Below are 144,179 nucleotides of genomic sequence, written 5' to 3' on the forward strand. Positions count from 1 at the left end.
TTGATTCACAATTCTTTGGGGATTGTATTTGCAGGAAATGGTGTCTAGCCAGTTACCTCATTGTCTCATTAGCCAATGTGCACTTAAATTGGATGAGTTTAATTCAGGTCATGAAACATGACTTAGTTTCTTTCTTCTTCTCTACTTGCCCTGAAAGGGACTTTGGAATAGGCAAGTATAGATTCAAAGGCAAAGGTTAATCAGGAGACAATTTACAGCCATCCTGTTCATTTTACTTAGAGTTGGGCTTATTTATTATTAGCTTATTTGACTAAGACTTTATACATTGAAGATAAAAGAATTTCTTCCTATTTTCCTTTCTAAACTTCAAGGCATTATTTTACCTATTGTAATGTCCATAAGAGCATGCCAAATGTTAACATATTTAAGGAATATATTAAGTAAATTTTTCTCTATGGTTGTTTTAGTAGCTTATATTGCTTTGTTAACTGTATAATAATAGAAATATATTTTGCTCATGGAAACATCTTTTTACAATTCAGAAGCAGTAATAAACCCTTGTTTTTAGTCAGGGTTTCTTAATCTGGGTTCCACGGATGGGATTTTACAAGCCCCTAACGTTGAATATAAAAGTGTATATACATACACATGCTTACATTGTTCTGGAAAGGGAAACCTTAAGTTTCATCAGATTCTGTAGCAGTTTATGAATACTCACTCCCTCCAATTAATAACTATCACATTCCTTTCATATAACATGCACATTGGTCCTTTTACTTATTAAGTACCATATTGGCATAGTAAAAGATGCAGAAGTCTTTATTGAATACCTTCATTAGATTACAATTTATGGGATGCCTTATTATTTTTTTCAAGAGCCTAGATGAATTTTTTGGAAAAAAAAAACCCACCCTCCATTTATAATGAATTTCATCCTGAAGATGTCTCCTATAATATTTGTAATATTATTGAATTCATTTTTAATTACTTTTTTATACTCAGGACCTAATTTCTCTATAACTCACAAACATATTGTTAGCAATCTGGCTTTAAGAATGTTCTATTTTTTGTAGTGGGATTTTACAGATATATTTTAGAAGCAAATAAAATTCTGGCAGTAAATTCTAGCTATCTAGAAATGTTTTTAAGTTTTTTTTATCTTATTCAGCATTCTAAATTGAAAGATTTGCCAAATAATAAAAACCTACAGTCTAATAATAATGGCCAAATCCTAAGAGAAATTCTCTTTCCCCTGATATATTATAATACACAAATTTCAAACACAATTAATGGTGAATCCTATTGTTTATTCATATTTTAGATCTAGCACTCCATCTCTACATAAAGAGCCACTGCCTTATTTTAGGGCCTAACACTCTTTTCTGCATTATTAAAATAGAATTCTAATTGATTTCATGGGCACTGCTTTCTCCAATCACCAACCGTCCCTTGATGTTTTCTCCACAGCTATTCTAAAATCACTCACACTTATCAGATATATCTGATCCTATCGTCCTTCTCTGATTGGATCCTCTCTGATTGGATGATAAAGTCCTTATTCCTTAGGGTGATGTACAGAGATCTTCTAATTTTTGCCCTAATAATCAATACTTTTCTCACCCTGAGTTTTTGTTATTTAAGCCACTTCCTGTTGGGCATTCTATTATTTATAGGTTTTTCTCTGACTTATTCAACTTTGTACGCTAACAACTATCACTAGGCTTGCCTATGCAGTTGATAAATAGACAGACATCTGGAGATACAGTGATCTTTACTGGGTAATTTTTATAACATACTGAAAAATAAGTAATAGCTAGTCAGTAATACATTAAATAAAACTTTAGAAATGTTATCTTTTTAAAAACTGTCTTAAAATATGTGGGTGTTTTTCTGTGTCTGTTTGCTCACTCTCAAGCAAATGGAAGTTGTAACCTGTTTGGATACCATTTCCCCTTCCTGCACAATGGATCAATTGAACTATAGAATTTCTAAGGTTACTTCTGGTTTGGTAATACTTTTTGCAAAGAGAGGTATACATGTATCTCCCTGTAGAGATGTGTGTTTTGTATAAATATGCATATAAAAATAAAAGCTGATATAGCTTATGGAGAATACCAAAGACCATTTGCCATAGTCCTGGGGAGTAAATTTGAAAGTCATAGATTGGTAATCATTTCCAGACAGCATTAATTGGTTTGCCTCTTTTAGTTAGCCTAGTGTAGTTTGCCAAGAGAATTATATGGATTAAAATACCACTGAACTACAAATCTAAAAATCCTTTCTTTTGCATCTTGCTGCAGAATTTGCTTATTCTGTCTGTTTTATTACAACATTCTGCTTTGCTAGATTTTGCTTTATTAAGCAGGAATTTGGATGGTAGAAATCCATGTATTAATGTATGTTAGATTTTTTTTCCACTGTGGTAGAGGCTAAAATGATCTCTCCTAAAGGAGCAAGAGCAAATAAAGAAGATTGACTCTGAATTGTTAGGTGAGGTTCATATTGAGCCAGAAATGGAAAACAATGCATTTTAACAGCTTAAAAGCTGCTATAACATCTTACAATATTACTGATGTTATAGCTCCAACTTAGGCAATATTCACCTGACTTATAAAATGATTTAAATGCATATTTGTGGAATGTGAAATAAAGTTCCATGGTCATAGATCCCGGGGTCGGGGGAGGGACTAAGAACTAATTTACTGAGTGACCAGGAGAATATTCATTCTTAAAATAATAAATTTCAGGATTTGATTATATAAAACATATAATTAAAATCTCGAAAGCAGACAGTTTTACTGAAGCTCCAAAACAAGTGAGAACATTTTATTTGTGAGGGTTATTTGGGGAAAACTTTATAGCATTAAATGCTAATAGCTTAAGAAAGTACATAGGCATCTCAGATTATTTCCCTTTCAATTATTTTACAACTATTTTTTGTGATAACTAACATGTATACAAAAGTAGAAAAAAAGTAAAATAACCCACCATATATCCATAACACGATCTCAGTAACTGTCAACCTATGCCCAGTTTTGTTTAAACTTACTTACATTTAGTCTTCTTCACTAAATTACTCTGAAGTAAAAGTCACATAGTCAAATATAGTATCATTTCATCAATAATAAGAAATTCTTAATTCTAATGTATTCAATTTTCTACAAGATTTTCTTATGGCAGCATTTTTTGGTCTTATTTAAGAAATCATTCCTTACCCCAAAATTATTATGTTAGTTTCTTACAGTCTTTTAACATTTAATTGTTTTATTTATTTTTGCTATCTAAGTCTATAATTCATCTGGACTTAATTTAGGTAGAGGATCATTCCTATTTTGTCTATAGCATACCAATTGCCCAATATAATTTATTGAAACTATCACTCTTTTACCACCACTCTGTAGTACCATTTTTGATAAAAAATAATAGGTCCATATGCTGTGGATTATTAGCTGGACTTTGTGTTCTGTTCTCCTGTCTATTTGTTTTCCCTTCACCCATATCACACTGTCTTAATTACTGTATTTTATATTAGGTCTTTGGAGTACAGCAAGTCCTCCCACCTTGATTTTTCTTCATCAAATTTATTGACAAGTTTGTTCATAATATTCTCTTAGGTTTTTTTAAGGATTGCAGAACCTGGTGATGTTCCCTTTTCATTCCTGACATTGGTAAAATGAATTTACTCTTGTCTTTATCAACCTCCTCAGAGTTATACAGATTTCATTATTATTTTTAAATAAACAACTTTTGTCCTTACTTCTGTATGTTTGCTTTCTATTTCAATAATTTCAGTTCTTATCTTATTATTTCATTTTCAAAAATCTTTTTGAGCTTATTTTGCTGTTCTTTTTCCAACTTCAGATGAAATGCAGTTTTAAATAACATGCAAGGAAAAGAAGTTCTAAAGAAATAGCTAATATTTTAAAATGAATTATAACAAAGACATCATATATTAAAATTTGTGAGATGCAGTTAAAATGGTACTTAGGGGAAAATATATAGCCTCCAATCCATTTTAACCGCATCTCACAGCTTTATTATGTAGTATTTTTATTCATTCATTTAAAAATATTCTCTGTTCTCTTAACATCTAAAGATACAGGGAATATTCTAGGTACCTGTCTGTTTTGATCTCTAGCATAATGATTATGACCACAGATTATACTATACATATTTTCAATCCACTGGAATCTGTTAAGACTTGTTTTATAGCCTAATATATCACAAATTTTGTGAATAGTCACATGTGCTAAAAAAAATGTGTATTCAGTAATTGATGGGTATAGCGCTTATATATTCCATATGTAAATATGGTCAAGTTTTAGTTTCAGTTATCTTATTTTTAGTTTATAGATATATTTGATTATTTTCAAATATCCTATACTACTTTTATAGTCTCCAATACCCTGACCAAATTTCAAACTTGACTTATATCTCTTGAACTTAATACGCATAATGATTTTACAGTTTGTGTTTGAAAATTTGTGTAGTTAATGTGTTTTTGTTTCTGCTTTGTGTGATTTTGTTGCTTCTTGATCATGGCATCTTATTTCCTCATGTGCCTGGCTATATTTAAGCATGTGGTGTTTACTGGATTGAAAAAAATGTTAGAAATAATTGAAGGCCTAGGATGTTATTACCTTCCCACAGAGAGAATTTTCTGTTTCAAAGATTTTACTGTTTTCCTTTTTCTCCCCAAAGCCCCCCAGTACATAGTTGTATATTCTTAGTTGTGCGTCCTTCTAGTTGTGGCATGTGGGACACTGCCTCATTGTGGCTTGATGAGTGGTACCATGTCTGCGCTGAGGATTCGAACTGAAGAAACACTGGGGCACCTGCAGCAGAGCGTGTGAACTTAACCACTCAGCCATGGGGCCAGCCCCCCCACAGAGAGAATTTTAATTTCCTTCTGCTTGGCATGGGGGAGCATTACCAGCCCTATACCAATTTAATCCAAATTTTTTGTTTTCTTTGGATCAAGAATGTTTAAATTTGGGGGGCTTATTGGCATAGTGGTTAAGTTCCAGGTGCCCTGTTTCGGCACTGTGTTTGTGGGTTTGGATCCCAGGCGTGGACATACACCACTTGTCAAGCCATGCTGTGACAGCAACCCACATATCAAACAGAGGAAATTTGGCAACAGATGTTACCTCAGGGCAAATCTTCCTCAAGCAAAAGAAAAGAGGAAGATTGGCAGTGGATATTAGCTAAGAGCCAGTCTTCCTCGCACACATACAAGAGAATATTTAAATTTGTATTATTATGATTTTTTATAGTTAATGCAAACCTTCTTCACTGTGAAGTCAAACAATGGGAGGAATTTTCTATAGCTTTTTCTACAAATGCTTATTTTAATTCAAATATCTTTAGTTGTGTTAGCTCAGTTACGTAGAGAGCATCATAATAATGTTAATGAGGGCATGGATATGAATACTTATTTGGCTGTTTAAATTCCACCTGTTTGAAAGTAAACAGTATATTCCACACAAACTGATTCTATATCATTTATTTTCTCTTTATTCCCATATTAACAAAATTTGTGAGGCATTGCGAGTCTATCTTTTCTGCTGTGAAACTTTTATAACATTATGTCTTATGTAATCATCCCAACTTCTCATCTTTTCATTCAAGATGTCCCATGCTTGAATATTTTACATATCTACCATGAGCTTCCTTTTCCCTGACACAATATAGCCTCAAGCTTCACTGCCTTCTCAACATTCTCCAGAATATATTATATTCTTCCCAGGGTAATTCTACTCCTTCTTGCAAAGCCTTCTTCTCTTTACATTAAAAAAAAATCTCTTATTAAAGAAGTACGTTATTATTTTCTTCTTCTAGTTATAGAGATTTTACTGCCTCTTTCAGCCCAAAGAAACTTACCTTATTTTCAACCTTAAAGTTAAATAACAATTGCACTATCATTTGATGCTGGTTAGTATTTGTTTAAATTATCTGAGTGTATATCTTCCTTTCAGTGAGACTGTATGCTTTTCAAGGAAATAAGCTTGTCAGATATTTTTTTAAAACTTATATGGTCCTATGTATATGACAAAACCTTCATGATTACTCATTTAAGCAGGGAAAAGTTTAAGATGATGAGAATCAACATAATTACTAAGATTTTAAACTAAACAATAGCAAAAGGGCCTATAAAAATGATATACATTGATATATTTACCTTGACTCAAAATTAAAGACTACCAGCCACAATAATTTCTCCTTATTTTGGTGTTGGAAATCCTAATGTATTAAAGTAACTGTTTCATTGATGTCTTTCATTGTCAAAATGTGAGGATAACTCCTGTGAGAGTTCCCAAATACTCTTTATATTTTTATGAATTCAGACTACATTAGAATTATATTTCATCACTAAGTACCTACTGTAGTTGTAGTTGTTTTTGTGGAAGAAGTTGGTTGCATTTTGGTCCAAGGAAACACATGAAATATGACTGTTGTAGTGGCTTACAGCTGACTAGATTTATTCCCACCTAATTCATTAGTAACTTCAATAAGGAGCTGGAAAGCCATAGTGTCCTGAATACCTTGAAATACAGCATACTGGAAATTCTGTGTGGTGGCCAGAGAAGGAGGATCAACACCTAGTCTCCAAAGTGTGACTTGATTATTTGTATTTCCAGACAATGATTAATAAAACTACATTATGTATTATGTTATTTCTATTGTCTCTTGTAAGTTCTTATTTAAAACTCTGTTTCATGATAATATGTTTCCAACAGTTACAAAATAACTCACATGGATATCTTGTAAAACAACATAGAAGTTATCTTACCTCCTACAACTGGATAAATCAGCTGTTCCTGTGGAGAATCTTTGTCTGAATGGTTGACTTGAATAAAAGGAATCTTAATAGTGGAAAAACTCTAATTTCCAAATGTGGTGGATTGCATACAGGAGGCTCATCATTTATATTCTGTAACACAAGAATATTATCTATTTTAGATTATATAAAAAATATTTCCATATCTGATCAATTATTTGTTTAATCTTTATTGCTCATTATTTTCACCTTCATAATATTGCTCAAGCATACTTTTACAACTCATCTTAATTGTTTTACATTTGAAGAATATAGTTTAGTGTTTTGTCATAGAAACTTTGTTGTTTGGGGTTATCCAGAAGTTTAGTCTATATTCTATTTTTAATTCTATAAATGAAGAATTAATTTTTAATAAATGTCTATTTCCTATGTAATACAGCTAGGACAGGTACTCACAACATTTATGAGATTACTGGATTTTAGAATTAGATTGGAAACTAAATATTTTCTCTAATCTCTTCCCTTTAATCCAAAAGATGTATGTCATCAAGTCTCCTCTTGAAAAATTCCTCAAAAGGATTCTCACTAGTTTTTGTTCTGAAGAGACTCAAAATCTAGTAAGACATGTGACTTAACATTTCAAACACAGGAAATTCTAGCAATCAGATTGAAAGTGGAACTATATTATCTCTGAAATGTTCAAAGTCTAAGGTTCTTTGACTCTGTAATCTAGGATAAAAAATGTCTGATAAGCTACTTCCCACTACTCCCCTTCTCCTTCTCATTTGTAACAGACATTGCTAATCTGTTCTCTCTCCTGAAGAATACAAACATAGTCTCAGAGATATTTCCAAAGTAGCACTCGAAGACATTACCAATTTATCAGAATGGAATGTGAAATAAAATCAATTTATGTCCTTGACTTAGGAAAATGAAATGTTTAATTCCACATATGCTTTCCTTCCTTTCCTTAGTAATATGTCTTAAACATCCTCAGGCTTCTTCACTTTGAACGATCAATTCCTTAGAAGCCACCTGAGAGTGCACAGCAAATTCCACCATCATTTTTTTTTCTCCTGGGCAATGCAGCTTGGTTTGTTGGATTGCTCACTGGAGGTCATAAAGGGATACTTACTAACATTTAAGCCCTATTTCACTAAGTACTGATTCTTTTAAAATTAAAGCCTGGATAACCATATTTCACTAAAAATGAACATCATTAGTCTCCCTCTTTTGCTCCAGACATAGTCCAATAAAGGGAAAGATAGTATCTGTTCTTTCACAATTTCTTATAGCTGCTTTAATAATAATAACTATAACAAATATTTATTGAATTCATAATGTGCTAGACTCTAATTTACTGACATTAATATATATTCAACAACACTTTGAAAGATGTAGTATTGTTATCCTAAAATGGCAAGTGAAAAGAGGTAAAATAGCTCAGACAGCTATACAGTCTAAAGGGACCAGAATTCAAAAACAAATATCTCCAGAGCCCAAGCTTTTAACCTATGTGCTATACTGTCTCTCTATTTAATACTGCTTTATGCTTAATTATAATCAGAGTTTACAATATTATGACACTAGCCTACTCTGTTATGTGTTCTCATAAAAAGTCCCTTATACTCTTTAAAAGAAATTCTGAATGGTGTTAATTCATTGAAAGAGGACATTTCTTTATCTTTTAAATGATGGCTCAGTTTATTTGCACTCTTAAAGCATTTCCAGTTCTAAGAACTAAAAGCTATGGCTTGTGTATTTTATAAAGTCTTCATATTGGAGATAAAATTTTTAATAAAATTCAAAATAGATTTCCCTTGCTAGTCAAATATTATTTTTTTAATTAGCCAAACATAGTTTAAACTGAAATAATGATTATAAACACAATACATTTAAAATACAAATGTGTCTATATTTTTCTATGAGCTAAAAGTCATTGCCCAGAACTCAACCTAAATTTTCATTTTTTTCTATTAGTTTTTCTTTTCCACTTTAATGGAAAGGAAAAATATGTACAGATATATTTGGAGAAAATGCCTATTAAAAAACCCCAGATTTAGAAAAGCTATTGGAAGCACAAACAGAAAAATATTGCAGAAATGGATAATCAATACGTGTAGTAAGATGTAGGTGGAAGTCATTATGTCAAAACATTTTTTCTCATCATTATCTGTATTATTTTATGTTCTTATGATTTTTTCTTGGAGTATACTTGAAGATTTCAGAAAAACTACTTTTCTTTTGCTTATGGAGAATATCATATTTATACTCAGGTACACTGAACTCCAGTCAGTAACATATATAATAATACTGTTATTCAAATTTCATATATCCTTAAGATGCATACTAGGAAGATAATATTCCTTCCATGTAAGGAGTGATTACTAACCTAACATGGCATTAAGCAGAGAGAATGCTTTACGGAATCATGATCTGGACCAAGTGGTCTATGCAGCCCTCTTCCTTTGGAGAATGAGACTGCTCAGTTATGCTATACATGTGTGTTATGTGCAGTCAAGGCAGCTCCAACTTCTGGAAATCCTATGACTCACCATGAATGAATGAGTGATGTACACAATGTCCCATCCTCAGCAGCCCTACTCAGCTTCTGTAGACTCATGCCTATAGCTTCCTTTATGGAGTCAATCCATCTCATATTTGGTCTTCCTCTTTTCCTGCTACCTTCTTTTCCCAGCATTATTGTATTTTCTAAAGAATCCTGCCTTCTTATGATGTGCCCAAAGTAGGATGCCTCAGTTTTATCATTTTTTTTTGCCCCCAGTGATTGTTCAGGCTTTATATGCTCTAGGACCCACTTGTTCATTCTTCTGGCAGTCCAGGGTATCTGTAGAGCCTTCCTCCAACACCATATTTCAAATGAATCAATTTTTTTTCCTGCCAGCCTTCTTCACTGTCCAGCCTTTGCATCTGTACATGGTAATTGGGAATACGAGAGTATGGATAATCTTGGCCTTGGTCTCTAATGATGTTTCCTTACACTTGATGATCTTTCCTAATTCTTTTATTGCTGCCCTTCTGAGACTCGGAAGGTCAGTAGTGCTGTGGATACTTTGATGTAAACTACAGAGATACATACATATAACTAAACTGAGATATATATATATTATATATATAAATGTATATATAATTTGTATAATATGTATATAGTAAACTACAGAGATACATTATATAGCTAAAAATGCATACACACAAATATGCATATCTATATTCAATGGTTCAGATCCTGTGATTGCAGAATAGCCAAGATGGTTTAAATGCCCAGAGCTGGATGTTGACAGGGTTCTCCACCTCTACAATTTGGTGCAATGTGCTATTTTCACAGAAAATTCCTATTCTACCACTCATTTGCCTATTTGACTCATCTATTCCTTTACCTTTTCTCTATCCTCAAGTTACTCATTTGTTAAATAAAATAGATGTACTGAACTACTAATACTACTGATTTGAATATGCAGTAGCTCTTTCACAAAGATTATATAGGAAAATGTATTATTGAAAATGTCTTATTCTAAAATGACATAAAATAACACTTAGGACCCCTGACAGCTTTAGTATGGATGTTATAGCTAAGTACTATCGCTACAGGGATAGTATGAATTTATGAAGAGATAAGAAATGCTTAATTATTAAAAAAAACTTACTATAAGCTTACAAGGACAAGAATCAAATGGTAAGGGCATGAGTTAATTAACTGAGTAGAAACTATTCGTGAATTTTCTTGTAAAGTGTGTTACCTTTAAAAATTAATCCATATCATAACTTTGAGGAGTTAACAAATCTAAAGAGAGTGAAAGCATTACTGAAAAGGATAGAAGACAAAGAGAAACAGTTCTTAGAAACTGTCTAAAAGCTTTCAAAAAAATCTTTCAATGAGCATTTGTGGCTTTTATTTATAGTGGCTTCCAAGTTCATCTCCTAACTTTATTTTCTAGAGCTGCAATTTTCCAGAATCTTTTTGACATCTTCATGTTTCTGAACTTGAGGAACATGTTGGAAGAAGGAATTCTTCCTTCTTAAACATTGTTATATCCAGCCTTTAAGCTAGTTGCTAACACTCAGCAAAAGAGATTATGCCAAGCTTGAAGCATCAACTCCCATTTCTAGGGTGCTGTTTCTTGGCATTTAATATGTTACGCTAGTCTTGCATGTCAGAATTAATTTTGCCAGAGACCATCATTATCCTGACTAACTGAATCTCCAATTACAGGGTAATATAACACATTCACTTCTCTAAATATTCCTATTTAAAATATTAGAAATATAACTGTTGGATTATGGAAATTTGCTCAATATGAAGTCTATAAGAGAGAGAGAAAAACAAAGTTTTAGCTATTTATACATTTCAAAAACAGAATTATTAAATTTTAGAATGCTGGTAGATAAATAAGAATCTCTTTTCACTAAGAAAAAGTGGTAGGTAATGTTTCACTTTTATCCCACAACACAAAAATGTAAATAATAAGGCAAGCTAACATAATTTAAAACACTACTGCTCATACTCTATAATTTTGTTACATGTATTTATTAACTAAAGTTCAGTAACTAAAAACAAATTTAGGCAATTTATCTGGGAAATTCTTTCAAAACTGGTACCAATTAAAGACAAATTAACCTAAGATTACCTTTAAGTGATATAGAAAAGCCATTTTCAATTTCTCTCTTGTTAGAGAAGAAACCAGAGCTATCTGTCTTTTCGATTTCTTACTCAAGAAATTATTATTCTCAATATAAAAATTATAATTCTTAACAATATTTATTATTATTTTCATCTTATGTACTGGAGATAGGATAGTTTTCCTTTAAGTGTAAAAGGTATATCAATTGTTAAATACAAATAGATAAACTTGAACCATTTGGACAGCTATGAACCATTTTCATATTATAAATTAACTCAAATGAAAAAATCTCAGATGGAAAAAACTAAATTAAGCAAATTTTCTAATAGTAATGTGCTATGCTAGCATAGGTACTATATACTGATTCTTCCTATTCAAAACAGAGTAATACTTATAAAATAATGGATTTAAGTACTTATGTTGCAAGGGGAAATTAAGAGCTTAGGTATTTGTAGACAGGGCATTGTCTGACAGAAATGTTTAGAGAAGGTGTGAGTCTTTAATAGAAAATGATAGTCTATTATTTGCATGAATATTCATGGAATTCATGGAGGGACAAATGGGATTAAATATTATCCAAAGTGTTTAAAAAATCTTCCTTTTTACAAATTGATGAAATAGATAATGGTAATATTCAGGAAGTGGCAAAGGACTTTTGAATATAACTTTCTACAAATTATGTCATGTATAAGTTTGTGACACGTTCTTCACATTTTCATTTTGCTTCCTATATATTTACATACCAAAAAAAATGGAATTCTGAACTTACCGAATGAGGCAAAGCAATTTGTAAATTTTCCAGTTCACAAAATGATCAATTCGAGTGACAAATCACCCTGTACTTCATGTTATTTTAATTACACTTTACACAAAACTTCTCAAGAACAAATCCATCTTCAAAAGTGAAGGATATTTATGCTTTACAAAGATTACAGGATCTCATCAAGATGGTGGCATAAGCAGACTCTCAACTCATCTCCTCCCACGAACACAACAAGGTTACAACTATTTTTGGAAAAATTACCCTGGATTGAAAACTAGACAAAAAGAACCCCCACATCAAGGGACAGTCCTGACTAAGGTGGAAGAGGAAGAGGAAGAGGAAGAAATTCCTGCTGGAGAGGAAAAAAGCCACCTTTGGGAGCAGCAGACATTCTCAGCTGGCCAGGCAGGAGACACCCTAAGTTATGCAGCCCTCCATGGAGGAGTGAGGTCCAGAGTGGGGGCCAATACTGCTATAAGCATACTTCAGACTCAGCCCAACTGAGACGAGGGTCTTACCATTTGTTTCACTGGCTATTAACTGCAGCAATGATACCCCCAGAAAAGCTATCAGCTGAAAGCCTACAAACCCCAGGTCTTTTTTTAAAATTATTATTGAGTTAATGATAGGTTACAATCTTGCATAATTTCAGTTGTACATTAATGTTTGTCATTCGTGTTGTAGGTGCACCACTTCACCCTTTGTGCCCACTCCCCACCCCACCTTTCCCCTGGTATCCACTAATCTGTTCTCTTTGTCCACATTTTTAAATTCCTCATATGAGTGGAGTCATACAGAGATTATCCTTCTCTAAGTGGCTTATTTCACTTAACATAATTCCCTCAAGGCCCATCCATGTTATTGCAAATGGAATGATTTTGTTCTGTTTTACAGCTGAGTGGTATTCCATTGTATATATTTACCACATCTTCTTTATCCATTCATCTGTTGATGGGCACTTAAGTTGCTTCCATGTCTTGGCTATTGTAAATAATACTGCAATGAACATTGGGGTGCATAAGACTTTTGTAATTGCTGACTTCAAGCTCTTTGGATAGATACCCAGTAGTGGAATGGCTGGATCGTATGGTAGTTCTATTTTTAATTTTTTGAGGAATCTCCATACTGTTTTCCATAGTGGCTGCACCACTTTGCATTCCCACCAGCAGTGTATGAGGGTTCCATTCTCTCCACAACCTCTCCAACATTTGTTACTGTTAGATTTAGATGTTTTTGTCATTCTAATGGGTGTAAGGTGATATCTTAGTGTAGTTTTGATTTGTATTTCCCTGATGATCAGCGATGATGAGCATCTTTTCATGTGCCTATTGGCCATCCGTATATCTTCTTTGGAGAAATGTCTGCTCATGTCTCCAGCCCATTTTTTGATTGGATTGTTTGATGTTTTGTGGTTGAGTTGTGAGAATTCTTTATATATTATGGATATTAAGCCTTTGTCAGATATATGACTTGCAAATATTTTTTCCCAGTTAGTGGGTTTTTTCTTTTTTGTTTCAATCCTGTTTTCATTTGCCTTGAAGAAGCTCTTTAGTCTGATGAAGTCCCATTTGTTTATTGTTTCTATTGTTTCCCTTCTCTGAGAAGGCATGGTGTCTGAAAAGATCCTTTTAATACTGATGTCAAAGAGTGTACTGCCTACGTATTCTTCTAGAAACCTTATGATTTCAGGTCTCACCTTTAGGTCTTTGATCCACTTGGAGTTTATTTTGGTGAATGGTGAAAAAGCATAGTCAATTTTCATTCTTTTACATGTGGCTTTCCAGTTTTCCCAGCACCGTTTGTTCAAAAGACTTTCTTTTCTCCATTGTAGGCCCTCAGCTCCTTTGTCAAAGGTAAGCTGTCCATAGATATGTAGTTTTATTTCTGGGCTTTCAATTCTGTTCCATTGATCTGTGTACCTGTTTTTGTACCAGTACCATGCTGTTTCGATTACTGTAGCTTTGTAGTAAGTTTTGAAGTCAGGGATTGTGATACCTCCCGTTTTGTTCTTTTTTCTCAGGATTGCTTTAGCAATTTGGGGTCTTTTGTTGCCCCATATAAATTTTAGATTCTTTGTTCTAATTCTCTAAAGAACGTCATTGGGATTCTGATTGGGATATCGTTGAATCTGTAGATTGCTTTAGGTAGAATGGACATTTTAACTATGTTTATTCTTCCAATCCATGTACATGGAATGTCTTTCCATCTCCTTATGTTGTCATCCAATTCTCTCAAAAAGGCCTTGTAATTTTCATTATATAGGTCCTTCACTTCCTTAGTTAAATTTACCCCAAGGTATTTTATTCTTTTTGTTGCGATTGTGAATGGTATTGTGTTCTTGAGTTCTTTTTCTGTTAGTTCATTATTAGAATATAGAAATGCTACTGATTTATGCAAATTGATTTTACATCCTGCAACTTTGCTGTAGTTGTTGATTACTTCTAAGAGTTTTCCAATGGATTCTTTGGGGTTTTCTATATATAAGATCATGTCCTCTGTAAGCAGCGAGAGTTTCACTTCTTCCCTCCCTATTTGGATTCCTTTTATTCATTTTTCTTGCCTGATTGCTCTGGCCAGGACCTCCAGTACTATGTTAAATAAGAGTGGTGATAGAGGGCATCCTTGTCTCATTCCTGTTTTTAGGGGGATGGCGCTCAGTTTTTGCCCATTGAGTATGATGTTGCCTGTGGCTTTGCCATATATGGCCTTTATTATGTTGAGGTAGTTTCCTTCTATGCCCATTTTGTTCAGAGTTTTTATCATAAATGTCTGTTGGATCTTGTCAAATGCTTTCTCTACATCTATTGAGATGATCATGTGGTTTTTCTTCCTCAGTTTGTTGATGTGGTGTATCACGTTGATTGATTTGCAGATGTTGAACCATACCTGTGTCCCTGGTATGAATCCCACTTGATCATGACGCATGATCCTGTTGCTGAATTGCTGAATTCTGGTTGCCAAAATTTTGTTTAGAATTTTTGCATTTATGTTCATCAGTGATATTGGCCTGTAGTTCTCTTTTTAAGTGGTGTCCTTGTCACGCTTTGGTATCAGCATGATGTTGGCCTCATAGAATGTGTTAGAAGGTGGTACATCCTCCCTAATTTTTTGGAATAGCTTGAAAAGGATAGGTATTAAATCTTCTCTGAAAGTTTGGTAGAATTCCCCAGGGAAGCCATCTGGTGCTGGGGTTTTATTCTTTGGGATGTTTTTGATTGCTGTTTCAATCTCTTTCTTTGTGATTGGTTTGTTCAAATTGTCTGCTTCTTCTTGAGTGAGCTTTGGGAGATTGTAGGAGTCCAGAATTTATCCATTTCCTCTAGGTTATTCATTCTGTTAGCATAGTGTTTTTCGTAGTATTCTCTTATAATCTGTTGTATTTCTGTGGAGTCTGTTGTTACTTTTCCTCTTTCATTTCTGATTTGGTTAATTTGAGTTTTCTCCTTTTTTTTCCTTGTACGTCTGGCTAGGAGTTTGTCAATTTTATTTATCTTCTCAAAGATCCAGCTCTTTGTTTCATTGATCCTTTCTACTGCCTTTTTCATTTCAATAGTATTTATTTCTGCTCTGATTTTTATTATTTCTCTCCTTCTGCAAACTTTGGGCTTTATTTGTTCTTTCTCTAGTTCAGTTAGGTGTAGTTTAAGGTTGCTTATTTGGGATTTTTCTTGTTTGTTAAGATGTACCTGTATTGCAAGGAATTTTCCTCTTAATACAGCTTTTGCTGTATCCCATATGAGTTGGTATGGCATGTTATCATTTTCATTTGTTTCCAGGTATTTTTTTATTTCTTCTTTAATTTCTTCAATGATCTATTGCTTGTTCAGTAGTGTATTGTTTACTCTCCACATCTTTGTGCCTTTCTCAGCTTTTTTCTTGTAATTAATTTCTAGCCTTATGACATTATGATCAGAGAAGATGCTTGTTATTATTTCAATTCTTTTAAATTTCTAGAGGCTAGCTTGTTTCCCAACATATGGTCTATCCTTGAGAATGTTCCATGTGCACTTGAGAAGAAGAACGTGTATTCTGCTTTTTTAGGATGAAGTGATCTATATATGTCTATTAAGTCCAATTGTTTTAGTTTTTCATTTAGCTCCACTATTTCCTTGTTGATTTTCTGTCTGGATGATCTGTCCATTGATGTGAGTGGAGTGTTCAGGTCCCCTACTATTATTGTATTGTTTTTAACGTCTTCCTTTAGGTCTGTTAATAGTTGCTTTATGAACCTTGGTGCTCCTATGTTGGGTGCATAGATATTTATAAGTGTTATTTCTTCTTGATGAAGTGTCCCTTTGATCATTATATGTTGTCCCTCTTTGTCTCTCTTTACCTGTCTTATTTTGAAATTCACTTTGACTGATATAAGAATTGCAACACCTGCTTTTTTTCCCTTCCTATTAGCTTGAAGTATTGTCCTCCAACCCTTCACTCTGAGCCTGTGTTTGTCCTTGGGGTTGAGGTGTGTTTCCTGGAGGCAATAAATTGTTGGATCTTGTTCTTTAATCCATTTTGCCACTCTCTGTCTTTTTATTGGAGAGCTCGTTCCATTTACTTTGAGAGTGATTATTGATCCATGTGGACTTAAATCTGTCAATCTGTTGCTCATTATCTGGCTTTCCTGCTTTTCTCTTCCTGTGTGCTTTATCCTACACATTTGATACTTCAATTTCTTATGCTGGGTTTCTTAGATTTTTCCTTATTTATGTTTTGTGGCTCTCTTCTGTTTTTTAGTTTAGTGGCTACCCAGAAGTTTGTATTTAGAATTTCGTGTATAATATAGTCTTTTCTCTTGTGGTCTCTTACTTTCTTGGCCTAGACTGATTTAGTCCCTTTCCTTTTTCCCTCCTAAATTAATATTTTCATTTCTTATTCTAACTCATGTTATGAGTTTGTAGTTAGAGTGATAAGATTGTCTATGCTTTGGTAATTTCCTTACCTTTATCCTAATGCTATAGTTGAAAATTTGCTTTCCTATTCTTGTTCTATCTATCTGTCTCCCTACTCTGTGGTTTGTGACCCCTGACTCCCTTTTTTCTTTTTTCAGGTATGAGAGCCTTCTTGAGGATTTCTTTTAGTGCAGGACTTTTGGTTACACATTCCCTTAAATTTGTTTATCTGGAAAAGATTTAATTTCTCCCTCATTTCTGAAGGATATTCTTCCTGGATAGAGTATTCTTCACTGAAGATTTTCATCTTTGAAAGTTTTGAATATGTCACTCCATTCTCTCCTAGCTTGTAAGGTTTCTGTAGAGAAATCCGCTGCAAGTGTGATAGGAGCTCCTTTGTAGCTTATTTTCTTTTATCTTTCTGCCCTGAGTATTCTTTGTTTGTCTTTCATTTTTGCCATTTTTACTACTATATGCCTTGCAGTGGGTCTTTTTACATTGTCAGATCTAGGATATCTGAAAGCTTCCTCTACACACATTGCTTCCTCAATCCCTAGATTTGGGAAGTTCTCTTCTATAATTTCATTAAGCACACTTTCTGCTCCATTTTCCTTTTCCATGTTCTCAGGAATTCCTATGATCCTTAAATTCTTTCTCCTCATTAATCTGCTATCTCTTGGAGGTCTTCCTCGTTCTTTTTAATTCTTAGTTCTCTTTCTTCCTCTGTCTGGAGCCATTCAGCCTGTGTATCTTCAACTGTGCTAATTTTCTCCTCTATGGTGTCTACATGGGCATTCAGGGAATCCGTATTCTGTTTTATCTGGCCCATTGTGTTATTCATCTCTAGTAATTCTGTTTCATTCTTCTTTATAATTTCAATCTCTTTTGTGAAGTAATTCCAGAACTCATTGGCTTGTTTCTCTATTTTTCTCTCTACCTCATTGAGTTTTTTGATGATAACTGCTCTAAACTAGTTTTCACTTAGTTTACCTATTTCCAATTCCTCAGGACTTAATTCTGTGTTTTTATTGTTTTCCTTCTGGTCTGGGGCTTTTATAAATTGCTGGATGGTAGAGGAGTGGTTTTTTTCACATGGTGGTAGAATTCAGTTGCAGTTACCACCTGTTGCCACTAAATGGGGGTTGAGAGCCACGCCTTCTGAGCTCTCTTCCTTCGGGCAAGATGGAGGCACCCAGCACTGTTTGCCAGGGCGGGGAGGTGTGGTTTTTCTCACGTGCTGAATTGGATTCGGATCAGTTCTGTTCTCTGGTCTCCCAAAGACCTTGGTTTATGGGGTCCTCATGCACGGAAGCTTTCCCCCATCTGCAGGTTTCCACTGTACTGGCAGTGGGAGTCCTAGACAATCCCCCAGTCACACGGCCCCTCCCCTGCTCCTTCCCACACCCGCGCAGCAATCCCAGACTCTAGGGGAGGGAGCAAAGTTCTCTCCTACCCCATTCCAGCTCCTCCGAGGTCAGCAGCAGGGTCTCCATCTTCCATCTTTTGATACTGTAGGTCTCTGAGTCCTGGCATTAAGTTTATTAGCTGAAATTCAGGGGTTTTTTTTCCAGCCCTTTGTTGTAGTTTGGTGGGGAGAGAGTCCCAGGTCAGCTCACCCTGCCACTTTGCCTAAAAACCCCAGGTCTTAAAGGGCCCATGCACAAACTCCCTCATGGCAGCAACCTAAAATCATCAGAGAGAAGGCTGACAGTCCTTTGGTGAAACGAGACTCACCTGGTGGGCTCTGGTGGTATCTTCGTGAGAGGAGAGACCTCTCCAGAGACTAAGACATTGGTGGGGACCATTGTTCTGACCTGGTCCAGGTGTGCTGACACAGACCCCAGCAGGCACCATTGAGGTTCTTCCCTTGGCCTGTTAGCCCAGGGCCTGCCACATCTACTAGAGCATGGATCCTTCTCAAACTCTTCCAAAAAATTGAAGAGGAGGGGAGGCTTCCTAACTCATTCTATGAGACCAAGATTATCCTGATACTAAACCCAGACAAATACAACACAAAAAAGAAAATTACAGGCCAATATCACTGCTGAACATTGATGCAAAAATCCTCAATAAAATACTAGCAAATCGAATACAGTAATAAATTAAAAAGATCATACATCATGATCAAGTGGCTTTCATTCCAGGGATACAGGGATGGTTCAACATCCACAAATCTATCCACATGATACACTACATTAACAAAATGAAGAATAAAAATCACATGATCATCTCAATAGATGCAGAGAAAGCATTTGACAAGATACAGCATCCACTTATGAGAAAAACTTTAAATAAAATAAGTATAGAAGGAAAATATCTCAACGTAGCAAAGGCTATATATGACAAACCTGCAGCAAATATCATTCTCGATGGAGAAAAACTGAAAGCTATCCCTCTAAGAACAGGAACCAGACAAGGATGCCCACTGTCACCACTCTTATTTAACATAGTACTGGAAGTCCTAGCCAGAGTAATAAGGCAAGAAAATGCAAAAAAACAGATACAAATTGGAAAAGAAGAAGGGAAACTCTCACTCTTCACAGACAACATGATTTCATATATGGAAAACCCTAAAGAATCCACTAAAAATCTTTTAGAAGCAATAAATGAATACAGTCAAGTCACGAGATCCACAATCAACATACAAAAATCGGTTGCATTTTTATACACTAACAATGAAGTAGCATAAAGAGAAATTAAGAATACAATCCCATTTACAATTGCATCAAAAAGAATAAAATACCTAGGAATGAACTTAACCAAAGAGGTGAAAGATCTGTACACCAAAAACTATAAAACATTTTTGAAAGAAATTGAAGACACAAAGAAATGACGCACTTGGATTGGAAGAGTTAACATCGTTAAAATGTCCATACTTCCTAAAGCAATCTATAAATTCAATGCAATCCATATGAAAGTTCCAACAACAATTTTCTCATAAATAGAATCCTAAAATTTATATCAAACAAGAAAAGATCCTGAATAGCCAAAGGATTCCTGAGAAAAAAGAACAAAGCTGGAGTTATCACACTCCCTGATTTCAAAATATACTACAAAGCCATAGTAACAAAAATAACATGATACTGGCACAAAAAGAGACACACTGATCAATGGAACAGAATGGAGAACCCAGAAATAAACCTACACATTTATGGACAGCCAATATTCGACAAGGGAGCCAAGAGCATACGATGGAGAAAGGAGAGTCTCTTCAATAAATGACGTTGGGAAAACTGGGCAGCTACATGCAAAAGAATGAATGTAGATAATTACCTTACACCATGCAAAAAATCAACTCAAAATGGATTAAAGACTCAAATGTAAGACCCGAAACCATGAGATTTCTAGAGGAAAACATAGGCAGTATGCTCTTTGACATCGGTCTTAGCTGCATATTTTCAAGTATCATGTCTGACTGGGCAAGGGAAACAAAAGAATAAATGGACAAATGGGACTACATGAAACTAAAAATCTTCTGCACAGCAAAGGATTCCATCAACAAAACGAAAAGACAACCTAACAATTGCGAGAAGATATTTGCAAACCACATATCAGATAAGGGGTTAATATCCAAAATATACAAAGAACTCATACAGCTCAACAACAAGAAAACCAACAACCCAATTCAAAAAGGGGCAAAAGATCTGAACAGAGATTTCTTCAAGCAAGATATACGGATGGCCTACAGGCATATGAAAAGATGCTCAACATCACTAGCTATCAGGGAAATGCAAATCAAAACTACCATGAGGTATCACCTCACTCTGGTCAGAATAGCTATAATTAACAAGACAGGAAACAACAAATGTTGGAGAGGATGTGGAGAGAAGGGAATGCTTGAACACTGCAGCTGGGAGTGCAAACTGGTGCAGACTCTATGGAAAGTAGTATGGAGCATCCTCAGAAAAATAAGAATAGATCTACCATATGATCCAGCTATCCCACCGCTGGGTATTTATCGAAAGAACTTGAAAACACAAAGGCATAAAGATACATGCACCCCTATGTTCATTGCAACATTATTCACAATAGCCAAGTCTTCGAAGGAACCTAGGTGCCCATCAAGGGACGAATGGATAAAGAAGATGTGGTATTTATACCCAATGGAATACTACTCAGCCATAAGAATGATGAAATCTGGCCTTTGTGACAACATGGATGGTCCTTGTGGTTATTATGCTGAGTGATATTAGTCAGAGTCAAATATCGTATGATCTCACTCATAAGTAGAAGATAAACGCAACAGCAAACAAACACATAGCAATGGAGATTGGATTGGTGATTACCATAGGGGAAGCAGGGGGAGGGCAAAAGGGGTGATTAGGCTCACATGTGAGGGGATGGACTATAATTAGTTTTGGGGTGATGAACATGATGTAATCTACACAGAATTCGAAACATATTACGATGTACATCTGAAAGCTATATAATGTTATAATCCAATGTTACTACAATTAGAAGAATTAAAAAATTTAATAAAGATTACAAACAATTTTTTAATATTTATGCATTACTTATTTGAGATAAGTGATTCTTTAAACTTTTGGCTGTAAACTAATCTGCTTTTTTTCTTGTTGAAATTATTCTTTAAACTAGTGACTTCTCGGGTCCAGCCCTGTGGCCAAGTTTGTGTGCTCCACTGCAGTGGCCCAGGGCTTTGCTGGTTTGGATCCTGGGCACGGACATGGCACCGCTCGGCAGGCCACATAGAGGAGGCATCCCACATGCCACAACATCCACAGCTAAGATGCACAGCTATGTGCTGGGTGGGGGGGATTGGGAGAGATAAAGGAGAAAAGAAAAAGAGATTGGCAACAGTTGTTAGCTCAGGTGCCAATCTTTAAAGTAAATAAATAAATAAATAAATAAACTAGTGACTTCTCTTATCTACAGTGATATAATATTTTATTTTTAAATAGAACCATGTTAATAATCAAAATTAGTGTTTAACATAACCTAAACTCAAGAAGCTTATTTCTATTTGATAAGACAGAACTGGGAAACATGAAACAGAGGATAACTATGTACTAAAACATATGTTATCGTTAAAATTCAGAAGACATAATGATAATATTTGGAAACACTTTATAGAAGTGGTAGGGAGGCAACACTGTTCAGAAATTTATGCCACAATCTCACAGAAATATTTATGGCTTGTTGGCCTTTTGAATAATCATACAAAAATTTTCTACAAAATTAGATTTGATTATAAATTATATTAAAAATAAATATATATGCATTTATCAGTTGATGCAAACGCAAATTACTTTATTGACTTTGAAAGTTAGAAGGAACTTCGAGATTATCTATTTCAGAAGTTAACTGGTCTACACAGAAAAATCCTTGGTGGGTTTTTAGAACATAACTACCCAAACTCCTTCTAGCCACTCATGTTTTCTTCTACTCCACTAAATTTGTACGTCTGGTACTAAAGATAAAAATTTCAAAAAACAATTCAAGGGGCTGGCCCTATTGCCTAGTGGTTAAGTTTGTCATGCTCTGCTTTGTCAGCCAAGGTTCATTTCCCAGCTGTGGACCTATACCGTTCCTCAATGGCCATGATGTGGAAGTGACCCACATACAAAATAGAGGAAGATTGGGACAGGTGTTAGCTCAGAGCGAATTTTCCTCAAGCAAAAAGAGGAAGATTGGTGGCAGACATTAGCTCAGGGTGAGCCTTCCTCAGGGGGGAAAAAAAAAACCCTTCATGTCAAAATATTAAACACCCAAAGGGAGATTTTATATATATATATATATATATATATATATATATAAATGATAAATGCTAATAAAAAATCTCTGAAACTCTAATTCTGTATTTTAAAGACATGGGACAGTTGAGTAGAGGATATGTTTTTGTGAAAATGCAGGATAAGGGGCATGCTCTTCTTTCTCAAATAAGTAGAGGCAATATTACACTTATTATACCTATAGGTGAGGATAGGTAGAATCACTGGAAAAGAACATAAATCAATATTTGGAAAGGAAGGAGATCCCAGAAACCATATAAAGCATAGTGTTGTACAATATATCAAACCAACTAATTCTCAAGCTCCAAAACTGGAGGATAACAGTGTGATTTTTCATTTATTTGTTTAAGGTAGCATGCTCTCTACTAAATGAAAAATTCAAATTTAAATATAATTGCTGTATTAAGTTTGTATGTAATTGTAGATATAATCAATCACATAAGACTACTTGTTAAAAAAATCCCATTATATATTTTTAAAAAATTGTTCTTGAGATTGTCTGAAAACATAGTAATATATGACATTAGTACCTAATCCTAAGAAACTAATGTTCTAGCTTTGAGATAAAATGTTTTTATATTAAACCTACACAAAATAAGTATGCTTAATCATGACGAACTGTTATAGGCTTTCAGAAGACAGTATTTTGAAAAGAATTCTTATAGGAAGTAGGGGAGGAATATACTACAGAAATTCATCACAGGCCAGAAAAAAATAGTGGCTTTTCTTTTTTTTTTTTTTTTTACCATTGTGAATGGTCAGATTAACAATCCTTTTCATAATTGTGATTTGTAGATTTTGTTAAAAGTAAATATATGTCTAAATCTTGGTTAAAGCAGGATCCAAATTATATCACAGAATATGAATGTGAGAATTAAGTTAGAGATCATCTAGTTTACAGTTCTCAAACTGTTTATTCTGGAATTAGCTGAAAATCTTAAAAACTGAAAATAACTGAAGATATCCAGTTTCCATCTCCAGAGATTCTGATTTTGTAAGTCTATGATGAATTCTAAGAATCTCTGTTTTGAACAAGTTATTCACAGGATTGTGAAGTGCACTATGTATGAGACCACTGACTCAATGAATTGTTAAATAAATCCTAGAAACTATGGTTGAGGAGTTGATGGAAAATTCTAAGTCATTGTAATAGGGTTCTAGATTCAAAACATATTACAGATTTCTAAGATTTTTCACTTCCTCAATTAGATTTTAGGTTAAGACTTTCTACTATTTATTGTTTTTGTGCCCTTTATATTTGTCTTTTATAAAGTGGCAAATTTTCAATATAAACTATATTTTGTGAGTGTTTTATGGCTTTATTTTTTCTTGTGCTATTATGATGGATGACTTAACATGTTATATGGGTACAAGCCAAGATTGAATGTTGCATGTCAATAATCTAAATCAAGAAGAGCTATATTGGCAATGCTGCCATTCATATGACACCTTTCCTTTAAGACAAATGAAATTTCAATAGAGTTCTAAGGTGAATGATTTGTTGTCTCCATAAATGTAAGCATTTGAATTTGGCTTCTAATTCTTACTATGTTCAATACAGACTAAATTTTTTATCTACATGGTAAAATATTTAGGTATCTATTAAAGAGAATCATCTGGAACATGCATTGAAATATCTCTTCAACTTGGATATAAATATATTTTAAATGACCTTTAGAAATTTCAAATGGAAATTCAGGAAAAAAATATGATGGTCATCTAGTTACAGTTAAGGATAACTGTGGATAATTCTTTAAAAGTTTTAATGAAAATGTATAAATTTTACTCTAAAATATTCTTCAATGCCTTACACCAATAATTCTCAGTATTTACACCAGTAATTCTCAGGCAGCGAGTTCTTGCAGAATCACCAGCATATATTAATTAAGTTTAAGTAACCAAAAGTTTGCGCGAGAATTTCACTTTGTGGAATATTCAGACCAGTTGCTGTGAAGGTCTGTGCTGTTACAAATAGATTCTAGATAAAATGTAATGATTAATGCATTCATGGCCTTTACAGAATTAAAATATTTTATGATAAAGAGAGAGAGAGAAAGAAATTGGAATTCAAATTTGTAAGTAAATGCTAAAGCTGGCCAGTGACCATATCAGTACAGAAATCTTGAATCAGACTTGAAGCTAAGAGAACTGAATCTAAGACACTTGTGTTAAGCCATGCTGCATGAAGATTATGGTGGTTTTTGTTTTTAAAGAAGATCAGCCCTGAGCTAACATCTGCCACAATCCTCCTGTTTTTGCTGAGGAAGATTGGCCCTGAGCTAACATCTGTGCCCAACTTCCTCTACTTTATGTGGGATGCCTGCCACAGCATGGTTTGGCAAGTGGTGTATAGTTCTACACCCAGGATCTGGGCCGGTGAATCCCGGGCAGCAGAAGCAGAACATGTGAAATTAATCATTGTGCCATGGGGCTGGCCCTACAGTGGTTTTTAATGGGTAGTGAGGCCTTTCTCAAAACAAAGGCAAAAAGTGAATTCTCTTGGGAAGAAAGTATCCTCAATTTTCACCCCAGGGTTCCCTTAGAGTGAAATCATTCTCATATGAGTTAAAGCTAAAGGCCACACGGAGAAAGTTCTAATGAGTGAGCGTTTGCTGATACAACCGGCAAGAGGATATTTCCAATGGCTGCTTATGGTTGTTGGAGATCCTGATCCATCCTCAGTGGTGTTGGGCTTCCCTGATGTTGTCAGATTCCCATTCCATCCTGCAGCAGAATGAGCCTACCTGAGCTGCCTTCTAATGTTAGACTGGGGGTCAAGAAATGAGGGATCTGGGTCACTTTCTTCAGTTGGATGGGGAAATGCAACATGCCCTCCCACTATGTTATTCCTCAAATCATGGGGTTCCAAACAAGTTTGTCTTTTTCTTACAACCTTTGAGAGCTCTCTTTCTGTTGCCCCTTGTGTTATTTCTTGGGTTTATAGCTGTGCTTAGCAGGGAGGAGCAGGGAGAAAGAAAACTACACCATCTTGACTGGATGTTAACCTGCTATTTTTGAAAATGAACCTAATAATTAATCTAATCTTGAAAACTCCCAGGCCAGAGAGAAGGCAGGGAGAACTTTTTGAAAGTTAGAGAGGGTATCTTAATTTGTGATCAGTGTAGGGTACTCTTTGTCCACTTAGTAATTGTAAATTTCCCAGACATTCACTAAACATTCGATTATTTTTTCCTTTCTGGAAAAAAAGGTAGGAATAACAATTTTTTCCTGTTTATTATTTTTTTCTCGATAAAATTACATGAAGATTCTTCTTCACCTTTCTCAAAAAGTTTAATTTCACATTATTGCTACATGATGTATTCTGTGCTTACCAAGTTCCTGTGAGACATTTTTGTCCAAAACTTGTCAGGTTACTTTTATATAGAACCATGAAATGTCTCCTCAGCCCAGTGAATTTGCCTCAAATGAAATTAATTCTATGAATTCATCTCATCATTGGCAGCCATTTGTGTCATAAAGAGGTTGTCAAAAGGACATGAATACATCCCTACTTTGAAGTAGACACTTTTGTTTGCAATTTCACAAATGGTAGACATTCCATAATTGTTTGGGAATACAAATAAAAAAGAAATTCCACAATTAGAGGATGGAACAGTGTGGTAATATCTGAATTTTACATAATATGGTTTTAAGTTGAAGTTAAAGAAGTTTGAAAATAATACACATCTAACCATACAGTGTTTCCTACTCCCACCATTCTATTCTTATACCTGCCTTCAAAATATCATCGCCAGAGATAACCTTCATCCTGAAATTAGTATTCAATATCTTGCTTTGTTTTATTTTTATAACTTATGAAAGTGGGTATAATGGTGTTTGTAATCTTTTGGAACTAACCAACACTTAAAAGCACGTTGCTAACATCCATGTGTATGGCTGGGTATTACTGTGAATCATTCATTTGACTACTATATTATCATTTGCCCACTGTTCTACCTTATCTTCAAGACCCTGATTATTATTTTGTGTCATAGGCTTGAAGGTACTAATTATATTACTAAAAATAAGTAATAAAATCAGGCCATGGAATAACAATGATAATAGTTATGAACCAAGAATTACAAAAGTGTTCAAATTTGTGCACCTGATGTCAACTTTATAAAATAAATGAAAAGGTCCTTTCAGATTTCCAGAAAAAATGACAAGAACATCTTCTACTACAAAGTGTCTAAAATGCTGAATATGAGCTTACTGAAATGATTTTACAAGAAAGAAAGGGAAATCCATAGATGCCACCAATGGAAAGGAAACTGAAAGGCAGAGCAACAAGGGTGCAAACACATTTTGCCCAGACCCTGGAGGATCATCAGATTTTCACAGGGCCCAAACAGTAAGAAGTTTGGCATTAAGGTCTGCACGCAAAGATGGAAGAATAGGTCTTTAGACTGTATGGGACAAGGAGTTGAAACTGACAAGTCTGCAGAGTCAGAACTTATGAAAGCTGATAGTTTCATTGAGAAGAGGATACATACATTCTGTCCACAGCAAGAAAGCCTTCCTCTCCCAGGGCTCTGGAAAGGAAAATCAAAAGATCCTTGGAATAAATAACTTTGTGTTTGTTCTGGTGTAGAGTTCAAATTTACCCTATATTCATACTGTAGGAATTCTGAAAAAAGATTAATATAAAATTTCATCCAGAACACATGATATTCATAAAGTACAGAGAAAAATTAAAGGCAAATCTGTCCTAGAGGGATAATTTTACAAGTCAGTCAATGGATTTTCCTGAAAAATATAAGTGTACAATGAGAAACTGCAAAACACAAATAGAAGTAATCCTCCAGGAAATCATAGAATTATCTGAAAGGAACAATAAAAGCAAGTATGCTTAATGTGGCTAAAGTAAAAATTTTAAATATTGTAAACCACAAGCAAAGCATAAAGCCTTATGAAAAATACAAGATTTGATAAAATGCCATTATTCTTGTTTCATTTGGGAAGAATAGTAAAGATCATGTAAAAAGCATCATTTTTTGTGAAGATGGAGTTTATGCTAATTGTAGTTTATGATCTCACCATTGAACTTGACTCTGCCTTACTCATTATAAACAAATACAATAAATAAATTATTTCCCATACAGAAACTATGGCCTCTCTATTCTCCCTACATATTGGGAGGCTCCTTGCAAATTAAACAAGATAAATTTGCTACCCTCCTATAGCTTTACTTGAAAGGAAACACAAACACTGTCCCAAAACAGCATACAATACAGGAAACCAATGAAAGTAATGATCTCTCTCTCTTTCTCTTAAAAACTGGTTTATTTTTGTAAATAACAAGACAAGGTAGCAGTCTGTACAAAGTTTGCTAAGAGAATAAGAAATGGTACTTGAATTACTAGTGAAATCTTCCCCTTTAATTCAATCGTAGTTTTTTGGAAATTAGGATAGGAGATAGGACTATATCCCCTAACTAACATAGTGGGATTCAAAAGTCATTTCTTTATTATATTTTTCTTCTTAGTTTATAGGATCAATTTTCCATATAGTATTTGTAGTTCTTACAGGAAAGTTTGTATTTTGGCTTTCACTCTTGTAAAACACATGTTCTTGAGTTCTTGGAATCTGCTTGAACATGCCCAGAAGGCCATATTTATGTCGTCTCTGGGATTTACAACACACAGTCTTCAGCCAGGGGCTACACTTAATTACTTTAACTTAGGAGGGTTTTCCAGTTGTGGGTGGGCATAGACATAATTTTCCGTTTGTCTTTGTTTCCCACACAGATTCTCTGAGCCCAAATAACAACAAAAAAGTAATCATAATTCTTCCTACCCGTATTTTTATCATGCTAAGATTTGCTGCATTGTTAAAAGAAAAGTAGTTTGGATGAAACAACAATAGCATTGAAAATAGAAGAAAGCTCATATTCAGATTCAAATAACAAAAACAAAAACCCCTAAGTCTTTGTTTCTGCATTTCCTTGTTTTATCCAAAGAAGAAAAACAAAAGCTCTTGCATGGCTATACGTATCCAAGGTTGTTGTCATAATGTTCAGAATCTCATGAGAAATCTTGGCTTTCATAGTGAGTGCAATTGTATGTCTAACAGACTGCACTAATATAAGACAGTATGAATGTTGACAGACTATATAGAAAGCAAAATGGCACTGAAGCCAACATGAAGAGTATCGGTTAAATTGTAATATGGAATTTCCTTGGTTATGCTCTGGCAAATTTCCCATTAACAGAGTGAAAATAGTAGTACTACTGGGGATTATCCAGTATTTACTTGTCCAAATCTTTTCCATGCCCCTTAAGCTTCCAATACAATTTGTCTCTTCCTTTTCAGTGTGTGACCCTATCTCCATTAATGAAGCAAAGGCATTCAAGATTAAGCCCCTTAACTTTCATCCTCTAAAAATTTTTATGCTCTTTTGTCCATGTTTTATTAACATATGCTATGCCTTGATCATAATTTACCTTTCATAAAGTACAATTTCTCAAGTAAGTTTCATAACAGTCCTCCAAGTTAGACAGAAAAGAAAACGTGCCTATTTGATGAATAAGGAAGAAAAGGTGCAGAGTTGTAAATGACCTGGGTAAGTTGCCAGTCTGATAAGTGATCAAACTGGTCTCCAGTCACAGGTTTCTGCCTATCGGCCTATGCAGTCTGGAGTGGGAATTTGGGGATAAAATCCTGTCTCCATGCCAGGCTCCTGGGCAAGGAATCTCTCAGTTCTTTACTTGTAAAATAAGAATAAAAGCTTCCAATTTTTTTAGCTTTTTGTCAGAATTAAGAGACATATATAAAGTGTTTAGAACAATACCTGTATTATCTTTAATAAACATTAATTATTGTTATTATTTCCTGAGAAATAAAGGTTTTTTCCTTCTTTTGTAACTCTAGTACCCCAACTCGTATTCCTTTTCCTATTCAAGTCTATAAATATCCTCCCCCATTTAAATAGTCAGTCTACCCACTCTCTACCTTGGATCTTTTCCTTCCTGTCTACGAACATGGTCAGGATTCTTTCTTATACATGAGAAAACAGTCATTATTACTCTCTCAAGTATCACCTTTTTTTCTCTCTCTCCCTTAGTCTAAATTTTTTCAAAGAGCCATGAATCATGAAATTTTCCAGCTGGAAATGACCCTCTAGTTCACCACTCTTATTTCACAGATTAGGTACACAAAGCCCAGAGAAGCTAGTGCTTTATGCAAGGAAACAAGGCACCTACCTGGAGGAGCAGACCAAAGCCCTGAAACCCTGTCAGGTCTCTCAAAGGGAACAGTGCTCTTTCACATTCCCACACTCTTCTTGCCTCCGTTTCTATACCTCAACTCACGCATCAATTCCTGCCTTTTGGACTTTTGCTTCACAACTTTTCTAAAAATGAAGACTTTGGCTCACTCCTTTTAGCTTGTAAAACTCAATTTTCTTTTATATCTCTGCCTTCCAATAGAACGCTAATTTTCCTCTTTTAATTCTCCTTTTAAAATGCATTCTTTTCTTTCTCTATCTAGGAGAGATGCTTTACCAAATTCATTTCAGCCTCATTTTCTCACTACACTTCCACCTTTGGTGACTGAATTCTTTCAATGGCTTCCTTCAATCATTATGTCACTACAAATCATTTCAAAATAGCTTCATCAACACAACCTGTATTTGTTTGAACCCCAACAATGAGACAGGCTCTGTTTCACACACTGTATATAGAATAAGAAGAAAGAAGATCTAGTCATTCAGAGGCCTCAGAAAACTTACAGACTAGTGAGCTGCTGTTTAATAACTGACTCTACTCTCCCCCTCAAAGAAAAAAACTCTGATTTATAGAGTTTGCCAAGTAAATACATTGAAAATACTCCCACCATAGCTGATTTCAAGCTACCAAAACGTTACTGAATGCAAAGTTGGGAAGAGACACTAACAGTGGGCTCTTGTGAGCCAGTATGAGAACTGATGAACATTAAACACAAAAACCCAAATAAATAAACACTTATAAATTACATAAATGCTGTGCACAATTTTGACTTCTTTCACAGTATTTACAAAGAGCCTAGGCTAATTTTTCCATTATAGACCATAAATCCTTGCAACACTCATCATATATTTGCTTTATTTCCCTCTTTTCAGAAAAAAAATTAAAAATAAAACAATTACTACAACTATTATTTGGAAGTAAGTCACCCTGTGGTCTGTACCTTTTTGCACTGTGGTGCATTTGTTACAATTGATGGACCTACATTGACACATTATTATCTCCCTATGTCCATAGTTCACATTAGGGTTCAGTCTTGATGTTGTACATTATATGGGTTTGGACAAATATATAATTACAAGTATCCACCACTGCAGTATTATACAGAATATTTTTCCTGCCCTAAAAATCCTCTGTATTCTGCCTATTCATCCCTCACTCTGCCTGTAACCCTTGGCAACCACTGACAATTTTCCTGTATCTATAGTTTTACTTTTTCCAGAATGTCATATGGTTGGAATTACACAGTATTGTAGCCTTTTCAGATTGGCTTCTGTCACTTAGTGATATACATTTAAATTTCTTCCATGTCTGTTCATGGCTTGATAGCTCATTTCTCTTTAATGCTGAATAATATTCCACCGTCTGGATGTACTGCAGTTGTTTATCTGTTCACCTACTGAAGCCTGTCTTAGTTGCTTCCAGGCTGCTATAAACATTTACGTCTGGGTTTTCATGTGGACATGTTTTCAATTCTTTTCCGTAAATACCAAAGAGTATGATTGCTATATTGTGTTGTAAGAGTATGTTTAGTTTGTTAAGGATCTGCCAAACTGTTCCAAAGTAGTTGTATCATTTTTCATTCACACCAGCAGTGAATGAGAGTTCCCATTCCTTCACATCCTCGTCAGCATTTGGTGGTGTCAGAGTTTTGGATTTTGGCCATTCTAATAGGTGTATAGTAGTATCTCATTGTTGTTTTAATTACCATTTCTCTAATGATATATGTTGGACATCTTTTCATATGCTTACTTGTTATCTCTTTATCTTCTTTGGTGAGGTGTTTGTTCAGGCCTTTGGCATATTTTTTAATCAGGTTGTTTGTTTTCCTATTATTGAGTTTTCAGAATTCTTTGTACATCTAGTCCTTTATCAGATATGCCATTTGCAAAGATTTTTCTCCTAGTCTGCGACTTGTCTTCTCATTCTCTTGACATTGTCTTTTGCAGAGCAGAAATTTTAATTTCAATGAAATCTAGCTTATTTATATTTCTTTCAAGTATCATACCTTTTGTGTTATGTCTAAAGAGTCATCACTATACCCAAGGTCATCTAGATTTTCTCCTATGTTATCTACTAGGACTTTTATAGTTTAGGATGGATTTTGCATTCGGCTCTATGATCCATTTTGAGTGAATTTTCATGAAAGCTATAAGATCTGTGTCTAGATTTACTTTTTTGCATGTAGATGTCCAGTTGTTCCGACACCATTTGTTGAAAGAACTATCTTTGCTCTATTGTATTGCCTTTGATCTTTTATCAAAGATCAATTCACTATGTGTATGTGGGTCTATTCTTGAGCTCTCTATTCTGTTTCATTGATCTATTTGTCTATTCTTTCATCACTACCACATTGTTTTGTTTCCTGCAGCTTTATAGTAAATCTTGAAGTTGGGTAGTGTTAGTCCTCGAACTTTGTTCTTCTCCTTCAATATTGTGTTGTTATTCTGTCTTTTGTCTCTCCATGTAAAGTTTAGAATCACTTTGTTCATATCTAAAAATAACTTACTGGAATTTTGATTGGGATTGAACTGAATCTATAGATCAAATTGGGAAGAAGTGACATCTTGACAATATTGAGTCTTCCAACCAAAGCATTTTGTTTGTAGGTTTTAGTTCAAATAATTGCAGCAGCAAAATCTCTTAAGCTAATCTCTAAAGTTGTCATCTAAAATTACTGTAATAGATAAATTTTAAAAATATGCTAGCAGTAAAAGTGTATGTCTAAGAGGCTAGATTGTTCACTAATATCTGTATAATTTAAGCTACATTATTAGACTTAAATCTCTTGTTTTTATTTTAATCTCAATTATTTATTATTTGTGTACATTATTTCTCAATGCATGTTCTAAGGAGCATAACGTTCCCAAGGTATGCCATAAAGATTTGGTCCATAGACTGTGAGTTTGGGATCTACTATAAACTATTATTCCCAACCCCCTCAGAGATTCATATACATGTTAGCCTATTAAATTCTCTGAGAATTTAGGCAAACCATAAAAAAATTTTTGACATTATTTATTCTATACTCTCCTACACATTACCCTATCATCTGTTTATCTATCTATCCATCTATCTACCTATCTGTCTATCTGTCTGTCTGTCTGTCTATCTATCTATCTATCTACCCATCCTATGTTTTGGTTTAGTTCTAAATTGATCAATGTTACTGAATCCTGGCCAAATTTTCCAAACCTTCACCAAAAAGTATATTTATCATATTAACTAGGAAAATGCACATGATATTGCATAAGTTAGAGAAAATTTCAGTTCCTGTATGGAACCATTCAATGTAAGTTGGTTAAAACTCTAATAAGTTGTAGCAATAGCAAAAACAACAATAAACACTAAAATTTACTATGTCCCTGGTACTCTTCTGGATTTAATAATCCCAAAATCTTTGAAGTGAGTACTATTGTTAGCACATGTTACTTGTAAGGAAACTGAGGCCCATCGATTTAAATAATTTTCTTAAGGTATGGGCAAAATGGCGACTTCTACTAGATTTATCTAATGCCAAAATCCATGTTTCTAACTACTATTTTAAACTTCCTTCCCAAAAATAGAATTGACCAAGATGACATATGATTGTTATGAGTTGAATTGTGTAACCTCTACAAAATACATTCAAGTCCTATCTCCTGATTATATGTGAATCTGATATTTTTTGGAAAGAGTCTCAGATGTAATCAAGTAAAGATGAAGTCATTGGAGTAGAGTGGGCCCTTAATCCAATATGGCAATCTTATAAGAACAGAAGGAACACAGAGAAGAGATACATAGGAAGAATACTTTATGATGACCAAGGCAGAGATTAGAGTGACGCATTTACAAACTAAGGAAGGCCAAGAATTGCTGGTGACAGCAGAACTAAGAGAAAGACATAGAATAGAGTGTCCCCCAGAATGTTCAGAGAGAACACAGCTCTGATGACACCTTGATTTTGAACTTCTAGCCTTCAGACTAGGAGAGATTATACTTCTGTTGTTTTAAGCCACCCAGCCTATGGGAGTTTGTTATGACAGTCCTGGAAAACTAACAACAATGAACAATTAAGCATTTAAATCTAATAGGATACACATATTTCTCATATTTGCAGAAATGTTTGCAGATTATTAGCAAACGGTTGATATAGAATATGACTCATCCCCAAGATTTCAATATAATTTAAAATAATTAAACCTATTTTCAAGTTAATGTATCTAAAATAATAATAATAAATGATTATCATTCAGGAAATAAATATACATATTTTCATTTAAAAAGGTGTACACACTTGTTATCAATTTTGCTCAAATTTAACTTACACAAAAGATTTTGTATTTTTGGTTAATAACATATTGTAGGGAATAAATCCTGTGATTTATTTCTCCCTCACTTGCCAATGGAATTCATTAGAGAAGAATTTTAAATTATGAAGACCAGAAGTGACATTTTATGTTCATTTTATGTTTTTTATGGTTTTATTTAAAGCAATCATCAAATTCTCTCTCAAAAAATTGTGTTTTTCCAGAGATACACTGGTTTCTTGTAGTTTTATATAATAATCTTGTATAACAATTGTAGTCTAGTAAAAATATAAGATAAGGACAAGTTAGAGACAATCTTCATCTCAAGATGTTGATCCCATAAATCACTTAATATTGAACAAAAATTCCAACATAGATAATAAATTTTAAAATTACACAGATATTTCACCCCTATTTTTGTGACTTTCAAAATATATTATCTTTTATTGTTGAAGTTGAAATAATTTTTTCTAAAATAATTATTAAATTTTATCAATAAATCTCTGAGTTTCTTTTTACTTTATCATTCAGTAATACTGGAAAAATTATCAAACAATGATAAAAGCCCATAGTTTTAAAGAACATTATCTGGTAAATATTTATATTGATGATTTTTTCCAAGAAAAATTCTCCATATAAATGTTTACATACTCTTATAACCTAAATAGAACCATAAGAGCACACAAGAAGTGCATCTTGATGTTATAAAAAGATTGTTGGTTACTCTCAAAGCCATAGGGATATAAAGATGGAAAGAAATTTGTGAGAATTACAACTATTTGGAAGAATCCAATTGTCATCGAGAAAAATTCTGCATGGGCACAATAGACTAGACTATGTTGCATTAACAATTAAAACGTGAAATTTGATTTACTTAAGATGGAACACGGTTAATTCTTGCCTGTGCCACAATCATACATGTTAGGTGGGTCTTCCTGGAGGCTCTTTTTCAAGTAGTGACTTCTATCTCTTAAAATCACCTCGCAAAGGGAAAGTGGACAACTGCAGTGGGGTTTCCATGGCCAGACTTCAGAATGGGCTTCAGCCAGCATCTCAGTCACATGGCCCCAATCTCACTGAAAAGTGGCCAGAAAATGTAGTCTTCCAGTCTATCCAGAAAATAAAACAGGATCTGATGAGCACAAAGCAATGTATCTGCCATTATTTCAACTTCAAAGCTATACATTTGGGGAAACATTAATAACCACATTGCTTTTCAACTTTAATAAGGCAAATCTCTTCTGTATAAAATGAGAGAAAGGGAGATACAAGTTTCTCTTAGGTTTTCTACAGCCCCCAAATTCTTATACTCAAGGACGATAAGTACTTAGGCCCTATTGTATTTTTTCCCATTCAGAGTTCCTATTGAATTTATAGTCATACACGTATTTTCAGTAGAAATCTTGTGCTTAATACATAGAAATAAAAGATATAGGAAAGAATCCTGCCTTCAAGGACTTAACAATTTAGTAGGAAAAAAATGATTTTTATAATGTAAACCAGAAAGATTTGAGTGACAAAATATCAATATAAAAAACATTAGAACGCTAAGAAAAGAACAATTAATTTCCAGTTCAGAGATCTACTAGAACTGTGGTGAATGAAATGGTTAATTTTGTCAACTTGATTGGATCATGTGATGCCCAGATATTTGGCTAAACATTATTTCTGTGTGTGTCTGAGAGGGAGTTTCTGGATGACGTTAGCATTTGAATAGGTAGACTGAGTAAAGCAGATTGCCCTTCTCAATGTGGGTGGGCATCATCCAATGCATTGAGGTCTTGAGTAGAACAAAAAAGTGGAGGAAGGGAGACTTTGCATTCTCTGCCTGACTGATAAGCTGGTACATTGGTCTTCTCCTACCCTCAGACTGGGACTTACACCATTGGCACTCCTGGTTCTCAGGCTTTCAGACTCAGACTGAAACTACACCACCAGCTTTCTTTGCAGCTTCCACAAGCATGTGAGCAAATTCCCTATAATAAATTGTTTTATATAAAACGATAGATATTGATTAAGATGTATATAGATATAGATATAAGACATATATTTCTCTGGAGAACTCTGGCTAATGCAGTGGGTATTTTTTTTTTTTTTTGCTTCCTTCAGCTTGCATTATTATTATTATTTTTTCTGTGCAAGATTCACCCTGAGCTAGACCTGTCACCAATCTTCCTCTATTTTGTATGTGAGCCACAGCCACAGCATGGCCACTGATAGACAAGTGGTGTAGATACATGCCCGGGAACTGAACCCAGGCAGCCAAAGCAGAGCTTGCTGAATTTAACCTTAGGCCACCAGCGCTGGCCCTCTCCTTCAGCTTGCATTATTTTTTATCTCAAAATGTGATCTCACATATCTTGTAAATAAAATCTACAGTAAGTTAGTTCTTTTCGCTATATTTAAAAATTCTTTAAGCTATGCCATATTTAGTATATGAAAGAAACCGACTTACAGTTCCAGTTTCATAATAATATAAACAATTCAAGAAACTATGCTTTTTAAAAACATGCAGGCTTAGTGACTTTTATGTTGTAGCTTTGTTCTATAACCTGCCAAAAATAGGAACATTTTGACGTGTTTACCAATCACATTTAAGTGGTTTCTGGCCTTTTTTGGACAATTAAATAATGAAAATCCAATCTTAAACTATATAGACTCAAAAGAACAACAATTCCATCACTTTTCTTTCTGGTTGTGGAAATGGTTTTAGTTTATTGATTTACCAAACACTTGTATGGTGTCTATTATGAGCCAGTCAGTACTTTACAAGTATTTACTTTTTTTTTTAAAGATTTTATTTTTTTCCTTTTGCTCCCCAAAGCACCCCAGTACATAGTTGTATATTCTTAGTTGTGGGTCCTTCTAGTTGTGGCATGTGGGACGCTGCCTCAGCATGGTTTGATGAGCAGTGCCATATCTGCGCCCAGGATTCGAACCAATGAAACACTGGGCCGCCTGCAGCAGAGCACGCGAGCTTAACCACTCGGCCACGGGCCCAGCCCCCTCAAGTATTCACTTTTTAAAGCTTCATCTCTACCTTCTGGGGGAGACACTATTATTATTGTCATTTTATAATGGAAAAACAAGGCAAGAGAGGTTCATTAACTTGCTCAAGAGCACAAATACAGTAAATGGTAAAGCTGAGATTCACATCCAGGCCATCTAGCTAAAGAATCTGTGCTCTTAACGAACATGCAATGGCATAAAACATATTTGGCAAAGCCATCTTCTCTAAATACATGTGGGAATAGTTACTGACTCTTGTGTTAATAGGCATCCACGTTAAAAATATAGAGAGATCCAGTACCCATGTCTTTGGCACAAAAATTCTCCAAGGGAATATTAGCCACAGAGAGAATCTTGGTAGTGCCTTATCATTTCAGATGGTTATTTCTGTGCTTTCTAATGCTTCTCTGTTGGAAAGAAAAGTAAGTAAAATTTGCCAACCAAACGCAGTTTATTTGTAAAACCAGATAAATTAGTGTGGTCATTACCACGCTTTTGCATACTAGTTCTTTTAGAAGACAATTGAGGTCTAAGAGTTTTACTACTCTTATAACCACATTCAAGGAAGGATAAAAATTAATTTATAAGTCATTGACTCTGTTAATATTTTAGAGATAAAGAAAATGGCTTACATTTTTACGTGTTCTGGAAATGAGGTAAGTATCTGGCCACAGTTTGGAAATAAAGGGAATGTGTTTGGTAATAATTTCTTCAAAAGAATCACTGAAAAGACAGTGATGATTTAGAAATTATCCTCTGAGGAAATTTATCATGCTCTTTGCATGAGACAAAGCCTTCAATTTTGTATGCAAACTCTTGTCAGCAAGCACACAGTGGTGTAATAGACAATGTATGATCATGCTAGGAAATTGGTTTTATCATTTCTTTTTACATCAGTAAAGAAGTTTCTGGTTTGTTTTTCTTCAGATCCAGGCAGGAGCATTATTGGTGAATATTGATTTACTTTACTCGAGCCTTAAGGATGCCAAAATTTTGTCTCTGACTAGATAAAAGCATATTTCCTTTTAGTTATTTGCTTTGTTTGTGCCTTATGTCGATCACTTTCTGATCGACATAAGGCACAAGACTAACAGCTGACTGAAGCCACTCAGTCATGTCCACTTAAAAGGGCAAGTTTTTTTATCTTTTTAAAAACTTGTTTCAGATATCACAATCCACTCATAAATTTGATTTAAAAAACCTGTTGAAATTTCTTCAGTTCACCATTTTTTCCATTTTCCAATGAGTATGTTTCTCTAGCTTTTTAAGTACAATACAAGGCTCCTTGTCAAATAAAAATGCAACTTGGTTGGATGCTTGTAATAAAAACTTCTCAACTAACACATTACTAAATGACCTCCCAGCTCCTTTCATTACAATAAAATAGTGTCCTTCTAAATATCAGGACCACATCTAATTTTCACTACTGTTCACTTTGTTAAAATGTGCAGAATACTTTGAGGATTTTAGACCAGTTGCCATGTAAACATTGTATTCACTAAGCTCTAATCATTTACATTGTACAAATGTTCTACTAACAATATAGTTATCTTCCACATATGTTTCTTTTACCCCCAAATAAGCAAATACTACCTATAGTTGTTATGCACATTTAGTATGAAGTAAACATTATATGTTAATAATTAGCAGCTAAATGACATAATTAGCAGCTAACCAAAATAAAACAAAACCATAGCATTGTCATATCATGATCTGTACATGAGTCAGCAATAGACTTCACAACACAAGGAAGCAAACCATTCATGGTCACGGAGTCATCTCATAAGTGTGTGCTAGTCTGTGCATTACATCCAGGCCCAAACCATCTCACTCCAGTCATTTCAGCTTACAGTCAGTGAAATGGGAGTGAAATAACTCTGTATTAGTGAATTCAGTACTCTGCATATTGTAGCCTTGTTCTAAGAATTTGTGATTTTAGATTCTGAGCTCATAGTCAGCCAGGTTTTTATCTATAAGAATCTTTTACAGTTTAGGTGGAGGTTAGACCTCTCCGGAGAAGTTTTGATTCTGTTTCTGCCAGGAACAACTCAAAACAAAAGATGCCCAGGACCATGTTTTTTCTAAAGTGTTGTCTTGGGTTTTCTAATATCTTGCAGTGTCTATAATTTGAACCCAACTTATTTGCTTTGCATTTCATGGGAGACTTTTTTCCTCTTAATTCAGAGCCCAGGTTTAGATGAGCAAGCTTTCGTGTTTCCTTCCTAAGCCAGTATGTGAAAGTGTTCTTTCATTTTTTATTATTGTGAAGGCCCCCTTGTTATAATGGATTCCAACTCCCTGCCTTTCTTGCTCCTTGAATTTTATTTCCTGTTTCCCAGTAGCTGTGAACTTGCAAGCCTCTTCTTTACTGAAAAAAGGTGTTCCCAGGACAATTGACAGTTTTGAGTAGCCACTTTATTTTTGACCCCTGGAAATTTCTCTTAATTTCCTTAGAAGACAATTTTCTATTTTAAAGACTTATGTGTTATATTTTATTGCACATTTGAAGGTGTTTTGTGCCAGGAGATTCTTTGGGATAGTGCTTTTACCTTAAAGGTGAAAGTGGAAATAACTTGTAAATTGTACTCCTGCTGATTTGGAAACTCCTGGGTTGAGCGGCACTACGAGGCAGCATCAATTAGTTCTTTTATGGCTTAATTTGTGTGTTCTGTAATTTAAAATCTGAACTAATTTGTAGGTCTTACAACCCAAAAGAAGCATCTTTCATACTAGCATCTTAGTGGGCGATATGTACCCTGGACAAGAATAACTAAAACAGGCTGCAGGCTTCTAGAGAGCAGAGAAATTAGGTCACTGTATGAGAACAGTCCCTGTCATACAGTTTCACTTAATACTTGCATTTTATTTTAAAAGTAAGGCTTCATGGTGGGGGTGATGTCAGCAACATGGTGGAGTGAGCTGTTTCCTTTATCTCTCCCACTTTTGAACTACAACTAAATGGACATTCACTGATGCACGGAGGAAGCCCACACAGCACAACAGGACGCCTGAGACACATGCAGCTATACACCTGAGAGTGAATTGGCTGGCTACCCACGAAGTGGCATAGATGGGTGAACATACCCTGCTTTCCCCTGATAGCCCTGTGTATGCACAAGAATGCTTTTCAGCCTGGTGTGCAAGCACCTTGAAAGTGGGAACACTCACTGGGGCAACCACAGCAGGTGGTAGTGGTAGCCCTTGCCCACATTTGTGATCGCTCTTGCTTTCCCAGTGAGAAGGGGGAGACCATCATGCCCCTGTGCCACCTAGGAGTGACACTAGCATGGGTCCCAGCAAGGAAGCCCCACCCACCAAGCACTTCAGCCCTGAGGACTGTGAACAGAGACAGCAGCAGATTTTACATGCTTGTGCAAGCACACTCCAGGTTCAAGCAAGCACTAATAGTGCTGCTCAGCCCTGAAAGAGTTCACCTCGGGTTCACCTTAATGGTGGAGAAAGGGAATTTGGAAAGAGGAACTCTGCAGTGCCAAGGAGCAGCCCTAACCCAGTTCCTAGTGAGGAAGCCCTATCCCCACAAGCACAGTGGCCCCATGGACCATAAACATAGACCATAGCAGGTTTATGCAGTGGGGCAAGCACTCCCCAGGTGTGAGCAAGCACTCAGAGTGCTGCTGATCCCCAAAAGAGGGAACATGTCTAGGCAGCTGTGGGAAAAGGAACAGCAGCTTCAAGCTTGCCTGGGTTCACCTTCCTGGCAGGGAGGGGGAGTCTGTAGGCCCCCTGTGGAGACAAGGAGAAGCCCTAGCCTGGGTCTCAGTGAGGGAGCCCCAGCCACCAAGCACAGCAGCCCTTTGCACCTCAAGCAGAGACTGCAGCAGAACTACACACTGCAGCAAACACAGCCCGGGCCCCACACGCCTGAGCACTCATATTGCTGCTGAGTCCCTAAAGAGGGAATGTGTACTGGCAGCTGTAGGAAGAGACAATAGCAGCTTTTAGCCCACTGGTGATCACTTCCATGGTAGGGAGGGGCAGTTCATAGAGCCCCTGTGGTGCCAAAGAGTGACCCTAGCTCTGTCCAGCAAGGAAGCCCTGCCCATAAAGCACAGCCCACACAAGCACCTAAACACACACCCAGGCTGGGACAAACACCCATAATACCTCCACAGCCTCCAGCAGACAGGGTGGGGCCAGAAACTCTGCTCCTGCTTCCCTCAGCAGTAGCAAGTGGAATCTGTGTCCTAAGAATACCACTAATGCCCTGACAAAAGATTAGCTTGTGAAGCATCATGAGAAACTGCAGCAACAATTCAGATCAGAAGGAAAATGAAAATTCTCCAGAAACCAACCATGAAGACACAGAAATTTACAATGCAAATGACAGAGAATTCAAAATAGCTACTATAAGGGAACTCAATGACTTGCAAGATAGCACAGAAAATAAAAACACAGACAAAAGACAATTCAAGGAGCTCAGCAATAAAATGAACCTATTCACTGTAGAGATTGAAACCATAAAAAAAATCAAGAAGAAATACTGGGTATGAGAAACACAATTACAACTTAAAAAAGAAAGGGAAAGAAAGCATTAAAAGTAGTGATAAGCATTTCAACTTAGCCACAAACTCACAAAATTAAAAACAGAACAATTTGTAACAGCAATTACTCAGAAGGGGAGAAGAAAGGGAAGGGACCTCCTTAGGTTAATGGAGATAAGATGCTATGAGAAAATGGTCTATCTCATCTCCAATATCTTTCATACAATCCTCATGGTAACCACTAAACAACAAATCAGAGCAGAGCCACAATTCACAAAAAGAGAAAAAGCTGAGAAATCTCCTTCAGAAAACCACCAAAATGAAATGGAAGTCAGAAATACAAAAGAAGAGAACAATGGAAACAGAACAATCAGAAGAGATAAAATGGCAGTATTAAGCCCTCATATGTTGATAATCACTCTAAATGTAAATAGAACAAATTCTTCAATCAAAAGACACAGAGTAGCTGGATAGATTAACAAACAAGAACCAAAAATATGCTGCCTCCAGGAAACACAACTCAGCTCCAAAGGCAGACATAGGCTTAGAGTGAAGAGGTGGAAGACAATTCTCCAAGCTAATGGCCAACACAAGAAAGCAGGTGTTGCCATACTTTATCAGAAAAAGCAGACTTCAAGTTAAAAAAGACAATGAGAGACAAAGAGGGGCAGTATATAATGATAAAAAGGACACTCCACCAAGAGGACATAACACTTATTAACATACATTCACCCAACACAGGGGCACCAGAGTAAATAAAGCAATTATTAACAGAAATAAAGGGAGAAATTAGCACAACACAATAATAGTAGGAGACCTCAACACCCCACTCACATCAATGGACAGATCATGCAGATAAAAGGTCAACAAGGAAATAGTAGATATAAATGAAACACTTGATCAGATGGACTTAATAGATATATATAGAACATCCCATCCAAAAACAGCAGAATATACATTCTTCTCAAGTGTACATGGATCATTCTCAAAGATAGACCATATGGTGGGAAATAAGGCAAGCATCAATAAATTTAAGAAGATTGAAATCACCCCAACCTTCTTTTTTGGCCACAGTGCTATGAAACTAGAAATCAACCACAAAACAAAACTGGGAAAGCCAGAAATACATGGAGACTAAACAACATGCTGTTGAGCAACCGTTGGATCTTTGAAGAAATCAAAGGGGGAATTAAAAAATACCTGGAAACAAATGAAAATGAAAATGCAAAATACCAGCTCTTGTTGGATGCAGCCAAAGCAGTCATAAGAGAGAAATTCATTGCAATACAGCCCCCCCCCAGAAAGCAAAAAACAAACAAAAACAAAAACAAAAAACTCAAATAACTAATCTTAAAATGTACCTAACAGAGCTAGATAAAGAAGAACAAACAAAGGCCAAAGTCAGCATAAGGCGGGAAATAATAAAAATCAAAGCAGAAATAAATGAAGTGGAGACTAAAAAACATTTAAAAGGATCAATGAAACTAAGAGCTGGTTCTTTGAGAAGACAAAGAAAATTGGCAAACTCTTATATTGACTAAGAAAAAAAGAGAAAAGCCTCAAATAAATAAAATTAGAAATGAAAGAAGAGAAATTACAACAGATACTGCAGAATTACAAAGGATTACCTGAGAATACTATGAAAAACTATATGCCCACAAATTCAATAACCTTTAAGAAATGTATGAATTCCTAGACTCATAATACCTCCCAAAACTGAATCAAGAAGAAATAAAGAATCTGAACATATCAATCACAAGTACAGAGATTGAAACAGTAATCAGAAACCTCCCAAAAAACAAAAGTCCGGGACCAGATGGCTTCTCTGGAGAATCTACCACACATTCAAAGAAGATTTAGTACCTATCCTTCTCAAACTATTCTGAAAAATTGAAGAAGATGGACTGCTTCATAACACATTCTATGAGGCCAACATCACCCTCATACCAAAACCAGACGAGGACAACACAAAGAAGGAAAATGACAGGCCAATATCACTGGTGAAATTCAATGCAAAAATCCTCAAAATAATATTGGCAAATCAAATACAGCAATACATTAAAAGGATTGTACACCATGATCAAGTGGGATTTATTCCAGGGATGCAGAGTTGATTCAACATCTGCAAATCAATGTGACACACTACATTAACAAATTGAGGAATAAGAATCACATGATCATCTCAATGGATGAAGTGAAAGCATTTTACAAGATCCAACATCCATTTATGATAAAAACTCTCAATAGATATAGAAGGAAAGTACCTCAACATAATAAAGGCCATATATGACAAATCCTCAGCCAACGTCATACTTAATGGTGAAAAACTGAAAGACATCCCTCTGAGAACTGGAATGAGACAAGGGTGCCCACTCTCACCACTCCTATTCAACATAGTACTGGAGGCGTTAGCCAGAGCAATTAAGTGAGAAAAAGACATGAAAGGAATCCAAATTGGAAAGAAAGAAGTGAAACTTCTGCTATTTGCAGATGACATGATTCTATATATAGAAAACCCTGAAGAATTGACAGGAAAACTATTAGAAATAATCAAGAAGTACAGCAAAATTTCAGGGTACAAAATCAATTTAAAAAAATCAGTTGCATTCCTATACACTAACAATGAACTAGCAGAAAGAGAAGTCAAGAATACAGTCCCATTTACAATCACAACAAAAAATTAAAATATCTAGAAATAAACTTAACCAAAGAGGTGAAAGACCTGTACAATGAAAACTATAAGACATTATCGAAAGAAATGGAAGAAGATATAAACAAATGGAAAGATATTCCATGTGCATGGGTCAGAAGAATAAACATAGTTAAAATGTGTCTACTATCCAAAGCAATCTACAGATTCAATGTAATCCCAATCAGAATACCAATGACATTCTTCAAGAAATAGAACAAAGAATCCAAAAATGTATATGGAACAACCAAATACCCTAAATAGCCAAAGTAATCCTGAGAAAAAAGAACAAATCTGGAGGCATCACAATCCTTGGCTTCAAAACATACTTCAAAGCTATAGTAATCAAAACAGCATGGTACTGGCATAAAAACAGACAAACAGATCAATGGATCAGAATTGACAGCCCAAAAGTAAAACCACACATCTATGGATAGTTAATCTTTGACAAAGGAGCCAAGAACATACAATGGAGAAAGGAAAGTCTCTCCAATAAATGGTGCATGTTGACAGCCACATGCAAATCAATGAACACAGGCCATTATCTTGCACTGTACACAAAAATTAACTCAAAGTGGATTAAAGATTTGAATGTAAGATATGAAACCTTAAAACTCCCAGAAGAAAATATAGACAGTACACTCTTTGACATTGATCCTAGCAACATCATTTTGAATACCATGTCTACTTGGGCAAGGGAAACAAAAGAAAAAGTTAACAAATAGGACTATATCAGACTAAAAATCTTCTGCAAAGCAAAGGAAACCATGAACAATAAGGAAAGACAACCCACCAACTGGGAGAGAATATTTGCAAATCAGTTATCAGACAAGGTGCTGATCTCCAAAATATATAAAGAACTCATACAACTCAACAACAACAACAACAAAACAACTCGATCAAAAAATGGGCAGAGGACACGAATAGACATTTTTCCAAGGAAGGTATACAGATGGCCAATAGACATATGAAATGATGCTCAACATCACAGATTAATAGGGAAATGCAAATCAAAACTACAATGAGATATCATCTTACAACTGTCACAATGGCTATAATTACCAAGACAAAAAACAACAGATGTTGGAAAGGATGTGGGGAAAAGGGAATGCTCATACATTGCTGATGGGAATGCAAACTGGTGCAGCCATTATGGGAAACAGCATGGAGATTTCTCAAAAAAATGAAAATAGAAATACCATACGATCCAGCTATCCCACTACTTGGTATTTATGCAAAGAGCTTGAAATCAATGATCCAAAGAGATTTGTGCACTCCTATGTTCATTGCAGCACTATTCACAATAGCCAAGATGTAGAAGCCCCTTCTACAGATGAATGGATAAAGAAGAATACTATTCAGCCATAAAAAAGACAAAATTATCCCATTTGCAAGAACATGGGTGGATCTTGAGGGTATGGTGTAAAAAGAAATAAGCCAGACAGAGAAAGACAAATACTGCATGATTTCACTCATATGTTGAAGATAACAAATACATGGATAAAGAGAACAGACTAGTGGTTACCAGAGGTGAAGTGGGTTGGGGGGGGTGGGCGAAAGGGAGAAAGGGGCACATATGTATGGTGATGGATAAAAATTAGACTACTTGGGTGAGAATGATGAAGTGCATTCAGGAATTGATAAACAATAATGCACACCAGAAATTACACAATGTTATAAACCATTATAATCCCAATAAAATTACTTTAAAAGTAAAGTAAGACTTCAAATAGAAGGAATATATTAGACCTTGAAGGATAGATAGAATACTAACAGATGAAGAGAGTAAAGGACACATGAAATTGAGAGCAAAATCAGGAAACCTGAAAGCTCATATTCTGGTGCATGGACAACAGTAGATGAATAGATGTCATTAGGTAATGACAGCAGCCAAGAGAAAAGATTTTCTAATTTCCTCGGAAGTCATGGTGGTTAGGAATTATCATTTTATCAGACAGATCATGATTCCCTGATGGGCGTAAATGGGATGTGTTCTGAACTTCAATTCTTTTTAGAAAGTTCCCTGAAAGTTCGGTGCCCAATTTTGTCAAAGTGAGAGCATGTCCCCCCAACATCTGCTTCTATAGAATATGCATTTTCTAACAAACCAGCTTATCACCATGATGCAGTTTATTATGGTAACCTAGGAATTGTACGAGAAACATATGACCCAAGAAGATAATTATTTCAGAAAGAACTGCAGATCAACTAATCAATTGACAATAACAAAATTGAATTTGCCAACAGCTAATGATGTCTAAAAATTCATCTCACTAAAACAATTTGAAATATATTTTGAAACTAGTTTGTCTTGGAGAATATAGCAGAAGATTGTATATATGCTTTTCGAGTGTGGCCTTGGGTGTGTTTTTCAGTGTCCTTTTGTTTTGTTGCTGTTTTAGAGACAAAGATAGACGTTCTGTACTATAATTGCTTCAATTAAAATTTTCGAAAGACATAGATAAGAAGAATATTTAATGACATGGATGTATATCCATAACATATTTTCAAATAAAAATGCAATTTAGAAAATAACATTTGCTATGATTTGAGATAATTTTCCATCACAGAAGTTGGAAGTATAGTCTTTGCGTTTATGCTTTTGAAAAAATACTCGAATAGAAGCATAGAGTGATTAAAGGAGTGGACTAATGATTGGTTATGCTTTTGAGAACCATGTTAGGCTGGTTAATTAACCTCTGTAAATGTCAGCTCCTTCACATATAAAATGTGAATATTAATTTGCATGCATTGCCAAAAATCCCTTCAGAAAAATTGTGCCAATTTAATTTAAATTCCCAGAGAAATGAATTGTCCATTCTTTATATCATTTTTAATGCAAAATATCCTTTGCTCTTTTTTTGCTAGTACACAAAAATGAATTAGGTTATTTCTATTTTCATTCCTTTGCTTACTAGTAAAGTTGCTAATTTTTTCTTATGTTAACTTGAAATTCCTATTGAGATAGTTTGTTTTCTTTCTGATTACAAAGGTCTTTTTGTTGACTAAAGATATTAATATTTGAAATTCTGCTATAAATGCTGTAAACATAATTTTGTCAGTCTTTTGTTTGCCTTTCAGTTTATTTTATGATATTTTTGAAATGAAGACAGTTTAAATGTCTTTGTAGTTGGATCTAGCAATCTTGTCCTAGATGTTACCTACTTATGGTGCTTAGAAGTCTTTCCCCAAACACAAGATTTTGTAAATACTTACTTATGTTTCTTCATTTACATTTAGAATTTATTTTAAATTTAAATCTTTAATCTTCCTAAAGTAAGTAACAACATTCATTTTTTGCCAAATGATTTATTCATTATTTTAACCCCATTTATGGTTAATTAACTTATCATTAACCTACTATTTTGCATCTTGGATCCTAGACTTCCTAATTTGTTCCATTCATCTAGGTATGTATCTATGATTTGCTAGGAATATATCTTTTATTATTATAGTTTGTAACATTTTTATGTTTGTTAAAACAAACTGGTATTTGTCTTTGCTTGGGCTGCCATAACAAAATAATATATTTATTTTGCTAATATAGTTATATAATTATAGAACTATATATGTTAGTTATATTAATAACTAATATAGTTATGTGCTTAAGCAATAGAAATTTATTTCCTCAAAGTTCTAGAGAATAGAAAGTCTGAGATCAAAATCCAGTCTATTTTGGTTTCTGGGGAGAGCTGTCTTTCTGACTTGCACGGCTGCCTGCTTGCTGTGTCCTTACCTGATGGAGAGAAAGCAAGCTCTCTGGTGTTTCCACTTATAAGGAAACTAATCCCATCAGACCAGGGCCTCAGTCTCAAGACCTCATCTAGTCCTCATTAGCTCTGAAAGCCCTCATTTCAATATACCATTGCACTAGAGATTAGGGCATTAACATGTGAATTTTGGTGAGATACACACATTCAGTCCCTAACAGCATTCATCCTTCATTTTATGAAGGCATAATTTTTTTCTTGTTTCTTCAGTCTTGCAGTGAAATTTAAATTCATTCATCTACTTCTAATTTAAGTAGTATTGTTATATCATATTTATTTTTATATGTACTTCAATCTTTCTTAGAACAAAGTGTAGTATAAAAAAAGTAAATGTTGGGAATTTTGGCCTCAATTTATTTTTCTGGATAAAATATTTTGATACCTTCCACCCAGAGTTCAGTTGGAAGTATCTTTAGAGGAAAGCTATCTGAATTCAGCAAAAACATCTTAAGCAAATTTAATCCCACCTGGCTGATGGTAAGGAGTGTATAGCCTTTTACTTGGTCCCAAGAAATCCCATTCCTGAAGTATGCATTCCTGAATAAATCCTTCTAGCCCAATAAAAGAAAGAAATGTGAATGCTTTAAAGCTGAGGAACAAAGATCTTTTGTTCTATACCTATCTGAATATAGGGGTTCACAAACAAAATGAAAGTGGAAATGATCAGCTATAGAAGTGCAAATACAAAGGACAGCTACTGGAACTTAGGTAACTCAGAGTACACTTGAATGTATAAGAAAAAACTTGCATATGGACAGCAGGTTCCTTAGCTTATGACATCCTCTGAGTCATGGTTGAAACGACTCAAGTCACTTTATTAAATTTCTCTCCACAAAGATTTTTGGCCTGGTTCATTGAGTTTTCCATACATGATGATTGGGGACTGTAACACTGAGTCATGGGCACCACTAAGGATTTTAGCTCACCAAGAACACATATGAAAGTGTTGACCATTTAGAGTATGCATAGTCTCTAAACAGTGTTTGTGGTTTTAAATTATGTTTATTCGAAGCCATTGCCTGTTTCATAGGATCCACAGTTGGAATTCTTACTGCTCTCAAGTAGCAACAAAGAGCACAAAGTCATATGATAAAGAAAATTTGGCACTATCTATAAAGGAGAATTTTTCCTTTTGTATAGTTCTGCCAATAAAAGTAATGTACGGAATTGTATTGATGTAAGTTGTGAATAAGCCAAGTCATATATATTTTTGCTTTGTATATTCAAAAAGTATTTACAAGATAGAAGTTCTTGCTTACATACTTCCTGTTTGTGAAACTCTGTAGCTGATCTCTGAGAATCTTCACTTGTGAATATATTAAAATATTTCTTAAGTGAAAACCAGAGGGGGAGAGGACAACCAGATGAGCAGAGAAACAGATTTTTAAAAAGAATCAAACAGAATAACCTCCTAAAACTCTTGGTCTGCTTCTGGAAGTATGTATAACAACAGAATGATTCTTCCAAAAACTTCTTAAATACACCTTTAGGTATCAGGCACTCAATCTAAATTCAGATTTGTGAGACAATCAAATTCAGAAATTACACAGATTAGTTTGTATATAATGACAACTTTGTCACTGTATGTTATAGTTATGTTTTTGAATCCAACATGTTACTCTTTGAACTTAGATCCATGCTGAGGGCACTGAACTTTAACCATCCACAATTTTCCCTTGTTTTTATTTCCCAAGAATATACCTCCTAACACATAACAGCATTTGAAGCAGTGACTAACTCTTACCAGAACATTGACGGTCACCTGAGCAGTGACACATCTCTGTGTGAGGGGGTTGGGGGACAGCATCATTGCCCAAGTCTGTTATTCTCACAGCTATCTTATACTGTGATTCAACGTCCCTGTCTAGTAAATCCAACAGCTTTATTATTCCTGACACAAAATGGAGAACTTTTATCCCAGGATCACTAAATAGTCTCAATTTATGCTAAATTATAAATTATATAAATGAAATAATCACAATAATAACAAATGGAAGTGCACTAATATAAATCAACATTAGCTATATATTCATAGTCCCAGCATGTAATTCATCTGTGAAGTCATGGCAGACATTAATTTACATACCATTTTAGTCACCTGTTATACATTCTTAGATGTGGAAGAAATATATATATGCACAGGCTTTCTGAAGATTTAGATAGCAAAGACCAAAGCTTAAGTGCTTTTCCTGATAATTAAGAACTCATGAATATAGTTAACAAACCAATGTGACCATTACATATTTAAAAGACTTCAAAGACTATGTTTAAGAGAAAGCTATTTTATTTTTTATTGCAGTAACATTAGATTATAACATTATATAACTGTCAGGTGTACATCATAATATATTTCAAATTCTGTGTAGATTACATCATATTCACAACCCAAAGACAAATTATAATACATCACCATACATGTGTGCCTAGTCACCCCTTTTGCACTCCTCCCTCCCCCCTCTCCTCTAGTAACCACCAATCCAATCTCTGTTGCTACGTGTTTGTCATAATTTTTATCTTCTACTTATGAGTGAGAAAGTATGCTATTTGACTTTCTCCCTCTGACATTTCACTTAGCATAACACCCCCAAGGTCCATTCATGTCATCACAAATGGCCGGATTTCATCATTTCTTATGGCTGAGTAGTATTCAATTGTGTAGAAATACCACATCTTCTTAATCCATTCATCCCTTGATGGGCACCTAGGTTGCTTTCAAGTCTTGGCTATTGTGAATAAGGCTGCAATGAACATAGGGCTGCAAGTATCTTTATGCATTTGTGTTTTTAAGTTCTTTGGATAAATACCCAGCGGTGGGATAGCTGGATCATATGGTAGATCTATTCTTAATTTTCTGAGGATACTCCATACTCCTTTCCATAGTGGCTGCACCAGTTTGCACTCCCAGCAGCAGTGTTTCAGGGTTCCCTTCTCTCCACATCCTCTCCAACACTTGTTTCCAGTCTTGTTAATTGTAGCCATTCTGACCAGACTGAGGTGATATCTCATTGTAGTTTTGATTTGCCTTTCCCTGAAAGCTAATATGTTGAAAATCTTTTCATGTGCTTGTTGGCCATCTGTATATCATCATTGGAGAAATGTCTGTTCAAATCTTTTCCCCATGTTTTAATTGGGTTGTTGGTTTTTTTGTTGTCAAGCTGTATGAGTTCTTTGTATATTTTGGATATTAACTCCTTATCTGATACATTGTTTGCCAATATCTTCTCCCAATTGTTGGATTGTCTTTTCATTTTGGTTTCCTTTGCTGTGCAGAAGCTTTATAGTTTGATGTAGCCCCATTTGTTTATTTTTTCTTTTGTTTCCCTTTCCTGGTCAGACATGATACTTGAAAATATGCTGCTAAGACCGATGTCAAAGAGCATACTGCTTATCTTTTCTTCTAGAAGTTTCATTGTTTGAGGTCTTATACTCAAGTCTTTAATCCATTTTGAGTTGGTTTTTGTTCATGGTGTAAGGTAATGGTCTACTTTCATTCTTTTGCATATGCCTCTCCAGTTTTCCCAACACCGTTTATTGAAGAGAGTCTCCTTTCTCCATCGTATGCTCTTGGCTCCCTTGTTGAAAATTAGCTTTTGGTAAATGTGTGAGTTTATTTCTGGATTCTTGATTCTGTCCATTGATCTGTGTGCCTGTTTTTGTGCCAGTACCATGCTGTTTTTGTTACTATGGCTTTGTAGTATATTTTGAAATCAGGGAGTGTGATACCTCCAGGTTTGTTCTTTTTCCTCAGGAATCCTTTGGCTATTCAGGAACTTTCATTGTTCCTTCTAAATTTTAGGATTCTTCATTCTATGTCTGTGAAAAATATTGTTGGAACTATGATAGGGTTGCATTGAAACTATAGATTGCTTTAGGAAGTATGGACATTTTAAATATGTTAATTCTTCCAATCCAAGAGCATGGAATATCTTTCCATTTCTTTGTGTCTTCTGCAATTTCTTTCAAGAATGTTTTATAGTTTTGGTGTACAGATCTTTCACCACTTTGGTTAAGTTTATTCCTAGGTATTTTATTCTTTTAGTTGCAATTGTAAATGGGATTGTATTCTTAATTTCTCTTTCTGCTACTTCGTTGTTAGTGTATAGAAACATAACTGATTTTTGTATGTTGATTTTGTATCCTGCAACTCGACTGTATTCATTTATTATTTCTAAAAGGTTTTTAGTGGATTCTTTATGGTTTTCTATATATAAAATCATGTTGTATACAAAGAGTGACAGTTTCACTCATATATCCAATTTGGATCCCTTTTATTTCTTTTCCTTGCCTGATTGCTCTGGCTAGGACTTCTGATTTTATGTTAAATAAGAGTGGTGAAAGTGGGCATCTTTGTGTGGATCCTGTTCTTACAGGAATAACTTTCAGTTTTTCTCCATTGAGAATAATATTAGCTGTGTGTTTGTCATATATGGCCTTTATTATGTTGAAGTATTTTCCTTCTATACTGATCGTATTTTGAGTTTTTATCATAAATGGATGCTGTATCTTGTCAAATGCTTTCTCTGCATCTATTGAGATGATCATGTGGTTTTTTTATTTTTCATTTTGTTAATGTGGTGTATCATGTTGATCATTTGTGGATGTTGAACCATCCCTGCATTCCTGAAATGAATCTGACTTGATCATAGTGTATTATCTTTTTAGTATGTTGTTGCATTTGATTTGCTAGTATGTTTTTGAGGATTTTTGCATCGATGTTCATCAGTGATATCGGTCTGTAATTTTCTTTTTCTGTGTTGTCCTTCACTGGGTTTGGTATCTGGATAATGTTGGCTTTGTTGAATGATTTAGGAAGCTCCCCTCCTCTTCAATTTTTTGGAACAGTTTGAGGAAGATAGGTATTAAGTCTTCTTTGAATGTTTGGTAGAATTCACCAGAGAAGATGTCTGGTCCTGGAGTTTTATTTTTTGGGATTTTTTGGTTACTGTTTCAACCTCCTTACTGGTAAGTGGTCTATTCAAATTCTCTACTTCTTCTTGATCCAGTTTTGGAAAGTTGTATGATTCTAAGAATTTACCCCTTTCTTCTAGATTGTCCAATTTGTTGGTGTATAACTTTACATAGTATTTTATAATTTTTTGTATTTCTGAGGTGTCCATTGTAATTTTTCCTCTTTCATTTCTGACTTTATTTATTTGAGCCTTCTCTCTTTTTTTCTTGGTGAGTCTAGCTAGAGATTTGTTAATTTTGTTTATCTTTTCAAAGAACCAGCTCTTGGTTTCATTAACTGTTTCTATTGTTTATTTAGTCTCTATCTCATTTATTTCTGGTTTGATTTTTATTATTTCCTTCCTTTTGCTGATTTTGGACTTTGCTTTTACTTCTTTTTCCAGTACCTTTAGATGTCCTGTTAGATTGTTTATTTGGGATTTTTCTTCTTTGTTGAGGTAGACCTGAATTGCTATAAACTGCCCTCTGCGAACCGCTTTTGCTATATCCCATAGATTTTGTCATGTATTTTCATTTTCATTTGTCTCCAGGTAATTTTTGATTTCTCCATTGACGCAATTGTTTTTCAGTAGCATTTTATTTATTCTCCACATTTTTCTGGCTTTTCTGATTTTCTTCCTAGAATTGATTTCTAGTTTCATATCTTCATGGTCAGAAAATATGCTTGGTATAATTTCAATGTTAAATTCCTTGAGACTAGCTTTGTGGCCTAATATGTGATCAACCCTGGAGAATGCTCCATGTGTATTTGGAAAGAATGTGTATTCGGTGGGTTTTGGGTGGAATGTTCTATATATATCTACTAAGTCCATCTGGTCTAATGTGTTATTTAAGGCCAATGTTTCCTTATTGATCTTCTGTTTGGATGATCTATCCATTGGTTTAAGTGGAGTGTTAAAGTCCCCTACTATTATTGTGTTACTGTCTGTTTCTCCTTTTATGTCTGTTAATCATTGCTTTATATATTTATGTGCTCCTATGTTGGATGCATAGACATTTATAAGTGTTATATCCTCTTGTTGCATTGTTCCCTTTGTCATTATGTTGTGCCCTTCTACATCTCTTGTTACAATTTTTGTTTTAAAGTCTGTTTTGTCTCATATAAGTATTGCTACACCAGCTTTCTTTTCTTTGTCATTTGTATGGAGGATCTTTTTCCATCCTTTCATTTTCAGTTTGTGAGTGTATTTAGGTCTGAAGTAGGTCTCTTGTATGCAGCATATATATATGGGTCTTTTTTTTTTATCCAATTGACCACCCTATGCCTTTGATTGGACCATTTAGCCCATTCATATTTAAAGTAGATATTGATAAATATGTATTTATTGACTTTTTTTACATTTTTTCAGGGTGTTTCAGTAATTCTTCTTTGTTCTTCCTCTATTGTTGTCTTCCCTTGTGGTCTGATGGCTTTCTTTAGTAATATGTTTGATCTCTTGCCCCTTACTGATTTGTTTATTTATTATAGGTTTCTGTTTTGAGATTACCATGAAGTTCCTATATAATATTCTACATATATAGCAGCCTACAATTGAGTTGATAGTCTCTTTAGCTTGAGCTCTTTCTAAAAGCTCTACTGTTTTACTCCCCTCCTCTCAGATTTTATGTTTTTGAAATCATATATAATCTTTTGTTTTGTGTGTGACTATCCATTGCCCTCTTATCATTGAAATAGGTAATTTCAGTACTTTTGTCTTTTAACCTTCATATTATCTTCATAGGTGGTTGATCTGCTACCTTTACTATATTTTTTCCTTTACCAGTGATTTTATTGCCTTTTTTTTGATAATTTTCTTATCCCTATTTGTGGTCTTCTCTTTCCCACTTAAGTTCTTTCAGCATTTCTTGTAGAACCGGTTTATTGGTGATAAACTTCTTTAATTTTTGTTTGTCTGGGAAGCTCTTTCCCTCTCCTTCCATTCTGAATGATAACCTTGCTGGATAGTGTTCTTGGCTGTATGTTTTTTCCTTTAAGTATTTTAAATATTTAATGCCAGTCTCTTCTAGCCTGTAGGGTTTGGCTGAGAAGTCTGCCAATAGCCTTATGGGCTTTCCTTTGTATGTCACTTGTTGCCTTTCTCTTGCCACATTTAGGATTCTCTCTTTATCTTTAATTTTGGACATTTTAATCATATTGTGCCTTGGTGTGGGCCTCTTGGTGTTCATCTTGTTTGGTGCTCTCTGTGCTTCCTGTACTTGGATGTCTGTTTCCTTCTTTAGATTAAGAAAGTTTTCAGTTATTATTTCTTCAAAAAGATTCTCTGCTCCTTTGTCTCTCTCTTCTCCTTCTGAGACATGTATAATCCAAATGTTAGTGTGCTTGATATTGTCCCAGAGTTCCCTTAGACTGTTCTCATTCTTTTAAATTCTTTTTTCTTTTATCTATTCAGCTTGGGATAGTTCCTCTAGTCTCCATCCAGCTTGTTGATCTGTTCTTCTGTATCATCTACTCTACTTCTGAGTCTCTCTAGTGAACTTTTCATTTCTAGTATTGTATTCTTAATTTTTGATTGGTTCTTTTTTTATATTTTTCAATTCTTTGTTGAAGATTTCACTGTGTTCATCCAGTCTCCTCCCAATATCAGTGAGCATCCTTATGAGTTTTTGTTTCAACTCCTTTGTCAGGTAGATTGCTTATTTCTGTTTCATTTAGTTCTTTTTCTGGGGTTTTGTCCTATTCCCTTAATTGGAATATATGCCTTTGTCTCTTCATTATGCCTCTTTCTCTGTACTTATTTCTATGTATTAGGTGAGTCTGCTATGTCTCTTGATCTTGGAGAAGTGGCCTTATGTAAGAGATGCCTTTTGAGGCCCCGCAGTGTGCTTCCCTCTTGTCACCAGTCCAAATGATCCAGGAGTGGCCACTGTGTGGGCTACTTGTGTACTTTCACTGTGGTGGGGTTGCTCTTACTGCAGGTACCCAGGGAGTCTAGTCTTTCCCTCCTTGGCCAGTTGTCTGTAAATTGGGTTTGGGGAGCCCCAGCACCATTGGCTACAAGGTCTAATAGCATGTTCCTGTGCAGTTTTCCTGTTAATTGGGTAGGTACCCAGTGTACCTGGTTGGTAGATGCAGGAGCTTATAGTTGCTATAGGCCTCAGGCCTGCAAGACTGTTGTCAGCTCTCTTAGGATTGCAGCTGAGTATATCTGGCCCCAGGCCCAGGAGCAACCAATTGTTTCAGGCTTTGGTAGGTTGGGCTGATACTCTTTGTGGCTATTTGTTATGCACAGGTCTTCTGCCACTGATAAGCCCCACCCCCGACAGGTCTACATACGCTGTCAACACAGTCCTGGCCCATACACACTTCCCAAGCCCCTGGAGTGTATCCTGCTGCCCCAATGCAGAGGCCTCTCCACCAACACCCCCCACATTCCACCTGGTCCTCACACAGGCCTTGCTCTACAGAGGTAGACACATTTGCCTACACGTAGAGGATCAAGGCACCCAGTCTATGCAGGCTAACAGGTAACCTGAGGGCTTGCTGTTGGGTGGGGCTAGTCCCTAAGGCAGGCTGCCTGCTCTAGCTGAACTGGATTAAATCTGTGCTCTGGAGGGTGTGACAGACCCCTAGGCTAACAGGTCAGGGGAAGAGCTTCAATGGAGTCTACTAGCGTCTGTGTTAGCATGGCTGTACTAGTCACAGCAATGGCCACCACCAATGTCTCAGTCTCTGGAAGGTCTCACCTCTCACTGAGATGCACCCAGAGCCTACAAGGTGAGTCTCTTTTCACCAAAGGACTGTGAAGCCTTCTTTCTGATGATTTTAGTTTTCTCTCTGAAATGGGTGAATTTGTGCATGAGCCCTTTAAGAGCCAGGATTTTCTGTCTTTCATCCAATAGCATTTCTGATGGTATCCTCCATTGTAGTTAATAGTCAGAAAAGCCAGAAAGTAGGACACTTATCTCAGTTGTGCTGAGTCTAAAGGATGGTTATAGTGGTGATTGGTCCCCACTCAGGGCACCACTCCTCCCGGGAGGGTTGTGTACATTAAAGTGGCTCCCACCCACCCAGCTGTGAAGCTCCACAGGCCACAAAGGTGACTTTTTTCTCTCCAGAAGGAATTTCTGCCTCTTATGCTTCAGTCAGGACTGTCCCTTTTTGTGGGGGTTCTGTTTATCCAGTTTTCAGTTTTCTCTCCAGGGTAATTGCTCCATAGTTGTAACCTGGTTGTGTTTGTGCGAGGAGGTGAGTTCAGGGTCTGCCTATGCTGCCATCTTGATGAGATCTCTCAGAAAGTTAGTTTTTAAGATGTTCTGATACCCAGAGTTTCTCAAAAAAATAAATTCCCAATGAGTGTATATGATCTTTGTATTTTTATGATTAATTGATATCAGCATTTTTACAGTACTGTGTCTTGTTCAGTGTAAAATTTTGGAGGTGACCGCAAATTGCCTCCAACAATGGTATATTTTATATTATTAAAGGGCCAGTATGCATCTGTGAATGTAACTTTTCCTTCTAGGGTATCAGCTGGACTATTTTCAAATATGCTGAAGGCAAGTGCTAATGTCATTCGAATTGGATTCAGTTCATTTATGTGACTCACCCTTATGAAGATTGTAATAGTTGCTATGGAGAAAAAAGTACATAAAAATGTAGCTAAAGTGATGCTATCTGTAATTATATATATAATAATATTTTTCTATAATTCTATAATTATAGAAAATAATTCTATAATTCTTATTTTTCCTTTCCATTTTAATTAACATATAATATTATATATTAAATTTTACGTGTGAAAATTTTACAAATACATCTATATTGTTAAGTTCTGTTATTGAGTTATTGCCTTTTCAATTACAGAGAATTTAAAAATGAGTCTAGGATTACAACACTCTATTAACTGATTTTGAATACCCATCAAAACAATTTTTTTATAATGTGTTTATACATAACTGCTACTATTCTGAATTACAGATCATATTTTACAAGAGCAGATATTGTTCAGTAGTCAAAATATGATTAAAATAGTTAAGCATGTCAATATAATAGAGAAATATGAAGAAAATGCAATTTACTATAAGAATGTGAACACTAGTATTCTCTCTAATGCAAAATAAATTTATTCCCCTAGAAATCTTTTAAGTGACCATGATTTTAGAAAAATTCAACTTTGAAATTGCCTTTAAGTAGGTGCAATGTGCTGTAATAACATTTGGACGTCATTGTCTCACTCATGTTCTAATTTTTATTTGGACTTTCTTTTTTTAAATAGCAGGTCATAGGCATTAAATAAGTTAACATAAGAGTAATAATTTGTATACTTCATTATAAAAGGTCATCCAAATCTTCACAAATATGACAAACTTCTAAGAACATATTTTAAATTATTTATTATTTTATTTTAGTCAAAATATTTTAATTTTTAAAATTAATAATTTCTTACTTGATAGTGGAAGACTTCCTTCATCAGATACTCTCACAAACAATGCATATTTGAAGTGATTTCTTAAAAAATAGCATTATCATAATCTAATTGTGTAGGTCTAATATGCAGATGAAAAATATTATATTGATGGGTTTTTTTGATTAAACATCTATTATTTACATGAATCTAAAACCAAGACTTGTGAAACCTTTCATAAAAAGTAAGTGAAAATGATATTCCATAACAGTGCTTTTCAATAGGGGTATATTCAGTAAGAATGCAAGCCATAAATGCAAACCACATATATAATTTTAACTTTTCTACTAGCCACATTACCATCATATCAACATGCTAAAAAAGAAAAATCACATGATCATATCAATAGATGCAGAAAAAAAACTTGACAAAATCTAACACCCATTCATGATAAAAACTCTCAGTAAACTAGGATTAGAGAGGAACTTCCTCAACACGATAAAGAATATCTACAAAAAACTACAGCTAACATCATACCTAATGGTGAGAAATCATAAGCTTTCAGAACTAAGATCCTTTTCAACATCGTACTGGAAATTCTAGCAGCCACATTTTAAAAAGTAAAAATAAAACGGTAAATTTAATTCTAATAAAGTATTTTATTTAATCAAATATGTTCAAAATACTATCATTTCAACATGTAATCAACACCAAAAATATTGATTAGGATGTTTATATTTGTGTTCATGCTAATTCTCTGAAATTTATTGCTTTTTTCTCACTAGTAGCATATCGCAATTCAGACAAGCCACGTTTTAGGTGTTCAAAAGCACATATAACTAGTGGCTTCTATAGTGGAGAGCAAAGTTTTATAATATATAAACTATAAATTTATTGCAAAAACTACAATAATATTACTGTGTGTTCTGGTGCTGTGTAACTGTTACTTCATATTGTATAAGTAATAGCAAAACTAGAGTTACATATTTGATGTACATTCGTTCACACCTATTAATTTGCCACAGATTTTCTTTTTCCTATTCCATTCATTCTCTTCATAAATAGCTGTTCTGATGTGTATTTAAGATTCATAAAAAATTAGTTGTCATGAATTTATTTGCATTTTCAAAAAATGCTTAGGTATGAGTTAGTATTAGCAGGAATAATCTCTCAGAAGCAAGCTTTAAATTGCAAGCTTTGTAATCACACAAAAACAAAACTTGAGATCAACTCAGTGAGAGAGGTCAAAGCATCTCATATTTTTGCTGTTTTACTTTACTCTTCTGGGAAGGATGTGCAGGGCAGGATGATGCATTGAGGATCTTTCATAATGTTAAATAAAAGGGGCAATGGTAAGAGCCTCCCCCTTCACAGCTCATGCATAATCACACAAGCCTCAGGGTGGCCTTAGCTAGAGTAGGTCTGAGGCCATCCAAGAGGACTAGAAAGAATACAACTGCATGCTGTGTCTTCAGTTCTTCTGAGGTCAATTCTGAGCCTTAGCAACATTCACATTAACTATTTTTTTCAACAAACAGCCAATACCTATTACTGAGGGAACTTATGTGTAGAAACCAGGTGATGAATTGGTGCAGAAAAGTGTAGGTGAATAATTGTTTTCTTAAGATTCTACAATATTCCAAGAATTATAGAAATCAGGGACTGTAAATGAATTGTCAAATGAAAAAAATAGTTTCTGTGTGAATGAACATTGGGTGATCTCTAAAGTACTTTTTAGTCCTAAAATTCTGTAGTCTATATTCTAAGTAGGTAAAGAGAGGTGACATGAAGAACACTGATGTCACTGAACCAGATATCAGTCAAGAAGTTAATAATTCACACTGGTAGTGCTTCTGTTAATTACTGTGTGTCATTTCTCATTCTATAGACATTAAAATAATATGGAAAAATTAGAAATAAATTAAGCATTGAAAAGAACTACAGCAACAATAGGAAAATAACCAGAGGCAAGCACAAACATATAGAAAAATTCTATACATGTCAGAGATGTCATTGCAGGTCACTGTAGAAATATCACTGTGTGAATTGGTATTACAAATGGTGAAAAAAATCAATTGAATTTCTACTTCACTCTAAACCACGAAATCACTTCCTTTGTGTTAAGAAAACTTAAATATGAAAGGCCACTTTTTAAAATATTTACAAGAAAATATAAGATATTTTACAGAACATATGAATATATCATATAAATCAACAAGGAAAACAAACAACACAAGAATGGAAAAATACATGTTTATGCTTTTCACACAAAGGAAACACAAATATTTTGTGTTTTTTCACACAATTGATGAATATATGAAAAGATGTGCAACATTGGTACTAATCAAGGAAAAGCATTTTAAATTGTGTGAGAGTACCAGATATCATGATAAGGATATTGATGAAGAGCAAAATACAAAATTCTTTGAGAACCCAAAGAGAAGCACCTGACCCAGATAAGAGGGAGAGGAAATATCAGAGATGGCTTCCTAAAAGAAGCAATGTCTAAAGAAAGTTATGAAGGCTGTGCAAAAGTGTGCAGGTAACAGGGCACACAATAGCTGGGGAGCATTTCCTAGTAATATGAACAGTGTGAACAGCAAGAGTAAAAGCCAGAGCTGAAAGACAGCACAGGGTTTTAAGATTGTGAAATTGATTCTGTGTGCTTCAAGCATAGAGTGTGAGGCAGCAAATGGTAAAGATATTAGGAGTTTGTGTGAAATGCAACTTGGGGCTGGGGTAGGAGTCTAATTGCAAGGGATTCTGTCAAATCAAGGCCAAAAAACTGCTTATTACCTGTCTATGTCTTACTTATACAGACCGTGTCCAGTGTCTTAGCCAATTGGTTAGATGAGCAATTTTTTATCATAACAATATCCAGATAGTAACCACTAATCCTGGTTGAACACAATACCTAATCCAACCTTGCTTATTCTATTTAAAAATATGTGGATACAGCAACATATATCTGATTTTGGTTTCAAGAATTATTAAAAGTAAAATTTAGATTTATTGACTTGGTAAAATATTTAAGCTATTGTATAATCCAAAGTGCAGTAATAAAGTATGCATATTTATTCTATTTCATTAATGCTCAATAGTTATTTGATATACTTATCAATGGCAATTATGGTGATTTTAACACATTCCAAAAGTATAGCCAATACTTTATCATCGAACCATTTGTTCTAGGAAATTTATAACCTTCCTAGTTCAGTTCCCAAGATCAAACTGCATTCCAGCATTCGTTCCAAACTAAGATATTTTGTTGGCAATTTAAGGCTCAGTTGAAAATACAGGAACAAATTCCGCCACCAGCTATTTGAACTACTGTGGCTCATTAAGAATTTTATAATAAAAATAAAATATTTTTCTATCTAAGGTTAATCACGGGGCCACAATCAGAGAGCAATTTTAAAATACTTACTTTCAGTTCATTGTTTGTGAGAGTAAAGGTTTCATTTGAAAAAGTATCCATAATCAAATAATAAGTGATATTATTATTGGGAACAGTTCAATCCTTATCTGTACAAGTTAGGGTGACTAAAAGAATTTCAATTGGGATATTTTCAGGAAGGACAATTCTCTAACGAGTAAAATATGAGAAAAAATGTGCTGTAGCACGTTAATCTAGATTTATGAAGATGATAAGATTTAATTTAAAATGGGTTCATATTTTAAATAACCACTTCTGCCAATAATAAAATTATAATGTTGATGAAAATGTGAAAGATAAGAAGTTATTTGCCACCCTTGCTAAATCCTAGAGAAAATGAGCCACTATTATGTTGGATTAATCAGCAGAAAATTTAGCAGGACACAAACACATATTATCATTGGAAAAATGACATTTTGTACCTTAAATTTGTAATTTTTTATTTGTAAGTCCTAGATTTGAAAGTGATAGGAAATTACTTGCTCCATACTTTTACCTTTAGGAACATAAATTATTTTTTTCCCATTTTAAAAATACAGAAACTGAGAACTAGAGAAGTTAAATGACAATTAAAAATACACAGGGTGGAGAAAAGAATAAACCCTTGACCTCTTGCCTCTCTGTGCTGCATAATTTTCTTTGTTTTCTTGGTTTTAAAACTGTCTTCTTGTTGGGAAGTTGCCTAAATAATTATTAGACTTGAACTAATATATTGATCTGCTCCATGTATAGCTCAAGTTACAGTAGTCCTACTACTGACTGTCTAATAAATCTACTTAACTGTTAGCAGGGGCTGTTAATTTCTACCAATATTCATATGCCTCTATATCTCCCAGTTTTCCAACTTCCACAGTTGGCTATGGGAGTAGGGGAAGAGAAGAGTGTGCTGGCAAATGAAAGGTAAGTGGAAACGCTATGTATCAGTCTTGGCAAGATAATTCAACATTTGGCTTACCTTCCACATGCTCTCACTCTCTCTCATCTCTCCCTGTGGTTGGAAGCAAAAGACAACAATATGGCAAAGCCAGAGGATCCAATAAACCAGGACTCCTGAGTCACAGCATAGAGGAGTGCTCCTCAGTGGAGCCAACAACCTTCATTACTTTTTCCATAGGGACAAAGAAATGCTTATTGAGTTTAGCCAAAGATTTTTTTAAATTTTATTTTTTGTTACAGTAACTACTAAGTATCCTGCCCAACAAAGACAGCTGTATTTTTTTTCTTTAAAAGAATATTTCTAATTTTAGTTACTTATATTACCTTAGCTTTGAAAAAAAATAGTGGAATAAAAGATGAGTTGCCTAACTTAAGAAAAAGAATATTCCAGAAACCAAAAATTCTAATATTCCTTCAGTGAGCATCTGTCAAGTACTAGCTGAAATAGAAAGAGCAATCTACAATTAGAGTGGCTACAGAATTATTATTATTTCTGCCTCTCGGTTATTTAGCAAAACATATCTCTGACAAAAAGCTTATAAACTACAAGTCAGTTTTTGAAGTACAATAGAGCAATGTCACTGTTTCTACATGTGGATTTTGGACTATATGTTGTTACTACAAAATTATCAAATATACGCCTGCAATAATATTCAGAAAGTATTATTTTAAGTGGGAGATAGGTTTTTCAAGAGCAGACCACCTAAACACTTTTACAACACTTTTACAACAGCATATAAAACATTGTTTCTGCTATGTAAGTGAAAATTTTGATTGAGCGGAAGCCGCCATTGCTCAACTTGCAGGGCTATCGAACTTTTACTCCATATAGTTGATTTTGGCTTCATCTCGATCATCTTCTGTTGCTTGATGATATAAAGCACGTGTTTCTATGGTTTTCCTTAGGGTTGGTTATTACACACACTGTTGGAATGAGACGTATAACTAGAAACTGAAAGAAGAGTGTGAATACTCCCATACTAGATTAAGAATTTTCTGAGCAAATGAGTATTCTGTAGAGAAAAGTGTACCAAGGATCAGGAAATTTGGGTTTCAAGATCTAGTACACTCCTGATTAACTGTGTAAACTTTGTAAGTAAATGAAATCTTACAGATTTGGCACTCCATTTATATAATGGGAATAACCTAACATGCCTATATTTTTAAATCTCTATGTAATTAAAAAGCCACACCAAGAAAGATAAGTTTGCATGTGGCTTTAGAAGTATCTTTAAATTAATGTCAATAAAATTTTTAAAAATGAATTATAACTTTACTATATATACAAATAGTTTTTCTTTGCTTTTTATACATATATACAAATATATAGATTTTTAATGTGATAGTTGTTTTACCTCCCTGAAAACAAGGGGCTAGGCAAAAATCATCCTTTGGGGTTCTTTCTAGCTTTAATTTTTATAATTTTCTAAGACAAAATAAAGCAAGTTCAACATATCAGGGAGGAAAAAAGAGAAGATACAAACTGTTTGAAAAATATAGAAGGAAGGAATGAAGGGCTTCTTCTTCATTCCAGGAACGGTATGTTGCTTACCCATTTATTTTTCTCTCTAAGCCAAAATCTGAAGGCCAAATTGTTATGATAACTTACATGTAAATATCACGAGTGTGTTGAAGTGGATTGTTATTAACATCTTGTAGAATCACTGTGAGTGTTCCAGTTCTGAAATGCATTCATTCATTGTCATAAGCACTAACATATAATACCCAAGAATGTGGGATGGCTATGTCTTCATAATCCAAAGGACAGGAAATTGTGATCTGTCCTGAATCCAAAACGCAGACACATACAAATGTGTTCAACATTCACAAGATGAACACGTTATGAATTAAAATAGTGACATGGATCAAATAATTCTAGGGATAAATTAAAGGACAAATCACAGTTGTCGTCTGATGAAGCTCATAAACTAGTCACCACTGGGGATCTCTGGGGAATGGTTAGTGATGGGGAAGAGAGAAGCCACCTTAGCGGCATAGATCAGAAAATGTTACATAGGAGGGTCATGGCAGGTGGGGTGAGGGGTGCACAGTGAAGTCTAGGCTGAGTGTTGAAAAACCAGCACAGGAAATACAGGTAGAGAAGTTTGGGGTGACGTGGAGATTGCAAGGAGGGAATTATGGCAAACAGAAGCCAAAGAGAAAGAAATAGAATGGACACGCCAGGCAGGTGGAACAGCACATGGAAGGGCAAAAACACATGCAAGAACAGAGCATTTTGAGAAAAGTAAATTGCACTGCTGAAGACTGGGTGAGAGATGTTGAAAGAACAGCAATTCATATTTAGCAGGTAGACTTGATAAACGTATATTCTGGCTGATTGGACATGTGTATCTGGCAGGGGGTGCAACACACGTAGAGTGAAGACAATGAGAGAAATTCTTAATATCTTTACTATAATCCATCCACTTTTCAAATTATTTTAAAGATATAGCTTATTGCAATTGAAAATAATTATATACTTATATTATGATGGGGTGTATTCACATATTCTAAGTCCAAAAGAATAATACAATAAGCCTCCATGTACCCATAACTAGCTTCAACAATACATGTTCAATTTTGATTCATCTAGAGCATCGTCTACTTTATCCCCTACCTGGATTATTTTGAAGAAAAATATGTTCCTATCTATTCTTTTAAAATATAACTAGGACATAATTATCATACTTAAAAACATCACATTAATTCCTCAGCATTACCAAATATCCAGTAATGATCAGATATCTTGGATTGTTTCATGACGTTTTGTTGCTTTTCAAATCATCATCTAAGTAAAGTCCATATTTTGTAATTGGTTGATGTCTCTTAATTCTCTTTGAAATTCTCCAACATTTTTAAGTTTTTTATATATTGTATGTTCTTTCCTTGGTAAATTAAATGGTAATACACCATACACACTTTTCTCCACCTTTTTCCCTCTAATACATCTTGGAGATCATTACATAATAATATAGAAAGAGACTCCCTCATTTCTTTTTCTAGGTTCATATTATTCCATTGTCTAGTTGTATCACAGCGTATACAACCAGTATGTTATGGATGTTTTCAGCCTTGCTATTAAATAATGCTGCAATGAATAGCAAGTGCATACACGTCTTTTATACTTTTCCTATGTTTTCTGAGATATTTTTTAGAGGTTGGATTGCAGAGTCAAATGTAAATGCATACGCAATTTTTCTAGGGTCTGCCAAATTTTCCTCAGTAAGTGTTGTAGTATTTTTCATTCTCACCAGCAGTATATAAGGTCTGTTTTCCCACAACTTCATCAACAGAGGATATTGTCAAACATGAAGTTTTGCTAATCTGATACATTAGAAACAGCAACGTAGTGTCATTTTAATTTTCAATTTTATTGCGAGCAAGATTGAGCATCTTTTCATATGGCCAAGAATCATTTGCAATGACTCTAAACTGATAATTCTTATCTTTAGCCCATTTTTATAGATGATTGTTACTCTCATTTCTTCTAATATGCAAATGTTTTCTTTTCTCTTTTGTATTTTTACTTTGCTCATGGTGATTTTGTTTGTTTGCCATAAAAATGGTGTTATGATGATGATGATGATATGATTAATCACATTCATCAATTTATTCCCATGTGGTTTCTGAATTTTGAGTTATAGTATAAAAGTTTTCCCTACTCTTAGATTATAAAGAAATTCATTTATATTTACTTATATTACACATATGGTTGCATTTAAAAAAATCTAGTCCGTTTAATTTGTTTTGGTGTACAGTATAAAAATATTTTATTTTCTTAATGCTATCCAGTAATTACATCACTTATTAAAATGTCAATCTTTTATGCACTTTTACTGAATGCTACTTTTTCATGATCATTTGGAACTCTTATCAAGATTTTATATTCTGTTTCATATGTCTAATTGTCTCATCATTTGTCAGTATCACACTGCTTGCAATTCAAAGGCATTAAAATATGCTTTAATATCTGCTAGATTTAGCTTCCCCTCATTGCTCTTCTATTCCAATTTTTTTCCTACCATAAATACTTTTTCTTCTTCTAGCTCCAGTTAAAGTAGGGTTGAGGTAGGGGGCTGTATGCAAAGAAAAAAACAAGAACAAAGCAAAATTCATAAAAAATAAAAACTGTTAATATTTTAATTGAGTTGCTTTTTAAATAATTTTATTGTATCTCTATTTGCAGAGCATGTAGACTTTATGTGTAATATCTCCTATGTCTCCTTTATAAACATTATTTATTTTTAATTCTCTAAGTAAATATATGTTTAATTCTCACAATCATTTCTTACGTTGATATCTCTGCAGTTATTTTGGTTGTCTGGAGTGCATTCTTTAGTGAATTCCTCAGGAAAAACTCATAGGAACAGTATTTCCTGAGTGCTTTCATGTTCCTAAAATTTTATCTGCTTTCTTTACCTATGTCATTACCACAACACCAACATTACCACAATAAAAAGAAGAAAATCCAGAAGTTAACATTAATACATCTACTAGTGAGACCCCCTTTCAAGTTTCATCAATGTCTCAATAATATTTTTATAGCAAAAGGTCCAGTTCAGAATCACACATTGTCACATCTCTTTAGTCTCCTTCAATCTTCCCTTAAGTTTTATGACCATTTGAAGACTAAAGGCTGGTAATTTTGGAGAATTTTCCTCAAATTGGATTATCTACTCTTGATAAGATTTGGTTATGTAGCCTTGGATTAAATATCACAGAAGTGATATTGTGTTCTTATTGAATGCTATCAGTTTGTTTTGGTACTGACGATGTCCACTTTAATTGTTTGATTAAAGTGGTGTCTGCCAGGTTTGTCTACTCCAAAGTTGCTATTTTATCCTTTTCAATTAATGAGTATTTTGTGGTGAGATATTTTGAAAATATGTAAACATCCTGTTCACCATCAAACTATTTACTTATGTATTTACGTCTCTATGGACTCATGGTGTCCCATTTTATATAATGGGTTATAATCTGCAACTATTATTATTCACTTTGATGTTCAAATTGTCCTTGAAATGGCTAGAGGAAGCCAATTCAAGCTGATTTGTGTCTTTTTATCATACCCTCATCATTCTTTTGGCATATTTTTGCTTTCTGTCACAACAAGATATTTCAAGCTCATCTTGTATTTTAACTCCTGTCACCTCAAAAAAAAAGAAGCCACTTCACTAAGGAGCTCTTATAGGGTAAATGGTATTTAGAAATCAATATCTGGGTACTAAGTGTGCTCATTGTTATTGTGGTATCATCCTCCTAAGCTCTTTAACTCTTTCAGTAGACATAACTACAGAAATGCATTTGTATGTGTGCGCATGCATGTGAACAAATACAATTACATCAATATTTATTTATGTAACTATACACACAGACATATATCTTCCTATACACATACTTAAAATGAAAAACTTAGGTTTACTCTAACACCTTCAATTTTAATTCATTCTCATATTGTTCTTTCTAGTTTCCTCATTTTCTCCATTTGTAACTCGCATGTCTGACAGGAGAAGCCAACCTCCATTTATTTTAACATAGTTATTTTATTAATCCCGTTATATGTAACTAATCTATCTCTGCCCCCACTCTCTTCTCCTCACTACTGGCTTGGGTACCCTTTCCCTTTGCCTAAGCTCTGATTTGCCATAGGTCCTCGCCTCCACAGGTCACTTTCCTCTGATTCTACTCCCTACATTTACTCTTTCCGCTGATATGGTATGCAATGTGTGTTTAATTTTGCCCTTTTCATGTGTGAAAATGTACATCACCTCTTAAGAAGAAAGAAACCTGTCTTTCTCTCATGCCCTTGCTTTATGCCTAGGTTGTTTGAATTGTGAACTTTTGGTCATACAGCATGTACTTAGAGTTATAGGTGTCGTAATCAAACAGATTGAATTCAAGTGCAGATCTTGCCATGCAAATTAGCTGCACGAGTTTGGGTAAATTAACTTTCCCTTCCAGACATCATATGTTAGATGAGGATTAGGATAGTAAAAGCCCAAAGAAGTTATTGCGTATGCAAAGTGCTTATGAGAATGTATGATATAGAATAAATATTCAATTTATGTGACTCGTATTCTGGTTTCCATGGGAAAATCCACTTCTCAGAGAAAAATCATACAATATAATCCCAGAGAACATTGCTGCGGGTCTAGATTGTTGGGGAGCCCCCGGAGTAGACATGTTGTGCAGACTATTTCCGTACTTCTGAGACGGAAGGAAGGATCACTTTTTACCTCACAAAAAATATACTAAATATTCTTCCCAGTATTTTAAAGATTCTATTATCCTAACAGAATGATAATCAGGTTTATTTTTAATTAGTGAAAAACACACTTTATATTATACTTTATAAAATGATTGGCAACAAAAAGTTATTATACCCTCACTTATTGAAAATTATTTTTGTGTACCTATCAATTCACAATGTACTGAGTCTCCTATGTCTCTATAAGTTGCTGTAAACTTGACTAGCTTTGTTCCAACAGGCAGATTTTCATAAATATTTATAGGTGCATCTGGTATGCATCTTTAGGACAAAAGGGATTTTTTTATCATTTAGTGTAAACAAATGTCTCTTTTCACCTGTGTCACACCACAAATATTTTAAATTTCATATGATATATATGATACAGTTTCAAGCCCCTGTCATTAACAAAAAAGATTTCTTTATAAATTTTTATATATATATATTAGAGAATGTTTATGTATTATAAAGTAAAGTTAAAAGTTTCCTCTTACCTATACTCTTTCTCTAGTCCTTCTGCTGACTGGTAAATTATATTTTATTTCAGATAACAAAATACTGCAAACACATCTGCCATCACTTTTTCATTTCAAATATGTTTGGAAATATTTCCATAACAGCAAGTACTTATTGCCCAAAGTCCTTTAATAGCTACATTGATTTTGCAATATGAATGTATCAATGTGCATTTCTACAATATTTTATTTATTAAAGACAAACAGCAGGAAAATAGAAAGCTTTGAATTCTTATTCCATCAGAAAAAATATGACTCTTCTGTGGTTTCAAGCACAGAATATAAATGGAGTTAATATAAATGGAGTTAACTGTATGTAAAAAGAGCAATAATACAGAGCTCATAGCAGTTGGCTTCTAGGTCACTTTGAATATTTGTAAGAAATTTGACAACGGAACTAATAGCAAAACACTGATATTTACCCGATTATAAAAAAAAGCTTCAATGGTTAAATGTTAGCACTTAAATATTTAGATTACTCATTTCTTACTTAAGAAGAGGATTCTCGTCATTAACATTCTTAACGTTTCTAGTTATGGTGCCAATGCATGACTCCAGAGACAGGTTCTCTCTATTTCTCACAACTACTATCCGGAAATGCTAAAATAAATGAGAGAAGACAACTTTTTTCTTTTGAGTGCTTGAAATATGCAATTTCCCTTTACTTAAAAAGTGATTTAAAATAAAATTGAAAAAACACTTCAAAAAGTTGCAAGAATAATAATGTAGATCCATTCCCAAGACATCTTAAGGTCATTTGTTAAAATGAATATATTTTGTATTCTCATCAGATTTCTGTGATTAATGCTACCTACCAATTGTTATGGAACTTTGACTATATTTTTAAACACTGGTTTTGGTATGCTACATTTCAGGCAACATAGTTGATTTAAATTCATTGAAATATCAAATGAAAAAAGTAACTTATGTTTCCCTGTTTGGGAAAAAAATTACATGATGCTAAACAACTATCTTTGGGGGGCCAGCCCAGTGGTGCAGCAGTTAAGTTCACACGTTCTGCTTCTTTGGGGCCCCGGGTTCGCTGGTTCGGATCCCAGGTGTGGACATGGCACTGCTTGGCACGCCATGCTGTGGTAGGAGTCCCACATATAAAGTAAAGGAAGATGGGCACGGATGTTAGCACAGGGCCAGGCTTCCTCAGCAAAAAAGAGGAGGACTGGCAGTAATTAGCTCAGGGCTAATCTTCCTCAAAAAAAAACAACAAAAACAAAAAACCTATCTTACTTTTGGAAAAATTTTAAAAATCATGAATACTTTAGAAACCTCAAAAAAAAGTTGTAAAATTTTTTTAAAAAGTTAATATTTCAATGGCCAAATAATTAAGAAATGTGGCCTAATAAGGTAATAACTAATAAGTTTGATGAAGTCAAAGAATTATTTTAATTTTTGTTTTGTTAAATTTAATTCTACAATTAATAAGTGGAGTATGTGTATAAACAGAAAGCACTTCAAAGTGCTTTTAATTCTACAAGATTGTACCTTATTGAGCCTCCCATTTCAGAAATATTTCAAATGAATGAGAAGAGATGAAGATTACAAGGAACTTTTAGCTAAACTGTGGCTTGACCAAAACTGTATCATCACTGAAGTAAATTATTATTCAGAAAAAAATGTATAAACTGCTTAAAAGGTAAGGGAAAAGCGTGATTTACAAATGAAAAGTTAACCCTCAAATAAGTAAAGTTTGCCTTTCTTTGACACTCCCTTAAAAAATGAGGTTTCCCCATAAACCTCCTACAAGAAAATATAGGCAGTACATTCTTTGACATCAGCCTTAGAAGAATCTTTTTGAATACCATGTATACTGCGGCAAGGGAAACAAAAGAAAAAATAAACAAATGGGACCTTCATCAGACTAAAGAGCTTCTGCAAGGCAAAGGAAACCATGATCAAAGACAACCCACCAACTGGGAGAAAATATTTGCAAATCATATATTTGACAAGGAGTTACTTTCCAAAATATATAAAGAACTCAACTCAACAACAAAAAACACACAACCCGATCGGAAGATGGGCAGAGGATATGAACAGACATTTTTCCAAAGAAGCTATACAGATGGCCAACAGGCACATGGAAAGATGTTCAACATCACTAATTATTAGGGAAGTGCAAATCAAAACTACAATGAGATATCACCTCATTCCCGTCAGAATGGCTATAATTACCAAGACAAAAACACAACAAATGTTGGAGAGGATGTGGAGAAAAGGGAACCCTCATACACTGCTGGTGGGAATGCAAACTGGTGCAGCCACTATGGAAAACAGTATGGAGATTCCCCAAAAAACTAAAAATAGAAATACCATATGACCCAGCTTGAAATCAACAATTCAAAGAGATTTATGCACCCCTGTGTTTATTGCAGCATTATTCACAACAGCCAAGACTGGAAGCAACCTAAGTATCCAGCAACTGAGGAATGGATAAAGAAGATGTGGTATATATATATACAATGGAATACTCCTCAGCCATGGAAAAAAGACAAAATCATCTCATTTGCAACAACATGGATGGACCTTGAGGGTATTACATTAAGCAAAATAAGCCAGAGGAAGGCAAACACTGTATCATTTCATTAATATGTAGAAGATAAACAAATCCATGGACAAAAAGAACAGATTAGTGGTTGCCAGAGGGGAAGGGGATAGCGGGGTCAGCAAAAGGGGTAAAGGGGCAAATACATATGGTGACTGACAAATAATAATGCACAATTGAAATTTCACAATGTTATGGACTATTATGACTTCAATGAAGTAAAAAAATGGGGTTTCCTATGATAGCACAGATGTTCTGAATTAACCATTCATTCAGTTCTTCACTCATTCTCAACACATCCATTAAGTACCAAACATTGATATTTAAAATGAGCAGCACCCTCTTTCTGCCTATAGGGAGATTACAGCAGAGCACAAAAACATAAGGGAGGATAGTAACAGCTTCTCAGAAGAGATGACAAGCCAACAGTGGCAAGGTAGTGTAGTGGTGAAGAACTCAGTAAAGTTAGGCTGCTTGCATTGGAATCATGATTCAACCATTGACCTGCTGGATGAACTGGGGTCAGTTACTTATTTATTTGGACTTCATCTGTAAAATGGAGGTAATAATGGTATCTGCTTCACAGGGTTTTTATGAGCATAAAGTAAGCTATTATTTGTAAAGCACCTAACTGGTGCCTAACACATACTTAACATAATGTAAGTGTTTTGTTTCTTTAGAAACATGCAGGAGAAAAATAAATGTGTAGTATTTTAGAAATCAGGTTGAGTGCCAACACAGTACTTGGCATACAGCAGATATTCAATAAAATGTTTTCAAACCAATGAATCTATTGTTTGTCAATGTTTTGTCTTAACAAAGCACACATACCTTTGAAATTGGTAGATAGAGTTCATGTTTCATTCAAGAAATATTTCTTGAGCACTGACTATATGATGCACTGTGCAGTACACTAGAGATAAGAACTAAATTAGAAATAATCTTACCAAGGAAGAAATCACATTCCAATGGGGAAAACTGACATGCAAACCAAAGAAACATAAAACTTTATCAAATGAAGGTTTGTTTTTAGATCAGGTTGGTGGACAGAGTAAAATCATTTGGCAATAATCCTTCCATAATACTACTGAAATAAAATTATAGGAGAAAGAGAGAGAGAGAAACTCATAATAGGTAAGACTATATTACACACTTAGCTCAAGAATAGCCAAGCCATGAAATTAACATATAACTTCCCTGAGGCCAGTGATACCCTAGGGATATCCGGCAGAGAAATAAGCCTTTGCAGGGACATTACTCAACACTGTCCAAATATGTAAATATGTAAACCTCTTTTAAAGATGAGCTCACGTGTGGAAAAAAAAATAAGTGAACAAACCACCTTGACCTTTAGTCAGCAAAGGCAAGGGGAATTTTCAACATTAGAATCACAAAATTAAAATATTATCAAATTGAATATAGCAATCTGCATTGCAAACTACCTTATATAGGGTAGGCTATATGCCAGAAACACAAGGCTGGTATGATAATAGAAAATGTGTTAAACTAACTCAGAACTTTAATAGATTTTTTAAAAAACTATATAGTTTTCTAAGCAGATTAAAAAAAGTTATAAAATTCATCATCAAATTTCTGATAAAAACTCTTAAACTAGGAATAAAGGAAACTTTTGCTATTTAAAGATTGTCTACCATAACTCTACAACAAATGTCATTCTCATTTGAAACATTTAAACAATAACTTTTGATATCATGATGAGACAAGCGTGCCTCCTATTACCACTTATAGCAAACAGTTCTGGAAGTCCTAATAGAAAAATAAGGCATGTAATACAAGTAAAACTTTATGAGAATTAGAAATAAAAAACTTTCTCCGTCATTTTTCATGGATATTTTATGAGTGTTAATACATAGAAAATAAAAGGTCATCTAGAAATGATTAGAATCAGTATGAGGAGTTAGCAAAGTTGTTTTCAAGATCAAAATATAAAAATCAATAGTTCCCTCTATAACCCTGAGGAACAATTAGAAAATGAATATTTAGCAACAAAATTCAAGTTGTCTAGGAATGTCATACATATAACATGTAAAAATACAAAATTTTATGGGGAAAAATAGAAGATGTTATTGAAGGACTTAACGAAGTTCTGAATAGATGAATGAATCCTCCAGGTTTATGGAGCTTTTCTCATAATGTTAATCTTGAATGTTATGTGAGGAGTAAAGTAAAGAAACAAAAAGTACGAAGGCACTTTGTTAGGAGTTAATGGAAAACAGCAAAGTTGATAATATAAGAGATGATCCTAGAATACCAGGGTGAAAAATAATATTGCAAGCCGTTAGCCAATTGTCCTGGAGCAACAGCTGCTGCTTTTTACTTTTTCTCTAGCTCTCACACTGTGAGAAAAGTCCTGATCAAAATATCTGCAGTTTATAAAGGCTTCTTCTAGGTAGGATGATGTTAAACAAAAAACAAAACACCTGCTAAGTCTACTACTGGAAATAGTGAGAAAATTTAAAGAAACTGGAAAATATTGGAAATTTAAGTGGTCCCATTTCCCAGATTGAATTGGTAGGAAAAGTGATTTATTACGTTTTTCCATCCCCTTATACCTCTTTCTTCTTTCGAAATAGTTGCAAATTTGAAATTTGATCAGGACATCGGGGAAAAAAAAGACTTAGATGAGATCTCTACAGTCAAGTAAAACCAAGGATAGAGGCAATTCTCCAGAAAATTTACAACTGTAAAAAGTGTAATTTTATTTAATTACCCAGAACATTGCCTCAGTTCTATGCTTTTGAATATGCTTTTGAGACAATTCCTTCTCCAACTTTTGTCTGAAACTAAAGAGGAAAACACAAAAATTGAAAAAACATTTAAATAGAGTCTAATGGAAAAAGTAAAATAATGTTCTAAATTTATTTTCTTAGAGTGAATTTATGCTTGGTCTATGTGAATATAAAAATGCAATTACATAAATTTTATATTTTTAAAATTTCAACTTAGGTAAGTTTTTAAAATTAATCTTATTGAAAATATTGAAAATCATTTTTATTGAGAGTATTTTAAGATTATTATTTTGATGTTGTTTTATATTTAGTCTTTCCTTAGGATTTGTTTCATAGTCCGTGGTTTAGAAATGACACCATCACGCGAATCCAAAGTAAAGTAGGCAGTAGCATTAACTGAAGAACTTAATATTAAAAACTTAAAAACACACAAACACAAATAGTTAATATTTTATTTAAAAAGCATGGAGTTTGAACTGACAATCTTGATGAAGTTATTTGTTAAGACCTAACTAAACCAAAGTTAATTTTGTGAAGCCACTGCCCATAAAATAAATGCTAAACTTTCAGTTCCAGACTTCAAAAGTAATCTGAAAATTCTTTTACATTTTTAGTTGTATTTTTTCCAAAGGTTTTTATACTTAAGTATTAGAGCATTTTGGTAAATAACTATCAATGGTTTTATAATTACTTTACTTTCTAGTGTTACATGTACAGGTTTTTCTAATATATAAAAAAGTCATTCCCTCTTGTATCAGGAAGTATATCTAAAGGAGGTACACACACCAAATTATTTGGAAGAAGCCATTTGATCTAATCTCTGTATTGATTTTTCTGTATGGCTCAAGAAGATATTGCTTTAGACAAACATATATTTTTATGGACACCAGCACTCTGTTATTATCACTCATGCTTATAACTAGGCTCAGTTTCAAGATGAATATCAAAGATTCTTAAAAGGATTTTATAAAGACATTATACTTTTTAAAAATTTACACCCATCTTCTGGCCCAAAGGACAAAATAAAACTTGGGAGATATGATATCTAATGTGATTTCCAAAAAGAAACCACAGCCATTTTGATGGGCATATTCAATAACTTTTATTTGTCTATAAGTAAACAACCAAAGTTTACTTATAGTAAATATTCTTATGAAAAATCTCATTTTCTTTGTTTCTGCTCTTATTTTTACAGTTTTGAATTTGTTAAAAAATTACCATTTTCCAAATCTTATTTTGTTTTCATTTCCAAATGACTTTTACCACAAAATCTAGATACTATACATTTTAGTTGTAGAGAACATACATGTAAACACATAATTATAAACGATGTTTACATAGATACTCACCCTCCATACACATGCACATATCTGCACATATCTGGCCTAAACCCACACCTATATCCACACATGCTTAACACACATATCCCCATATCCTGACCCCATCTCTCCACACATAGTCACACACCCACATACATGGAGCTTCTGAACCTGGTAAACCAGAAATTATATTTTTTCTGTGTTGTCATCTGTCCTCACTCCAAAATTCACATAAGCAAAGAAAAAGAAAAAAGAAAAAAAAGAAACTAGGAGAGCTTATCAATGCCTCATTATAATTAGGTCATCAGAAAAATTATATACAGACTAAATTCTCTGGCAAATTTCCCCCCTAAACTTTCATTTCAACCATATTCCCAGGCGATATTTATGAGACAGCTGTCAGAGTAAGTATGAACAAATGGAAAAAACTCAGTTTGCTCTAAAGAGAATTAGACTAAGAAACACAACATTTAGGGCAGAATATTCCAGTGTACTAATAAGATTTATAAAATATTGTGTTATCAAGAAATCAAACCTTTTCTTACAAATGTAATTAGAATACAGGTCATATGTACAACACAAAAATTTCTGCAAAAATCTAGAGTGATGAATTATCTTGTATTTCTTCTTTACCCTCTCTTAATCCACAACAATTTTGTCATCTATTATTTATTAATTCTCTATACTTTATTAATTATTACAAAATCAAAAATAATGTTAAGATATAACATAGCCTTTATTCAAATTATGTGTATAATAAAGAAAATGTCTGATCGGGGATGAATAAAAGGCAATGAAAAATTAAAGACTATCCTCTCAGTTGTGTAAATGTCACCAGATACATGTGAAAAAATGTAAGTTCTAGTTTTCAAAAGTGTTTTCAGACCATTCAAATTCTATTGCTTTCATTTTCAAGTTATATCATTTTAGTCTGTGTTACTATATTCAAAGGTTTAAATTCCTTACTTCACTTCTATGACCACCATAGGATATTAAGAGTACTTTAATTCAAAGTCTGATGAAATAATTTTTTGCTCATTGAAAGTCTGAGCACTCTGTATTTTTTAATCAAAATTGGAAAAAAAAAAGTAGATGATAAGAAAACACTTCAACTTCTTGTCCTGGATCTGGATCTCTTGCAAGAATCATATATATAAAAGCAGATGCAGGAACATTATCAGGAACAGACTCTGAAACACCTATACAATTATGTAAACCATGAACAATAATTTAAATTGAAACAGTCTTCTGATACTTCTTGCTTCATATTGGCGCCATAAGTTGGCATGCCATAAGTATTTCTCCCTATAGCAGTTTTCGTTTTTTTTTTAATTTTTATTTTTTTCGGATGTACATATTTCAAATTCTGTATACATTACATCATGTTCACCACCCGAACACTAATTATAGTGCATCCCCTCACATGTGACCCTAATCACCCCTTTTGCCATCCCCCCTCCCCTCTTACCCAATGGTAACTACCAGTCCAATCTCCAATGCCATGTGTTTTTTTTTTTTTTTTGTCGTTTTTATCTTCTACTTATGAGTGAGATCATATGGTATTTGACTTTCTCCCTCTGACTTATTTCACTCAGCATAATACCCTCAAGGTCCATCCATGTTGTCACAAATGGCTGGATTTCATCATTTCTTATGGCTGAGTAGTAGTCCATCGTGTATAAATACCACATCTTCTTTATCCATTCATCCCTTCATGGGCACCTAGGTTGCTTCCAAGTCTTGGCTGTTGTGTATAATGCTGCAATGAACATAGGGATGCAAGTAGCTTTATGCCTTTGTGTTTTCAAGTTCTTTGGATAAATACCCAGCAGTAGAATAGCTGGATCATATGGTAGATCTATCCTTAATTTTCTGAGGATACTCCCAATTGCTTTCCATAGTGGCTGCACCAGTTTTCACTGCCACCAGCAGTGAACAAGTGTTCCCTTCTCTCCACACCCTCTCCAAAATTTGTTGTTTCCTGTCTTGTTAATTATAGCCATTCTGACTGGAGTGAGGTGATCCTCATTGTAGTTTTGATTTGCATTTCCCTGATAGCTAATGATGTTGAGCATCTTTTCATATGCCTGTTGGCCATCTGTATATCTTCTTTGGAGAAATTTCTGTTCAGATCATTTGCCTATTTTCTAATTGGATTGTTGGGTTTTTTTTGTTGAGCTGTATGAGTTCTTTGTATATTTTGGATATTAACCCCTTATCTGATATGTGGTTTGCAAATATCTTCTCGCAATTGTTAGGTTGTCTTTCCGTTTTGTTGATGGTTTCCTTTGCTGTGCAGAAACTTTTTAGTTTGATGTAGTCCCATTTATTCATTTTTTCTTTTGTTTCCCTTGCATGGTCAGACATGGGACTTGAAAATATGCTGCTCAGACGAATGTCATAGAGCGTACTGCCTATGTTTTCTTCTAGAAGTCTCATGGTTTCGGGTCTTACATTCAAGTCTTTAATCCATTTTGAGTTGATTTTTGTGCATGGTGTAAGGGAATGGTCTACTTTCATTCTTTTGAATGTGGCTGTCCAGTTATCCCAACACCATTTATTGAAGAGACTCTCCTTTCTCCATCGTATGCTCTTGGCTCCCTTGTCGAATATTAGCTGTCCATAAACGTGTGGGTTTGCTTCTGGGCTCTCAATTTTGTTCCATTGATCTGTGTGTCTGTTTTTGTGCCAGTATCATGCTGTTTTGGTTACTATGGCTTTGTAGTATAATTTGAAATCGGGGAGTGTGATACATCCAGCTTTGTTCTTTTTTCTCGGGAATCCTTTGGCTATGTGGCTATATGTTATTCCATATAAATTTTAGGATTCTTTGTTCTATTTCTGTAAAAAATGTTGTTGGAACTTTTATAGGGATTGCGTTGGATCTATAGATTGCTTTAGGAAGTATGGACATTTTAATGATGTTAATTCTTCCAATCCAACAAAGAATTCTTCGATTTCTTACAACAATGTCTTATAGTTTTCAGTGTACAGGTCTTTCACCTCATTTGTTAAGTATATTCCTAGGTATTTTATTCTTTTTGATGCAATTGTATATGGGGGTGTACTCTTAATTTCTCTTTCTGCTACTTAGTTGTTAGTGTATAGAAACGCAACTGATTTTTGCACATTGATTTTGTATCCCGCAACTTGACTGTATTCCTTTATTATTCCTAAAAGTTTTTTAGTGGCCTCTTTAGGGCTTTCTAGGTATAAAATCATGTCATCTGCAAAGAGTGATAGTTTCTCTTCTTCTTTTCCAATGTGGATCCCTTTTATTTCTTTTTCTTGCCTGATTGCTCTGGCTAGGACTTCCAATACTATGTTAAATAAGAGTGGTGACAGTGGGCATCCTTGTCTGGTTCCTGTTCTTAGAGGGATAGCTTTCAGTTTTCTCCATTGAGAATGATATTTGCTGTGGGTTTGTCATATATGGCGTTTATAATGTTGAGGTATTTTCCTTCTATACCCATTTTATTTTGTTTTTATTATAAATGGATGCTGTATCTTGTCAAATGCTTTCTCTGCATCTATTGAGATGATCATGTGATTTTTATTCTTCATTTTGTTAATGTGGTGTATCACGTTGATAGATTTGTGGATGTTGAACCATCCCTGCATCCCCGGAATGAAACCCACTTGATCATGATGTATGATCTTTTTAATGTATTGTTGTATTCGTTTTGCTAGTATTTTGTTGAGGATTTTTGCATCAATGTTCATCAGTGATATTGGCCTGTAATTTTCTTTTTTTATGTTGTCCTTGTCTGATTTTGATATCAGGATAATGTTTGCGTCGTAGAAGGAATTAGGAAGCCTCCCCTTCTCTTCAATTTTTTGGAATAGTTTGAGAAGGATAGGTATTAGGTCTTCTTTGAATGTTTGGTAGAATTCACCAGGGAAGCCATCTGGTCCTGGACTTTTATTTTTTGGGAGGTTTTTGATTGCTGCTTTGATCTCCTTACTAGTGATTGGTCTATTCTAATTTTCTACATCTTCTTGGTCCAGTTTTGGAAGGTTGTATGTTTCTAAGAATTTATCCATTTCCTCTAGATTATCCAATTGGTTGGCGTATAGCTTTTCATAGTATTCCCTTATTATCTTTTTTATTTCTGAGGTGTCCGTTGTAATCTCTCCTGTTTCATTTCTGATTTTATTTATTTGAGCCTTCTCTCTTTTTTTCTTGGTGAGTCTAGCTAAGGGTTTGTCAATTTTGTTTATCGTTTCGAAGAACCAGCTCTTGGTTTCATTATTTTTTTCTATTGTTTTTTTAGTCTCTCTCATTTATTTCAGCTTTGATTTTTATTATTTCCTTCCTTCTGCTGATTTTGGGCTTTGTTTGTTGTTCTTTTTCCAGTACTTTTAGGTGCACTTTTAGATCGTCTATTTGGAATTTTTCTTCCTTGTTAGGTAGGCCTGAATTGCTATAAACTTCCCTCGTAGAACCACTTTTGCTGTATCCCACAGTTTTTGGCACGTCGTGTTTTCATCTTTATTTGTCTCCAGGAATTTTTTTGTTTCTTCTTTGATTTCTTCATTGACCCAATCATTGTTCAGTAGCATTTTGTTCAATCTCCACATTTTTATGGCTTTTCTGGTTCTCTTTCTGTAGTTGATTTCCAGTTTCATACCTTTGTGGTCAGAAAAGATGCATGGCATATTTTGATCTTCTTAAATTTATTGAGACTTATTTTGTGACCTAATATGTGATCAACCCTGGAGAATGTTCCATGGGCATTTGAAAAGAATGCGTATTCTGTGGTTTTTGGATGAAATGTTCTGTATATATCTACTAAGTCCATCTGGTCTAATGTGTCCTTTAAGGCGAGTGTTTCCTTACTGATCTTCTGTTTGGATGATCTATCCATTGGTTTAAGTGGAGTGTTAAAGTCCCCTACTATTACTGTGTTACTGTCTATTTCTCCTCTTATGTCTGTTAATAATTGCTTTATATATTTATGTGCTCCTATGTTGGGTGCATATATATTTACAAGTGTTATATTTTCTTGTTGGATTGTTCCCTTGATCATTATGTAGTGCTCGTCTTTGTCTCTCATTACAGTTTTTTATTTAAAGTCTATTTTGTCTGATATAAGTATTGCTACCCCTGCTTTCTTTTCTTTTATAGCAGTTTTCTTAATGGTACTTATTTCAGGGAAAAAAGATCACAAATTATTAGTCCCATTAAATATCCATTTTAAGAGAGCCATCATAATAATATCAGTTTACTATTTCCACAATTAAATTTTGGACTGGTATGTGGAATGGGATAAAATTGCTCAGTGTCTGGCAGAAAGTCAATGGTCATTAAGATGTGATTTCAACTTTGACTGTTTTTTTTTAGAAGAGCTGAAACTTTTTTTTTTTTGCTGAGGAAATTGGCCCTGAGCTAACATCTACTGCCAATCTTCCTCCTTTTTTTCTCTCCCAAACCCCAGTACTAGTTGTATATCCTGGTTGTAGGTCATTCTTTCCTTTATGTGGGGTGCCACCACACCATGGCTTGATGAGCAGTGCATAGGTCCGTGCCCAGGATCTGAACCTGCAAACCCTGGATCAACAAAGTGGAGCATGCAAACTTAACCACTCAGCCATGGGGCTGGCCGCTGACTCTTTTATTTCAGATAATTGAAGCTTTTTATCTCTTTTCACATTATAGGGCACAGGTTGTGAAATTAGCAAGAAATGTTTTTGAATTTCTGATCTACTAATTATCTCATCTGTACAATGGGGATAAAGTATATTTTCAACCTTAGAGTAGTTCTAAGGATTAAATAAAATATTATACATAATACATCTCACAAGAGCCCAATAAATGTTACTTTCCTTTCTCCAACCACTGTTCCTATCTTCTTTTCAATGTCACCAGTTGTGATTCTGTCTCACCTCAAAATCAAATAACACAAATGTACACACATTTAAATCATAAATAGTTTCTTCACCTGTTGTGTGATTTTACAGATGATATTCTTTTTTAAAAAAAGGATTCCTGCTTTATGTACACTTGAATCTTGGATACCAAGTACAGCGAATATTGTACTATAATCTAGACTAGGTAGTCCTGCAAAAGTCTCATATAGTTTGACTATTTCTAAGAATTATGCAACTGTTTTTGTGTGAACAGGTGTTACTTATTTTGAACCTTTGTTTCAAACTGAACATATGTAAACAGATTCCCTAATTTAGTGGTTTGCTCTAGTTCCTTAAGTCAACTAGGTAATTTAACGCAGTAAGTGAGTTGTATATGTATGTGTCACGTTAGCCTCCTGAAAACAGTGTCAATACCTTGTTTTGGGTAACCTCAAAGAGACCCACAGATTTACCTTATTTTTGATAGAAAGTGATATTTTCTTTTCTGCTATTCCTCTGTCCCAAGGACCGTAAACCCACATGTTAGAAGGGAAAGATATCTTGATCTTGATGCTGCATAAGCAGCTTATGCTGGTTCAGCCAAGTCTGTGGTGGAATTTATGTTGGAATAACCTCCTTGGGATCCATGTGTATCTTTTTAAAGCTTCTATAATCTGGGGGAGACCAAAAGGAGATTACAAAGAACATCAGTTAAATTGTCTCAAAATGATCCAAAAGATAATCTTTTCACAAATACCAGACCTATAAGCTGGTTCATTGCCAAGGTCTACCTAGGATACTTTCCTTTCCTAAGCTTAACCTCTGTGAACAGGTCCCTTTATCACAAATTGTTATTTCAGCTAAATTTATTATTACACATGCCAGAAGATACGTTTTGGTTCAAAGTAAGAAGCCTGTGTGTGGGTGTTTTGGAACTTTTGAGTTTCCAAAGGAGTAGTGTTTCTTAAAAGTGGAGAAGGGGCCTGGTCCTGTGGCCGAGTGGTTAAGTTCATGTGCTTTGCTTCAGTGGCCCAGGGTTTTGCAGGTTCGGATCCTGAGCACAGATGTGTCACCGCTCACCAAGCCATGCTGAGGTGGCATCCCACAGAGCACAACCAGAAAGACCTACAACCAGAATTTACAACTATGTACTGGGGGGCTTTGGGGAGAAGAAGGAAAAAAAAAAGAAGAAGAAGATTGGCAACAGATGTTAGCTCAGGTGCCAATCTTTAAAAAAAAAAAAAATTGTTAGAGTAAGAAGGCCCTACCTGAGGTTGACAAAAAAAAAAAAATGTGGAGAAGGGATAATGCTGGTGGTGAGAAATGGACAGAGAGCAGTGATGGACTGGAATCCAGGAAAAAAAAACCAAAAAACTATTTAACAAAGTTTGCCTTGTTCCATTTGCCCTCAACTTTACTTTTCTCTCATTATCTCCCAGTTACGTGGGTAGTTTCTCTTAAAAGAAACAGCAAGAAAAAGAAAAGGAGCTGAAACAGAGAAGGTAGAAAGAGTAGTTAGTGTTTTAAAATGACAGGTAAGCAAGTAAGTTTAGAAATAAATGGACGGAAAAGAGTGGAGAGACTAACTAGCAGAACAGTTGTAATTGGTGAGCTCGAGTTAACCCAATCAAATTTAAATCAAGGCAACTTGTGTTTTCTGAGATTCTACAATGTGCAAAGTCTCTAGTACACTGAAATGTTTAAAAGCTTTTATTTTCAGTAGGTCTTCACGAAAAACACAAAAACACACAAGGGTGAAATCTGGGAATGGTATATGAGGTTGTGGTTTGTATAGCATTAATGAGAAGAGCATACTTCATTATCTTATATACATGGGTATACTGATTCCAATTAATACATTACAAACGTTTTACTTAAAAAATGAAATACAATTGACAAAATTTTAATTTATACCAAACTTTTAGGAATACATCTATTTTACTCATACTGAAGGATACCTCCATATATTAGTTTACATATCTATTCTGTTATAGTTGATATAATTGAAAACCTATTATAAACAAGTACTCTTTTGGAAGCAAGAATATCAGATGAAATAATTACATACTATTAAGAGTAATGGTGATTCTCATTCAAAAAGTTGAAATTTTTTAACCAAAGCTACAGTTTTGAGAAACATTAAAGAAATTAACAGTAGAGAACATTTATTAAAAGTGTTGGGAAATAAAGAATAATTTCTTGCAATCATACAAAAAAAGAGATAATAATGGTTATATATAATGGTGTGTGTTTGTAATTGTCTGTTAATATCACATATACAACAAAATTAAGGAAACGGGTTTTATAGTTTGTATTATCTCATGCTTACTATTTTTTGAAAGGATAACTTTTAATAGCTAGATAGCATTTTATCAAATGGATAGACTGCCTTTTAACCAATTTCCTATTGTTAGACATTTTGGTTATTTCAAACATTATGCTACTACAAATTTTGCACATAAATCTTGACCATATCTCCAATAATTCTGTAAAGATGAACTCTAAGAAACAGACATACTAGAATAAAGATTATATTCATTTTAGTACTCTCTATAAATGCTTACCAAAATTATATTTTGGGTGGTTATTCAAAATCCCACTTTATGAAAGTGTTCATTTCTTAATATTTTAGTCAACACTGCTTTTTTCCCTTATTATTTTTAAACCTTGCTCAATTTAGTAGTTGAAAATTATATTTTATTGTTTAGATTTTCATCTATTTGACAATTTGTGAGGCTACTTGTTAATTTCGTATTTTGCAGATAAACCTAAAATAATTTTGTCATTGCTCGTCTCCAATATGCCAAGCAAAGAAATAATTATTTGAATGTTAATGTAAATTATACTAACTCTATTATTTTTTCTTTTTAGGAGTATATCTCTCACTTTAGCCAGTTCTTTTATCTACTTTTCTTTTATATAACTAAAAAAAAAAACACTTGAACTACAATTCCAAGTTTTATTTTAAAATTTTCCTACTCTATCATTGTTTCATGAATGTTATCAATAAAATTGACCTGTAATATATCTGCTCCTGTTGAAAAACTTGAGTCACATACAATAGCATTAACTACATTCTCCACCAAAACTATAAACATATAGGTACTGGTATTAATTCCAAAATCTCTGGCCTCAATTTCCAAAGAGTAGATTTTAGGGTTATTTGGGTTGATGAGATTCAAAGGCTGAAAAAGACTGATTATGCCTGGGACTAATGAAAATAAATAAAATGAAGAAAAATTACTGAACTCAAATAATTAAGTATATGTTAATTTATTCATATTGATATTTTAATTCACTTGATATACATTATTAGTGAATGGAAAAAGTGATGTTTAGCAATTCTATATTCACTGAAAATATTTCTTTAAAAATGCCTGCTTGCTTATGTTTTCCTTTAAAATATAATTAAATATTAAAAATGGTTTCATCACATTTTCTTCCAAGTCTCTAAATTGTCACTTATACCAAACATAGGTAGCATCTTTATTTTTAAAAGCGCCAGACACAAATCACTATCTTTGATTTAATTATAATAGTAAAGAGTTATTAATGTTTCTGAGCCTGAAAAAACTAACCAAACCATATTAAAATCCTAATCATGTATTGCTTCTGCCATCCAACCTCACTCAAAGTTATTGTATACAAAGATGAAAAATGAGCTCGAGTGTCAAACTTAGGAAAATTTGTAAAGATGGAGATGACTGTTCATCCCTGGCACCACCAAGGGAGATTCATACTTGGCTGGGAGGGTGGAAACACAGCAGCTGCCATTTCATTTCTTGTATATGTTTTTGCTGGTCCACTGTTTCCCCATTGATGTGAAGTAGCAGCTGGGTCTGCTCTAGCTCTAGATCCTCTTTCAGCTTCTCTGACTCCTAGACCAGGTATGTGTGCTCAGCCTTGTGATGAAAGGCTCAGCTTCTATAGGACACCCACACCACCAAAGTCAGAGGCAACAAGAACTGACAAGGGTTTTAGTCTATCCTCATGGAATCCATGCCTACTTATGTGTTCCAGTCTACCCTTAATCTTCCCCACTTTTCATCTATCTTCCCATCCTGACTTCCTGCTTTGTGGACTCCAAGCTCCAGCATCAGACACAGAGACAATAGCCTTGCAGTGACTGCTTAACCACCTCTCACAGTTGTGTTCCTGGTAGTTTTTTTCCACTGATTGAATGCAGACCAAATAAATCAGGTACTGTGGTGGGCCATAGGAAAACAATATTTCAGAAGAGTAATCCTACCTTAATCCATGGGCAGAAATCTGTCCATACCAAATATCCAAAATCAAATTATTCAAGAAAAGTCTCAATTTCCACAAATGAAATTAAGGAGATTAAGTCAAATATATATGACTTACTTGTCCTATAGTTTACAAGCACTTGTATTCACTGTCTGTGAAAGATGATAGCCAGTTATAAAAATAAGGTACTATGACACTCATTATTTCACAAGAATGTCATTTTAACAAATAGAAAAATACCAATTGTCAAGTGCCACATATTTTTGCTATGTTTCCTTCTCCATATTTAATTTAATTTATAAAGTGTAGTTTTACCATCCCAAGTTATGCGGAGATTAGCCAGTGAATGTTTAACCAAAGTAGGCTAGAAGTTTGCATTTAAAACTTACAAGGGTCCAAACCAAACATTTCCTGCTAAGTTTTAAAGGAATGAGTGATGCTGCTATCTTCATCTCGATCTGTTGCTTTTATTCTTCCTGTAATTTCTCCAACAGGTTTTTTTCAGTCACATTAACAGAATTCAGAGGAAATGGTCTAAAGAAAAAAAATATGGTGAAAAATGTTGAAAATGCAAATTCATATGCACTTATCTGTCGAGTTATGATAACTTGCAAAGAATCCTTTGGATTTGTGATAATATCACCTTCATCTTGTTAAGAATTTAAAAACTTTACAGTATATTATTAGGCAATACATATATATCTTTATAATATGTTTTCTGTTATGTTTTTTGGCTTTCTTAAATTAGATATATCTTTTTATTTCTCTTCGAGGCAGTTAAAAGAAACATAAATGCTTTCTTAGTTAACTAGGTTTGTCATATATTTCAAAATAGCTTCATTTTGTATATCATTAAATTTCACTCAAAAGTCTTTGCAGCTTGGCCGTATGCCTAAATATAGAATAAACTGAACGAAAAAGATAATGAACAAATTCCAGATTGAATCATAAACCCTAAATACAATACACTGAAACTATTCACAAAGTGGGGAGTTTGATGTTAAGCCCCAGAAACAGGACTATGAGTTATGCTTTGCCATCAAGGACAGGAGGTAATTTCTGAAGAGTTGAGAAAGCCATCAGATGTCAAGTATTTTCCTCATCAGCCTGTCACACATCTCACCCTTTAGATATCATTCACACATATCAGTAGGTGTCCTTCTGGAAAAGAAAAACAAACCACTGCTGAGACAGTGAGGTATCTACTCTAAATCTCTCTTAAGCAAACATTCAATAAGCCCTTACAATGTGCAAAAATCCAAGCTGTAGAGGGGCTGACAATGATTGTACCAAACTTAAATCTCTCGGATGGGTACCAGCATATCAAATGTCAAAAAATGAATTGGTTATTTACGTAGTGGAATATGTCTTAAAGAACTTAGTAGAGGTTTGGTTGAATGTGTGAATCAAGGGTCAGAAGTAAGGGGCCAAACTGCTTAATATGTGGCTCATATGCATAATCTCCAATTTTTTCTGCCTAATTTTAACCTCATATTGTAGTCCTAAGACTGAAATTGCTTAAAAGGTAAGTATCATTAACTTCTCCACCATCCTGTAACATTCAACATACCCAATTAAAATTGAAATAGAAATCATTGGCTTCTTCTACCATTTATGTTATTTTAGGCTAGAAAGTTGAGATCCTCTTTAATTTTTAATGCTTCTTTCTTGTAAGGATATTTTCAGAAGCAAATTCTCTATTTTTTTCTATCAATTCTTACATTCTCCCCTTTATGGCTATTTTCTCGATAATACATGTGGAGGATTTCTGAAAATAGGAATGTTTTAACAGGAATAAAAAATAATTTATCCCTTTATTTCTCAAATTTCATACTTTGTTTCTCTGTGGACAGATTATCTCAATAGCCTTCTAGCTGCCTTCTTTCTAGTCAGTTGTTCCTGGTTACACATCCTTCATTTTTCACTCAGAAAAATCTTCCCCAAAATCCTTTCCTTAAATTATCTTTCTTATGGAATTATCAGAAATTATTCTTCTTGCTACTATATTAATTTCAAATTCATCTATATGATTTATAACCGATCTTACCTTGTCTACAAATGTATTTTGCCATTCTAAGTGGGGCAGGATATGAACATTCACATAGTTTCAATATGAAAACTTGACTGTTTTAAGTTTCTTCCATTACTTTTGTGTTTAGAAAAATTTAAATTTTAATGATTTAATTTTCCCTAATTAGACAGTCATTTACATTTTTTTTTTTTACCTTAAACTTCTTTAGATAGATCTAAAAAGTTAAGGTGTGATTTCTATGCTTTGAGTAACACACAAAGACTGGATCTAGACTTGGTTAACTGTACTAATTCTCATAAATGAATCACAAAATATTACTCTTCCATTAAAGTAATAATGTGTTTAATTTTTCAGGCAGAGTTCAAAGCTATAAAAATTCCCTATCACTTTCTGTAGAATAATTAGTAAATATATTAATTAAATGATAGCCAGCATCAAAGTCAAAGAGATCTTTGCCTTTCAAGCTAACAATGCCACTTATCGAATCCACTGCAAAAGAATTTGCTCCTTTGTTTTGTCCAGATAACTGTGTCTCAATGGAGTACTAGAAAAATAAAATATACATTACTCACACCTAAATAAATGAAAAGATCTATTATATGGAAGATTATTATGATACAATAATAGAGCAAATATGTAGAAAGTTCTCTATTTTCACAGTGATCAATTTCAGTCTTTCTTTATTATCTAGCTTGTATTAAAACCACTGGCATATACTGATGCAGAGTATAGGAAAAATAAAAGTTGGTTAGCCTATTAACATGACCAAAAGATTTGCTATTATTTTATAGATAGCAAAATATAGGTACATGACTATACATATTTTTCTAAGAGAATTTAAAAAAATACTTAATTCTGATTCTGCAAATTAATACAACTCTGAAAGAATGTACCAAATAAACTCACTGTAACTAAGTTTGAATTTTAAGAAACAAAAGGATTATAATGATATAAACTAATTTCAAATGTTAATGCAGTTTATAACTTATCTTACTTCTTGATTCCACATTTTATTTCTTTGCCACTACCTCTGAGAAGAGGTTAGATCAGATAAATCTCTTCTGAAAAGCATCTGAAAAAAATGTAGTTTAAAATGAAGTAAAATTTGATTAAAGAAAAGTTAAATTATACCTGTGTATTGTTTTAAATGTCTGAGGGGCCAGCCTGGTGGCTTAGTGGTTAATTTTGTGCACTCCACTTCAGTGACCTGGGGTTTGCGGGTTCGGATCCCGGGGTGGACCTACATGCTGCTCAGCAAAAGCCATGCTGTAGCATGTCCCATATGCAAAATAAAGGAAGATTGGCACAGATGTTAGCTCAGGGCCAATCTTCCTCACCAATAAAAGAACCAAAATAAAATTAAAAACCTGATATCTATCTAGCCTCTAACAATGGAACCATTTCCAAAACACTAAATTTTAAAACTATCACCTTCTGGGTCCATATCACGTTCCTGCAAATGACAGAACTGGTAATAACTATTTTCAACTGGACAATAAATTAATTCTTAATCTATTGGAATGACATCATCTAATAGGAAAGTTCTCATCTTTCTTAATTTCATGTTAATTTCATATTGATGTCTACAACAAAATACTTTTGAGCAGGGATTTTGAGTAATTTGACTGACAATAGCACATATATCACTGAAGGTTAACTGTGTAAATCAAGGGCAAGAGGGATTAAGTGACTTCTCCAGGATCACACACTAGTTAGTAGCAAAGCCATAAATTTATCCAAAATCACCTGACAGCTCCATTACTTCACCCTCATTTGGCGCTCCATTACTGCATACTGTGAGTTACTAAATTAGAAGTAGTAAAGTCTTTCAATACATATTTAAAAAGAATAGCTGCAGAGCAAGCTTGCTGACTTTTCTATTCCAATGTACCTCAATTCTCGAGATAGAGCTTTATAGGTTCTTTTTATTTTGCAAAATTTCTAGGACACTTTATAACGATGAATCAATTATGAGAGTAGTCTCTTACTGTTAGATATGTAGTAATTAGGATACTGAAATATCAAAAGTTATAATCACATTCACATGTATTATTGAAATGCTAGAAAACTGAAAGAGTTCTGAATAGAATCCAAAAGGCAAAAAGGCTCAGTTTTTGGCTCAGCATTAACATCTTCTTCCCAGCTACCTATCCATTAGAAGTCATTGCATAATTTTTTTGTACATATCAAGAAAATATCTTTTTCTTGGGCCAGCCCAGTGGTGCACTGGTTAAGTTCGCCTGCTCTGTTTCGGTGGCTCATGATTCGCCAGTTCAGATCCAGGGCACGGACTTACACACTGCTTATCAAGCCATGCTGTGTCAGGCGTTCCACATATAAAGTAGAGGAAGATGGGTACCGATGTTAGCTCAGGGCAAGTCTTCCTCAGCAAAACGAGGACGATTGGTGGTGGATGTTAACTCAGAGCTAATCTTCCTCAAAAAAAAAGAAAGACAAGAAAATGTTTTCCTAAAAATGCTATTTTCAACATTAATACAAATATGGTTGTCAACTTCATTAGATTCTCTTTAATTATCAAATTAAATATCTTAACTACTCTCAAAAAATATCTCTGAAGCATAGTGCTGTATGCTGAAGTGATATACTCATCTCACACAGTAATTGTACCAATCATCAGTCTATCACCATTTGCAGAGTATTCATCTGTGGCTGTCATTCTATAAATGGACTGAAATAATGGATAGTTCTCATCAATTTCCAAGCCAGCTGTGAAGCAAAAATCAACACATTGTATCAAAAATCAAAGTACATGATGCAATCGTTAGCTCTTTATATAATAAAAACAGAGCAGTAATAATTTTAGATTGGATTGTGGAGATGAGATAATATAGATAAGATAGCTGTCTATTTTTTTTCTCATTTTTGTTTTTTTCCTTTGGCTTCCTATCATCTTTCCTTTCCTTACAGGGTATCTTTTCCTTACTTCCCGGCACTGTCTGTGGCAACTATAGCTTAAAGAAAAAGAGCATGACACACACCCTGACAGACCCCCATGGGGAGCCAGCAGAGTAGCTTCACAAAAGATTCTGTACTCCAATTTCTAGACCTGATGTGACTATGTGTAGAGGAACTCTTTCTTATAGAAACGCATTTGTGGACAACTGATTGACTTCCAACTTTCACACATCTCCTAACATCTCCCTGTAACCTTGACTATAGGTAAAAAATCTAAACTTCAGTACAACATGGATGGAGTGACCTCAGGGAAAACTCAGATTAACTGTTTTATTTGTTTTCTGGTGCATTGTCTGTCTCTCAGTCTGTATGTGTGCATGTTTCATTACAGCCCATGGAGTATAAGTTTGAAATACGGTTTAACTCAAATTGACATAATAAGACCTTTAAAAATTTTCCCTTTTGAACACACGTGAATTTGTGGGCCAAATTTATACGTATTACAATAAATTTAAACTTTTACAAGTTGCCCAACTAAATTCAATTGATCTTTGTTTTTCTAAAATAGTTACATTTAAAGTGAATAACCGAGAGATTTTTGGGTAGGTGAAGATAATAAGATGATGAAGATAATAGCAGTTGCCTAGAAATGTGTCTTCCAATATTTTCTCCAAAAACAATAGAGAAAAAAGGAGAAGAAATAAGATTACACAAAAGCTTGTCCTCAGCATAACTTGAAGAAAGAACATGACCATGACATGACTTCATAATAACTTCAAGTAAACTTTTTAAAAAGGAAACGAAACAAGCTTAACAAATCCTGGCATATAATGTCCCAAGTTTCCATCCCACCATGAGGCCTTTCGTCAAGCAAGGGGTAACCCAGAACAATTATCGGTAACAGAAAAAGAGAAAGTGAATTACAGGCCTGTGATTGATGTAAAATTACTGCCGGAAAGAGTCAGTCAAAAGTGTAAAAAAAAAACCCCAAAACTTCCATTATGTTGAAAGTACCCTGCGTAGTACTGTGGGGAGATACACAAGTGAAAAAAGCAAGTTTCAAATCCTCCAATTTATTATTTTTCTTAAAGGCAAATACACAGAAACAAAACATTTCAAGATAAATATCTTTAAGCAGAACAATGAATGAAGTAAAATGTGTACTAGAGATACACTGGCATTTATAACTTGTTTTTGACTCAGATAATCAGAAAGTTGGCCTTAAAGGTTTTTTTCATTATCCAACATTTAGATAAATGTCATATTTTATGACTCTTCGTAAGTATAAGCTTGAATTATTGATTGCAAAGAAAATTAATAGAGGAATAAATGTATTGGATCCTCAGTACTCTTAAGCAAGTCTCTGTTCTATTAAATAGAAATTCTTTAACTTTCTACAACAATTATTTCAAACCTTACCCTTTTCCCCCAACCTCTCACCACTTGCATTCTATCTCATTTCCCATTGAGGCTCTCTCTTCTTACTGCATAGAGTATATAGAAACCATTAGACTAGTCATAGCTCACCTTTTTGCATAAGCTATACAACCCCACTTACATCTGCACATTTTCCCCTCCTTTTATAGTAACAGGAAAGAACTTGTTGTCATTAATGATAATCCCTGTCCACTGGGAGTGTTTCTACTTTCTCAGGAACTTGACTCTAACTCTATTTCCCATTTTCCAATACTCCCTCACTATTGTCTACTTTCCATTAACACATGCTCGGATGGCTTCCATTTTTAAAAATAGCAGCCTGACCCAAGCACACTTTAACTGTGGTCCTGAAGGGTCCTTAACAAATTAAAAATTCCTTCATGCTTTAAGTTTTCTCCTTTCAGATTGTACTTGCAGCTCTAGTCTCCAAAAAAGTGCTACTGAATTGAGGGTACCAGTTTATTTGGATGTGTGACTGAAAGAAATGTTCTTATCATCGCTGCAATTAAAATACAATATTTTGAAAACATGCATTATTGTCCCTTGACTTGAAAAATCTCTCTCCTACCCTTCAGGACCAGAGTTTTGTATATTTCTTCACCTCTCGCTCAGTCTTTAGTCCACTCAACCAGATGTTCTGCCCCACTAAAAAACACCAAAACTTCTCCCCCAAAGCCATCAAAGCCTCCATGCTGCCAGACCCAATCAACAATCAGTGTCCATCTTATTTGACTTCTCTTCAACATTGTACACAGTAGAAGCTTGATTTTTCTCTTGTCAGAAAAAAAGATCAACGCGAATCTATAGGATTTGCTCTAAAACTTTTAAGTGCCTCTGGAAAAATTGCCTGGGAAAATCAAACTTGGCAATGTTTCTGAATAGCCATTAAGTTCTCTGATAAGACAAAATCCTTATTATAGCTTTTCAAATCTTAACCAACAACTTCATAATATTCTGCAGTCTCCTTTAGTTAGCATCCTATTTTGTCATCTTTGAGGGCATACCTTCTACCACCTCATATCCTGGACAGAGCCAGCGCTGGGAATGGAAAACATGAAGGACTCAAGGACCCTCAGTGTGACACAGAAAGGGGCCCAGGAAAGCTTGGGAGAGATGATGTGGAGTCTTATCCCTTGATCAAGAGAGAAAGAAAAGAAAACCAGGAAAGGATTCTAGTTACTCATTCCCATCGATAGCCAATATCATTATTGAACGTGTGCGTGTTTGTGTGCACATGCGCATGTGTTTGCTTTGAAAAGTAAGTGCATATGGTTATCAAAGAACACTGCCTTTAATAGTGAAAATTAGAAAAAAGAATGCTTTTGTGTCAACATAATAGAGTATACATTATATTTCTGAGTGTAATCAATGCCCTCTCTACAGCTTTAAAAAAATGAATGTGATATTGAGTACTATATAATATAGAAAAATCCTAGTTTATTTTTATAATCAACCTAAAAGCTATGTCATATGGCAGTTTAATTAAATGAATTATTGGTTTTGGTTTATATGGCCAAAATTTCAAAATGGTAATTTTGAAATTCTTTTATATATTAAAAGAAATTTATAGTTTACATTCATGATTTTCCAAGTCAAGGGATAATAATGCATGTTTTCAAAATATTGTATTTTAATTGCCGTGATGATAAGAACATTTCTTTCAGTCACACATCCAAATAAACTGGTACCCTCAATTCAGTAGCACTTTTTTGGAGACTAGAGCTGCAAGTACAATCTGAAAGGAGAAAACTTAAAGAATGAAGGAATTTTTAATTTGTCAAATACTATAAAAACAAATTGAAAATGTAAATATAGGTATATAAATGTTTAGAAGACAGATGAGTAGATTATATTGATAGATGATTGATTGATTCCACCTGGGCTTTGATCCCATCTCTCTCTCTCTCTCATATGTTCACATGTCTTCAAACATCCAGTCAAATGAATTCTCTCCATTTGTTTGTAAAATTCCCCAAGTCTCCCTTTAAAACCAAATAAACCAGACAAAACTCTTTCAATGCAATATAGTTCTGCCACTGCCTTCCATCCAGTTTTACACATAAATTTCTTAAAAAGTAATTTCTATTTTCACAATCTCACTCCTCAATCTGCTCCATTCTGGCTTCCACCCCTCTATCACCAATAAAATAACTCTCAGTAGACTCATTAGTTATCATTATCTCCCTATCATTTACTAAATGTAATGGACATTTTAATGCCTCCTTTTACATGATTGTTGGACATTTTAATGCCTCCTTTTACATGATTGTGGAATTCAAGTCTACTAACCACTGGCACTCTCTTTCAGCACCCTTTTCCAATGCCATCCAGGACATAACACTCTCTTTTTTCTACTACCATTTAAGCTGCTCCTTAGTCTCCTTGGCAGGCTGACCTTCTTCCCCATGTCATTAAGCAGGCCTCAAGATTTGGCCCTATGCCCGTCTTTCTTCTAATTTTCTATTCTCTGAGTAATCTCATTCAAGTCCATGGTTTCAGTTACAAAACATTTTTCCCTTTAAGCATGACCTCTGAGCTCAACTGCTTACTTAAATCTCTCCTTTAATATAACAAAGGCATATCAAACACATGTTCAAAAGTGAACTCAAAATTTTCATGTCTAAGTTTTATCTATTTCTAGATTTTTCTATCTTACTGAGTATCTACAAACAAGTTACACAAATCAGAAACTCAGAACCCTCCTTTCTTCCTTTATATTTAATTCAATACCAGATTCATTTAATACTTAAATATCTCAAGACTATCCTTTTATCTTTATTTCTATTACCTTCCTAAACCAAACTATACCTGCCTTTGCTTGGATTACTGAAATAATCTGATAACTAGTCTTCCTCTCTCTACTCCATGAGTCTTCAAACTACCACCCATGAACCAAATCCAGACTGCTGCCTGTTTTTGTGTGGTCTGCGAGTTAAGAACGGTTTTTACATTTTTGTTTTTTTAAGAACGATTTTTACACTTTATCATTTAAATGATTAAAAAATCAGAAAAAGGAATATTTTCTGACATGAAACATATGGAATTCAAATTTCAGTGTTTATAAAGTGTTAGCAGAACACATACACACCCACTTATTTACATATTGTCTATTGCTTTCTTGCTATGCTGGCAGAGTTGAGTAATGGAGACAGAGACCATGTACGCTGCTTTTATCACTTCGTATACTATAAATTGCAGCAATCTGGTCATAACAGCATTCTGAGTACCATATTATTTTTTTGTTACCATGCCTATCCATCATGGCTAAACAAGAAAAGAGAGACTTGGTCTTTGAATGCTGTGCTTATAAGGCATGCTGGAGTATGGATTACTTTGTTATTGAATTATGTGACAAAGCATTGTGTTTATTATACAAGGCACTATAGTTGAGATAAAAGAATATGACATACATCGGAATTATAAGACTAAGTACTCAGCACAGTATTACCCATTTACAGGAAAACAACGATCAGGAAAAATAGAAAATGTAAAACAAAATCCCTGATGACAAATTTTATTCACAAAAATAAATCAAAATGAGGTTGCAACCAAAACAAGATTCTGAGTGGCTCATTTGATAGCAAAGTAAGGAAGACGATTCACTGATGTTGAGTTATTTAAACCTTCCACCCAATAAAGGGAAATATAACCCCCAAAAGAGAAACTTCATTCTTCTCATTAGATCTCTATTGCAAAATTATAAACAATTGTTACTATTATTATATTAAAATTTTGTCAATAAAAACTTATAGAAATTTGTTTCCTCCATTGTTATATAAGTACTACATTAAATAATATTCTTGATTTCACCTTTTGGCCTTCAAAAACCAAAATATTTACTATCTGGTGCTTTACCACATCTGTTGACACCTATTCTACCTTTGTCCCCTTCAAATTTTTCTGTACACTCAGCCAGATGGATCTATTTAATCCTCCCATCTACTTAAAATACTTCCAAGGATTCCCACTACCCTTAGGGCAAAGACCAACATTCTTAAAATACCCGTATTATCTTTCAATAATCATTTTGGATCATATTACTTAGTTCTCTCTCCTTTTGAATCACACTAGACTTTCATTTCTTCCACTCACCATGCTCTACCCTGTCTCAAGGCATTTGTACATACAGTTCCTTCTACATGAAACATTGTTCCCTTTCTTCTTGCTTATTTACTCATATCAGAGTTGGGATCTAAAGTAAATTGTCAGTTCTTTAGAGAAAAATCTTCCCTTATGTCTCTGACTTGGTCAGTCCTCACACACAAACATACACTGTTTACTTTCATAATATGAACATATCCTTTGAACATTCAGGGTATTAAAAATAAATTACTCTTTGTGGCATTTTCACAAGTAAAGGTTTTAATTTATGTATTAAGTCGTCAAAGCCTTTTATCTATTTTTTTCTGTACTGCTTCACTTTTCCTACAATAAGTCTTTTGAAGAATCTCTATTGCTGTTTTTAAAGTATTTGCTCTCCAATCTCTTACATGATAATTTTCACACGATAAACTTTTTTTTCCAAAGTATTCCATAGAGACGTTGTTTTGTTATATACATAAATATCTGCACATATTTTTGTATATTTACATAAACATATATTATATACATATTAAAAATCACTGAACATCTCCAACTGGAGAAATATGTCTGGCATCTTTCATTATAGACAGCTGTTAAAAGCAAACCATAGGAAAATGATATATCTTACCTGTCTGTGCCTGAAGAAAACTGGGGATCAGCAGTACAGTTTGAAGGTTCCGGAACATCAATAATATTAGTAGTCGGAACATGTCTTGTGAGACCTCCTGTATCAACTATGAGTAGAAACTTTCTGGCATCAGTTTCATAATTAAAAATTTTGGTAGATGTGATTAAACTAGAACCTAGTGAAGAGACAGTACGTAAATTATAATTACTATAAGTATACAGAAGCATACCTTTTGAGTCTTGAAAGATTTTGGAATTACATATTTTAATTCTTTTATAAAGAACCTAAATGGGGCTGCTCTGATGGTGTAGTGGTCAAGTTACTGGGCTCTGCTTCAGCAGCCCAAGATTCTCAGATTTGGATCCCAGGCAAGGACCTAGCACTGCTCGTCAAGTCACACTCCGGCAGCATCCCACCTAAAATGGAGGAGGATCTGCTGCAGATGTTAGCTCAGCAACAAACTTCCTTAGGCAAATAGAGGACGATATTAACTCAAGGCCAATCCTCCCCCCACACACAAAAAAGGACCTAAGTGGGAAATGACATGATCTACCTAAAGTCACACAATTAGCAAGCATCATATGACTCTTTAATTGAAGGGGGAAAAAAAACAGGAATAAAAGTAGTCCCAATTCTTTTGTAGCTATCTCACAAGGAAAAGATTTAAAATCTGAAAATAAATAGCTAACACTAATAGTTGAAATAGTTGACTTATTTTCTTTTTAAAATGTTTCACGATTTAGACTTCTAATTTTAGTAAACTGTATTTTGCTTTCAAACATTTTCATTGAAATTCTTTCTAAAGATTACAGGGACCATCAGTGACAAAGATCATATTGTAATCAAATAAACTTCATCACGAAAGTGTCCCTGTTGTCAAAGGAGGTATACTGCCTCCAAAAAGGTACTTCTATATGCTACTTACTGCAACACAACCATTTTCCATGCCAAGCTAGCCTAAGACTTGGGTGTAAAATAATTAGCTGTTTTAAGTGAAGATAAGAAAACAAAGAACAAATGAAGGAAAGAAAAACACAAGCACTGATAAAAACAATATTTTTAAATTTTCTTATCATTGTGGGCAAGATTAGTCCTGTTGAATCTAGGCGTTTTTAAGAAATTATCAATTTTTAATAAAGAATATCATTTAAAATTAATGAAATACTTGGGGTAGTCTTAGAAAGTCTTGAAACACAAAAGATACTGAAATAGAGGAAGAAAAGATTATTCTTAATTATGAGAAAGTCACTGTTATCAATAGACAACTCTTTTAAAAAATATACGCTAATTTTAACTAATGGGTTTAATATAGACAAAAAATTAAGCTTCTTTGTAACAAATAAATTTCCATTGTTTTTGTAGTTTCTTTTTCAATTTTATGGAATAATGAGTTAAGCAAAATCAGATCATAACAAGAAACAAGAAGAACCCAATGATGAACTTCTTTCAAATTGAGGTGTAGCTTATATATTTCTTCCAAATAGGATAACAAACAATCTCAAACTGTGACATTGGATCAAACCTAGTGGGAATAGTAATAGGTTTAACCCATTGAGTGGTTGTTTTCTATAATGTCTCCTAATAGGTCTCCTCCAGTCAGATTAATGGAACTAAAACTTGATTGAATAATCCTGTGAGTCTACCCCGATTCCTCTGGACCAAAGAAAAATTTTTTTACCCCTTTATCTTTGGGTGTCAAGGATACAAGGGAGGAAGAGTCCCAGTATAAGTATTGACAATGTTTCAAATAACTGTGGTTTAATAGAATCAGTTGGATTCATCCAGGGGCTAGAGATTGCTAACTAACTTTCAGAGATGTTAACATGTACTTTCCTTTGGAAAAGACGTGAACAAACTTTTGGAATTTAGCCTTATGAGTGAACCCAGACAAAAACAGCAGAAGAATCATTCAGCCAACCCACAGAATTATGAGAAATAAAACTTAGTGTTGTTTTAAGCCATGATATTTGGGAATGGTTTGTTACATAGCATCAGAAAATTAATATAAGAAGCATGCAGATTTGAAAAGCTGGGTGAAGAATTAGAAATACAACTAAGAATCTATTAATGCAAGAACACACACAGAGATACAAAATCACGTGGGAAAACAACTGAATCAGGCATAATCTTTGTGCTCCTTAGATTCAAGTAGCTAAATAAAATTGCTAAAGAGTGATTTAAAAATACAAAAGAGTTTCATTCTACCTAATGTTGGGAGCAGGATGGATGCTGAAATTACTTCCTGGAGGGAATTTTTTCTGAGCTAATGCCTAAAAGATGTTAAGGGGTTGGTCAGATGAAAAGGAATAGAGGAAGAATAGAACATGATATGTACAAAGGCCCACAGGCAGTAGACAATTTTGCATTAGGAGTTGTATATTTTGACTGAAATATACAGCATGTAATGGAGAGTAGTAACTTTTGAGACTGGAAAGATAAACAGGAGCCACATCTTGAAGAGATTTGTGTGTCAGCGTAAAGAGTGTGGATTTTACCTTAAGGAAAATAGGAAGCTATCAAAGAGTTATAAGTGGTAGGACATTCATAGATGATAGATAGTATCAAAGAATTATAATGATGTGAACCTATTTGTACTTTAATAAAATTACCAAGTCAGCAAAGAGAAAATTGTGGAAGAAGTCTGGAGGCAAGGAGACAAATGAAGAAGTAGATGCAACAATCTAGAGGAAAGGTAATTAAAAGTAACTTGAAATAGTGGTAATGGAGATGAGATAAATACACCATAATTTAGAATCCATAGAATTTGGTGATTGATCAGAGGTGGAAGATGTGACAAAAGGAGTCAGTAGTGCACACCTGTCAACATAGTTTTCTGAATGGTAGATGGCAGCAAATTTACCACACATGATGGTGTCCTTGATGTCCTGCAAAATAGTAGATGATGATTAAAGGGGTTGAGGATTATGTGCCATACTTCTTGGCTGTTTCTGCTCCTAAAGAGGATTGCTTTATATAACTTACTCAAAGGTTAAAGTAGAAGTAGATTTTGGGAGAACATAACCAGTCCAGATTTGAATAATCAAATTTAAAATAATTTTTAAATTTCTGTAAAGTAGATATATTGGTCTGGAGTTTAGTCACAGTGTTGACCATTGTATATATATTCAGGATCATCAGAATATATGTCATAATTATAGTCAAAGGATAGATGAGATTGCTCAGGTCAAACATGCAGAGTAGGAAGAGAAGGAAATCTAAATAGCCCTGAAAAACACAAACATGTACAGAATAAATAGAGGAAGAATATATGTCAAAAAAGAAGAGCAAAGAGGAGAAGGAGGAAGAGAAGGAATCAGGAGGGGTAGGAGAAGGATGACAACAAGGAGGTGGAGATGGGGAAAACCAGCAGAATATAGTCTCATCAAAGGATGAGAGTGTTTCAAAAAAGTATGGAATGTTACCAAATGTTCTAAATGTTAAAAGGGGATTATATGAGATGAGGGCCAAAATATGGTATTGTATTTAACAATAAAGAAGATTGTCATATATGGTGACTTGTCTTGGTGGCATCATCTGTCAATATTCATACTGAACTTTGTTCAAGAATAAACAGAAGATGCAGGAGTAGAAAAAGTGATGCAAGTATTCTTTAAAGATGTTTGATCAGTTAGAGCAGAAGTGAGACATTCTATAAAAAGTCAAAAGGAAAACAGTCAAAGGAGAGGGATGTCAGTCAAGAGTGGATTTTATTAAGATAGGAAAGACTTAAAAGGCTACTTAAAATTTAATAGAAGGGAACCAGCAGAAAACAAAAATATATATAGGAAAAAGGGTATAATCAATGCAGCAAGATCTCTGAAGAGGGGGAAAAATGGAACGCAGAAGAAAGTTGAAGGGAATGGAAATAGGTGAAAGAAAATCTACATCTTCTTTTGTAACAAGAGAGCAGAAAGAAAGAGTAGATTGCAAAGAATCAACTGTCTATAGGTAACAATGGAAGGAAATTCCCTCCTGATTGCTTATATGTTTCCTCAAATATGTGAGTTGAGTTCATATGGCAAGAGAAAAAATTTTAGAAAAGTAGGAAATTTGAGAAGAGACTGAAAGAAAATTTAAAATAGCTAAGTTCACAAACGAAAGAAAGATCTGACTAGAGCAATTTTGAAGGATCACCAGAAAGTACATTGGACCAAGTAAAACTTAGAGTCAATATTCTGGTCCATGTGATTTTCTCTAACAAATATCATTAGCTCAGGTAAAATAGGATACATCAACTATTGGATTTGTCTCATGTTGGAGTTTTCCTGGTTAAATTTGTAGAGGAACAACAAGGCATCTGAGGATATTGTCAAGTAGGGGTTGAAAGATGAATCACAATGATATATAGGGAAGTAAAGAGAAGAGAGGTATGATAGAAAGAAAGTAAGTCAATGGATTTGTGATCTTTGTGATGTTGACAAAACAGTATAGTAGGTATAACTGAATAAAAGAGCACAGGAGTGAGATGTTTGAGATGAAGAGTGCAGAAGTGCAACTATTCCAGGTGTTGATGAAGTTCTGGCTGTGGCCATGGGAGTGGATAGATGGAAGTAGATTTTAAAGTCACAGGGATTTAAGTACAGGGATTTACACTATATAAGCTAGAGGGTTTGATCATGTAGTATGCTGAATGGCCCATAATGTGAATATTGACTTAACCTAAAAGATGGTGGCAGGACTTGAACTAGGGAGAAACACTGGAAGTGATATATTCAAGTCCCCAGGGCTTGAGGGGGAGTGATTAGTATATTTGCTAAGGAGCCAAATATTCTGAGCTCCAAATGAGCAGGAGAGTTTCCAAAGAGGATCAGAGTAATGGTCAGGAATTAGCTTGGGGAGTGAGAATAATGTTGACTTCCCACTTCCTGAGATATGAGATGTGTGGGTGAATGAGTAACATCAGTTTGAGGCATGCTGTGGCTGTCCCACAGTACAACAAATTTCAGTTAAAGCAAGTGGTAAAGAAATGTTACAATGGATCTTGAGAAAGCAAGAGATTTATTTGTTTATTTCTCACATAATGGGGATTTCACAGACCGTAATTGAAAGGTATAGGAAAGCAAGAAAAGTGTGAGGTTCTGCCAGGAGAGAGGAAGCTTTGAGCAGTATGGCAATGAGAATAGAGAAGAGGATAAATACAAATTTGAAGGAGATTTCATCTTATGCAATTACCAAGGATAACAGGGATTTGAGAAACAGGGAATTTAGCGGGCACACAATCTCCATATAATTTGATTCAGATATTTCCACATTATTAAGGAAGTGGTATGCAAAGAGGATGGGGGATTCTTCTGGGATTTGGTCAAGATCTGTGGTATCACTCCTAGCAGAGGTCAAATAGATAAAAAAAATGCCTTGAGTCCAAATGGCAGGCAATCAGGGAGCCTGAAGAGATCGGTGTTATTGTAGTCTGACTACAAGGAATCAGTAACTCTCCCACCAAAGGAAGTCTTCCAGTATCTTGACCCTCATCAGGAGGAAACAGAGGGTGTAGGGTTGCTCGGATATTATTCAGAATGTGGAGGTTTAGCTTAGTCCTAGTTACTGAGAGGAATGGCAGCAGGAGAGTCAACAGAGCTTAGAATCAACTTCAGGGGAAAGGGTTTGGGTGTGTTCTCAGAGTGTGGGACTGCACTGAACCACAAGCCAAGCATTCAAGTGAAGTCACACTGGGCAGCAAACGAGACAAAAAATGGTCTATTTCTGTCTTCAAGACCATTTTCTTAAATTTATAAAAATCACAATGGCAATATTTTAACATTTCCGGAGGACACTACACAAATAAATACACTCACATTTTGACAGTAATCTGAAATGTAGATAACAGCTATTCTATCTTAGGTCTCAGTTTAGAATTAACATCTAGTCAATCATATATAACTATAGAAATCATAACCTGAGTAAAAAGTATCCTGGTAAGAAAATAGGTGGACCCTGTTTCACAGGAATTCAGAAACATCGTTTGTATTTGTAACTGGTGGTGGCTGGATTATTGATTGTGAACACAAAGGTTTTTTGGACTTTGGTTTTAACTGAGAGACACTGTTCCACTTTTTCTTTTAACATACTGAGGACTTTCTGTGCAAACCACCTGGTTAGGCACAGGGTGCTATGGGAAGCAAAGCACAGTAAATATTCCTTGACTCAAGTGCCTAATTTATTAATTCTTCCTTTTTGGACAAATTTCAATTTACTTGGCCAGAGTTTTTTCAAAATTTTTTTCTTGAAATTAGTACAAAAATATGTATTCTGGATCATCTTTCCTATTATTCAAAGAACTTCTTTTTCTCTGAAAAGAATGGAGTGACCTTAAGCGAAATTAATGAACAAAAATTTTTTTTTTCAGGAAGCATCTGTGGCAACGTTGGGATATCACGAATGTGGAGCAGGCTAGGAACAGGAAGCTCCTTTAGAAATTACGTGTTTATGTAACTATCTGCAGAAGGTTTTGACCAGGAAATCCAACATAACACTTGGGTTTAATTAAATACATTTCTTCAAGGTCTGAATCTTAAAAGTGATATATATAAAATAAATAAAAATATAATGCTAAAACTTATTTACTTGCATTGATGATAAATTCATTTATTTTATTCAGAAAGCGGTAGGCATCTGTTTTTCCAGCTGCATCCTTACCATAAGCTCAACTTAGTTATGTACTAGGAAGCATGTTTTCAGGCAAATTCACTGGATTAATTAACATCTGAATTTCTGTTGCAATGCGTGAAAACACTGGAGAGATAACACAAAGAAACTTAAGTAAAATCAAGTTAAAATATAAAATGAATAACTTTATCAATAATCATTTCATGTATTTGTCTCTGTAAATTATTACATGCATAAGTAGAACTGTACTTTTGAGAGAAGTTTCATTTAAAATTGTCATTTTTTTTAAATTCACATTTCAATATTGTTTTTTCTGTCATGCTGTGCAGAACAAACTTGAAAGAAAGAACAAGTTGAGATCCCAACTTTACTACATCTTTATTTCATCCTTTCACTAACAACTCCTATGTAGAACGGTTATTTCAGTCAAGACTAGTTTCATTTATTTCCTATTTTAGTTTATTGATCATTTCAGTCAAATCACATATTTGCATAAGTTATATTTTTAATGTAAAAGTTTGTTGTTTTATAATTTAAAATGCTAGTTTAAAAAATCAGTAAAACTTCCTTTCCACTTTAATTTACTTAATTATTTTCATTGCTTTTCTTTCTACTGAAAAGAAAAGAGTTTCTGTTTTTGGTTAAGTTGTGACTCATTGTAAATTACATTATGCTGCACCTCTAGAGCAAAAAGTAGAAATAGGCATATCCTGTAACTCACTCCAAGAGTATGTAGTATGACTAAAAAGCAATATAAATAATATAAAAATAGCTCAATTTTAAAAAATTGTCCTAAATGAATAAATAACATTTCATATGATATTTTCTTATATAACAGAGAAAGATTTTTACAGCAAATTGCTCTAAGTAAAGAGGATCCTGAAGGGAAAAAAATATTTCAAAAGTAGAGTCCTGTTTGAAATAATCCAATATTAAGTGCTTAGTTTTTATTCTTTATTTAAACATGCACACACACAAACACACATACACTCACACAAAGTGGTAGAGTGAGGATGAAAAAATAAGAGAGAGTAGTAATCAATGAATTAAAAAGATCTCATCAGGGATTCAAATTCCTTAACTAACGCTTAAACAAGTTTTTTCAAAACAAAGAAAACATCAAAAGTTAAACAAATCTGTGCGTATTAATAAAATATTAAAGATCTTCATAGCTAGACTAGCTTCCCTAATACCTGTAGCAATGCTACTAACAATGCCTGGTTTTGGCTATTTATACAAATTCTATCTTTGCTCAAATTAAGCCAAGAGGTCAATAACATTGAGGGCAATTGTGTTATTTTGTTTAATTGAGTGATTATGCACATAGGTCATATTTCAGCTTCTGTGTCTATTTCCCCTGTATATGTGGTAAGAAGATTACCAGAAAAGCCAGGATAATTATATAACATAAATTTAAATTATAAGCATTTACTGTTGATATAGGGTATTCTTTGGAGAATTTTTGGCAAGCAGTCTAGGTGATTTGTTGTTTAATTCTCGTTTACCTAAGAAAGCTGCTCTGTAATGGGATAAAGACTTATTTTTAACAAGACTCTATATATATTTGCAAACTCTCAGACAATTCAGTCAACACTTATTTTTGAGTGCTACTAACTATGTACTCATACTCTCTTGATTGCTGAGGAGCTCAAGAGGTGAGCAAGAGCCGTTCTTAGGTAGTTTATAACCTAGCAAAGATAATGGATGGATTAAAATAACTAAACCACAGCAGGGTGGGTGATGTTTCAGTAAAATAATATAAAATTTCAGAAGAAGGAAGAGACACTTCCAACAAGGAAAAAAGAGAGAAATTTTCAAGGAATTGGTAGTTTTTATAAAATGAGGCTTTAAAGTGCAGAAGTTTTTTGATAATCACATCTTATTAGTAAAATTGTTTTCAGTGGGTCCCTCAACATATGTGCTTTTACATATTTATAAGTTATTCATTTGTAACACTGGATAATGTGTTTATAAAATATAAACAAAAATTAGAATAAATTTAAAAGGATGATATAAAGATGGAAAACATTGTATCTAATTAGTTATGTATAATTAGTGTATTGCAAAATGGTATAAATTCGCTACAGTAAAATGTTTTTCTCTCTTTAAAATATTACAACTAGGGAGTGACATCAGCATTGTGGTGAAGTGAGTTATTCCCTTTGTCTCTCCCCCACTAAGTTACAACTAAATAGACAATGATTAACCAATGGGGGATTCCCTACACAGCACAATAGGGTGCCTGAGAGATCCGCATAGGCATACATCTGAAGATGTGTGGACTGGATCCCCCAGAACAGTGGAACTAGGTGAGCAGACCCTCCCCCCTCCCCAGAGGCAGAAACACAGGTCATGGGTCCTCAGAAAGCTGCCAAGAGGAAGCAGGGGCAGCTTGGCATGCACATGAACACTTTCTGAGTAGTGGCCCAGACCACGGGAGCACCCACCATGCTGCAGTGGCCCTGCCCATGGGAACATTCCCCACTGAGTGATGGTGGTTCACTCCCCAGGAAGGAGCCCTGCTCACAAAAGGCAACAGCTCAGTTGAACCACCCACGAGCACAGAACCAGCTGATATGTGAACCAAAGTGCCCCTCCTGTCTAGCACAGCTGCCCAGCTGGTCCCCTGCTAAGTGCAGTTGTCCCAACTGAGTAAGAGTGACACACCAGTAGAGCAGAGAGGCCCCACCTGTGCATGTGTGTGAGACCTGCCAAGTGGCTGCAGCCAGTGCCCTACCCAGAAGAGCCCTACAGGCACAACTTTCAGCAGATGGGGTGGGATCAAAACACAGCTCCTCCCATAGCCCCAGTGGTGGCAGGTGGAATCTGTGACCTGATACTACGACAAATATGTTGGTAAAGGATCAATTCATCAAATACCATGAAGAAATACAGTAACACATCAGATCAGGAGGAAAACTACAAGTATCAGGAACCAATCCTGAGGTAACAGAAATTTACAATCTAAATGATAGAGAATTCAAAATAGTTGTCATTTAGAATTCAAAAAGAAAAATCAATGAAGTACAAGAACTCAGAAAGACAGTTCAATGAGCTCAGAAATAAAACTAATGAGCAGAAGAAATACTTCACCAAAGAGACTGAAGCTCTAAAAGAAGACAAATGGAAATTCTGGATGTGAAGAACACAATGAATGAGATAAAATATAGTCTAGAAACCATAAAGAATAGAACTGATTCTGTGTAGGACAGAATTAGTGATTTAGAGGACAGAAATATAGGAATCCTTCAGGTAGAGGAGGAAAGAGAACTAAGATTTTAAAAATATGAAGAGATTCTTCTAGAAATATCTGACTCAATTAGGAAAAGCAACATGAGGAGTATAGGTATTTCAGAGGGAGAAGTGAGGGTGAAAAGAGCAGAGAGTCTGTTCAAAGAAATAATAGCTTAGAATTTCCCAAAACCGAGGAAAGAACTGGAATTATAAGTACATGAAACCAATAGAATTCCCAATTACATCAGTGTAAAAAGACCTTCTCCAAGGCATATAATAGTAAGACTGGCAAAAATCATTGACAAAAAATATTAAGTGCAGCAAGAGAGAAGAAAATAACCTACAAAGGAACCCCTATCAAGCTTTCAGCAGATTTCTCAGCAGAAACCTTACAGGGTAGGAGAGAATGGAATTTTATATTTAAAATACTGAAAGATGAAAACTTTCAACCAAGAATACTCTATGCAGCAAATCTATCCTTCAGGTATGATATGTAAATGAAAGCTTTCCCAGATAATAAAAACAAAAGCTGAGGGAGCTCATACCCACTACACCTGCCTCAGAAGAAACACTACAGGAGCCCTCACATCTGAAACTAAAAAGCAAAAGTTTACAGAACCTTGAGTAAGGAGACAAATAGAATCAGGAAATTGCAGCAGTATATCAGAATAGGTTAGTAAACACTTAGTAATCACATAAAAGATAAAAGCAAAGAAAACATCAAAAATAACTATAAACACTTCAATTTAGTCAGAAACTCACAACACAAAGCAGAAAATTTGTGACAACAATAACCCAGAAGGGGAAGGGAAAAGGGATGGAACTCGATTAGGCTAATGGAAATAAGAGGCTATCAGAAAATAGACTACTGTATCTATGAGATCTTTTATACAAACCAGATGGTAACAACTAAAACAAAACAAAACAAAAGCAGAACAGAGCCCCAAATCATAAATAAAGAGAAAACTATCAAGAAAACCACCAAACCAAAATCACAGTCAGAAATACAAGGGAAAAGAAATAATGGAAATATAGAACAACCAAAAAACAAGAGATGAAATGGCAGAATTAAGTCCTCATGTATCAATAATTACTCTAAATGCAAATGGATTGAATTCTCCAACCAAAAGACAAGACTCAACAATATGCTGCCTCCAGGAAACACATCTCAGCTTTAAAGATAGAAATACGCTCACAGTGAAGAGATGGAAGATGATGCACCAAGCAAATGGGAAGCAAAAGAAAGCAAATGTTGCATATTTATATCAGAAAAAAACAGATTTCAAGATAAAAAGACAATGAGAGACAAAGAGGGGTAGTATATAGCGATAAAAGGGACATCCCACCAAGAGGACATAATACATTAATATATATGGAACTAACAAATGTGCACCAAAGTATATAAGGCAGTATTAACAGACCTAAAGGGTGAAATTGACAGCAGCACAGTGATAGTAGGGGAATTCAACAGCCAAATTACATCAATGAATAGATTGTCCTGACAAAAACTCAACAAGGAAACAGTGATCTTAAATGAAACACTAGATCAGATGGACTTAATAGATATATGGAGAACATTCCATTCAAACACAGCAGAACACAACTGCTTCTCAAGTGCACATGGAACATTCTCAAAGATAGACCGTATGTTGGGAAACAAGGTAAACCTCAATAAAATTAAGAAGATTGAAATCACATCAAGCATCCTTTCAGACCACAGTACCATGAAACTAGAAATCAACTACAAGAAAAAAGCTGGGGAAATCACAAACATGTGGAGACTAAACAACATGCTACTGAATAGTCATTGGATCAATGAGGAAATCAAAGGAGAAATCAAAAAATACCTGGAGACAAGTGACATGGAAAAACTCAACATACCAATTCTTATGGGATTCAGCAAAAGCAGTTTTAAGAGAGAAATTTAGAGCAATACAGGCCCACATCAACAAGCAAGGAAAATCTCAAATAAATAATCTTAATCTACACCTAATAGAACTAGAAAAAATGAACAAATGAAGCCAAAAGTCAGCAGAAGGAGGGAAATAATACAATTTAGAGCAGAAATAAATGAAATAGAGACTAAAAATACAATAGAAAGGATCAATGAAACTAAGAGCTGGTTATTTGAGAAGACCAAATTAGCAAACTCTTAGTCAGATTCACTAAGAAAAAAGAGAGAAAGCTCAAATAAATAAAACTAAAAATGAAAGAGGAGATATTACAATGGATACTGCAGAAATCCAAGGATTATAGGAGAATACTATGGAAAACTATATGCCAACAAATTGTATAATCTAGAAGAAATGGATAAATTCTTAGACTCATACAACCTCTCAAAACAGAATTAAGAAGAAATAGAGAATCTGAATAGACCAATCACAAGTAGAGACTGAAACAGTATTCAAGCACCTCTCAAAAAACAAAATTCCAGGGCCAGATGACCTCTCTGCAGAATTCTATCAAACATTCAAAGAAGATTTAATACCTATCCTTCTCAAACTATTCCAAAAAATTAAAGAAGATGGAATGCTTCCTAACTAATTCCATGAGGCCAACATTATCTTGATACCAAAACCAGACAAGTATAACACAAAGAAGGAAAATTACAGGCCAATATTGCTGATGAATATAGATGAAAAAACCTCAATGAAATATTACCAAATCAAATACAGCTATATATTCAAAGGATAATACATCATGATCAAGTAGGATTTATACCAGGGACACAGAGATGGTTCAACATCTGCGAATCAATCAATGTGATACACCACATTAGCAAAATGAGGAATAAAAATGATAAGATCATCTCAATAGATGCAGAGAAAGCATTTGAGAAGGTCCAACACCCATTTATGATAAAAACTCTAAACAAAATGGATATAGAAGGAAAGTATCTCAGCATAATAAAGGCCATATATGACAAACATGCAGCCAACATCATACTTAAACACTGAAAAACAGAAAGCCATCCCTCTGAGAACAAGAAAAAGACAAGGGTGCCCACTTTTGCCACTCCAATTTAGCATGATACTGGAAGATTTGGCCAGAGCAAATAAGCAAGTAAAAGAAATCAAAGGAACCCAAATTGGAAGGGAAGAAATGAAACGTTCACTGTTTGCAGATAACGTGGTTCTATATATAGAAAACCCTGAAGAATCCATCAGAAAATTAATAGCAAAAATACTTAAGAGTATTGAGCAATGACAGATATAAAATGTCCTTAATCCTTGATGTCAATTAAACTTTACTTCAAACTTTTCTTCATTAGAAGATATCACATTTTACATTTTTATCAGTTAGTTAAAAATCTGCCGAGGCTTTTGATGTGGAAAAATTTTAAACTGATTAGTAAATTCTGTTTCCCAATACAAATGGGCTCACATAAGAATTTTTGTAGGTGATGCACTTGGAATGGTTTGAATCACAAAATGATGGAAATGTTTCCAAATTCGTCTCTCCATAGCACGACTTTTTTTCAGAAAGCAGTTGCTTTCTTATTTATGGCTAAACGCCACGTTTGTCTTTAAGGGACTGATAGAGTACTTTTTATAATTATTATCTTCTATGAATCACTTGCATATTACAGAAATGGTAAACAAATTGGGAAGACCTATCCTTCTGTAAGGGAAAAATATGAAACTCATCTTTAAATTTGACAGTTCTTTAAATACTGTGCCACTTAATAACAAATAAATATGTATAGTAAAAAGTGTTTTCATCACTTTTCCCTATCTCTTTTCAAAGCATTATGATCTTAAAGATCAGTTTCCTCATCCCAGCCTCCAAAGTAGCCACTACTTTCCACCTCTGGCTTAAACTTCTCCATCTTTGCTGTAATAATTTGCCTATGGATAGTGTAAATGAATGTACTTCACATATGATGCTATTTCTGTAAACTAATTCTTGAGTCCTCTGTTTAGTTTTAATTCTGATCAAAACAGCCATTTTATCAGAGGGCTTCCTCAGATTTTTTACCTTTTTTTTTTTTTTTTACTTAGAGTAGTCATTTTTTTTATGAGAGCACTTTTTCTTTAGTGAACTTTTCGTTTAGTGGTTCAAAATAAGTGATTCTTCAAATTTTTCATTATTAAAATAGAATCTAACAAATACCATACGCTAAGGCATGTTTAAAATCTGCACTTTCATCCAACTGTAGTGCATATTTCTCACACTAAATTTGTTCTAAGAATTGATTAGAACTACTACTATACTACTAACAATCTAATAAAATATTTGATTATAATTAATAATCTAATAAATGAATAGTTCTAATAATTGTTTAAATCTTTAACATTTCTCCATTTTTCTACTGTATGAATAACAATTATTTCTTCAATCAAATATGGACTTTTGAATTTGTTATTATATATTTATTGCTGAACTCGTAAAATTTTGTCAGGTTCCAAATGTACCCCTAATTTGCAGCATTGCTAAAAGTATAGCATAATTTTGACCTCATGTTCTAGGTGAAAAGTTTTAACATTTTACTAACTGTGATGTCTTCAAGTTATCATGAGCTAATATTTCCAAAAAAATATGCTCTTAAGTTAAAATTCATCATTAATAACAGGTGCATACGGGGGCCGGCCCTGTGGTCAAGTGGTTAAATTCGTGGCTCTGGTTAGGCAGCCTGGAGTTTTGCCAGTTCCGATCCTGGGCGCAGACATGGCACCACTCATCAGGCCATACTGAGGAGGCATCTCACATAGCAGAACAGGAGGCACTTACAACTAGAATATACAACTATGTACTGGGGGCTTTTAGGAGAAGAATAAAGAAAAAGAAGATTGGAAACAGTTGCTAGCTCAGGTGCCAACCTTTAGAAAAGTAAATTATACATGTAAATCCATACTTCGTATATTTTTTTCTGAATAATACTGATTTTTTTTTGGCTGACTTCTTGATATGGCGGATCAATTTTTATCTCCTATACTAGCAGTGGGAATGGCATGGCCAATGTCATTTCTTGCCACTCACCATTTTTTCCTTCATTCTTGTCTTATTGAATTTAAATTTCTTTTTTATTTAGTTTAAACAAGATAATATAGTACATAAGTCCACTTCAGGTTCATTTACATAGAGTACAAATGATCGCAACATGCCGGACATGAACAAACATGGGAGAAAGCCGTTGTTCATACAGTGGATTCTCACTTTGCCCTCCACATGGCATGTGACTGTTCGACATGAAGACCTGCTAAGAATGCCACTGCCTACATGAATATTAAAGCTTAATTTCTCTTTTGTATGTTACATTAAAAAAAAGCGCAAATAGGAATTCTCATATTTCCTTCCAGCACCACAGTAGATTATTTTCTACATTCCCTCATGTGTGAGAATCACACTTTGAAGAACGTGACCTTAATTTACTTAATTTATATAAAATACTCCACCAGTATATGTTTGCTGGTTTATTCATTAATTTATATATCCGTATAATAAAGGGAAGAGGAAAAGGGGATAAGGAGACATCCATGGAGGGGCTAGTAGGAGCAAAAGTAGTACAGTGGGAAAACATTTTTGTTTAATGAAATCCACAGCAGTTTCTCATTATTTGCCTTTGAGTAATGGCTGTGACGTGACTACAAATACATTTCAGAAAGGTTAGTATAAAGGGACGCTGAGAGTTTACTAGCAAGGTTAGAAAGTGGAGGGCGGAATGGTAAAAAGATTTTTGTAACTATGTGAGAAGTAATGAGTACTCAAAATAGGATGTTATCAGGAACATAGAAAGATACACTTTAAACTTATGGAACAATATGTGGTATATGGAATATATATTTATATTATAAACAATCATATGTGTATACATACTTAACAAGGACAAGGTAGTCTTTGCTTTACACAGTATTGCAGGGCTATAAAAATGCCTGTGTAAGCTGAAATAATGCAAATCAATCTTAATAATTAGTAAGAAAAATTAAGATTAATCCAGTACTTTTAAAGTTTTTGTCAAAATATTAAAAACTGTCTTACTATAGGTTAGAAATAGATAGGGAATTTTAAAAATGTAAACATATTTATTTAATACATTGTAATTTAAGTGAGAATTAAAATGTTTTATTTCTTTATAAAAAGACAACAGTAGTTTGAACAGTGCTTGCCTTCTTCTCAACATATAACATAAGATACGGAGCAACGAGCTTTTCTGTGCCTTGACAAATTGTCCTATTCCTTTCTAGGTTTGGATCAGCTTCCTATATTCTATCCTTTGCACTCTCAGTATTGTGAAATGTTTTTGAGATTTCCTTTAACATGAAGGGTTTTTTTTGACATTGTCACTTCCTCTGGGACATCTTCATCCTTTTTATTACAGCCATTTCCTTCATTTATGTTGAGAAGTCACCTTCACTAAGTTTCTCTGACTGCATAACTAGAGTTTTGGAAATGACAGCAGTGTCCGCATTCCCACAATCAGCTATTTCTTCTAATTGCATTTATGTTCAACTGGAATCCTGTGATGTTATTTGCACAGTGCAGTATGTTTCTGCCTTACTGCATGCACCATTCCTTTCTTCCTGGGTGCTCTCATGATTTCAAATGCATGCTTTATGTCATATTTCATCCAAAGTTTACCTAAGGATATTGCACCATCTCCAGTTGTTGTGTCAATAGTTGAAAAATCCATCTAAGGGTATAGGCTTTACAAGTTGAAATAATTCTTTGATCTATTTACTGGAATAATGAAGTTTTGATTGGTGATAAAAAGAAAATTTTCACACTTTCATTCATGATCCTAAGAGAATCAGGATGACTTGGAATACTATCCAGCAGCAGAAGTCCTTTAAAAGTTAACTTATTTTGCTAATAGTATCTCTCTACCACTGAGATGAAACAAGGGTATATATGATTCAAAGTTACAGTGCTAGAAAAATGCTTTGACTGTGGCCTTTAACTGTGGTATCAAAATCTACCAAGGAGTGAATATTTCTATAATTTGACTAAAAATCAATTCCACACTGACTTATTACTCATCTAATGAAATGTAAAGACTTCTATACAACTCTGGAAGTGAAATAGAACTTGGCTTAGATTACCCATGTCAAGTTCTAGGAAATGTTTGCATTTCAAGGCTGCCATGGGAATCCAGGTATTTAAGATGAAAATGGTGATTGGTTATGCTCCCTCGCATATCCTCAAGCACAGTTTCCTCTTGAGTGAAATGCCGGGAGACATTTCTCTCTGGGTTTTTTGCATTTCTGTAGATCTTGTGAATTTAGGCCCTGACCACCTTCATTCTAGACTGTCTTTTCAAGAATTTTTGTTATAAAAAACATTCCTGAGAAATAGAGATAGTATGTTTCTCTAGAAAAAGTGGCTGATTTGTTTACCTTACAATACAGATGGCCCCTGACTTATGATGCTCAACTTAATGATTTTTCAACTTTTCGATAGTACAAAAGCAATATGTATTCAGTAAAAACTGTACATTTAATTTTTCTATTTTCCCTTGCTAGCAATCTGTGATACAATACTTTCTTATGGTGCTGGGTAGTGGCAGCAAGCCATAGCTCCCAGTCAACCATGCGATCAGGAGGGTAAACAACCGATATACTTAAAACCATTCTGTACCTACAGAACCATTCTGCTTTTCATTTTCAATACATTACTCAGTAAACTACATGAGATATTCAACACTTTATCATAAAATAGGCTTTGTGTTTGATGATTTTGACCAACTGTAGGATAACGTAAGTGTTCTGAGTGCTTTCAAGGTAGGCTAGGCTAAGCTGTGATGTTTGGGAGGTTAGACGTATTAAATGCATTTTCAACTTACTATATTTTCAACCTACAACCTACACCCTTATGACATAACCCCATCATAAGTCAAGGAAGATATTTATAATAAAGATAAAGTCTCCCTCCAAGGCAAAATTCAGGTAGACTTAATGCCCTTTATTTATGATCTTTTAAGATTCAAGTTTCCTAAACTCAAAGATTCTCTTCTCTAACTTAACTCATCATGTGGCACTCTTTGCATTACTCTTTGGGATACAAAACTTAAAGAACAAGTGTGAATGCTGACACTCCAGCTTCTACAATTCCCTTGAGCAATAATGTCCCTTGTCTCTGGCCCAAGAATCTCATGTCTTCTACCAGCAACTATGAAGTTGTGAGAAGAAAACCTTGGAGTTTGCATGCAAGGCAAAATCTCAGACCCTTCACAAGTTCTTGCCATGAGAAACCTCAATATATTTTTCTATTCACCAAAACAGACCTCAGCGCATAAACCAAAGCAAGTTCAAAATCTTTAGAAGAGAAAATATTTCAGTTGTGTGCTATGCCTTAATCAGAAAATGCTACAGACACAAAAATGCACCAAATTTTCAGAGAAGTAGTATAGCAAAGCACTTTCAATCAAAGATACCTGATTCAAATAAAAACTGTTTCAGCTATGGATGTCACTTAACCTTCCTACACATCATTATCCTTACTTATAATATGCAGAAAGTTACAATAACTACCTCAGAGTTGTAAGGAGGAGTATATGAGGTAACGCATAAAAGAAACAAGCACGATATGGACATACAAGAAGCACTCAACAAATATTTTATATTGCTTTAGAGTTACTTAGGAGACCTCATTAAATAACTCAAACACTAGAATGAAATCTTGTAGATCTTCATATTGTACACCCCATGGGATTGTGAGTTCAATATTTTCAGAAGTAACCTATCCTATTCTGAGTTCTGTTCTACATCAACACTAGCAGTAAGATTTCTATGTAATGTTATCAAGATTAACCTGAAGAATTAAATCATCTTTATACTTGTATCTACAGGAATCTCTTATGAACAGCTGGTAACTGTAGAAAGTTACCTGAATAGTGCAATCTATCCTCCATATCCACCATCAGGTAGTCCTAATTTACAAACCTGATTATATCAGTTTTCTACTAAAATATTTTCCTCCCAAATGAGAGACCAAATAACTTAGTATTTCACATTTCACTCAATTTCCCCCTCATATACCACACATCTAGTAAAATCAAGGCTTTTTCATATTCTCTTCAATACCTCCATTTTTATAGATATGATTCTGTGCCCAGAAATGCCTCTCTTTCATTTCTTCCTTGTGAAATCTTACTCATTCTTCAGGAACCATATCACATATCACTTCCTCAGTGAAGCCATTCATGAATTTCTCAGGATAGTCAGTCACTCACTTTACTATCATCTAAAAGAGTTCTATATGCATTCTATTATGGTACATATAATGTGGAATGTAAAGACTTGCTTACGTGAGTGTTTCCCTATTGTTTAATTCATGTTTGTGTTTTCAGTGCTCAGGACAATGAAAGGCTTACTATTTATTTGTTTGGTCTTTGAATGAATGAATAAACAAAAGACTGTGTCTACCATGATATTATTGATAAAGTTCTATTATGAGAATTCACTTCCCTTGCATCTTAAGGAGGTATATTACCATAGAATCTTACATTAAAATCCAAAACTGTCTGGCAGGCACATCCTGCCAAATATGCTGCTGCCGCAGTCTCTTTGAACTGACCATTCTCTCTGCCTGGAACACTCTTCCCTTGGATGTTCACAAGTCTTGATCCATTGTTTCTTTCAAGTTTTTGCTCAGTTACTACTTTCTTACTGAGGTTTACATGCACGATTTTATTTAAATAGTAACTCTTCATTCTCCCCTTTCCTGTCTTTATTTTTTTCCATAGTATTTATCATCCTTTAACCTACTATGCAATTGTTTAAAGTACACTATCTATTGTTGATTTTCACTCACTGCAATGTGAACCATATGAGGACAGAGATGTATTTTTGTTTTCGTCAAAGAGGCATCTCCAGTAACTAGAAGAATACCAGGTTTAATGATTATTTGAAATAATTACCATAAGGGGCAAACTATGACAAAGATTTTTACATAGCCTTCTTTCTGAATTCAGCATCCTATAAAAACTGATTCAGAGAGAAGTGCAAGTATTTGACTTATGATATTGAAATGGATTTTGTAATTCCTCCAATACAGATTTCATAGTTCCTTGCAGGACCTGCATAGATAGATAGATAGATAGATAGATAGATCGATAGATAGATTTATATGTTTATATTGCTTTTTTCTCTCAGTGATTATCTGTTAGTCAGTCTTTTCTAGAATATAGTTTAATATATGAAATAGCTATAGTTTTTAAAAGCATCTTTGAAAGTCAAGAAATAAGATAAGCAACAGAAGGGCATGCTGAAAACAGTCAATTAATTTGTGTGTTCTGGCTAAGCAGGGAAGAACAGAGGGGAGTAGGGGAAGGAAAGAGGAGGACTAGCTTTGTTACTCATTCTGTGAGTCACTGGTTGCGTGGCTGAAAAATACAGATCTTTTGTGAGTGACTCAAGTTTTTTGAACCAAAGGCTTAAGTAACCCTTGGAGGAAATGGGAGTTTATAACTGGTTTCTGAATTTTTGTTTAATCTTATAACTAGGACAAATCCATTGATACACCAATTCCCTCATATAAGATATCAAACTAATAGATAGATGTAAGTTTACAAAGTAGTAGTCTCTTTTTACCCCATTGATATGTTTATTTAGGACTACACAATATTTTAATAGGACTAAGAGATCATCCAGGTATTTGCTTATTGTTTGGTTGGTTGGTGGATTTTTAATTACCTGTTATTCTGAAAACTCCCAAAACACTTGAAAGAGCCTCAATTTAAAAAAAAAAAACCTGCTAATATACCTTTGATAGAAAAGATGTACAGTTAAAAGTCACCCCATTTTGGGCTTTGTTTTTCCTGAACAGAGTGTTTATGTTGACAGATGAATGGAGAACGAAGGGGAAAAAATCAAAGGCAAATAATTTTTTTCTTTTCTAAAATGTTCTTTTAAAAGTTTCCTTGTTTATGCAGTTTAGACAAGTAGTCATGCCTTGAATTCTTAAAATTATCTACCAGTGTATGGGCCATGCCCAATCAACCTGTGATGAAATGAAAATTGGAAAAGATTTTCTGACATTTAAATAAACAGCTTTAAAGAGTCAAAATTAATTATACCAACCTCTCAAGTTCTTGAGGTTGTGATAACAGAAGAATTCACGAATACATTTAAACATATGAATGCATTCTTGGTTAATTTGGTGTCACACAAATAGGTGATGAATCTAATAGAAGATCATGAGGCATTAGGGTATTCTTCGGAGCTAGAGAGAATATAATATTCACTTCCAATATTTCCTTTTGTACATAAGAGGCCAAGATCATGAGTGGATATATTGGACATTTCATTCCATTCTTGGAGAACTCCATTTCTATACATCATTTGACAAAGGAGAGAACTGGAAGACTGCTCATCACTTAATACCTCTGTTATTTATGGCTTCTCCAAACCTTTCTTCTTTCTAAAAATGAAGATAACATTTTCCTCACAGGTTTTAAAAATTATTATATATGACGTATATAACATATATGACATTTCTTTGCTCATAGAGTTATTAAATATGTTCAACTCCATCACTTTTCTCTGTATATTGAATGAAAACTGTCTCTTTATCTTCCACTTCATCATCTCAGATTTGTTCTCTGGAGCTACATTAAACAAGCCTCATTACAATTCTTTTTATTTTTTTGTGAATTTGAAAGTGAGTATCATTTTTTTTAACTTAATTATTTAATCATCCTATTCTCTAAGTTAAACATCACTAAACCTGTAATTCTTTTTTAGGTGTTACAATCTCAAGTGTTCTCCAGAATGTAGTTATTTTTTTCAAAGGCACATCTGCAAATTTCTGAAATGCGATGTCCTGAACTCACTCAATATCTGCAAGAGAAGGTTGATCGGTTCCGAGTAGAGTACAATTATCTTGAGGTGTATGTTACACTTACATAATCATGGTAAGATTGCAATGACATTTATTTTCTAATAACTTTTGTTATATTCTTCTATATTTTAGAACAAAATGACTGTTAATAATTGTATTCAGAGAAACGTAGGTTTCAATACTGACTGCATAGCCACAAATCCTACAATGTATCCCATAATATCTATTATATTATTTTAGGAAATGCTAATTTTGTTTAAGCCTCTTTGGTCTTTTTTGTAAAACAAGCATAATAATATCCATCATATAGTTTGTGTTAATTATAGTGTCTCTGGCACATGGAACACACATTAATTAATAGTGATATTAGCAGAAAATTATCATGTCATAATTTTATTTTCATTATCAACATTATAGGGTTCTAAGAAGCCACATGTCTTTTAGCTAATTTACCCTTTTCCTTCATGAAAGGAACTAATCTTGAAATTATCACTTTGAAATACTCCCTCTCTTCTTTAGCCACATGAATTTTAAGCTGTGAAGTCTTTTTCTTGAAGGTGGGGAAGTCCATACTTCTAATGTATAGGAAATATCTTTGATCACACTCTCTGTTTTCTACCTTGATCATCACGCACATTAAAATGACATGGTCACTTTTCCCCAAATAGCATTAACCTTACGTTATCCTTGTTCTTTCAGATTTAAATCCAAAACATCAGTTTTGCTAGTCACTTCTTTTAGTTTCTTGAGAGAAAAAATAGTTTCTAAGGCAGAATAAAAATATAATAAGTGCTATCACTTAATAAAGTAAAATTTATATTTGCTATCTGGATTATCGAATTCCCATATCACAAATAGTTCTTGTCTTGTGACTCAGGTTTGTGATCTTTGTCATGACATGTAGCACATTCTTCAACTTTGTGTTTTAAATGACCAACACGTTTATTTTAATGCCAGGCAGCCTATGGTATATTTGTTTTTTCCCCTTCTCCTTAGATCTTTACCAAAAGTTTTCTGCACCATCCTATAGCTTTTTATATACATGGATATTTTCTTGATATAAAGTATAGTCACATTTGCTTCTTTTGAGAAAAATATGCCCTTTATTTGAAATACTACAGGTATAAGCCCAGTGTGACCGATGTTAGTAACTTTTCCAATATTTATTTGTAGAAACACATAGATATCTGAAACACACTTTCTGTTAAATACTTCTGTGATTATTGGTAAAATGACCTTCCACTCTTGTTGGCCAGGGATAGTCCAGGTTCACACCTACTCTCCCAGCATAATTACCAAATGTCCTTTCACTCTCAAAACACTACCATTTTAGAGGATAAATTATATAGTTCCTCTGATTGAGAATATCAATCTACTTAAAATTTTATAGCATATTGATATACTGTCAAAAAAACAATACAAACAAGATATTTTCAGTCAGGTTATACTCTAGATAAGCATATATACGATTTCACAACTAATTACATATATAGTCTTTAAAACATACATTTTAAAAAATTTTTCTTGCTTCTGTGTTCTGATTCAAAAAAGTAAAATATCATATTAAATTTAGTGCAAACATTTGAAGGCAAGTAGCTATTGGACTCATTCACTAATATGTTCACTCAACGAATAGTTAATTAGTAATGCATGCATATACTGGTGGTACTGTGACAGCTGTCATAGTATACAAGATGATTATTATGGCATCTATGAACTCCAAAGTGTATTTGAGTAGAATAACCAAACACTCATATAAATAACATGCTAATAAATATAGATGTGATAATATGATCAGTGTTCATATTTATCAATATTATGTGTTCTATCAGGTATTGTTCATTCTTGCAAATCCATATCTTTTGGTTTCCACCACTCCCAATAGCATCTTCTGCTCAAGCCATAAGAAACTTTTTCAGGTTTTCCCAACTGTAAGCTGCCATTTTAAACCACCTAGGCTTTCTATTTACAGTTCTTTCTCTGTTTTTTCTCCCTAGCAAGCTCCCAGTTATCATTAAATACAATTCCTAGATAGAGTGACTTACTCCTCCCATTATTAATGTGCCTACTGAAAAGCATTTTAATTGCTTGTTAATATGTCTCTTTGCTATATCAAATTATGAGCACCTTGAAGTCAAGCATAATTTATTTTCCTCTTTGTGCTGTGTGAACTGCATATAATATGGAATTCACTGAATAATGTAATAATGAATGAATGTATGAATTACATGAATGACTAAATAACTGAAAGAGTGATTGAACCACTAAATGTGTAACAGTTATTAAATCTGGAACACAATCAACCATGGAGAATGCAGTCTATTTCCCAACCATAAAAAGAACTGAGGAGCCAAGCAGACCTTAGAAACCTTTGTTTTTTTCTCTTTAAAAAGTGAATAAATGACAATAATTAAAAACCTGGAGGTTGTGCATCAAAATCCAAATTCCTAACTTACCTTGGAAAATCGTAACATTTGGCAACACATAGTATGCATTTCTACATGACAACCGTTGGCTCAAAGTTCGATGGTAGCTGCCTGCTTTAGTCTGGCACATAGAGTCCCTGTCCCTCTCTTCTTATGTACAGAATTCTCGCACTCACTACTACTGCATGAATTTGACCCTGGGATTCAATTTTAACTTGAACATCACTATTCTCAGTCAAAAGGAGCGACACACATTGTAGGGAGGGGAGAAAGAATGAAGAAATGTGTAAAGATGAGGCTCATATAATAAAAATGAAAAGAATGAAGAAGGCCTGTTCTGAATCTTAAAAGAAGCAATATAGTTCAGTGCTTAAGAGCCTGAACCTTGGATCTAGAGATCTGACCTGGAATCTTGCTAGATTGGACAAACTGCTTAACTTCTCTGAGTTTGTTTCCTTATCTGAAAAATAGGAGTGATAATTATATTATTTCAGATCTACCTCTTCGATTTATTTTAGGGATTAAGTGTGACAATTGATATGCAGGCTTGGTTGAGATAAAGAATTTAGTTATGCCTAGACATATGCAGACATTTATAATAGACTAAGATAAGTACCTGAGCACTACAGAGAGAGGAGCTGCAGGCAGAAAATGAAGGAGATGTCTTGTGAGGGTCTCTAAGAGACAAGAGGTAACACAAGCAGAAATGCTTGTGAAGAGTGGTGCAATATGCCACCCCAAAATATGCCACTTTAGCATAACGATTATCTTGAGCTAAAGACATTTCAAAAACAGCAGATGAAAGAAGGCAACTCTGACCTCTCCTTTTGTTTCTGAAAGCAGGAGATAAAACTCTCATGTGAAAGATTCCTTCCCTATACCAGGAGGAAAGAAACATTCTTGTCACCAGAGGTGAGGAGTCGAGGCCAAAAGAAAACTGTACAAACAGATCATGTTAAAATCACTTTTATCTGCAGCCAGCTGGTTGGCATAGTGGTTAATTTTGCATGCTCTGCTTTGGTAGCTGAGGAGTCATCAATTCAGATCCTTAGTGCAGACCTATGCGTCATGCATCAAGCCATGCTGAGGCAGCATCACACATAGAAGAACTAGAAGGATGTGCCACTAGGATATACATCTATGTACTGGGACTTTGGATAGAAAAAAAATAAGGAAGATTCGCAACAGATGTTATTTCAGGGCCAGTCTTCTTCACCAAAAAAAAATTAGTTTTATCCTGGGGCTGGCCCTATGGCCTATTGGTTATGTTAGCTGCACTCCACTCTGGTGACCTGGGTTCAGTTCCCAGGAGTGGACCTAACCACTTGTCAGTGGCCATGCTGTAGTGGCAACCTATATACAAAATAGAGGAAGATTGGCAACAGATGTTAGCTCAGGGCTAATCTTCCTCAAACGAAAAGAGGAGGATTGGCGACAGATGTCAGCTCAGGGTGAATCTTCCTCAGCAAAAATCCCCCAAACAAACAAAAAACAAACCTGTAATCTTCCTTTAGTCTTCCCATATATTTCAGTTATTTTTCCACAATTGCTATGCTTTTTTTTTATTGAGTTAATGATAGGTTACAATCTTGTGAAATTTCAGTTGTACATTAATGTTTGTCAGTCATGCTGTAGGTGCACCACTTCACCCTTTGTGCTCACCCCCCACCCCACCTTTCCCCTGGTATCCACTAAACTGTTCATAGTCCATAATTTTAAATTCCTCATATGAGTGGAGTCATACACAGATTATCCTTCTCTCGCTGCCTTATTTCACTTAACATAATTCCCTCAAGGTCAATCCATGTTGCTGCAAACGGGACGATTTTGTTCTGTTTTACAGCTGAGTAGTAGTCCATTGTATACATATACCACATCTTCTTTATCCATTCATCTGTTGATGGGCACTTAGGTTGCTTCCATGTCTTGGCTATTGTAAATAATGCTGCAATGAACACTGAGGTGCATAGGACTTTTGGGATTGCTGACTTCAAGCTCTTTGGATAAATACCCAGTAGTGGGATGGCGGGATCATATGGTAGTTCTATTTTTAATTTTTTGAGGAATCTCCATACTGTTTGCCATAGTGGCTGCACCAGTTTGCATTCCCACCAGCAGTGTATGAGGGTTCCTTTTTCTCCACAACCTCTCCAACATTTGTTACTATTAGTTTTAGATATTTTTGTCATTCTAATGGGTGTAGGGTGATATCTTAGTGTACTTTTGATTTGCATTTCCCTGATGATCAGCGATGATGAGCATCTTTTCATGTGCCTATTGGCCATCTGTATATCTTCTTTGGAGAAATGTCTGTTCATGTCTCCAGCCCCTTTTTTGATTGGGTTGTTTGATGTTTTGTTATTGAGTTGTGAGAGTTCTTTATATATTATGGATATTAAGCCTTTGTCAGATATATGACTTGCAAATATTTTTTCCCAGTTAGTGGGGTTTTTTTTTGTTTCAATCCTGTTTTCATTTGCCTCGAAGAAGCTCTTTAGTCTGATGAAGTCCCATTTGTTTATTCTTTCTATTGTTTCCCTTCTCTGAGAAGGCATGGTGTCCGAAAAGATCCTTTTAATACTGATGTCAAAGAGTGAACTGCCTACGTTTTCTTCTAGAAGCCTTATGGTTTCAGGTCTCACCTTTAGGTCTTTGATCCATTTTGAGTTTATTTTGGTGAATGGTGAAAAAGAATGGTCAATTTTCATTCTTTTACATGTGGCTTTCCAGTTTTCCCAGCACCATTTGTTGAAAAGACTTTCTTTTCTCCATTGTAGGCCCTCAGCTCCTTTGTCAAAGATAAGGTGTCCATAGGTGTGTGGTTTTATTTCTGGGCTTTCAATTCTGTTCCATTGATCTGTGCACCTGTTTTTGTACCAGTACCATGCTGTTTTGATTACTGTAGCTTTGTAGTATGTTTTAAAGTCAGGGATTGTGATGCCTCCCGTTTTGTTCTTTTTTCTCAGGATTGCTTTAGAAATTTGGGGTCTTTTGTTACCCCATATGAATTTTAGGATTCTTTGTTCTAATTCTCTAAAGAATGTCATTGGGATTCTGATTGGGATGGCATTGAATCTGTACATTGCTTTAGGTAGAACGGACATTTTAACTATGTTTATTCTTCCAATCCAGGTACATGGAATGTCTTTCCATCTCCTTACGTCGTCATCCAATTCTCTCAGAAAGGTCTTCTAATTTTCATTATATAGGTCCTTCACTTCCTTAGTTAAATTTACCCCAAGGTATTTTATTCTTTTTGTTGTGATTGTGAATGGTATTGTGTTCTTGAGTTCTTTTTCTGTTGGTTCATTACTGGAGTATAGAAATGCTACCAATTTATTCAAATTGATTTTATACCCTGCAACTTTGTTGTAGTTGTTAATTACTTCTAAGAGTTTTCCAATGGATTCTTTGGGGTTTTCTATATATAAGATCATGTCGACTGCAAACAGCGAGAGTTTCACTTCCTCCTTCCCTATTTGGATTCCTTTTATTCCTTTTTCTTGCCTTATTGCTCTGGCCAGGACCTCCAGTACTATGTTAAATAAGAGTGGTGATAGAGGGCATCCTTGTCTCATTCCTGTTTTCAGGGGGATGGCGTTCAGTTTTTGCCTATTGAGTATGATGTTGGCTATGGGTTTGTCATATATGGCCTTTATTATGTTGAGGTAGTTTCCTTCTATGCTCATTTTGTTCAGAGTTTTTATCATAAATGGCTGTTGGATCTTTTCAAATGCCTTCTCTGCATCTATTGAGATGATCATGTGGTTTTTATTCCTCAGTTTGTTGATGTGGTGTATCACGTTGATTGATATGCGGATGTTGAACCATCCCTGTGTCCCTGGTATGAATCCTACCTGATCATGATGTATGATCTTTTTGCTGAATTGCTGAATTCTGGTTGCCAAAATTTTGTTGAGAATTTTTGCATCTATGTTCATCAGCGATATTGGCCTGTAGTTCTCTTTTTTCATGGTGTCCTTGTCAGGTTTTGGTATCAGCGTGATGTTGGCCTCATAGAATGTGTTAGGAAGTGTTCCATCTTCCCTAATTTTTTGAAATAGCTTGAAAAGGATAGGTATTAAATCCTCTCTGAAAGTTTTGTAGAATTCCCCAGGAAAGCCATGTGGTCCTGGGGCTTTATTCTTTGGGATGTTTTTGATTGCTATTTCAATATCTTTCCTTGTGATTGGTCTGTTCAAATTGTCTGCTTCTTCTTGAGTGAGCTTTGGGAGATTGTAGGAGTCCAAGAATTTATCCATTTCCTCTAGGTTATCCATTCTGTTGGCATATAGTTTTTTGTAGTATTCTCTTATAATCCATTGTATTTTTGCAGAGTCTGTTGTTATTTCTTCTCGCTCATTTCTGATTTTGTTTATTTGAGCCTTCTCTCTTTTTTTCTTTGTAAGTCTGGCTAGTGGTTTGTCAATTTTATTTATCTTCTCAAAAAACCAGCTCTTTGTTTCATTGATCCTTTCTACTGCCTTTTTCGTTTCAATAGTATTTATTTCTGCTCTGATTTTTATTATTTCTCTCCTTCTGCTGACTTTGGGCTTCATTTGTTCTTTTTTCTCTAGTTCAGTTAGGGGTACTTTAAGGTTGCTTATTTGGGATTTTGCTTGTTTATTAAGATGTGCGTGTATTTCGATGAATTTTCCTCTTAATACAGCTTTTGCTGTATCCCATATGAGTTGGTATGGCATGTTATCATTTTCATTTGTTTCCAGGTATTTTTTTATTTCTTCTTTAATTTCTTCAATGATCCATTGCTTGTTCAGTAGTGTATTGTTTACTCTCCACATCTTTGTGCCTTTCTCAGCTTTTCTCTTGTAATTAATTTCTAGCCTTGTAGCATTATGATCGGAGATGATGGTTGTTGTTATTTCAATTTTTTTAAATTTGTAGAGGCTTGCCTTGTTTCCCATCATATGGTCTATCCTTGAGAATGTTCCATGTGCACTTGAGAAGAATGTGCATTCAGCTCTTTCAGGGTGAAGTGATCTATATATGTCTATTAAGTCCAATTGTTTTAGTTTTTCATTTAGCTCTACTATTTCCTTGTTGATTTTCTGTCTGGATGATCTGTCCATTGATGTGAGTGGGGTGTTGAGGTCCCCTACTATTATTGTTTTGTTTTTAACATCTTCCTCTAGGTCTGTTAATGGTTGCTTTATGAACCTTGGTGCTCCTGTGTTGGGTGCATAGATATTTATAAGCGTTATTTCTTCTTGATGAAGTGTCCCTTTGATCATTATATATTGTCCCTCTGTGTCTCTCTTTACCTGTCTTATTTTGAAATCCACTTGGTCTGATATAAGAATTGCAGCACCTGCCTTTTTTTCCTTGCTATTAGCTTGAAGTATTGTCCTCCACCCCTTCACCCTGAGTCTGTGTTTGTTCTTGGGGCTGAGGTGTGTTTGCTGGAGGCAACAAATTGTTGGATCTTATTCTTTAATCCATTTTGCAACTCTGTGTCTTTTTATTGGAGAGTTCAATCCGTTTACATTGAGAGTGATTATTGATGCATATGGACTTAATGCTGTCAATCTGTCGCTCATTATCTTGTTTTCCTGCGTTTCTTTTCCTGTGTGCTTTAGACTACCCATTTAATACTGCAATTTCTTATGCTGGGTTTCTTAGATTTTTCCTTATTTATGATTTGTGCCTCTGTTCTGTACTTTATTTTACTGTCTACCTTGAAGTTTGTATTTATAATCTCGTGTATAATATAGTCTATTCTCTGGTGGTCTCTTACTTACTTGACCAATACTGATTTAGACCCTTTGCTCTTCCCCTCCTAAATAATTATTTTCCTTTTTTATTCTAACTCGTCTTATGAATTTGTAGTTAGAGTGATAAGATCGTCCTTGCTTTGGTAGTTTCCTTACCTTCACCCTAATGCTATAGTTGAATATTTGCTATCCTGTTCTGGTTCTATCCATCGGTCTCCCTAGTCTGTGGATTGTGTCCCCTTTCTCCCTTTTTTCTTTTTTCAGGTATGAGAGCCTTCTTGATGATTTCTTGTAATGGAGGGCTTTTAGTTACAAATTCCCTTAACTTTTGTTTGTCTGGAAAAGATTTAATTTCTCCCTCATATCTGAAGTAAATTCTTGCTGGATAGAGTATTCTTGGCTGAAGATTTTTGTCTTTTAAAGCTTTGAATATGTCACTCCATTCTCTCCTAGCTTGTAAGGTTTCTGTAGAGAAATCCACTGACAGTCTGATAGGGGCTCCTTTATAGGTTATTCTCTCTTTTTTTTTTTACTTCCCTGAGTATTCTTTCCTTATCTTTCCTTCTTGCCAATTTTACTACTATGTGCCTTGCAGTAGGTCTTTTTACATTGACAAATCTAGGTGATCTGAAATCTTCCTCTACACACATTTCTCCGTCAATCCCTAGATTTGGGAAGTTCTCTTCAATGATTTCGTTAAGCACACTTTCTGCTCCATTTTCCTTTTCCACATTCTCGGGAATTCCTATGATCCTTATGTTCTTACTCCTCATTGAATCCATTATCTCTCGGAGATTTTCCTCATTTTTTAAAATTCTTAGTTCTCTTTCTTCCTCTGTCTGGAGCCATTCAGCCTGTCTATCTTCAATTATGTTAATTTTCTCTTCTATAGTGTCTACACGGGCATTCAGAGAATCCGTATTCTGTTTTATCTGGTCCATTGTGTTTTTCATCTCTAGTAATTCTGTTTGATTCTTCTTTATGATTTCAATCTCTTTTGTGAAGTAACTCCAGAACTCGGCTTGTTTCTCTATCTTTCTCTCTACCTCATTGAGTTTTTTGATTATAGCTGCTCTGAACTCATTATCACTTAATTTACCGAATTCCAAGTCCTCAGGACTTAATTCTATGATTTTATTGTTTTCCTTCTGGTCTGGGGCTTTTATAAATTGCTGGATGGTAGAGGAGCGGTTTTTTCGCATGGTGGTAGAATTCGGTTGCAGTTACAGCCTGTCACCACTAGATGGGGGTTGAGATCTGCGTGTTATGAGCTCTCCACCTTGGGGCAAGATGGCTGCGCCCACTGGCTTTGCTGGGAGGGAGGGGCTGTTACTCTCACACGCGGGTCTGGATTCAGATCAGTTCTGTTCTCTGGTCTCCCGAGGCCCTTGGTTTATGGGGTCCCCATGGACGGAAGCTTTCCCCCCGTCAGAGGGTTTCCACTGAATGAGCAACAGGAGTCCTGGATGATCCCGGTCACGTGGCCCCTCCCCCGCTCCTTCCCAACCCACGCAGCAGTGATTGCAGACTCTAGGGGAGGGAGCGATGTTCTCTTCTACCATTCCAGCGCCTCTGAGGCTGTAAGTAGGGTTTATGATCTCCGCCTTCTTGGTATTGTAGGTCTCTAACATGCTGGCATTATGTTTATTCTCTGAAATTCAGTTCTTGCAATCTTTTGTTGTATTTTAGAGGGGAGAGAATCCTGGGTCTGCTCACCCGGCCATTTTGCTCTGCCCCTTCTCTGCTATGCTTTTTTTCAACCTAGTATATAATGTATAAGTGCTTGGCTCTGTTAGCTTTTGGGTCTTCATTTTCCTATGGGAGCCCCCATATACATGTAAAAAATGTATGTTTTCCTCTTATTAATCCATATTATGTCCACTTAATTCTCAGGCCCAGGTGGAGATCCTAAGAAGGTAGAGTAAAATTTTACTTCCCCTACACATAGATGTACCTCTAACAGCCATTTTCCTATTTTGCAACAGAACATTGTGTAAATTTGACAGCCCAAAGATCTGTACTGTCTTGTCTTCAAATGTGCACAGAATGTTTAGACACAGCAGAATCCAACAGATGATTCATCAAGAGATGGTGGTATATGTAGTAGGGAGTGATACATGATGAGTGGAGACAGTGGTACCCAGCAGCTGCTTAGCAGATAAAAGGTTGTGTGGCAGTAGTAGGTGTGTTCATGACTGTCTTGAGATATTTTCAGAAGGATACTTGAGGATTAATTTACAGGTAGCCGATATCCTTTGTGAAAAGGAGAGGCTAAGTCTAGTGACATTTGTTATGAAATAGCATGATCCTGTTCTGACATTTGCATTATATGTATAAGGAAATATAAAATATTGTGTTTAAATATTTGAAGAATGTTCTATTTAACTCCACTCCCAAGATTAGCAGAGATAACTTTGCATTCACCAAAACTCATATTCTATTTTTCTTGGTACACAGCTAGAGGACATTTTTGATCCTTCTTTTCGTTAAATGTGGCCAATGATATGTGGAAGTGCAGTGCACAGTTCCAGGCCTGGCACATAAAAATCTCCACCATGATCATGTAACTCTCTCTGATTATTAGAGACTGAATGACCTTCAGCAGTCTTTCAGCCCTACAACTGGGAAAGCCACATGATTGAAAGAAGCTGGGCCCCTGAAAGACAGATGGAAAGCTGCCCACTAACCAAAAACATCTGCATTAGGCTTGAGTGAAACAGAAATTTCTATTGCGTTAAGCCACTGGTGTTTGGGGGTTACCTACCTTAACAAATAAACCTAGTCAACCAAATAGTCTGAAATTCTCTCTATTTACATCTTTTTGGCTGGTTATCTGTCTCTCTGAGTCAATGTAAATAAGAAAAAGCATAACCTAAAATAGCTAAAACCAGAAATCATAAGTAGCCTTCATTCACAAGTAAGTAGCTCTGTCTTATCACCACCATTATTTCAATCTTTGCATTGTCCACCTGAGAACTATCGAAAGTACTGTTTGTCATATTCTGTTCCCTGTCTGGAAGAAAGTAGACATGTTCAAACTTCCATGGTCCTTCCAGCAATATTGCTAAAACATCACCACATACTCACAAATCTGTACTTTCATTCCTAAAATAGGGTGTTGACCTCAGATGAAAACAGTTCTAGGCTACATCTACATGGGTGACCATGTGTGGCATAAAATAGATTTTCCAGCATGTGTTTATTTGGCAATGACTTAAAAGTACAACCAGATGTTTTCACAGAGAACAGCTCTTTTAGCCACAAATGTTTCCAATTTAAATACATTTGTTTTGACTCTATTTTGCTGCAGATGGAAAACATCCATTTTTGTTCTTTCCAGTGGGGATAGACAACGAAAGCTGGCAAATCTCATAGAGAATGATTACCAGTGTAGACAAAACTTCAGTGAAAGCTCTGTTTCTTTAAGGAGAATTTTTAAAAGACAATTTTGCATTTTTAACAGATTGGCCCTTTCAAGAACATTTTTTCTCCTGTAATTTGTACCATAGTCTTAGACATCTGTAGGTGTTTGATCCAAGGGAACAAACTTACTTTGAAATGATAAGTCAGATGGATCTATTCAGAATGACAGCACAGCTTCTGGGTGTGCCATCAACAGCTACTGCACATAGATATTTAAGAACTTCTTATCAAAATGTGTGTTACATAGAAGTTCTTTATCAAATTTACTTTCAATTCACAGGTTGAAAAATAACAGGGATGTCAAATATCACATAAAAATAGAAGAGATTTTCTTATTTTCTCAAGAACAAACTAATGTATACATGACAGAGTATAAAATGATCTTGGCAAGAGTATAGATGTCTGTTTTAAGAAACTAGGAGTTTTAACTCACAAAATATACGATTTTCCTTAACCAAATTATTCTTAACACTTGCTGTTATAGTTTAACTCTATGATTTGTGAGAAGCTTCTTGAAAGACAAGATGTTTTAAAATGTTATTCCATGTCTTAGGTATTTAAATGAGTAAAAAAAATCCAAATACTGTTTTGAGCAGCAAAATTATAATCATTATTTTTCCCCTGAAAAAGTGTGCTATCAATCAGAATATAATACTTCCATAGACTGAACACTTTGATATACAAAAGTGTTTTCAAAAATATAAAGCCTTTAAAAGGAGATAAAACTGCTGGCATGAATATTGATTTTTATGTTAGTCATTAGATTAATGCAAGAACCATTCTTTGTTTTTCTCCCTATGTCTTCCCATTTCAAGTGTTTTCATTTAAGGTGTCATTCTTTGTGGAAAGTATCCATATCTATGCTATTCAGATTTTTCTTCCAGATAGCAATAATCTTTGTTAGATATCTTTTTCTTATTCTCTTCTATCATTGATTCTTCAATAGAATTTTAGCAAATTCAAACAAATGTTATGTTCCTAAAAATACTTTTCATCCTGTGTTAACTACTTAAGTTTCTGCCACCCAATATGTGATCACTTTGGCTTCATTTACAGGATATTGGTCTCACAAATAGCTACTGGTTGGGGAAAACCTGGGATTCTCCTAGATTCTAGTTAAGGAGAAGAACGCTGAGATCTTGGCCCTGGTCCAAAAGCTCAATGGCTTTCCCAGCTTGATATCACTGGGGAAAAACTTATTTTGCCAGATCACAGAGCTAGACAGGGCTCTGAGAATGTGAAGTAGTTATAGATTGTTTGAATGATCCACTGGAATTGACTGTTGGCTGGGGAAAATATGGATTAAAAGGCACTTTGCAGCAGCAGAGTGAAATGAATGTTCAGAAATTATCTGGTGTTATCTGGAAAAGCAAAAGCAATACTTGTCCATTTGTTTGCAAATTACGGTAATAAATAGAAAACATGATCACTTCACTACCACCGCAATCTGACATACTGTGTATGAGGGGAGTTTTGATGGAAGAATAAAAGATAAGAATATCTCTTCGTTTCACTCAAACTAAATAGGTGATTTTATACTACATTTAATTAAGAACTTCTACATCTCTATTAATTTTTGGAAAATTTACTTAATGCTATTATAAAGCACTGTCAGTAGGAATGTTGTATATTATCATAAAATATTATTTATCATTTTTAAATCTGTTGACAACTACTGGAATATCTACCTTGAGTTCAGGAATAGTTTTGTGTTTGTTTCATGATAGAATGACTTAATACCTATGTCTATTTAAAAATATTATTCGGCATATTTTCTTTTTTTGTCTAAAATTTTAAATTGACTAGCATAAAGTTTTTAATAATATTCTTGGCTTATCTCTTTTTCTAGTTTTATTGACATAGAATTGATGTAATATTGTATAAGTTTACAGTATACAAAGTGTTGATTTGCTACACTTGTATATTACAAAATGATTACCACTATAGAGTTAGCTAAAACCTCCATCAGCTCACCTAAACCATTTCTTTTGTGTGCTGTTCGTTGTGTTGTAGCAACTTTCAAGTAGGTGTATAATACAGTTTAGTTATCTATAATCACCATGCTATACATTAGATCCTCAGAACTTGTTAATCTTATAAGTGGAAGTTTGTACCCTTTGACAAACATCTCCCCATTTTCCTCAACCTCTAGCCCTAGTAACCATCATTCTACTCTCTGTTTTTATACATTTGGCTCTTTTAGATTCCACATATAAATGAGATCATACAGTATTTGTCTTCCTCTGTCTGTCTTATTTCACTTAGAATAATGCCGTCTGGTTTCATCTATGTTGTCCTAAATGATAGGATTTTCTTCTTTCTCACGGTTGAATAATATTCCATTAAATATATATATATATATACATACACCACATCTTCTAATGAACACTTAGATTATTTTCATATCTTGTCTATTGTGAATAACGCTGCAATGATCACGGCAATGCATATATTTTTTTGAGATCCTGATTTCATTTCTTTGGATATATACCCAGAAATGAGAGTGCTGAATTATATGGTACTTCTATTTTTAATTTTTTGAGGAAACTTCACACAGTTTTTTATAGTGGCTGCACCAATTTACAATCCCACCAACACTGCACTAGGGTTCCCTTTTCTGCACATCCTTGACACTTATCTCTTTTCTTTTTCACGATAACCATTCTAACAGGTATGAGGTGATATCACACCGTGGTTTTGATTTGAATTTCCCTGATGATTAGTGATGTTGAACATCTTTTCATGTAGCTATTGATCATTTGGATGTGTTCTTTAGAAAAACGTCTATTTGGTTCCTATTCCCACTTTTAAAAAACATTATTTCATTTTTTGGCTGAGTTTTATGAATTCTTCACGTATTTTAGATACTAACCCTTTATCAGATATATCACTTGCAAATATACTTTCCCATTCAGTAAGTTGCCTTTTCATCTTGATTGTTTCCTTTGCTGTGCAGAGCTTTTTAATTTGATATAGTTCTACTTAATTGAGTTTTGCTTTTGTTGCTTGTGATTTTGGTGTCATATCTAAAAAATCATTGGCAAGACCAATGTCAAGGAGCTTTTTTCCTATGTTTTCTTCTAGGAGTTTTACAGTCTCAGTTCTTCTTTTTAAGTCTGTAATTTATTTGGAATTAAGTTGGATGTAAGATAGAGGGCTAATTTCATTATTTTTGTCTGTGGTTATCCAATTTTCATACTACCATTTATTAAAGAGACTATCCTTTTCCCGTTGAGTATTCTTGGCTCCCTTGTTAAAAATTAGTTGACTCTATATGGAGGAATTTATATCTGGGCTTTGGATTTTGTTCCATTAGTCTATGAGTCTATTTTATGCTAGTATCATACTGTTTTGATAACTATAGCTTTAAAGTATAGTTTGAAATCAGAAAAGTGCTGCTTCCAATTTTGTTCTTTTCAGGCATGCTTTGGCCATGGACAGCCTTTTGTGTCTCCATGCAAATTTTAGGATTTTTTTTTTTATTTCTGTGAAAAAATGTCATTGGAATTTGATAGGGATTATATTGAATCTATAGATGACATTGGATAGTATGGATATTTTAACAGTTTTAATTCTTCCAATCTGTATGTTCATGGGATATCTTTCCATTTGTTTGTGTCTTCAATTTCTTTCATCAAAGTCTTGTAGTTTTTGGTGTACAGATATTTCACTTCCTTGATGAAATCCATCCTAATTGTTTTTATTACTTTTGATGCCATTGAAGATGGAATTATTTTCTTTATTTATTTTTGAGATAGTTCATTGTTAGTGTACAGAAATGCAATTGATTTCTGTATGTCAATTTTTTATCCTGTAACACTGAATTCATTGATTAGTTCTAACAGTATTTTGGTGAAGTCTTCAGAATAGTCTACATATAAGATCAAATCATCTGAAAACAAAAGCAATTTTACTTCCTCCTTCCTGATTTAGATGCCTTTTATTTCTTTATCTTACCTTATTACCCTTGCAAGAACGTCCAGTGGTGAAAGTGGTGAGCATGGGCACCCTTGTCTTGTTTCTGAACTTAGAGGAAAAGCTTTCAGCCTTTCGTCATTGACTGTGATGTTAGTTGAGGGCTTGTCATATATGGCCTTTATTATGTTGAGCTATGTTCTTATTATACCCAATTTGCTGAGAGTTTTTATCAAGAAAGGATTCCGTGTTTTGTTAAATGCTTTTTCTGCATCTATTGAGATGGTCATATACTTTTATCCTTCATCCTATTCTATCCTTTCTCCTATTCTGTTAATGCAGTATATCACATTTATTGAATTGCACATGTTGAACCATTCCTACATCCTAGGATAAATTGCATTTGATCACTGTGTATGAGCCTTTGTAATGTGGTGTTGAATTTGGTCTGCTGGTATTTTGTTGAGATTTTTTTGCATCTACAGTATATTCATCAAAGATATTGGTCTGTAGGTTTCTTGTATTGTCATCTGGCTTTGATAGCAGGGTAACACTGGCCTTGTAAAATGAGTTTAGGAGTGTTTCCTTTTTAATTTTTGGAAGAATTTGAGAAGGATTGGTGTTAATTCTTCTTCAAATGTTTGGGAAAATTCACTAATGAAGCCATCTGGTCTTGGACCTTTTCCTGTTGGGAGGTTTTTGATTACCGATTCAATCTTTATTCATTATTAGACTGTTCACATTTCCTATTTCTTTATGATTATGTCTTGGTAGGTTGTATATTTCTAGGAATTTATCTATTTCTTCTATGTTGTCCAATTTGTTAATGTATAATTGCTCATAATAGTCTCTTGTGATCCTGTGCATTTCTCTGGTATCAGCTGTAATCTCTCTTTCTTTTCTGATTTTATTTATTTGAGTCTTCTTTGTTTTCTCTTAGTCTAGCTAAAATGTCTGTCAATTTTGTTCACCTTTTCAAAAAACCAACTCTAAGCTTCATTAATATTTTCTATTGTTTTTCTGGTCTCTCTTTCATTTATTTCTGCTCTGATATTTATCTCCTTCATTCTGCTACTTTGGGCTAAGTTTATTCTTTTTCTAGTTCCCTTAGGTGCAAAATTAGGTTGTTTACTTGATATCTTTCGTTTTTCTTAGTGTATGCATTTATTGCTATAAATTTCTCTCTTAGAACTGCTTTTGCAGCATCGCATACATTTTAGTAGATTGTGTTTCCATTTTCACTTGTTTCAAGATTTTTTTTTTATTCTCTTTGATTTTTTCTTTGACCCATTTGTTGTTCAGGAGTATATTGCTTAATTTCCACATATTTGTGAATTTTTCAGCTTTCCTTCTGTTATCAATTTCTAGTGTCATACCATTGTGGTTGGATAAGACATTTTGTATGATTTCTAGCTTCTTAAATTTGCTAAGATTTTTTTTGTGACCTGTCACATGATCCATGCTGGAGAATCTTCCATGTGGACTTGAGAAGAATACATATTCACTGCTGTTGGATGAAATGTTCTATACACATCTGTCAGGTCCATTTAGCCTAAAGAATAGTTCAAAGTCCAAAGTTTCGGTGTTGATTTTCTGTCTGTATCATCTATCCATTGTTGAATGTGGAGTACTGGAGCCCCCTATGATTATTGTACTGTTATCGATATCTCCCTCCAGATCTGTTAGCATTTGTTTAATATATTTAGGCACTTCAATATTAGGTGCATAATATATTTATGATTGTTGTTTCCTCTTGATAAATTGACCTGTTCATCATTATATAATGAACTTCTTTGTCTGTTGTTACTGTTTTTGGCTAAAGGATATTTTGTCTGGTATAAGTATTGCTCCCCCTGCACTCTTTTCCCATTTGCATGGAATATCTCTTTCCGTCCCTTCACTTTGAGCCTATGCATGTCCTCAAAGCTGAAGTAATTCTCTTGTAGGCAGCGTATAGGTGAGTCTTCTTTTTTTAAATCCAGCCATCCACTCTATGCCTTTTGATTGGAGGATTCAATTCATTTACATTTAGAGCAATTATTGATATATGAGGACTTGCTAATGCTCTCTTACTAATTGCCATCTTATTATCAATTGTTTTTTGATTGTTTTGTAGTTCCCTTTTTCCTTTCTTCCTTTCTTGTGCCTGTCTTTGTGAATTGATAATTTTCCATAATTGTGTGATTTGATTCCTTTTTCTTTATCTTTTGTGAGTCTACTATAGGTTTTTGCTTTTTGGTTATCATGAGGCTTACATAAGACATCTTACAGATATAACAGTCTATTTTACGCTAATAATAACTTAACTTCAATCACATACAAAAACGCTACCTTTTAGTGTCCTCTTCTTTTATGTTTTTGATGTCACAATTTACCTCATTTTATATGATGTATTCATTAACAAATTATTTTAGCTATAGTTTTTAATACTCTTCGGACTTGCAAATATAAAGTTACTCTTCTGTGAATTAAATTTTTCTAGAATGTTTACTTTCCTTATTTCATATTCACTTAAGAATAAACTGAGATGCATTTTAGTGTTTTTGAATCTATATATAACTTTCATTTATTCTTATAAATGTATTTGTGTCTTTTTTAAATAAGAAATTCAGGGGACCCAATTGATATTTTATAGTTACAAATGTATTCAGAGTGTAAGTAAATGGTACTTTAATGATTATCTGCATTACAATAATCTCCAAAGAATACAGATGTTGAAAATCAATGTTCCATGCTTTATGAAAATGAAAGAATTTTGGGAATTTCAAGTAAGAATAAATTTTTGACATCATTTTCCGTTATACTCTATTTAGCAAGCTGTTGTTAAAATATATCGTGCAAAAAGATTATGATGATGCATCCGTAAACAATAGTTTATTTTCATAAATTACCTCATGGACCTATGGGGAATTATTGGGCTCTACATCTGGTATATGGTGAATAATACTGAGCAATCAAATTAGAAGATCTTGATTCAGGAAATTGAGTAAGCTTAAGGAAGTTAAAACTTCCTATAACAACTCAATGTTAATCCATGAAAGATATGGTCCTATGAAATCAAAACACTTGTCTTTGAAATTTATTTAATAAACCTTTAACACAATTTATTAAAATCTGTTGAAATTAAAATCCCTATTTCTTTCACCACAAAGAATTACTTAAAATTCAATATATTATGAGCCATGAACCAAAAAATATAAAGTAGTAAGTATAAAGTAAAATAAATGAGCTCCTAACAAAAAAGGATAATTGAGTAAAATTTGATAAACAATAGACCCTTTATGACTAACCTCCTTAGTCATTGATTTATACCTATATTTGGTGAAATTAAGGATAAGTCAGTAAAACAATTAGTTATTTAGTAGTAACCTTGGCATATTAATCATATTATATTATCTCCTCTGCCTCTAAATGGAAACCAAGGAACTTATATCCTTGAAATTCAGATTTAGCCTAGGCTCTGTATGTCCCCATTTAACTATAATTCTTTCTCCTCTATCAAAACTTTACCCTACCACCTACTTCCAGAAAGAACAAAAATAACAACCATTTTAAAAATATATTCTCAGATTAATGTACATGACACTCTGTTTTTGTTTTGTTCTACATTGGTAAGAATTAGTCAACTGTAAATCTGTATCAATTTATAGTGAGTATGATAATTACTAGAATTTTAAGGCAAATAGGGAGCTAGATGATAACATATAATTACATATTGGTTTATAATTAAAACTATAAAATCTTGGCATTAGGCTGTAGGTTAATTAGAAGTTAATGCAAGTAGCACAACCAGAGGCACTCACAGAAGAAGAAGAAGAAGAAAAATAAAAGAAGATTGGCAACAAATGTTACTTCAGGTGACAATATTTTAAAAAAATATTAACCCAAGTAATATTCTCTCTGTATGCAAATAGTCCAAATGACTCTGGACTCTAAGAGCAAGTTGTCTAGGAAACAATGTACTTAATCTTTTATAACAGCCTCAAAAGTCACACAGCATTACTTCTGCCATACTCTATTGGTCAAAGTGGTCATGGCCCACTCAGATTCCAGAGAAGGGGAAATAGACCCAACTTCTTCATGGGAGAAATGTCAAAGAATGTACTGCCATCTTTTAAAATGCATCAGTATGCCTTCTGACCATAAATTATTTATTAACCTCCCATAAGCAAATGCACTTTTTCCCTTCCAAGACCCTTCAAGAGATTTATCCAATGCACATAGGATCAAGCTCATGGTCAAGGATGTCATAATTTAAATTAGGTCCAGTTACAGATGGAGCTCTTTTGGTGCAATTCTTTAGTTACAGTTTCTCTTGACCTGCCCCTGCCTCCTGCCACCACCACCATCACATCCAATATTCAATGGTGAAACAGCATAGGTGTATTATTCAGGGCTCTCCAGAGAAACAGAACCAATAGGAGATGTATATGGAATTTGGAATTGACTCACACAGTTATGGAGGCCAAGAATTCCCACAGTCTGCCACCTGCAAGCTGGAGAACCAGGAAAGCCAGAGGTGTAATTCAATCCCAGTCTGAAGGTCAGAGATTTGGGGGGCCGATAGTGTAAAGTCTTGGTCTGAGTCTAAAAGCCCAAGAATCAGGGGTGCTGGTGTACAAAGGAAGGAAAAGATGGATGCCTCAGCTCAAGCAGAGAGTAAAATTCATCCATCCTCCACCGTTTTGTTCTATTCAGACCTTCAATAGATTAGATGATGTCCAAGAGCATTGGTGAGAGCACTCGTCTTTACTCAGTTTGCTAATTCAAATGCTAATCTCTTCTAAAGATACGCTCACAGACATACTCAAAAGTAATGTTTTACTACCTATTTAGGCATCCCTTAGCCCAGTCAAGTTGACAAATAAAATTAACCATCACAATGGGATTACCTCAATAGAAATTATTTTCAAAAGTAAATCTTAAAGTACATCTTAAAAGTTCTCATCACAAGAAAAAGAAATTGTGACTGTGTGATGATAGATGTTAACTAGACTTATTGTGATGATCATTTTGCAAATCGTGTTATACACTTGAAACTAATGTAATATTATATGTCAACTATATCTCAAGAAAAGAAAAAAGGAGAGGAAAAGAGAAAATATACAAAGTTATCTATAGCAATTCTGCAAACCAGGCACATCCACAAGCTATTTATTTGATTAGCATCTAGTCCTGTTCCCTGAAAATGATTCTGTATAGCATGTGGCTCCACCCTGCTCATGTTCACATTTGAATTTACTGCCAATAGTAGTTTAGGGATATAAAGACCACTTCTTATTTTATACTGTGTCTATCTCTTTCAGTGCAGGCTAGTATAATTTCTTTAAAAACACTGTCTTTCTTAATCCATAGTTTGTAATTCAATTCATTAGACAAAAGCCCTAACTACAAATATCTTCCACTTAAACCTTTCACTACCTTAAGTTTCACAACTTTGAGACTGTTGTATGAGAAAACCCTAATGATTCTTAGAAATCCCGTTAGTTAACAGTATATACAAGGCCTACCTGTAAGATTCTTAGAAGAGCTTATGTGTTTCTGAAATATCTATGAGAAAGCACCTTAAACTTTTCTGGAACTTCAACAAAGGGTTTCTCTCTCAAACGTTGGCTTCATTTTTACCCTGAGACCATGGTTTCCTGGCAGTGCTGTGGATTTAATTTTTTCCTGAGGTCTTTCTTACTTTGAGACCACTTTTCAGATTAGAAAGACTGTCAGAGTTCCATTTCTTTGAGCTTCCAATGACATTTCCCCCAATTCTTTCCTACTTTTTATATACAAATTCTTCAAAGTCTGGGAGGCTTCCATGTATGTGGTCCCTAACCTAGCATGTCATAAATTTTTTATGAAACTCCCAAAATTTGGTTGTACTCTCAAATTATGTCCTGGTTTCCCATTTTAAAAAATAAGATATCACCAAATCTTAATAGCAAAAGACAATCATTCTATTTTACTCATGGTTCTATGGGTCAAGATTTTAAATAGAGCATGGTGAGGGCGGCTTGCCTCTGAATCACAATATTCAGGATCTTAGCTGGAAAGCCATAACAGCTGAGAATAAATCAAATGGCTAGAGATTGGAATAATTTGGAGGTTTCTTTGCTCATCTGTCTGGGACGGGGGGCTAGGAGGACTCAATGCCTAGGTTCAGCTAAAATTATTGAACAGAACAGCTGCATAGGCTTTTCCATTTGGCTTGAGCACCCTCAGTTCAAGGGATTTTTATTATAGTCAGACTTCTTATATGATGACGTGTATCTAAGAGTGACTGTTCCAGCAAAAGGTGAAAACTACATAGCCAGTTATTATCTAAATTTGGAAGTCATATAGAGTAACTTATGTTATAATCTTTTGGATGAGGTAGTCAAAGTCTGGATAGATTCAAAAGGAAAAGTTAGAATCCATCTCTCAATGGGTGAAGTATCAAAAAATACGGGACCATGTTCTAAAATTACCATAATAATATATAAATATTAAGCAAATAATAATGACTTTATATTTGATAATATGGGATAATATTTTAAGGGCTCTACATATTATTTTTCACGTATTTCCTTCATATATTTATTATTTAAAAACTCCAATCTAGATTTTTTATATGAATATTAATTTTAAGGTGGATATTTATTTAGTTTATATTTGGTTTGAATAGGTTATGAAACACAGTCTCTAGTACAAAATTGATCCAAATGTGAATATCTGAAGTAAAGGCAATTGAAATATAATTATGTAGGTTATCAGCATATGGATTAGCAAATTTATTAGAAAGCAAATTAACTTAAAAAATTGAAAAGATTGAAAATATATTGCCTTTTCTTTTTATTGGTTTTTACAATTATTTAATGTATATTCTTCTCTCTTAGCACTCTAATTTATTCAACCATTCTAATTATTTTATATTATATTGACAATCAAAAAAATTGGAAATTTTAAAAACAAATTTTAGACAAAAATAGCTAGGTGTTTCACAGCACTCTTCTAATTAAAATATCTTATTGAAGGCATTAGAGAACTAGAATTTCAAGACCAAATACAGAAATGGTGAAAAGATGAATAAGTTGACAAGATTTTTTCTCTCTCCTTAAAGCAAGTTTTTATTCTGAAAGCTGAAAGTAAGAAGCTAAGTAACTAAGCAAATCTTTCAGCAGAATTAGAGTCTATGAAAGAAAAGAGTACTAATAAATCCAACAGATTTTCAGATGGGACTCTGTTAAACTATATCACAGGAATCAGAGTATAACAGAAATTTACCAGGTTTCACAAGGACCAAAGCACAGATTTGAAATATTTTGCACAATAAAAAATATTACAAAACAAGAAACATAAAAGAACATTTACAAACTAGAAAATTTAAAAATGCAATAAGTGTAACTAAGAAATTAATAAATGAGATTAGACAAAGTTGAAGAGAGACTTAGTGAAATGGAAGATAAAGCCGAAGAATATATCAACCTTAAAGTTATAAATGGATTTAAGTGTGGAAATCACACACACAAAACAACTATTAAGCAAACATATGGAAGAGTTTGTAAAAAGTATAATATATGTGATATTGCTATTACAGAATAGGACAAAAGATAAAATTGGTAAGGAAGAATATTTGAAGAGATAATGACCAAGAATTTTCCAAAGCTGACAAAAGTTATTAAGTCACAGATTTAAGTAGCACTACATGAACCCAAGAAAGGTAAATAAAGGAGAAAAAAATCGTCTATGGTATCACCCACTTTGGCTTAAAATTAAATACAGAAAGAAAATTTTAAGGTAGTCAGGAAAAAAATACATATTAGCATCAAAGGGGCAATAAAAGTCTAATCTCTGACCTCTCAATAAGAATACAGTTATGTGCCACACAATGACATTTCAGTCAAAGATAGAATGCATGTATGACAGTAGTTTCATAAGATTAAATGGAGCTGAAAATTTTCTACTGCCTAGTGATGTCATTGCCAGTGTAACATTGTAGCACAACGCATTATTCATATGTTTGTGGTAACACGAGTATAAACAAATCTATTGCACTGCCAGTCATACAAAAGTATAGCACATACAATTATGTGCAGTGCATAATAATTGATAATGATAATAAATGACTATGTTACTGTCTTATGTGTTTACTATACTATGCTTATCACTATTTTAGGGTACTCTTTTTACTTATAAACAAAATCTTACTGCAAAACAGTATGCCGTATTATGCCAGCAGCAGCCTCATACACCTCATATTAACCCCATCTCTTGATTGCACTATTTTCTCTTGTGTTTGATTTAATCTTATATTGTTTGTTAGTCATGGCCCCTAAGCATACAAAATCGACTGCTACTGTTCCCAGTAACAGGTTACATTGAGTGATCTACCTGGAAACAAAATTAAAAGTGATTAAGGACTATGATGGTGAAAAATCAGTGATGATTATTTCTCACCAGTCAGGCATGTCCCATTCCATCATAGCTATGATCTTGAAGAACAAGAACAAAGTGACAGAAGCAGTTAAAGGAGCTGTTTCATTGAAGGCAATGAGACTAACAAAAATTTGAGGAGGGCCTATATGAGACATGAGGAAACTTCTAATGAACTGTATTGAAGACCAGACACAGAAGTGTATCTCTAGCAAAAAAAGTTTGTGATGTTGAAACAAAAGGCTGAATCTGACCATAATTTTGAATTTATTGTTAGCTCTGGGTGGTTTAAATGACTCAACAATTATTTATTGCATAATATGAAAGTGAGAAAGTGAGTGGTGAGTCTGTGAGTGCTGATGTAAAGGTAGCTGAAGAATTTTTAGAAACTCTAGCTAAGCTGAGTGTGGAGGAAAATTTTGCTTACTGTTGATAAGGCTCCTGGACATCATCCTTTTATTGATGATCTTCATCCCAATATCAAAGCCATGTTCCTCTCTCCAAAAACCATCTCTTTGATACAACCAATGGATCAAGAAGTTATAGCAGTTTTTAAGGCCTACTACCTGAGAAGGACCTTTGCCCAGGCTACTCCTGCAATTGAAAAAGACATTGAGAAGATCCTGATGTAACTCTGGAAGGATTACAACATCTATGACTGTATCAAGAATCTTGCTTAGGCTTCGGGTGATGCCGCCAAGAAGTATATTAATGGCATCTGGAAGAAGACACTCAAGGAATCTGTCCATGACTTCAAAGTGTTTACCAAGGATAAGGAGGTTCCAAAAATCAACAAGGCTGTGGTGGAGATGGCAAACAACTTTAACCTGGGTGTGAATGAGGATAGTATTGAGGAGTTCCTAGAGGTGATTCCTGAGAAATTGACTGATGGAAAATTGTTGGGAGTGGAACAGGAATGCATAGCTGAAGGAGAAGCAAGAGAAAAGGAAATAGTAGGAGAAGAAAAGGAATAAGAACCCTCAAGAAGATTCACAGTGAAGTGTTTAGCAGAAGATTTTGTTCATGACAAGCTCCTTAAAAAGTTTGAGGAGAGTGATGTCAGCATGATGGTGGAGTGAGTCACTCCCTTTCTCTCTCCCCTCTAAGTTACAACCAATCAGACATCCAG

This window comes from Equus przewalskii, chromosome 4 (assembly GCF_037783145.1).
Source record: "Equus przewalskii isolate Varuska chromosome 4, EquPr2, whole genome shotgun sequence".
Taxonomy (NCBI): domain Eukaryota; kingdom Metazoa; phylum Chordata; class Mammalia; order Perissodactyla; family Equidae; genus Equus; species Equus przewalskii.